Here is a 144,179-nt window from a genome sequence, read left to right on the forward strand (position 1 = left end):
AACTCTGGCTTCCCGGCTGTCTTCATGCCTGTGCGTGGCCATGACACTTGGCAGGACGCCAGAGCAGGGACAGCGGAAGCATCCTGTGTTCTAGCAGAGTACAGACCATCAGAAATGTTTCAATTCCAAAGCTGGGCCGGGTGCTGTCACCCACTGGAGCCAAGGTACCCTTGAACAGTTCACCTCTCTCAGGCTTAGGGTGATTATAGTGAAAATTGGATGCTTTTCTAAATAATGCAAACAACGATGGTACCTATTTTATAACCTTTACTGGACCGCCTCTTTTTGCCCCAATCAGAATGTGAAGTCTGGATTTAGACAAAAGATTATTTGGAGGGGTGATAGTATGTTTTGCAAAAAGAATTCAAAATAAGGTAACAGGCAACCAAGAGGGGCTGCCCACCTACTAGGTTTAATAGTCTCAGGAGTAAAGAGACATAGGACCTGTTCCCTGTATCATGTCCCCTTGGTTGGGAACATCTCCCTTTTTTCCATCCATCTGTTCAAATCTGAGCTATCTGTTCAAGGTGCAGCTCTGATCCCACCTCCTCCAGGGTCTTTATTTGATTCCTCTAGGCTTCCCAGCACCATTAAGCAGCTTCGTGACCTGCAGCCACACATGCCATAGGCCTCCATCCTCAGGAAAGTGATTGAGTCCATCAGCATATTTTCCTTTGGAGCCAGGTTCTAAGAAGTGGATGCCAGTGACATTATTATTCTGATTAGCTACCTATCCCCATAACAGGGAGCTACAGAGTGCTTTGCAAATAGTAATGCTTTAACCTCACCTCCAAAAAAAAAAAAAAAAAAAAAAAGAACAGCCTGATATGAAAAACATTTTATTTATAATTTCTTGTAGTTATAGTGTGTATCTTCATTATAATCATTCTTACAATAAATACAGAAGTGCTAAACAGACCATTATCACAGTGGCCTATGGGCTGAGGCACAGGAACTGAGGGGTGCTGCAGACAGACAGCAGTGCTTCTCAAGGACTGGCCAGGACACCTTCAGAGAGGCTAGTGAAGAGGAGAGGAATGTAGGGTGAACTTGAAATGTGATTAATAGAGTCAATGCAGCACACGCTAGAAACAGATACAGAGTTTTTTGTTGTTTTTTAACTATTTTACCAGATGATACTAAAGAAACAGAACAAAGAAAGAGATTCAAGATCTCACGTGAGTGAGAATCCAGGGCCTTCCCCCACGGCCCTGGCCCCAGCCTGGGCCTTGTTTTTGCTATTTCCACCTAGGCATCTGCCATGCAGCAGAGTTAGGAGCGTGTGGGCGGCTGCTGAGCCTCACACACCACAGTACTGGCATCCTTCAGGGGCAGCTGGCGTCAGTGGAATGAGTGCGGATCTGAAGAAAGGTTTCCCAGTTCCAAAGCTGGACCCGCAGGAATCCTGTGAGGATTTGCAAAGACATCGATAGTGTTGGTTCTTGGAGCATCTTTCTGCCTCCTGGGCTTTGTCTGGTCTCAGCCTCGGGGCTGCAAGCCAGGGCTGTGCTGAGCAGGAAGAGCAGAGGAGAAATGCCACTGTCTTGCACCTCCCAGTAAGTCTCCCTTTTCATGAACAGCCCTTGTGCCAGGTACAATGGTCTCTCTGTTCTCACACAAAACTCATCCACAAAAGATATACAGAGTCTTTTGACAGACAGTCCCTCTGCTCTGGAGCCCTTTATGTTCGTTTCTGATTGACAATTTTGGACCAAGGCCAAGAGGCCCCCTAATTCATGTTGCTTCGTCATGAGGGTTGTCCTTGTCATCTGATGATGCATGAGGCATGCTAATGGCAAGGCCAGGATGCCACCCCAGGCTTCGAGGCTGTTAGAGGTCTTGAGTGCACACACACACACAAACACACAGAGAGATACACACACATCTGAACCCCCATTAGGTCACTTGTAACTTTGCCTAGCAAAACAGGCTCCCAAGACATAAGGCTTGCCATCATTGTGAAAAGTTGTGATGGTACAGAAGAATTTTTTTTTTTTTTTTTTGAGATGGAGTCTCGCTCTGTCACCCAGGCTGGAGTGCAGTGGCGTGACCTTGGCTCACTGCAACCTCCGCCTCCTGGGTTCAAGCGATTCCAGAAGAGAGAATTCTTACAGTCAGAGGGAGGAGTAGAAGGAAAAAGAGATTTAAAAAGCTATGCTTCAAGAGGACGTTACATGCTGTCAAAATGAGATTGTGAATCAGAAAGTTCTCGGGGAACTGCAAGGTGCTCTCAACTAGGGGTCGGTTCCTTCTCAGTCATGGCACTGACTCGTCTCCACGGGGTTCTCACCTGCGGGAGGAAAATGGAGGAGTTGCGCCTGTCAGAAACTGTCTGTGTGACTCAGGGGGAAGAATATGGAGTATCTTAGTAGCGTTCCATTATTACTTGCCCCTAAATACATGATGCCAGCCCCTGCACAGATAACCTCCTGCTTTTATAGCTTGAAATATATTTGATCTAAACCACGATTTGACCTCCTCAGAGAGAGAGAGAAGTAGATAAGTCTCCAGTCCAGGTTGGCAGTAGGGATCCTGCAGAAGTGGCTGAAATGAAATTTGGCCCAAAGAGATGAAGTTCTAGAGTCATTTTGTTTCTGCCTTTTTCCTCCAGATTCAAAGGCAGATTGGGTCATCTTGGAACTCACGTCTCCTCCAGGACACAGCAACAACCCCTTTTCAAGGAACAGCCTCATTATTTGTAAAATCTGTAGAGTATAAAACATAACTGCTCCACTGAGAGGAGGTTGGATTTGGCCTTAATATTGTATTGTTCTGTCCTTATATTATGGCCTGATAAACAGAATGTGATTCCAATTCTGACTCCAAAGTGAGACTCTCCCAGATCATCCATGTCTTCTCATTCTCTTTGTCCCTCTAGCTCTCTCTCCCTTCTCATCCCCACCAAGAAGTGGAACTCTCTCTCCCTTCTCATCCCCACCAAGAAGTGGAACTTGAACCTGCCATTCCCTAAGGTCTGTGCAGTGTCTGTGATCCAGAGGACAGGACTGTGAAAGTGTCCCTAATATATCACAATGTATATCTCTTGTTTTCTTTTTCTCTCTACAACTTGATCCTTCCTGTCCCCATTTGTCCCCGAGTTGTAAGGTGCCGATTAAAGGTTTTGTCATAGCAGAAGGAAATCAGAGGGAGATGCCCCGTCTCCAGAGGAAAGAAGTTGAGTTTCCGAAGCAAAACCTAAGCAGAGAGTGTACATTCTTGTCTGAAAGCTTGGAGAAGCAGCAGAATTTCCAGGACACTTGAAAGCACGCTCTGGCAAAGCCCCGGATGAAAGTGTTTTCCAACCATTAATGGCCCACCAGCATGGCTTGGTTTGTGATCCCAGAATTCAGACCACTTCACAATCTCACACAGTTACAGCAAGCAGCTTAGAGTTCCTGCTGCTTGGTCTGAGAGTGCATCCCATCCATGGATCGGATGGCTCTGGGGTGGCCATGGTCCCAAGGCAAGGAGGCACCCAGCAGAGGATCCCTGAGGCCTGGCATGTTTGCAGATTGAGCTACAGAGAACACCTTGAGGTGTCGCAAGTGTCCAGAGAGCCAAAGTGTATAGGGTCCAAAGCAAGGTCCTTCCTGGATGTGCCCGGGAGCTCCGGGGACCTCAAGCGTGGGCCTCAGTCTCCATCTTGGTGGCTGGCTTGTAAATGACTCCCTTGTTATCACCTTTTTTGATACTAGAACAAAAAGAACACATAAGTCTTGTTAGAAAGGAGAGCGAGCGAGCGATCCAGAGAGCAGCCTGACTCAGGTATGGAATGAAGCCATTTTTAAAAGTTGGATTTCTCTCTTTGGGACCTTTTCCCCATTCTGTTGGTCTTGGGAGGGAATGTCACCAAATAAAGCTTTAACAAAAACAGAACTTGTTTGTTTTCCAACTGTTCTCTTTCACACCTAACAACAGTAGACCTATATTTTGAAAGAGGTCTCGTCACCCCCCTTTTCAAACCTCTGATTCCATAACAGGGTTCCCAGAAACCTTTTTATTTTTCATACCCCCCAAATAAATTAGGTTTTAGGAAAAGCCAAATGTGACAATAAAAACATGGACAAAGGGCATGAAGAGTTAATGTGAGTGAGAGATCAGGTTTTCCTTTATCTTTCTTTTTGAATTTATAGACCAAAAAGCATATGTAAAGATCTTGATAAGAAGACAGCCTTGCTGCTTAACTTTAGGCACAAGCCCTAAGTCAAGAGACTCGTCCATGGCCGTGCAATAGCAGCAAGCAAGGCACACACGCTTCCAAATCTGAGCACAGTGACCCTTGAACCCCTTGAATGACCAGGGTCACATGTGTTCTCATGCAAAGGAGGCCAGGGCACGGGTGCTTTGGGGACAGCACTCCTAGGGTAAGTGGTGGTCCAGGTGACTGCAGCTCTTCATGCCACAAAGCTGCCTTCCCAGGCAGACTAATCATCATGGACACATAGCTGCCCATTCCCATTTTGGACCCAAACCAGCTCACCTCTTCCTTCTGAAAAGCCAAATGGACACCGCCACCACAATACAGATGCCAAGAATGCCAGCCAGGGCCAGCGAGAGGATGATGCCTGGTGAAGAGGTAGATGGCACACATTACACTCCTTCCTTCCCCTCCATCTTAGCCCATGGCCCCCGGGGTGTGAAATCACAGCCCAGCTGCATAATCATCCACAGAAAGGAATAATTTCCCCATCCCTGTTCTCAGATTCTGGTCTTTGGCTTAGTGGGACTGGCTGGAGTATTTTGAGGGGGCCATTTGCAAATTCTAGTGGTTTTCCAGCAGAGGCTCTCAAACATGCACAAGGATCATCTGAAGAGCTTGTTTAAAATGTAGGGTCTTTTTTTTTTAGCCCAACCCCCAGAGATTCAAATTCAATCTGTTTGGTGCATGGCCCAGGAATGTGCATTTTACCAAATACTTGCAGCTGATACTGATGCACGTGTTCCAAGAACCACATTTTGATAAGCCCTGGACTACACAAATAAGAACTTACTCTGTCTTTGCCTGCTGGATTTAAGGCCCATTGGCTGTCTCTATCGGTTTTGCCCCCAAGTTCCACTGCACAGTCCTAAGCAGTCCCAGATGACCAGTAGTCCATTGCCAAGGTCATGTGGCCTGTCAGCTGACCTCCACACTGGGCTCTGGCATGTTTTCAGCAATAGCCTCCCACCATGACCAAAAGAAAGTCTTAGATGATAGGTTCTTTGAATACACACATGCTGTAGAGTGATTGGATCTTTCATTAGAGGAACATTTGATTGGCAGTTCATCTTTGAATCACAGAGCGACTTGAGGGTAAGACCCATAGCAAAGAGAGGGCCAGGAGCCAGAGCAATAGTACAGAGAAGCAGAGAGGACGGGCTGGATCACAGACCCTGATCACACCAAGAATCACAGTGATCACCCAGCTGCAGCATGCACGGCTGGCTGCCCAGCCACATACCCAGACTCAGTCCTGCCGCAGTACAGACTTGCACTTAAAAGGGGAGAGGAAAAGACGAGGTTACTCTAGAGTCAAACCACACTGGATTTGAGCAGTGTGTTGAGAGACGCTCTACCTTTTGTTTGGTCTTAGGCAGACAGACCTCTAGGGATGTCCACCCTTGGCTCAGGGATTGCCTGATGAAGTACAGGAAATTGCCCATCTAGGGAATTCATACTGCAATCCCTCCTTCCGATGCTCCTTTTTTTTTTTTTTGAGCTGGAGTCTCGCTCTGCCGCCCAGGCTGGAGTGCAGTGGCGCGATCTTGGCTCACTTCAACCTCTGCCTCCCGGGTTCAGGCAATTCTCTGCCTCAGTCTCCCGAGTAGCTGGGATTACAAGCACCCGCCACCATGCCCAGCTAATTTTTGGATTTTTAGTAGAGACGGGGGTTTCACCATCTTGGCCAGGCTGGTCTTGAACTCCTGACCTCATTATCCACCTGCCTTGGCCTCCCAAAGTGTTGGAATTACAGGCGTGAGCCCCTGCGCCCGGCCCCGATGCTCCTTTATCACAGCAGTTTCCTGGCTAGGGCAAGACTTCACTTGAGTTTTGTTTGTTTGTTTGTTTTGTTTTGTTTTGTTTTTGAGACAGAGTCTCGCTCTGTCACACATGCTGGAGTGCAGTGGCACAATCTTGGCTCACTGCAACCTCCACCTCCTGGGTTCAAGCAATTCTCATGCCTCAGTCTCCCGAGCAGCTGGGATTGCAGGCGTGCACCACAATGCTTGGCTAATTTTTGTATTTTTAGTAGAGATGGGGTTTTGCCATGTTGGCCAGGCTGGTCTCGAACTCCTGACCTCAAGTGATCCACCTGCCTCGGCCTCCCAAACTATGGGGATTACAAGTATGAGCTAGCGCACAAGATTTCAGTTTTTAATACAACATGGCCAAAGAGGAAAGGTGAAGAAGGGTAGGGATCAAAGCCTGCTTGGGCAGGCTCCTGTCCACGTCCCTGCTACCTGCCTCACTTCCTAAGCAAGGAATCCATCACCAGACTTCTCCCCCAGCCCATCAGCTTGTGATCATGGTTTGGTTCTATTTTTGCTTTGTCCCTCCTGGACAAACTCCTTCACCACACCAGCCCCACTTCTCTGCTCCATGGAACCAGGAGATTATGGCTTCAACCAGCAAGTTACTGTTTGGGATAAATAAGGTGAGAGAGAAGTCCTCAGTGTGGCTGAACCCATGCCCAGCTACCTAAGTCTCACAGTCGGCCTACTAGGCACCTCCTGGGGGGAAAATCACATGAGAATCCATTGTCTTGAGTGAGCAGAGGATCCCAGTCATGAAGTCTCCCCTGAAAACCCCCAGCCTGTTTTTTCCAAGGTTCCCACAGCCATTCCCCATTCTCCTAATCAGGTCCTTTGTCTAAAGAAAGTGCAGATTTTCACATACCCTTCTGTCTGGTGGTTTTCTCATCTCAATGGAAACTTCTAGCATGTGTGTGTGTCTTGGAGGAAGAAGGGGTATTTGTTCTAACTCACATTGGGAGCCACAGTTGTACAGATGGTGGCCACCCAGCCTGACACAGAAGATCCTGTGCCCATAGAGCCCACAATGGTGGCTGAGGCCCTGGGAGAGCCCCGGTCAAGTGTAAGATGCCAGCAGGAGGCCAAGGACTCTCCCTTGGGGCCCTTAACAGCCTGCGGAACCAGATCTGAGGCTGCAGGGTGAGGTTTTGCTCACTGCCCCTTCTCCTGTCCTATGGCCCAAGTCTAGCTGATTCCCCAGGAGCCGTCAGCTGTGTGCTTTTCCTATTGTCTTCTTCTGCAATCTCACATTGAACCTGCAGAGCCTCCCTGGTCCAAAGCTGGGCCCTGGAGGTTCCTGGTCTGGCTTCTCCAGGTGGCACCGGGCTGCTGTGAGGGTTAGCAGAGCAGGCAGGGAGAAGAGCTATCCCCAAGGACAGGGAAGCCTATTCTCCCTGCTCTGCTGGCCACCACCAGCTGCTCATGACCTCCCAAGTGGCAGAGAGTGGCTCCACAGGCCAGACTCCCTGCCCCAGGCCTTTTCGTGTAACCTGAACACAAGGACCAGCCTGTGGATTGGGGAGGTGCTCAAGACATGAGTCTCCACCTGGAGGGAGCTTCCAGTGTTTGTACAGCACAGGCTCTGTTTCCTGCAGGACCTGTGGCCTCTGCACAGTGGAACTTGGTATTAGGGTTGGTTGTTTCTTTTTTAAATGTAACCAGAGACCATGGTCCCTGGAATCTTAAAAAAAGAAACATAATAAACCTAGCCGTGGTTTTTCTTCCCAACCCTTTGATGAAATACACTCTCGTTCTTTGTTCCTGAAGCTCCAGATGCTTGTGGTGCCAAACCAGTTCTCGCCACCTGAAGACTAATACTAGGAAGCCTCACCACCTGGCTAAAAGCCATCCCGGCTGGACAGTTTCTAAAGTCATCTCTTTCATAGTCACCTCAAACATTCTGAGAGCCACACAGGCCCCAGACCACTGAGCGGCCCAGTCTGTGGCTGGTGGGGGTACCCTTCATGCCTGGTCTTGGGGAGCTGAGCAAAGTCTATGGACGGCAAGGCCCCAGCAAGGGTGGGGCTTTTCTCAGGGCACATGCCCTGTGTGGTGGCTTCTCTGGAGGGAGAGTCTGGCTTCCCCGGGTTATTATGCGGGGTTCCTGTCGGAGGCCCTGTAAGCAACAGCATAGTTGAACCCAGTGCTCTGACCTGGGATCTTTGCTCCTTGATGACTACTTGTCAAGGCATAAATGGACTCTCCTTGGAAATGATGAAATGAGACCAAACAGGCATGAAGACAAAGAAAGCCCCAGAGACTGGGACAGATACTTTTCAGCCAAGACTTTGATACAGCAAAAACGAAGCAGCTTGACTGAGCCAACATCATAAGCTGTTAAGGAAGAGGAATGCCAGCAAGGGTGTCGCCTGATAGTTCCACCACCTCAGGAAGCCCAGGGCAGGAAGATGTTGTTGGAACGCTGTCCCTGCCAATTGAAACAGCACCAACCGTCATGGAGGCTCAGCTTCTTTGCAGAAATGGGCTTGAGTCCCATTGGAGGCAGATGCCAAAACATCTGTTATCTGATGGGAGAGAGAAAGTCAGCGAGACTTTCAGGACACAGGGAGAACTGTCAGGGCAACCAGAGAACTAGAGCCTGAGTGCAAAGCTAAAGCCTGTTTCCCAGCAGAGCCTCGGCTGGGTGAGAGCCCAGCCTCTAGGACGCTGTAGAGAACAGGCATCAAAAATGGTACAGGGAGGGGCAGAACTAGAGAAATTCACTTTCAGGTTAAAGAAATGGTTTGTTTCCGAATAGGAAAGAAGGCAGGCGATTCCCACGGAAGAACAATGGGACAGACAGTAGAAATGGAGACAGGCTAGGTCACAGAGGTGGCCCACGAGAGGCATGAGTGACAGCCCGACAGAAGGAGCTTTGGGGCTGGCTGGTAAGAGGGTGCACACCATGAGGACGTGGGAGAGCCACCTGTTCACAAAATGCTCGGGTATGAGTCAAGGCGAACAGAGAGATGGCAGTGTGACACACACAAGGAAACCACACAGATATAGAAGAACTCGATGATCACACGCCTTGCCCAGGAAGGTACAGACACCCAAAGAAGGTCAGTGAGCTGCTTGCCACAAGGGCCTTTCTACCTGTTCTGGCGGGCCCAGGAGCTGCGTCTTCCACCGGCATCTTGCTGGACCGAGGGATGCTGGTTAAGGGTTTTTGAGGTCTTCTGAAGCCTCAAGCATAAACACAGAAGAGTCCAGCACGAGGAACAAGCACCTCACTTTCACATCTGGAGGTTCCTGGAACAACAGTCTAGTATTTTCTAGCTCTATTTACAATTCTGTTTGACTGTGGACTATAATCCTTTTCAAGTATTATTTTAAAGAACGCACTGTTTACATAGATGGCATGTTACATAGTGATATCCTTAGCCATCTCCAGCCTTGTAAAAGAGGTCAGAGAGTTTTGATTTATCAGGGGTTTGATAGTTTAAATACACAAAATCTGTTTTAGGAAGGTAAAAACCCCTATTATTACACCTAATAAAAAATCAGAGAGTCAAGAAACTTCAATGCCAGTGCTATCTTCAGATGATGCTTTGCTAAGACAAGGAAGAAACCCTCACCACAGAGCGGAGCCATCTTCGGAGGACATATTTAACTGCGGAGTTTTCCTTATGAACGCTATGCAACCCAAAATAAGAATTGCTACAAAGAGATCTGCCAACAAGATAGTACCAGATTACATGGGGGAACTGGTTTTATACAGCCATGATGGGACTGAGGGCTTTGCCCGTAGATTGCAGGAATGCAGGCCCTGCCGACAGCACGTTGCTCTGAAGGGCCTAAATCCCAGAGCCTCAGGGGCAGGTTACAATGCTGGCACTAGGTGCTTGGCACTCTAAGCTGTCTTCACTGTCCCTGGGGAAAGAATGGGTGGCCGGACTGGGGCCTTTGATCCCTATCAAGCCAGAGCTACAGAAGGCACAACAGCATCTCTAGGCAACTTCCTCTCAGACCTTCAAAACTGACAGCTAAGTTCTGATCTTTAATCTCTCTGAAACAAATGGGTTGATTTTTAACATTGTTAGCAAATGGAGACCATAGAAAAATAAGACAATAAAACTAAAAGGTGACAACTGGCCAGGCTTATGTGTAAATCATTCTGCAGAGAAGACACAGAGAGGGGAGGGAACTGGAGATGGGTCAGGGACGTTCTTTCAACAAGCTTATAATGAGCGCCAGGCACCATGCCAGGCATAAAAATGAGTAACACGTCAGTCATCCCTGGCCTTAAGGAGCTTGTGGTATGTGTATAATATACACATATTGTTCTTTTTCTGTCTTTGCTGTGTGGTAATAATTACCCTATGGTGTGTCAAGTAACATAACAGAGATGGAGATGTGGTTCTGGCTGCACTGAGGGAGATTAAGTCACCTTTAGAGGGATGGGGAGGACTTCCAGGAAGACGTGATTAGAGTTGGGTCTTGAAAGAATTTTCCAGATGGAGGAGGGAGGGGGCATCCCAGACATCAAGTGTGTGTACTTGAAAGCATCTGCTCTACAGTTTTGGGGGCTGAGGCTGAGGGCAGGGATGGGGCAGTGGGGAGATGATGTGGAAGGATCAGCTAGGGCCCCATCACCAAGGGTGGGTCCAGCCTTCTGCAAGGCCCCTTTTCCCATTGTCTTTCCTGAACATAGTCTGCCCTGTGCCACAGGCTGTGTTTATGAGCAAGATGACACCCACCATGGGGTTTTCTGTCCCCCATAGTGCATAACTCAGGCTGTGCTCAGGAAACATATGGTATGTTAAAGGGACTAGGACCTCACTTCTTAGCACCTTGGACAAATGCTCCTGACTGTTCAGCCTCTGACTCAGGCCAGCAATTGAAGGTGGAAATGATGCTGGCTAATCATTTGGATCCTTTGGGAGAATCGATGATATTCTTCCAGCTAATAGCTTTTATTTATAAATAGAAACTTTAAGAAATACAAGGTCAATAATGACAACACATGCATTCTAGCCTAAAAAAATTAGATAATTAGCCATCTTAGCCATGTATGATTTCTTTCTCCCTCCTTTTAAGGTTTCATAAAATTGCCCAGGTCTAGGCTTAAGCAGATCCTAATTGCAGGACTATAGATTTGCCCTTGCGGTTGGCTGCCTGGCACCCTTGTCTGAGTGTGCCTTAGCTGGCTCTGGTGAGTGACATGCAGTTGCTCAGAGCAAGCCCACTAATGATATGATTATAGAAACTTCTTGGCTTCCTTTTGTCCCTCAAGTTTCCATGGCCCTCACGTGTTGAGCACAGGGCTAGATTATGTTAGCATTTCTGTCCGATGGGCTCTTGCTTTATTACCCAGCATCTGGGCCCAATGTTGGTGCCACTGGCTAGGAGGAGGTGAACTCAAAGGAACCAAGAACCAGGCCAAAGCCCTAAGCCCGAGCCCCTGTGATGTCCCCCTGCCTCTGCTGTCTTTCCCCTTTCCCACTAAGAGCACCCAACTTGAAACCCGAACTGGCCCCAGGACGTGTCCCCTCCCAGGGGCCCACCTTGAGGACAACGAGTCTTGCTTTCTCTTTCAGCTCAAATCTTCCATCTGCCACTTGGAAGAGGCACTTTTTAATTTAATTTAATTTTATTTTATTTTTGAGATGGAGTATCACTCTGTCGCCCAGGCTGGAGTGCACTGGTGCAATCTTGGCTCACTGCAACCTCTGCCTTCTGGGTTCAAGTGATTCTCCTGCCTCAGCCTCCACAGTAGATGGGACTACAGGCATGCACCATCATGCCCGGCTGATTTTTTTTTTTTTTAAAGTAGAGAGGGGGTTTCACCATGTTGGCCAGGCTGGTCTTGAACTCCCAACCTCAGGTGATCAACCTGCCTTGGCCTCCCAAAATGCTGGGATTACAGGCATGAGCCACACCTGGCCAATGGAAGAGGCACTTTTTAAGAATGGAAAAAAGTGCCTGACATGACTTTCACTTGTCCATAAAGAGTGGACGTTTTAACTAAAGGCAACAAGAAACATAACATACAAGAGAGAAAAACTCATACAAAAGGGAGAGAGAAAAAGAATAAAGGGGGGATCCTGAAGAAGTTGCTACTTCAGAGGCATCTGCACCCCTGATAAAGGATTTGTACACTCCTAAGGGTGCACAGTTCTCTCTCACGCCACGTCTCTTGGTCTTACCCAATCATATAAAAAAGAATCTATACTTGAATTCTAAAGGAAGATGGGGAACAAGGTCTCTGTTGGGTTGGTTTGTTCTGCCTCAGTCAATTCAACCTTACTGTTTCAGGGATAACCATCATCACACTGAAATGTGCATGCCATAAAAGAATGAGGACCAGGGCATGTGATATAAAACTCTAGACTCCTATGACATGAGTGAAAATAATGAGTTCTGGGCCGCAGAAACCCTGGGGCAGTGGTTTTCCATCAGGGGAAACCTTGCTCCTCCTCCCTGCGTAGAGTTGGCAATGTCTGGAAACAGTTTTGGCTGTTAAAACTGGGGAGGGGCAACTGGCATCTACTGGGTAGAGACCAACGGTGCTGCCAATGCTACAACACACAGGACACCCCCCACTGTAAGAATTATCCTGCCTAAGTTGTCAGTAGTGCCAAGGTTGAGAAACTCTGCCCCCAGGCTAAGGTGTAGCTGGACTATAAACCTCTTAAGGACAGAAATCAGGTCCTGTACCCCTTTTCTAAGCACAGTTGAGAATAGCAGGGTTAAGTGAAATGATTCAGTCCCAATTGTCCCAACCTGGCTAAACTGCAGATCCTTCCCCAAAGTCCATGTACTTTCTCTCACAGGGAATTTTTTTTTTTAATTATTTAAGAGACAGGGTCTCAGTCTGTCACCCAAGCTGGAGTGCAGTGGTGTGATCATGGCTCACTGCAGCCTCAAACTCTTGGGCTAATGTGATCCTCCCGCCTCAGCCTCCCAAAGTGCTGGGATTACAAGCATAAGCCACCACACCCGGCCATCCTAGACGATTTTTTAAACATCACTTTTCTCCTGGCAGAATTTTCTAACTCTATAGTTCTTGTTAACTTCCAGAGAAAGCCCTGAGTAAGCCAGACCCTAATTACAAACATGCCTCAGTGGATGAGGCTACAATTTGAGTCCAAACTGCTCAAGGTTCACACTGACAAAGTCCCACACCATAAACCTGAAACATCATGTTACAGTCTGAGGCCCGCTCCGAGCTGGGTGAGAGAGGCCTTGTGAATGCAGCCCCCTGGGCAGATGAGGTTTGGGCCTTCACCACTTTGGGGCTGCCTCCTCATTGCTCCTTGGGAAGCAGCCCCGCTTGCTGCCTGTGCCTTTGGGAAGCAAGAGGGAGTGGAGAATTCTGGCCAAGCTTCTATAATCAGCCTCCAAATGGACAGGTTTGCCTTGAACTGCTACAGAGTCTCACTCAGAGGAGAAAGCTGGTCCTAGCCTGGGCTTGTGGAAGCACCAGCTCTGGATAAGCCATGCAGGAAGAGCAGTGGCAACGCTGCATTTGGGCTTTGATCTTGATGTCCTAAGCTGGGAGTTGGTCTCCAGACTTCTGCTTAGAGGCCCCTCAAGCTCCTCTATCCAGACTGGGAGAATCTACTGAAGCAGTTGGCTACAAACCTGCCTACGCTGCCCCACTACAAGCAGCTGCTTAGACACAAGCCGGTCTAAGAAGATGGCTAGTTATCCCCAATGCCACAGTCCATCGTTACAAGCGGGGGTTACTTTTGGATGTCAGAGTCAAGTTCCTGCCCGGTTTCTTCTGATCCTCTGTAACTGCCCTCAAACACTGTCCCTGCAATGTAAAGTCAGGATTGGCAGTTGTTAGTGTCCACTTAACCATCCCAACATATTAGCACCGAAAGGACATGAGATCACCTAATCCAATCCGGCTGTTTTTTTTTTTTTTTTTTTTGAGACAGAGTCTCACTCTGTCACCCAGGCTGGAGTGCAGTGGCATGATCTTGGCTCACTGCAACCTCCACCTCCCGGGTTCAAGCGATTCTCCTGCCTCAGCCTTCTGAGTAGCTGGGATTACCTGGCATTTTGTGGCTGAGGAAACCAAGGCCAAAGAAGGGACATGATTTGTCCACAGCATGCAGCCAGGAGGAAACAAAGCCAGGCCTTGAACCTAGGCCTCCTGACTGTAAGGAGAATATGTGCCACTCCTTCCCTGGGTGTGCATAGCTGAGCTCAGAGAACAGAGCCGGCAATGGGGTCCTGGGATCGTGAGCAAAATTCTACCTGATCTGTGTGGGCAAAGTTCCTAATCTCCTGGCAGAGTTTTTATGTTTTTGGTTTTAAGAATTGAAGTAGTTCCATTTAACCCTTGGATACTACATTCTCCACTTAGAAGAATGAGAAAAGACAGCGTTGTATCCATAACAGATACACAGGGATAATTCCATGCACTCAGTTCATTTCCTAGAAAAGAAACTGTTAGTTATGATCACATGGATTTTGAATTTTCAGGAAGGCTATTGTTCACAGATTCTGTTTTCCAACTAAGAAACTGAGGAAAGAGGGAAATGATCTTAACTAGTGATACCTGGAGAGGAGAAAACACAAAAGACAAATTCTTGGGCAGTTCTTCATGAAAAGACAGAATGAAGTAATCCTGACCGTAACGATGGGTCAGTTTCTAAAGCTTCCTGGAAAGGGCCTTCAAATACAGTCTCCATATGTCCAACTAAGTTTAGGAGATGATAGTTATAACCTCATATAATAAGAAAGGAACCCAAAAAAGTGCACCACGTGAGACAAGGAGAGCAGATTCTGACAAGTGGGTTAACGGGTTATCTTTTTTTTTTTTTTTTTTTTTTTTTTTTGAGACAGAGTCTCGCCCTGTCGCCCAGGCTACAGTGCAGTGGTATGATCTCGGCTCACTGCAACCTCCGCCTCCTGGGTTCAAGCGATTCTCCTGCCTCAGCCTCCCGAGTAGCTGGGATTACAGGCACGTGTCACCATGCCCGGCTAATTTTTGTATTTTTAGTAGAGACGAGGTTTCACCATGTTGGTCTGGCTGGTCTCGAACTCCTGACCTCATGATCCACCTGCCTCGGCCTCACAAAGTGCTGAGATTACAGGCGCAAGACACCGTGCCCGGCTAATTTTTGTATTTTTAGTAGAGATGGGGTTTCACCATGTTGGTCAGGCTGGACTTGAACTCCTGACCTCAGGTGATCCGCTTGCCTTGGCCTCCCAAAGTGCTGGGATTGCAGGTGAGAACGGGTTATCTTTAAATATGAACACCTGGCCCGGTTTGGTCCACACGTGATGCTGGGGATGAAATGGAACTGCACAGACCAGCCATGAAGATTCCCAAGTTGGGACCCCAGTCGAGAATCTACAGTAAGAAAGTGAGCTTGAAAGTGAACTCAGTGGTCTGAAGAGGGGTGTTGGCCCCAAAAGTGCTCCCTCACCCCTTTCCCCTGATGCCCAGTTTCCAGCAGTGTTGATGTAGGCACTGAGCAAGGAAAAAGGTTAATGTCCTACTGGGGAGTTATTGGTTACAGCTGTAAAAGGGAGACCCGAGCCCTTGTAGTATTAGGAAGAAACCAAGCTATTAAGTTTTGTTCAATTGGGAACTTATGTGCTTGTGCTTATGCAAGCTCCAAGGAGGTTAGACAAAAATGCAGTGCACAAGGGTGCTTCCTTGCCTAACGGGCCCTGCTACATTAGACATGGATGTGGGTTACACTCACTGTTTTACATCTAACATAGGAACATTCCTGCTCATTTGGTGGTGGTGCGTGAATCACCCTGCCAGGCCTAAGATAGGCTGGCTGCAGCCTTTGATGCCAAGAAAGCCTAGGGAGGGAAGTTAGAAGTCTGATCTCATGGAAAGGGTCCTATCCTGTGTCTTAGAGAAGGGATCATTGTCTGAAACAGAGAAGTCCCCAAGGAATTCTCTCTTCTCCATCTGCGCAAGACTCCCAGGCTTAAAGAGGGCTCTGGTCCATGTGCCTGGGGGCCCCGGCTTTTTGCTTCTCTGCAAAGACTCAGTGAAGGGGGACCCCAGTGAGCCCCACACCTAGTCTCACAAGGCACCTGGTTCCTGTGGCAGCCAGGGAGCTCTCAGCCAACTTCTTGAGGGCATCAGTGCCAGAGCTGAATTCACAGCAGAGCCCAATGTCTTGGCACCACACTCCCGCACCCCCTCCCCCCAGCACTGCCTCTCCTCACCTTGGAAGAAGGAGGTGTATACCAGCCTCTCATCGAACTTCTGGACCTGCCGGAAGTTGTTGATCATTTCTCTGGGGGAAGGGTCGTCCATGTGTGTGCAGTACAGGGCTGTCTCCAAAGCCAGCAGCTGAGGGCAAGAGCAGAAATAGCCCGCAGACAGAATGACCTCCTCGCCTGACCCCCTGGGAAGAGGCTAGCTCTCGGCTCTTGCACCTGGGAGAAGCCTCTGGAACCAGCTTCTGTGGGGCTGGGTGGGAGATATTAGAAAGCAGAGGGAAAGCCAGAGAACTGCTTCCCTCCACATTGGGTGACTGGGAGCTGGGCAGCGCTGGGTTTGTCTTCCCAGCACCCGAGACTCCAGGGAAGGGCAGTGCTGTTAGTTTCCAATCTGCCCTGCGTGGAGGGAAACCTGGGGTGATGGAGTGCTCCTTAGCCTCCCACGGAGACTGCGTTCCTCTCATGAACTTAAATTAGAGCCCAGCTCTCAACCAGAGGGTCGCAGGGCTTGTTCTGATGGTCACATCAGAAGGAATAAAGAAGGGAGTTAAGAGTTTCACAGGTCATCTGATTACGGGTTCCATGGCATTTTCATGCACCTGCATAGATTATATAACCCGTTTCCAAGGTAGTTTCTGGGGTAGGATGTTGCTGCTTCCCCACATGTTTCATCCATCTCTTGGTTCATCACGTCCTCATTCCTGTCCACCCACCTGCTGCCATTTACTAGGTGACTCAGAGCAGAAGCTTATTGTAAAGAGAAGGAGCAGCTGTGAGGCTGCCCTGGCCGCACGAAGCTGGGGTGGGGCTGTGAGCCAGGGTGCAGTGCTGGCCCCAGCCCTGTCTCCTGGGGAGCCATTTTTCTTCTTATGAATTTAGGCTGTGGAGGACAGGTATGAGCAGTGACACGGAACTCAGATGACCTAACTTTGGGTCTCAGCTTTGTCACTAACCCGCGGATGATCCCACAGACTTCTACTCTTCTCTCCCATCTCCTATCAAAGAAGAAGCTTTAGAGGTGATGGCTAAGGATTTTGTTCCCCAGTTTGCACTAGACCTTGAGCTTCTTGGGTGCAGGGACCCTCACTTAGTCATTGCTGAAATCCCATCTGTTAAATGATTTCATCTGATCCTGTCTTTATTCTGCCCTGTAAAGGAACCAGGCTCTCTCCTGCCAGGGAAGTGAATACTACCCAGCCACTGAGGACATATTAGCAAATGCAGATTTAGAGCTCTTTTTTTAAAAAAGAACTAGGAGACATCTATTCATTTGCCTAGCTTGACTTCTTTTGAAGCTCAGCCTGGAATTTCTGCGGTGCTTTCAGACAGCTGTGATATTTGGAGAGGTTTTGAAGAGCTGCCAATGAAACTAAGTGAGGAAATCAAGTCATTGATTGTGATATGGGGGATGATGGGAACTGAGGTGCCGCGTGAACTCTGGCTGAGTCTGGCACGACAGTTACCTGCTCCTGGGAAATTTGCACGGGGTTTCGGAAAACTGTCCAGAGCACAGTGGGGTTGCAAGGGGGTGTGGTCAGGGACCCCCGGTAGCGGTAATATTCAGCGGTCCTCTCCGGAAGCAGCTCTTCAATGTTGAATCCCGGGATGAATGCTTCCTGGCCTAGAGAGACATGTTGCAGAGGTGATAGTGTCAGCCTCCCTCCGTAGGGCACAAGTGCAGCTGAACAGAGCGACTGGGCCTAGAAACATGAACTAGCCCCTTTCAGGGTCATCTAACCCCAGGACCTGGTTGCATCATTGTTCAACAACCTGCTGCTTTTAACCTGGTGAACACAGACAGCACCTGCCCCTTGTGTTTGTTTTTCTTAAAGTCACACAGGGCTGACTACCTCCTTCTCCAGCAGAGTGAATATGCACGCAAGGACCCCTCACCTTTGTACTTTACATGTTGAAGGTGACTGAAGATCTTGTCATAGGATGGATTGAAGGAGCCCATCTGCAACAGAGACAGGGCAGGTTAAACTGGGACAGAACAGGATAGGCTGAGCCAGGATTGACGATTGCTATCAGAAGGGCAAAGCTGAGGGTGTGTTGCCACCACTGCCTGAAGGATCCACTTTACTGGACAATTATGATGGATCACTAGGTTCTTGGGAGTTAGTGTAATGGTCCTGCCTTCTTGCATCTCAGGATGTCCTGTTTTCAGCTTAAGGAGTTGGGCTTGAATGTCCTGGGGCATGGGGTACAGTGTGTGCTCTTGATGATCCAGATATGAGCCTGAAGGCTGTGACTAACATCCATGTCACACAGAACTTGAGGAGCTCTGAGTTCACAAAAGCCACGTCAGACAAATGAGCATGTTGGAAAATGAGGTATATACTGCCTCATTAGGAAAAAAAAAAAACATGCAAGCCAATCAGAAGACATTCCTCTGTCTTGGGATTAAAAAAAGAATTCATTCCAGGGTCCATATAGAGCAGGGGTGCCCAGCCCCCAGGCTGTGGACCAGTACCGGTCTGTGGCCTGTTAGGAACTGGGTCGCACAGCAGGAGGTGAGCAGCGGGCAAGCAAGCATTACAGCCTGAGCTCTGCCCCCTGTCAAATCAGCAGAGGCCTCCCATTCTCATAGGAGCACAAACCCTATTGTGAACTGCGCGTGCAAGGGTTCTAGGCTGTGTATTCCTCATGGAATCTAACTAATGCTTGATGATCTGAGGTGGAACAGTTTCATCCCAAGACCATCTCCCTCCCTGGTCCATGGTCTGTGGAAAAATTGTCTTCTAAGAAACTGGTCCCTGGTGCCAAAAAGGTTGGGAACCACTGATCTAGAGGATGGAGCTTGGATAGCAGGAATTGTATCAAGAGTTCAGGCATCTGATGGGGCAGATGGAGTTTGATGATCCCTTTCCAGCACAGGTCCTCCCCAACTGGGCAATTCCATGCCTTATGCAACAGGGCTAGATGTTGGGGCCCATTTTTCCAATGGACCAAAGGACATTCCCCATTTCTGCTGCCCAGGCACAGAAAGTGCTGCCTCCAGGCCAAGAGAGAAGGTGCACTACAGAGGGATACCGCCTGCTCTGGAGTGGACACAGAGCCGATACAGGAACAGCTGATTATCAACAGGTATGCATGGAACAAAAGGTGGAATCCCAATCTCATCCCTGCTTCAGATTTCACCTAAGGACCTTTTAAATATCTCTTACCTCAATGAGAACAGCCAGGACAGCGAGGCCTTCTGACTTGTTGCTGGCAGTGCTGACATCAGGATAAAGGTCTGAGTTATAATGGACAATGTGCAGCTGCAGTGGGGGAAAAGCCACCCATTAGAGGATAAGTGACTCATGGGAGACTGTCGCTTCAGCAGAAGACTTGACTCCAACTGTGAGGACAGAATCCCAGCCCCCCCAGCCCCCCAGACTAGATTAGGTCTCTCAGACCCTCCCCTTATTTTGCCAAGGATAAGGACATATGCCCAAGGTGGTCAGAGCACGGCTTGTTTTGATACATTTTAGAGACATAATACATCAATCAATACGTGCAAGATACACTGGTTTGATCTGGAAGGGCAGGAAAACTCGAATTGGAGGCTTCCAGGACATAGGTAGATTTAACTTTTTTCTGAATGGCAATCAGTTGAGAGTTATTATCAATAGAAAGGAATGTCTGGGTTCCAATAAGGGGTTGTAGAGACCAAGATTTTATTATGCAGAGGAAGCCTCCAAGTAGCAGGCTTCAGAGAGAATAGACTGTAAATATTTCTGATCAGAACTAAGGTCTGTGTTGATGTTAATGAACGTGGGCTTTTCCTGAATTCCAAAAGGGATGTGGGTATAATGGGTCATGTCCAACTCCCTCTCCCCATCACGGCCTGAACTAGTTTTCATGTTAACTTTGGAATGCCCTTGGTCAAGAGGAGGGGTCCATTCAGATGGCAGGGGGGTGGGGTGGGGGACTTAGAATTTATTTTTGGTTTACACAGCCCATGCATTTTTGTTGGTTCTTTGTCCTTGAGACTATGACATATTGAGATTTTAACTCTATTTCTTTTCTCTTTTCATTCATCCTTTTCCATCTCATGTGTTCATAAATACAATTCAACATATGTTATTGAATACAGCTTAATTTTCCCATTTTGAACTTTAAGTGGCTCCTTCTAATTTAAAAAAAATTATATATCAAGTTATTTCTTCTTTTAAGTGGTCCTCTATTAAGGATTTCTTCAGAGCTCCTACTTCACCATCTTCCCCTCAAAGGACTTAGTCGGCCACACTGCCCACACCATCTCGGCCTGGCATCACTTTGAGAAACAGAGCTGAATTCTATATGATTAAAACCCCTGAGGTCCTAAGCCCCTATTTCCTTTTACAGCTGACCTTTGAGCTTGTGGTTTGTCTGTACTTTTCTTATTGTGCTCAGAGGAAGTGAAGACTAATCCAAGCATAAAGGAGCTCCCTGTTGAGGAGATTAAGACAGAAAGAATCTTTTTTTTTTTTTTTTTTTTGAGATGGAGTTTCGCTCTTGTTGCCCAGGCTGGAGTGCGATGGCGTGATCTTGGCTCACTGCAACCTCCACCTCCCAGGTTCAAGCGATTCCCCTGCCTCAGCCTCCCGAGTAGCTAGGATTACAGGCATGTGCCACTAAGCCCGGCTAATATGGGGTTTCACCATGTTGGTCAGGCTGGTCTCGAACTCCTGACCTCAGGTGATCTACCCGTCTCAGCCTCCCAAAGTGCTGGGATTATAGGTGTGAGCCACCATGCCCCGCCAGAATCTTCTTATATGAACTCCATCCAAAAGAACCACTACACTTTCAAGGTCCTTCCTTAGAGGACCCACTTTAGGGACACCCTGATGCCTTTTCTCTAGTATTGGCATTTATGGTCCATCTTAACCAGACTCTTGGTCTGATGCTGTGACTTAATAGCAGAAAATACAAGAAGTAGAAATATTTTAAAACACATAAACCCTGCCAATCTACACCCTAACCTCCTTTGTGAAAGGAAAATAAATCTCGAGACCCCTAAATCACTAAGCCAAAGGGAAAAGTCAAGCTGGGAGCTACCTCCCATTCTATTCCTAAATAAGACGGCTACGAAGATAAAAAAGCTACACACCTCACATTTTGCCCACTAGGAAATTCACTGTGGGCCGCAAGGTCTTTACCCTAAAACAGTTCTGTTGAATTTCACCCTGACAATGTAAATGGATAACTTATCTTCACGGGTTCAGGACAAAGGAGAGAACTCAAAGTCATCCCTCTGCTCACCTGAGACAAATGCATATCTAATTGCTTCCTCTGCCCATGTCTATTTTATCTTGTAAGAATGCAGATTCGCTGAGCTAGATGAATGCACAAATGACTATTCCTCTACCCCTCTCTCACATGTGAACGGCTGATCAAAAACTCGGAAGAATGCGACCTCTTGCCTCTTACCTCCCCACACCTTTTAAACATTTCTCTCTCTTTCCCCAGTGTCTGCCCTTTCCCCTTTAAATATTGAAGCCCTCAAAATCATCTTTGAAGAAAGGCACAGACTTGTCTCCCTGTCTTCCAGGCATGTGTCCTTAACCTTGGCAAAATAAACTTCTAAATGGATTGAGTCTCAGACACTTTTTGGTTTACACCTTCTTTATTCCCCATGGGGGAAGCAGAAGTCTCAACACTGCAATTAGCCTGGAGGAAATTTCAGTTCTTGAGCTTCAGGGAAGGGCCTGCTCTGAAATATGTGAACCTCCAGTGGTACCATCCTATTGAACCAGATCCTATCCCTTCCATGCTTGCGAGTAGACCTATGATTAGTCTGAAACATTGAGCAGTTCAGCAGTTATGAACGGAGGGGAATGGTCTCTATTTACCACGGACTCCCCTGGCTGATCAGTCAGCAGCATTTATCTGCTTGTATTTCCCTGTAAATATTCAGAGCCACACCCCCAGTTCGGGACCATTGGAGTGCCAAAATGGAGCATCTCAACCCCCTCCTTGCCCTACCCCATCCTGCGATTGCATAGGACAAATGCTCTGCCCGTCTTCTAATTTTCTTTTGGCATTTTGGGGTAGCTCCTCAAGGCAACATGACACGATGCTGTGCTGGCTGACATCTTGTCCCTAGTGAGTCTGCTTGCCATGATGCCCTGCACATTAGACTGCCAGGCACCCCTAGACTTGTGGCCAGGTAGAAGAGTGGCCCTAGACCCATGTCCCCATGTTCTAAACACAACCCATGCCCAGAGAAAGGAAAGATAGCACCAAAAAGATGCAAACAGCATGACATATGAAGAAAGGCTGAGAAGTTTGGGGGAGCAATGAGCCCAGTGTGAGTCAGCAGGAGATTTTTATCTGCACAGATAGGAAGGCAATGTCTAAAAGAAGGGCATGTATGTCCCACTGGGCCACCCTGGGAATACTGCCTCCCCAGCAACATCACTCAGTAAAAGACACAGGGACAAACTCAGCATGTTCAGGAGAAGAAAGGGACCAGGACAGTGCAGATGAGCTGCAGGCTGGTGGAGTGGCTGCACCCCTTGTGCCAGGGCCAGAGGTGGGGCAGAGAGCCTAAAGGCAGCCTGTCCCATGCTCTGGTGTTATCTGCACAGCAGCCAGGTCGAGAGGGTGCCACACCACCCACTGCAGAGCAGCCTCTGCCAGACTGGCAGCCCTACTTACCTCGGCGGCGAAGTGCTGTCCACTGACTGTGTGCTCGGAGCCGTGCGGGTCATTCGGGTTCCCCCAGTGCAGGTGCAGCTGCGTGGCACTGTAGCGAGACTGGAGGCCCTGGATGTGCATGTCCGAGGGCAGGTTCAGCTTCACTGCGGGGAGTGGAGGAGCAGCCTTCAGAGCCCCGGCCAGCTGTGCACTGCCAGAGAGCAGTCAGGTAGGCAACGCTCCCTCCACCCCCACTGCCACCCCCTGGAGCCCAGAGAGAAGCAGGTGGATGGAGTGAGGTGCAGAGCAGAGATGCAGCCTAAAGGTCAGATACCTGGGCTCTTTCCCTGAGAATGTCCCCTTTTCCCCAAAGCAACTCCAGTGGCACCAGCACCTTCTTGGTTCGCCTTGGAAAGTGATACCAGAAACACTAACACTAGACCAACGGATGGGTGTTTATTTACGTATTGATGGATCAGACACCTTTAGTGAAGTACCTTCCAAGCTTTAGAATTATATAGCAACAACAACAATAACTGCTATTTATGAAGCATTTACTTCACTCTATATGCCAGACCCCAACATACATAATCTCCAGTCTTCACGGTATCCATCAATATGTCCATTTCCAGATGGAAGCTCAAGGAGACTAAAATTCTCACCTAGATTCTCATGGCTTATAAGCAGTCAAGCCAGAGTTCAAATCCAGGTTGGTCTGACTCCAAAGCCTGGGTACCCCCCGCCAAACTGTGTGGTTCCTTGAGTCGTTTATGGTCCAGAATTCACTCCAGCCGCACAGCCAATGAACCACGGGGCTCAGGCCAGTCTCCTGCCCCATCCTGAGAGATGTGCTTCTTCTGGGAAGTGCAGCCCTGGCAGGACCGTCGGAGCCCAGAGCCTCCAGCATCCCCTGGAGAGAGTGCTTCTGGAATCCCTCAAAGGCGCCCCCGCCCCACCCCGCCCCGCCCCTCCTCCTGGATGCTTCCACAGAACACCTCCCTGCCAGATGGAAAAGGACAGGCCTGGCAGCCGAGGGAGACTCAGACATACCCCTCAGGTCACCAAGGCCTCTCCCTCACCTGAATGGCCATTGTTGGTCAGGGTAAACTGCTTGCTGGCAGACAGATTGTAGCCTTGGAACTCGAGGGGCGTGAGGCTGGCGTCATACTGGAGGATGTCGCTGTGCAGGTCTATGGGGGACTGCAGCAGGCCCCCACACGACGGGTACTTCTTGGACCAGCTATTCTCCCCATCAGGACCTGGACACAGAGATCCATGCTCACGATTTAGAGTTTCTCACAAAGGGATTTTCCTTATCTTCTAATTCTCTGTTCAATACAATTACTCCTTTTCTCCTCTTTTCTGAATCCCCAGAGGTAAATCTTCAAGGCTCAGAGTCTCAGCCTCCAGAATCAGGTCCAGCAACCACTCAGGACCACCTGCTCTTAAGTGATGTGGGGAAAGAAGGACTAGGGCTGCCCAGGCCAGAGCCAGGAGCCCACCAAACTCTGCTTTATTTTGTACATTGTTCCTATTTGACACACACGTCAGGACCTGTTGACTTTCAGCAATTCAGCATCTGCTTAGCCAGTACCTATTATGAGCCAGGAATTACTCTGGGTCTTGGGGCTGCCACGTTGAATACAATAGAACCCCTGCTCATCCAAGCTGGCATTCCAGCGGGGAAGAATTTAGCAAATCTGGACACAGGAAGGGGAACATCACACTTCGGGGACTGTTGTGGGGTGGGGGGAGGGGGGAGGGATAGCATTGGGAGATATACCTAATGCTAGATGACGAGTTGGTGGGTGCAGCGCACCAGCATTGCACATGTATACATATGTAACTTACCTGCAGGTTGCGCACATGTACCATAGAGCCTAAAGTATAATAATAATAATAGTAATAATAATAAAAAAAAGAAAAAAAAAAAAAAAAGAAGAGGAGCCATTAGGACCTTCAAGGAATAAAACATCCTCTTCAACTAGAAACAATTGTGCTGAATAGGTAAAACACTGCCTTTGACTATTACATTAGTCATAGTAGATTTGAAATATGTCATATTAGAAATAGTCAGTTAGAAATAAGATTACATTCCTCTCCAGTGTTGGAAGTGGGTGTTTTAAGAAAATTATTCAGCAAGACTGGAAAATGAGAGGAAAGAAAAAGAATCAATAGAAGAATGGGAATTCTGAAGTAGTTCTTCACCTATTCAGTAAAAAAATAAATAAAGGCCTTCTAAAAGAGAAAAAAAAAAAAAGAATTTAGCAAATCTGTGGGGCCACCCCAGGTGGGAAAAATTAGTATCTTACTGACTACAACGCCAACTATTATGTTGGTGCAAAAATAATTGCGGTTTTTGCCATTCCTTTCATGCAAAAACCGCAATTGCTTTTGCACCAACCTAAATAGGTCTTTGCGACTGCTGGCTTTGCAAGTATGACCTTCCTGAAGAGAAACCCCTGAGGACATTGACTCTTGATACCCACATTTAGAGCAACTATAGAACCCAATCTGATAGGGATGCTTGACAAATGTTAAATAATTATAGGCCTGGAATCACACAGTGAAGTGCAGAGTTTAAGCTGGAAAAAAATATGACCACACTATAAACTAATTATTACAATATAATTGACACACTATCAGTGAAGAGGAACAGACTTTAAAAAAAGAAATTCCTCCAGGGCTCAAGCTTCTTGCTAACTACCAGATAGCAGTTCCTCCCCTGGAAATGAAAATAAACATGCTATGTGCAGATGAATTTTCCTACTCCCACAGAGAAAAAGTCTTTCAAGAATGTAAATCTATGTTTAAAAGATTATCTCCATGGTAATTAAACAGACTTTCAGGCCAAGGTTTCTCCAGAAAAGCAAAGAATTGGCATGTCATGGCTCGTTAGGGTAGACCCAGGGTGTCCTGTGGGCTCTAGCAGAGTTGGGGATCGAGCTTTGCCATCTGGGGTCCATTCATCAGTATTTCAACACAAGGAAGGTGGGTAAATAGAGAAAAGGGGAAAGGAACACCACCTCTTCTGGGAATTCTTCTGTAGACCACCGCACTGTTTCACAAGGGTGTAAATGTTATATTGGCCCCATAGAATCCCAACCCCCTACATCGTGCTCTTTAACTAGGGGACCTTATCTGAGAGTGGGAAGAATCAGAAGTGATACTTGGTACCCAGGTTCATTTCAAATGCTATGAGGCGTTGGTCCCAGGCTTAGTTAGTTCTCACTTCTAGGTCCGGACACACACATCGGAACCCTACTGATTTTTCAGGCTGTCAACCTTAGGCTGTGCATTTTCAGAAATGTTACAGCATGACGGAATTGCAGAATCTCCAGTCCAACCTTTCACTGGACACCAGTCTTCTCACTTGGGCATGGCAGAGTCTCCGCTGAGCTCTACTATTCTTATTTTCAAGGCCTCAAACTAACTTAACTACACCAAGATGGTGATTGGGGAAGAGGGAGGCTGGAGGATATCAAAGCAGGCACTCCAGGGCCAAACTGGAGTAAGACAATTATTCAGCTGGGGGCCAAACCGAATGCTTTAGGGGCAGCGGGGAGCAGAATGAAGCAACCGTGAGGCCTCATGTAGAACCCCAGGGTCAGAGAGAGACACAGCACAGGATAAGACTCCCTAAGTGAGGCTGCCAGCCTTTTCTGTGCTCACAATACTGCCTGGGCCCACAGCCAGCAGGGCAGAAGCTGCCAGCCAGGCATGAATGCAAAAAACTCAGGAAGTAAAGAGGTGCATCAATGAGAAGCTTTCTCTTTGCACACATGACTAAAAGGAACTGGATTAGAAGGGTTTTCTTTTCCCACAGTGGAGGTTCAAAAAGGTTTCATCAAGAAGGCATTTTACTGATAGCTAAACGAGAGCCTCGTGAAGATAGGGACCCCTCATCTTTGTCTCTGTGAACCCATATTACAAGTAGGGTCTCATGCCCTCATGGGCATTTAGGAAACATTTTCCCAAAGAATGAAGAAGAACAGAGGGCTTGGGAAAATGTGACTTGGGGAATGTTTCCTTTTTCTCTTGCCCTAAATACGCTTTATTGGAAGTTAGGACCAAATAAGGTATTTGGGGGCAAGAAAGACTAAGGATATTAAAGGCAGTAGAGTTGGTGTTGGCAAAACCTCTCTTGGAAAGAGAAGCGCTATGTTGGACCAGGGGAGTCCAGAGAATGAGATTCCAGCATCAGCTGTCCCAACACCTCAGTGGGTTATGTTCCCTGCTGGAGCCTCCATTGCTCTTCGTACAAATGGTGGGGGTGGTGGGGGTGGTGGTGGGGATGGGATGTGTGTGGATGCTATGTTCTGGAAGGTTCCTTCTGGCTCTTAAGCTCTGATATTTATTAAGAATACTAGGACTAAGCACCTTCACCATCTGTCAGGTGAATTTGAACGAGTCAGAAAGGTTGCTCATGTCAAGGCAGCTACTGGGCATGTGACAAGGTGCCCAGAGGAAGCAGCTTCGGGAATGAGGGCACAGGGCACCGGTGCTCCAGGACTGGCTGGGATTGGACAGCCATCTGCATCAGGAACCCGCCTTGGTCCTGGCTGCCATCCACAGCGGAGTTCGTACTTGGGCGCCAGTCACAGGTCTGTAGGTCAGCAAGGTCAAGAAAGCCTCATCTTCGCCTCCTCCTCCTCCTCCTCATTGTTATTATATTGTAGCAGCTTTGATCCTTATAACTCTATAACCTTATGGGGTAAGCAAGGCAAGAATTGCACCATTTTATAGGTGAAAAATAGAGATTTAAGTGATTTGCCCGAAGTTTGACTTTGGCTAAGTAACAGTTACTTGGCTTGGGTCGCAGGACTTACGTGTCCTTCAGTATTTATCCAGGAGATTTTGTGCACCTGGAATTTCCTGGCTCCCCCACGCTCTCCTTGAAGACAAGCACCACGGCTCATCCATCGCTGCACTTCCCACAGCGCCTGGCGCAGAGCGGGCCCTCACATGTTTACTAAGCTGAACTCACAACACCTGTTTCATGCTTGTTCGTTTCCCAGGGAATGCGCACCCACCTTAATTCCCTCATATATTTCTTCTCCTCAAAAAAGAGGAGGGAAAATGAGATCACTTGCTCAGGTTCAAAATGTACCCTCCTAGCTTTCTAGCTTACCTGTGTGCAAATGGTTTCTGTCTGGGGGTACTCATTGAAAAAGAAATCTGATTTCTGCCGTGTAGCCTGGGAGATGGGCTGCCAAGGAAGATCATAGGGCCCTCCCTCAGCATGTAATGGCTAGTGGGTGTCCCCGCCTTGCACAGCTGGGGACACTGTCAGAGCAGCCTCCTTCTTTATGGCATGTGAGAGATAGAGGTGCCATGAGGATGGCCACTGGGACAACCAATATCAGAGGTGACAACAGCAGGCCTTTCTGTTCCCTGAGCTGTGACATGTGACTGCACAGTGCTGGCCTTATGCTGGCTGCTACACCCTGGGCTACCATTTTTCAACTCAGTGTCAGCTTTCACACTCATGCCAAGGGCTCCACTGCCAGAAATCCTCCACCGGGAGTGACTCTTCTAAAAGAAGTATTTCTTTCCAGCTAAAAATTTACCTTTGCTCTTCTGAGTTTTGACTTTGCCTCTCTGGTTGGTTGGACTTCTCCCATGATCGTGATACAGGAGGATCACGTGTCTCTCACAGTTTGTTTTTCTAAATAAAGCCAAGGCATTATTTCTTTCCTGTCTATGCGTTTTTCCTGCTCTAGGCAAAACAGAAGTGGTCAGAATTCCTGTTTTGAAAGGTAACAAGAGATGAACATGGCAGAGCTCAAAATGCCTCTCGTGATTTCTGATTGGGAATTTTGAGGCCCAGGGTGTAGGACCTGCATTATCCAAGGACCAGAATGTTTTTACAGAAAATTTCCAATGTATACAACGTAGAGAGAGGAGTGAAATGAACCCCATGTCACCCAGCTTGGACAGTTTACAATTCACAAACAGTCTTGCCTCATCTATGCTAAGCCCATTCTCCCCTTATCTGCCTGGATAACTGGAAACAAATCCAGATATATTTCATCTGTATATATTTCAGTATGTTTCTCTAAAACATAAGGGCTCTTAAAACCACAGTACCATGACTACACCTAGAGAATTAACAATTAATACCTTAGGATTATCAAATCCAATTAGAATTCAAATTTTTCCAAATAGGTCATAAGTTTTTCACAGTTTGTAAATTTCAGGGTTCAAATATAGACCATAAATTTTTTGCAGTATTGCAATTAGAGGATGTGTTATGGCCTAGATTACAGCTTGATGGTGGAACGCCTCATCAGAGAACACCTGGGCCCCACTCCTCCAAGGCTCAACATCTCAGAGCCAGCTCGGTCTATCCTTTGCCCTTAGTGGGTCATGGACTCCCATGTTTCCACGGTTTAGGCCCTCGCCATGTCACACTGCAAAGGCTTCCCACAGGCAACCGGCCCCAGCCTTCCTTGTTACACTGCCAGGCTGGCTCTCCTGCAGTAACCAGATCAATCTTGTCATAGCCTGGCTTGGGTGGCACCACCCCACCACCCATCCGTACACTCCCTTTCTCCCTAGCATGCCCAGCCCCACCCCAACAAGACAAAGCACAGCCTAGCTATTTTTCATGGCCTTGAAGTGCCCCAACCTGTCAAAGTCTTCAAAGGCCCCCACATCCCGCCCCAGCCTGCCCCATGGTTCAGCCAGCTCCCCGAGCCTAAGAACAGGCTATGCCAACCCACCTTCACAAATGCCGTTATGAAAAATTCTGCTCAAATGCCCTCTTCTTTCCTCTGCACCTTTCCAAATCTCATCCACTCTTCAAAGTCCAGCTCAGGTCCTGCCAAAGCTACCCCAGTGCTTTCTCGTCCCTGACTTGAACTTCTCGGCCAGCCTACTCGGGTTGTGCACACTAGCAAGCAGTGATGATTGTTAGCCTGCCTCACCTGTGACTGTTCGAGCCAGACTAGTACAGAAGCCTATTACAGACTAGAGCTCAGACTACGAGTTTCAAAGACCTTTGGAAGACCAGAACTTTATATCATATCCCTACTTATGTCTGAACACATCCTTGAATGGATGTGGAGGGTTTTTTAAGCTCATTTCAGAAATTTAGCTGTAAAGGGATGACAGAAGGGTGTATGTGTGGTGGTTCTGGTAAGGTGAGGGTAATGTGAAAGATTTTGTTTTTTGTTTCTGTTTTTGTTTTTGAGACTGAGTCTTGCTCTATCACCAAGGCTGGAGTGCAGTGGTGCAATGTCAGCTCACTGCAACATCCGCCTCCCAGGTTCAAGCAATTCTTCTGCCTCAGCCTCCTGAGTAGCTGGGATTACAGGTCCGTGCCACCACACACGGCTAATTTTTTATATTTTTAGTCGACATGGGGTTTCGCCATGTTGGCCAGGCTGGTCTCTGACTCCTGACCTAAAGCGATCCGCCTGCCTTGGCCTCCCAAAGTGCTGGGATTACAGGCGCGAGCCACCGCACCCAACCTGTGTTTTTGTTTTTTATGAAGAGGCTTGAGCAAACTGCTATGCAGATGGCAAAAGAGAGCAGAGAAGGAAGATTGGAGACAGAAGAAAGAGGGGCTCACTGATGAAAGGTAGCCATGGGAAGACAGTGGGGGGATCCAGGCACTGGAGTCAACATTAATTCTGCCCCATGACACTTCTTGGAGGTCATACGCTGAGGTGGACCCCCCTGTGTCTGTGTCAGTGCTCACTGCAGGCAGCTTCCTGGAGAACCTGCCTGGGCCCAAGCTCCAGGGCACATCTCTTTGGGCCGGCTACCAACATCCAGTGAGATCAAAACTTGTCCCAACGGATACCACCGTAGTGGCAAAGTTTACACATTCTAGATGATGACACACCCTTTTTCAACAAATAGGCACAATTTCAGGACAATGATAGCTTTTGGTTAGTCTCTCAAAGTTTGTTTTGTAAGGAGATCTGACCATAATAAAAGGCATGTATATCTATATGAAAATGATCAAAAATTATGTACCAAATTTGAATACACATTTAATAAGATGGATTGTATTTGCAATAAAAAACGAGCACTCAAATGTTGAATGAAGGAGAAAAATCTCGAAATGCTCTCCTTCTCGGAGTGCCATTTAATTTTGAAGTTAATGCATTCATTTCTTCAATAAATGTGTCTAGTATGTGTCAGGCACTGTACTAGGTGCTGAAGATGCAATGGAGAACAAAACAGCTCTAGTCTCTGACCTTGTGGCACTCACGGTCCAGTGTAAGAGACTGATAATAAATAACAAGTAAACCAATGCACAAAGGAAATAATTACAGTCTGCAATCAGCGCTGTGAAGGAATTAAACAAGGGCTGCGACAGAAAAATGGAGGGATCCTTGTCAAGTGGATGACACAGGCAGGTTTCCTGGAGGAGGTGCCATTAAAGCTGAGATTTAAAGGACAAGTAGAACCAACCATGAGTGAAACCTGAGGAATGGCCTTCACTAGAGGGGGCCCAGCAAGCTCAGAGGCCCTGCTGCAGTGGAGAGTCTGGTATATTCTAGGGATGTGTGATGCATTGACTCAGAAAGAGTCTGGGATCCATCCGGCCTCCCTTTGCCAGGTCTGGGTCCTGCCCTGTGCCAAGGCTGAGCTAGGATCATTTGACACCTGCTTGTGTACATTCCTCCATGTGTTAGAAAGTTCTTCCTGTTGGGGGGCTAGTACCCGCCTCTCTCTGGGGGTCATCCAACAGTCCCGCTCTTGTGGCTAGAGTCACAGAGAACACAGCTAAGCCACAGGACTCAGAGGGGACAGCAGCCTTCATGTCCCCTCTAAATCCTTCTGGAAACCATCCTCAGGATGGTGTCTGCATGTAAAAGCCATTTTTTTTTTTAGAGATGGGGTCTTGCTGTGTTGCCCAGGCTGGTCTCAAACTCCTGGGCTGAACTGATCCTCCTGCCTCAGCCTCCCAAAGTGCTGGGATTATAGACGTGAGCCACTGCATCCAGCCTAGAAGCTACATTTTAAAAACATGTTTAAAATATATTTATAGGTCCTGCAGTTCACTTCTGAAGTTCATTAAAATATCTATGTCTTCTCATAAAAACCCAGTGGGTTCAGCCAGTCAGTAGTGCGGTTCCCACAGCATCACCTTGGTGAGAGGTTGACCCCCCGCACAGAAGGCCACAACCTGCTGAATTCTACCTGTTTTCCTGCCTGGTAGGTGGAGAGGCACAGTCATAAACCCCAACGTCCTGCCCAGGAGGAAAGGAGGTGACCAGGGGCATGGGTTAATAATCGATGGATGAGGTCTTATGATGTTATTATGTACAAATAGAGGGCAAGGAATCAAACTGGCGTTAGAGTTTTCCTTTGTCAGTATCACCACTGAATCAGAGGTGGTCCCGGGACAGTGAGGGAGGGCTAGAAGGTGAGGGTTACTTGTTATGAATAAAGCTCAAAGCTGGACTTGCCATAGCAGGCCCACTCTTTTTCCTTGGATTTTACATTATAGATCAATAAAAATAAGCACATTTTCTAAAGATGCTTTAATCCACACTTTGCATCAAACTTTTGTCTAATTTTTGTTTGGGTCAGCTGGAGAAGGAGGGTTGAGACTTGGGCTTGGTAAATCCCCCCAAATCCCCTCTTGGGGAGGCAGGAGGATCAGTTGAGCCCAGGAGTTTGAGACCAGCCTGGGCAACATAGCAAGACCCCATCTCTAAACAACAAAAAAAAGTGGCTTCTACGTGCAGACACCATCCTGAGGATGTTGGGTTTCCAGGTGGATTTAGAGGGGACATGAAGGCTGCTGTCCCCTCTGAGTCCTGTAGCTTAGCTGTGTTCTCTGTGGCTCTAGTCACAGGAGCGGGACTGATGGATGTATTAACACAGAGAGAGATGGGAATCATTTCCCATCCAGCCATGGTGGTGGGGGCCAGGAGTGCAGGCTGGAGGCCAGAAGAGGTGAACCATAGGGCTGGGGCTGCCAGCTCAGCCCCCCACCCACCCTCAGGAAGTCCTTCTCCTCCACCCCGCCAATAATCCCCGTCTAATATTGCTGGGTGGGGAATGAGGCGGGGACAAAAAGGCTCTGCAGTCATTTACACACTGGTGTCAAGGCCTGCATCAGGTTCCTTCTGGAAACGAGGTTTATTACAGGGAGGCGGGTGGGGTTTCCAGGCTGCCAAAGGTAAAGGGTGACGATCTGTTTGCTTTTGCTTCTCCATTTCTAACTCCCTCTTAGGTTCTCATGACCTGTGACCTTAGAGTATGTTCATCGTGGAGAGGCTCTGCCCACCTCTCTCTGGACTTCTCTGTGTCTGCTCCCAGCCCTCCTTTTCGTTCCAGCAGCGCTGAGCTGCTTGCATCCTGCAGACACACCAAGCTGCTTCACATCTCCCTGAAACACCCTCCCCTCCGCTGGGGCAGGGCAAAGGGTTTCCCCCTCTTCTGTGCTCCTATACAGCCTTTGCATTTCTCTTCCTTGTAGCAGCCACACTGATCAAAGCAATATTGTCTGCCTTTCCACCCCAATAGTCCAGTGGTTCTCAAAGCGTGGCTCCAGACAAGCATTATCATCACCGCCTAGGAACTCATTCAAAATGCAGAGTCTCGGGCCCCACCCCAGGCCTAGGGAACCAGACATTCTGGGGGTGGTGCCCAGCATCTGCCGTTGGACAAGGCTGCCAGGCGATGCTGCTGCAGGCTGAGGCTGAGAAGTGCTGCACTAGACTGTCAGCTCGCTTTCTGCATGCGTGTACACCTGACTCCTGCTGCAGAGCCTGGCACACTGAAGTGTTCAACAAATGGCTCTCAAACTAAGCAACAAACAACAACAAATCACTAAGTTAAACAAACTGCTGACGTGCTAACAGCCTAACCCCTATCATGAAAACTAGCCAGGCCTGAGCCCCCCATCAGTGCTCACCACATGTTATCCTCCTTCATCTTCCTTGGCCCATACATGTGAGGAATCGTGCTAGATGTGAAAGTGTTAAGTCCACAGCCCTGTAGCCACCGCCCTCGCAAGACATCCTGCTCTATCTTTCTTAAACATAATATTCAAACAGGGGGCTCCAGGCTCAGGCAAGGACTGGTAGCCATCTCTGAATAGAAAGGACTACAGATACCATCTTTTTCATGCACTGTTATATGCATAACATTTACATGATTAAATATGGTGTTTGAAGTAATTTTTATTCAGTGTTGACCATCAGAAACATGGTCATGTTTCTAACCATATTTTCATGGCGTAATCTCTTTTTAAAAATTGTTGGCTGGGCACGGTGGCTCACGCCTGCAATCCCAGCACTTTGGGAGGCCGAGGAGGGCAGATCACCTGAGGCCAGGAGTTGGAGACCAGCCTGGCCAACATGGTGAAACCCCGTCTCTACTAAAAATACAAAAAATAGCTGGGCATGGTGGCATGCGCCTGTGGTCCCAGCTACTCGGGAGGCTGAGGCAGGAGAATCGCTTAAATCCAGGAGACAGAGGTTGCCGTAAGCTGAGATTGCGCCACTGCACGCCAGCCTGGGTGACGAGCATCTCAAATAAAAAATAAAAAATTGTAGTAAAATATACATAACAGAGCTTTTTCATTATCTCAAACATTTATTGTTGGTGGGAACATCAAATAGTTTGGTGGTGACTTAAAACGTTAAAATAGAATTACCATATAATCCAGCAATTCTTTTTTTTTTTTTTTTTTTTTTTTTGAGACAGAGTCTCTTGCTCTGTCACCCAAGCTGGAATGCAGTGGTGTGATCTCAGCTCACTGCAACCTCTGCCTCCTGGGTTCAAGCGATTCTCGTGCCTCAGCCTCCCAAGTAGCTGGGATTACAGATGCCCACCACCACACCCAGCTAATTTTTGTATTTTTAGTAGAGACGGGGTTTCACCAGTCTCGATCTTCTGACTTCAAGTGATCTACCCACCTTGGCCTCCCAAAGTGCTGGGATTACAGGTGTGAGCCAAGATGCCTGGCCTGATCCAGTAATTCTAATCCTAGATATAGATCCCAAAGTATTAAAAGCAGGGATTCAAAGAGATACCTGTACACCCGTGTTCATAGCAGCATTATTTATATTAGTCAAAAGGTGGAAATAAGTCAATTGTCCATCAACAGATGAATGGATAAACAAAATGTGGCACAGACACACAATGGAATATTGTTTAGCCATAAAAAGGCTGATCTCATTTTAATGTACCATTTCTTTTCCAAGAATCTAACCCACCAGATGCTTGAGAGGAGCTGGGATAGGTCTTTTTATATTCACGACACCCTTTATGGAACCAAACTTATGCCAGATGCTCAGTGAATACTCACTGGTTGAGAAAAACTCTGTAGTTTACTTGGCCTAGACTTGAATAGTGGTTGCCAGAACTTGAGCGCCCATCAGAATCTCCTAGAGGGCTTGTTCCCACACAGACTGCTGGGCCACACCCTCAGAGTTTCTGATTCAGTACTTCACGGACGGAGCCCCAGAATCTGCATTTCTAACACATTCCCAGGTGCTGCTGCTGCTGCTGCTGCTGGGTCCAGGAACCACATTTAGAGAACCCCTAGCCCAGAGCCATATTTCTCAATCGCGGCTGCACAGTAGAATCTCCAAGAGCTCCTGATTTTGCTCCCAGCCCCAGTCCCTGAGATCAGGATTAATTGATCTTGCTGTTGAGGTGGGAGGTGATTGTCACGTGCAGCCAAAGTAGAGAAGAGCTGCTGTGAAACCCTCAGCACACTGAAGGCCTTGTGGTTCTTATGAGCAGAGCCAGGGCCTTTTTCTCTCTGGTCTCAGGGTGAAGTTGCTCTCTCTTTTTTTTTTTTTTTAATTAATGTTTTATTGTGGTAAAATACATAGAGCATAAAACTACCATTAGTAAAATTTAGTATATTCACAATGTTGTGCAGCCATTACCCCTACTAAGATCCAGAACATTTCATCATCCCAAAGGAAACCTCATACCTGTGAAGCAGTCACTTCCCACTCTCCCTGCTCTCAGCACCGGGCAACCACTAATCTGCTCTCTGCCTCCATGGATTTGCCTCTTCCGGATAGTTCATATAAACAGAATCATACAATATGTGGTCAATTGCAGGTGGCTTCTTTCATCTAGCGTAATGTTTCCAAGGTTCATCCATGTTGTAGCATTCCTTTCTACGCAATAAAAAGGGCCTTCATGCCTTTTTATGATTGCATAATATCCCATTCTATGGATATACCACAATTTGGTTATTCATTCATAGGACTGCATTTTATTGTAGTTCAAATACTTGACTCTGGTTAAATTGCTACGAATTCTCTTGTGTAAAATAGTTATTGACCGAAATAAAATGTTGGTGTTTCTCCTGTTTGAGTTTTAGAAAATAAGCTGTGCAGAGTGCTGCGAGGCAGCTGGAAGGAAAGGAAGATGGAGAAAATACAGCCTGGTTTCCAGAAAATGAGGGCCTTGGGTCAATGAGGCTATTATTTGTGACAAGCTCTTGAGTGAAAAGAGAAAACTTCAAATGATCATGATCATAAAGCCATATTCCACACAGGGTGATGTAGCTATGTTCCCCGGCACTCACGGGAAACCAGTGGGAGAGCGAATACTGTGGGCAGAGGCTGCTTTTGTGACAGGCTCCTTTCCTGGCAGAGAGAGAGAGAGACTTGAAAATGTCACAGGTGCTTTTCATCACTGGTACAGCTGTCTCCCCTGGCTGACAAAAAAAGTCTCCCTCTCCCCATCCGCCTTCCCAGCACTCATCTTTGTGAAGAGTGCGAAGCGGTAGGTGAGAAGCCATGACTTGATTTGGCATTTAGACAGGAGGCCGGGAGAAATTGGGGTATCTAAATTGAATGTGACCTTGAACTAACTCTCAGCTGTGGACATCCAGTGTCTACTTCCTCAGGCGAGTACCCCTTTTTGCCCCTGACCTGATTACTCTCGTCTCCTCGGCTGAGCATCTTCAAAGAACTGTGTGCATGCCCGCATCTGTGTCTTCACTTCCCATTCAGACCTCCCTGCTCTTCCACGCCCACGTCCCACTGAGTCCGCATAGACTCTTCGGCCCTCGCACTTCAAGCAGCCCTTGACCCTGGTGGCACTAACCCCCCACTCCCGATTTCTGAACCCTCTGTTTCTGGGGATGCTGCTTTGTTGAACCGTCCTCCCATTTCCCTGCCCTTTCTCAGATCTCTGTGGCCACTTGCCCCTCAATGTCAGCTGTCACAGTGGTTTTGTCGTTGGCCCCTTCTTCTTCTTACAGACACACTCCCCTGGGGTGAAGCTGTCCCCTCCCATGGCTTCAACACCAGCTCTGCCCCTGCCCAGGTTTCCTCTGAGCTCCAGACCACCTGCCTACTGGCTACCCTCTTTGGATAACCCATGGGATCCTAAAACCAGATCTGGCTGGAAGGGGACTCAGGCAAGCAAATCATTTTTTAAAATAACCAAACTCACCATCTTTTCCTCCCCCTTCCTCCCTCCAAAGCTCCCCCCAACCCTCTATGTCAGCTGGTAATACCAGCCACCACACCAAATGCCTGGCGATCACAACTGACTCGTTCCTCTCCTCTCCTTCAACCCTCACTTCCAGCCATCACCTAGAATCACCAGTTGTTAACATTTTGCACACTTGCTTTCTCTCACACACTCTACTGTGTATATGTATATGTGCCCTAACCCTAACCATATATATGTACACACACATACACACACACACATATATATATATACACATACAACCTCACTCCCGTCATGAGAAACCCTCAGACAAATAAAAATCGAGGGACATTCTCTAAGATCTGTATGCTATATGCTACAAGGTCTGTTCTACATGCTTCAGAAATGTCAAGGGCATAAAAGATCTAAAGAGATACCACAGACAAATGCCATCTGGATTGAATCCTGGATCAGAAAAAAAATGCTATCAAGGGTAGTATGAAGTTTGTTTTAAACTTGACTGCCACTCTCCCAACTGGCACAGCCCTTGTTCAGACCACTTGCCCCACAGCTGTACCCCTCATTGGCCGTGTTTCTCCAGGCTCATCCTCCAGCTCTCCACTCTCCACAACAGTACACACCAGATCCAGACAGTTCTCTGCTGAAAGTTCTTCAGTGGCTCCTTGAGATAAATATCAAGCTCTGTCATGTAGCACACAAGACCCTCACAATCCCACTCCCTTCTCCAGGCTTTGCTTTCCCCACTCATCACCTGTCCAAAAGTGTGGAGGGTCAGAGCTTTTATCCTGCTTGCAAGTTAACAAGTTAGTCTGCCAGTTTCATGGATATCGGCAGAAGACATGAGATGCCTGGGTCAGAGACAAAGGACAGTTGAATACTCACAGCAGTAGCCAGAATAACATTTGCACCTGTTTCCCCAGCCCCAATTCCACAGAATGATATGTGGACCAAGTGACACTGGCACATGCAAACTGCTCAGCATCATTGGCTGAGGAACTCAAGGCTTGGGAAACCTCATTCTTTTAAAGGGGGCAGCTAGCAAACCTGTCCAACATTTACCTCTGAAAGGAGACATGATCTTTATTATGCTGACAGCAAATAAATTGCTCTTTTCCCTGCAGGGAGATATTGTCACTATCATCTAAGACTGTTTGTTACATAAACATCCTTTAAAAGCAAGTCTGGAACAAAACCTGTCTAGTGTCTCTGTTCACAGATATGCTGAAACATGAAAGACCCGTGGAGAACTGTCTCCCAACACCACCCCTCAAACATTAGGCTGCTGATTCTCTAATTGTGCCACGTGCTCTCGTCTGCTTTTTAGGGCCTCTTTTGCCTGCAATGTGATGCCATCCTCATCCCTAAAACACACACCACCCATGCACATAAATACTCACATATTCTCCTTGCCCTGCTAACTCCTGTGTGTTTCCAGAATTAGCTCTTCAGGCAAGACTTTGCTGACAGCCACGCATTCCCCCGAATTGAGGTTATTTGTCCCCTCTGTGTTCCACAACACCAGCACACGTCATCATAGCACTTAATGTGCTTCATTGTAATTACCTGCTTATATGTCTACCTGCCCCTCACCTACCAGCTCATTGAAGGCAGGGGCTCTGTCTCTGGTTCCCTGTGACCAGCCCACAAAGGGATTCATCAAAGACTGGAGGAGAGAATAAGCAAATTGGTGAATAAACTATTATTTTAAAGCTGTCAACAGTTTCTTCCTGACACTTGAGGTGGCATCGGATGTAAATACAGTGAAGCTGGAAAGCTAGCATGGGGCCAGAGGTGGGGGGATTCATAAGCATCTTCCACACTCTGGGGGAGGCCCTCTCTGGGCTGTGGAAGGTAGCTCTTTGATAGACCCTCTTAGCTACACAGATGTGAGGCAGGGAGCTGCCCAGGGGAAGTGTAGCCCCCAACGGAGCAGTCCAGATGCTGCTGCTTCGAGGTGAGATGCTCTGTTTAATGATACAATAATACAAACTGGATGCATCTTTAGCAGTTTGTGCCTTTGCAAAGAACACTGTTTTTCAAAGGATGAAGTTAAGCCATCCTAGACCGGATTGCTGTTGCCCCACCTGTGATGTTATTTTAGACTAAGCCAGTGATTTTCAACTGGGGCGATTTTGCCCTTCAGGGGACATTGGCAATGTCTGAAGACATTTTCAGCTGTCACAACTTGGGGGGTGCTACTAGCATCTAGTGGGCAGAGGCCAGGGAGTCTGCTAAGGATCCTGCAATGTGCAGGACAGTCCTGCACAACAGAGAGTTATCCTGCCCAAAATATCCACAGGGAAGAGACTGGAAGGTCGAGACTGGACTATTGTGATTGTCCCCTCAGGGCTGTGAGGAAAGAGGAACCAGAGCATGCCCCACAGCGGAGGTTGATCTTGAAGGAGTTGGCTCCTCTCCCTGTCAGTCATTCTCTGGGGCAGGAAAGAGTGGTGGGAGAACACAGTCAGGAGGGACTCCAGTCCATGGGACACAGCATGATGGCAGCGCCTCCTGGCATTGAGGAGGCAGGATGTGATCACTGCCCTCAGGGAGCACTGATCACACAAACAGCTGTGTTAGATGTTCCTTTTAGGTTGTCATTGTCTAAGCATTCATCATAGGACCTCATTCAAATTTTGTTAAATTCAAGAACTAGTGGGGTTTCTTTCCCTTTTCTTTGTTTAAGCTACCATTTAATGAGCACTTTCTATGTGCCAGGCGTCATTCTATATCAGGGGTTGGCTAACTTTTTTGCAAAAGGCCAGAGAGTAAGTTTTTGAAGCTTTGTGGGCCCTGTGGTTTCTGTCACTACCAGCTCTGCTATTGTAGCCCAAAAGCAGCCACAGAGAATGTGCAAACAAATGAATGTAGCTGTGTTCCAAAGAAATTTATTTATAAAACAGGTGTTGGGCTGGATTTGACCCATGGGCCACAGTTTGTCAACTGCCATTCTGTAAGCTTAACATGTGTTAATTACTGCAATCTGAATGACAATGCTATGATATAGAGACTGTGTTCCATTTAATAGACAAAGGAACCCAGGCACAGAAGGATTGACTAATATGGCCAAAGTCACACTGCCAGTGAGTAGCAAGCCTGAGCTCTGAACCATGACAGTTCACATCCTCCACGACAGCAGCCTCTCAATGCTCTTTGGAGGGTCCAGAGCCCAGGCAGTAGCAACGGCTACGAGGTGGTGAGAGGTGACCAGCAGATAAGCCCTGGGCAATGGTCCAGAGCCGGAGGGAGTGGAGAACTAGCCATTTGTGACTCTGTGAACAATCCCTGGGGAGTCTGGAAATTACCCAAAGAGGGGATCTGATAAAAGACAGAACTTCCTGAAGTTCCCCAGGATGAAGCCTGAACTAAAGTGAAGATTGACTGGCCGCTGAATGTTGACCTGATGCTGGCTCAATGTTTCACGTAACAGCTTTCACAATAAGGATGTTCTTTCTGATATCCTACCTATAGCACTCTTGCTACTATTTAAAGTTTTCATTTATAGTAAAAAACCACAAAAAAAATTTTTTGCTTTTTCATAGTTCTTCTTAAACCTGAAGACCTTCATCCTGGCTACTTCTGTCTCTTCTCTAGAGATGCGTGAAGTATAGCGGGAAGGTCGAGGGCTTTGGAAGCGTTCGACCAACCTGCCAATCACAGCTCTGCCACCGACTAGCTATGTGACCTAGGGCACATTTCTTCGCTTCTCTGGGCTTCACTTACAAAATGGAAGTGGCAGCACCTATCTCACCGGGTGCTGTGCTGTGAGGAATCACTGCGTAAGAGCCGTGTCTAGACAAGGTAGACTCTCACGCATGCTGGGCCCCAGGCCCTCCTGAGTTGATTGGTCTCAGTTCTTTCTTTTTTTCTTAGGGGCTGGTTTCCAACCTTTCAGAGCAACTTCTCTCCTTCACTTCACCAAAAACAAATCTAAGGTTTCCTACATGTCTCCTTTCACTTCTAATGAGATGCGCACGGTGATGTGGCATTTCCTTTCAGGCTGGTTTCACCTCTGAAATCCGACCATGCCAGATCAATGTCACCTTCTCTCTGGTGCCTTCCCTGAGTCCCAGAGCCAAAAATAAATAGAGAAATAACCCATTCTTTCCTCATTCATCAACAAGTGTTTCCTGAGCACCTCACCTGGGTCAGGCTATGTGCATCTATCTGCCTATGCAGCTGCTGTGGGGACGCTGACCCCTAGGCTGTGCAGACACACCCTCCTTCTAGATAACTCTTCTTTAGGGTACAAATGGCTCCTTGGTCACCCTCTGTTCCTCTTGAAGTCCTAGAACACTGCTGTGCATGCAGCAGGCTCAAGCTCAAAAGCCACCATTGACTGAAACAATTCAGCAGTGATAATTTGACAAGTGATAATCAGCCTTTGCAGGAAAGCCAACACCTGATTATTAACCCAAGAAGTACCCATGCCATCATGGGACAGTTATGTGGCAGGAAACAGTTGATGCCTATAATTCTTAACTTTTTACCAGGGCATAACAAGTTTTCTGACCAGGCATCTGTGCAGATGCAGTCTGACCAAGTGATGGGTCGCTCCCTGCTTCATCCTTGCTGATGTACAAGTTAAGCATTCCACTAAAAGGCTTATCAAGAGTGGGAGACTTGGCCGGATGCAGTGGCTCATGCCTGTAATCCCGGCACTTTGGGAGGCCGAGGCAGGCGGATCACCTGACGTCGGGAGTTCGAGACCAGCCTGAACAACATGCAGAAACCCCATCTCTACTAAAAATACAAAATTAGTCGGGCGTGGTGGCGCATGCCTGTAATCCCAGCTACTCAGGAGGCTGAGGCAGGAGAATCAGTTGAACCCTGGAGGCGGAGGTTGCAGTGAGCCGAGATTTTGCCAGCCTGGGCAACAAGAGCGAAAATCTGTCTCAAAAAAAAAAAAAAGGCGGGAGGCGGTGAGGAGACTTGGCTAGGTGTGGTGGCTCACAATCTTAGAGCACTTTGGGAGTCCAAGGCAGGTGGATCACTTGAGCCCAGGAGTTTGAGACCCACCTGGGCAACACAGTGAAACAGTGAAACCCCGTCTCTAGAAAAACAAAAAAAGCAAACAAACAAACAAACAAAAAAACAGTGGGCGACTCTTAGGAAACTGCCACAAGGAGTCTCTTTAAGATTTCACCTAAGCACAGTTTCAAGCAGGGAGCTATAAATGCACATATGAGTAACTCAGAAACCAGCTGAGAGGTGGGGTCCCAGTTAAACTGTACAGGAGACGCAGCTGGGAGTGTGTGTGAGTACAGACACACCTTAGAACACAGACACGCAGATGAACACAGATTGAGGGGTGTGGGCGCTCCTCTTCAATCAGTCTTTGCAGCCTGGGCTCTTGCCTCGCAGTGTGCCATTCTCATATGGTATCTGCTCACCGAATCACGGCTTGCTGCCCAGGCCCTGCAGTCCTGGCTCATTGTCCAGGCAAGTTTCTGGCATATGCCTCTTCACTGTGCATGGCCTGTCCTCTGTGTTCCCTCTTCCAATGTGGTCCTGTCCAGTGCTGATCACTGCACTCCCTCCGCTGCCCGACCTCTTCCTAAGATGTGTTCCTGAGGGCACTGTTTCCAGATTGTTCCTGGAGGAACTCCTGCACCTCTTTCAGCCCCGTGCTGCTGACAGCAACAACAACTGGATTCTATTTTGTCTTCCTAGCAACTGCACTGGTGTGTGTGTGTTTGTTTGTTTGTGTTGCGACAGGGTCTGTCTCCGTTGCTGGGGCTGAGTGCAGTGGCACAATCACAGTTCACTGCAGCCTCAAACTCCTAGACTCAAGTGATCCTCCCACCTCAGCCTCCCAAAGTTCTGGGATTACAGGCGTAAGCCACCTCACCCGGCCACACTGGTCTTTGATCCACATTTCCCATGAGCATGTCACAACGAACAGTGTAAAATATTTATTTATGTCAACAGGTATTAAGTCTGTTGTGTTTTCTTTAACTGCTAAGCCTTTGATCCTGATGAGGGGGAAGAAAAGCAAGTGAACTTGGCATAATTTGTTCCTGGCAAATCTACACTGTTTACTCTTCAAAAAAAAATCCCTGCATTTCCTCAGTGGCATGAGGTGTAGTGCAGGGCACACAGTGCCTGGCATAAAACAAGTATCCACCAAAGGACTGGGAAAGAACACCGGGCGGGAGTCAAGAGGCCCAAGTTCTGACTCTGCTCCTCAGGCTGCTGGAGCCACCTGACAGTTCTGAGCTTTCCTGGCTTCAGTTGTAAACAGGGGAAGGGCTTGGTGACATGAGCTTCCACTCCCCTACCTGCGGCCCACCTAGGCAATAATGGCTGTCTGGGCACCTGTTTGAATACTTGTGAAGCCCAGCAGAGATGGGGCTTTCAGCCACAATCAGTCTGCTCCAGGCAATTGCAATGTCGGGTATCTACATTTCTGGCCCAATTATATCAAAAGGTCAGGACCCCCATTGCTCCTCCCTTGGTCCAGATCCTCTCCCTTTCCCCTACATCCCTCTGGTCTCCCTTCCTCTGGGGTTTCACACTCAATCCATTCTCCACCCTGCAGCTGGGATGATCCTCCTAAAATGCTAATCCCAGTTTGTCAGTGTTCTACTTAGAAGGTCCAGCAGTGGGCCAGGTGCAGCGGCTCATGCCTATAATCTCAGCACTTTGGGAGGGCAAGGCGGGGAGATCACTTGAGGTCAGGAGTTTGAGAGCAGCCTGGCCAACATGGTAAAACCCCATCTCTACTAAAAATACAAAAAATTAGCTGGGCATGATGGCGCGTGCCTGTAGTCCCAGCTACTTGGGAGGCTGAGGCACGAGAATTGCTTGAAACTGGGAGGCAGTGGTTGCAGTGAACTGAGATTGCAACCCTGCACTCCAGCCTGGGCAACAGTGCGAGACTATCTCAAAACAAACAAACAACCAAACAAAAAAACACAGGTCCTGCAGTTCCCTGCTGCCTCTAGAACGAGGTCCTGGCTCTTTGGCTGGCTCAGCTCCTCACACTCTGGCCCCAAGCCCCTTCCCTCCTCGCTGAGGTCCTCGGTAATCTCCAGAACATAGCAGCTTCCTTCTTTGCACAGGCTGTCCCTTTGTCCCAAAGGCCCTCCATCCCCTGCCCTTTGCCTGGCTTGCTCTTATGTGTCCTTCAGGTCTCATCTTGGACATCACCTCCCCCAGGAAGCCTTCTTTAATCCTTTCCTCCAAAATACTGAGTGAGGTCTCTCTCCTCTGCACTGTAAGGCCCTGTTACTTGCTCTGTCCTCCAGATTCTTAGTCTCATAATGGTAGGGACCAAGCCTTGTCAACCATTTCCTGAGCACCAATACTTATCCATTTCTTTAGTCCAATATTTGGCACTTAGTCTTCACTAAATAAATATTTATGGAATGAATGTGAACCATTTATCTCAGGCAAGTTGAAAACTTTGGTTGGCTTTTACGTCTGCCTTTGATTAATAACAAGTGGGAAATTTTAAACTATTTCATTACTATATAAATTTGTTTAAAAACTGTTTAAATCATGGTATCCATGTGGTGGGGGAAGGCAGAATAAAACAGTGGTGAAAATGTAGGGTACCACTAGACTAAGGCTCTTTCTAGATGAAAATCCAGAAATCTGTTACAAGGTTTTGGCTCAGGATCAGGAAATAAGATCCCCAAGCTAGAAGGGTAACACTAAGGTGGCTTATTTATTTATTTTACTTTATTTTTTGAGATGGACTCTTGCTTTGTCGCCCAGACTGGAGTGCAGTGGTATGATCTTGGCTCACTGCAGCCTCTGCCTCTTAGGTTCCAGCGAGTCTCCTGCCTCACCTTCCCAAGTAGCTGAGATTACCGGCACATGCCACAATACCCGGCTAATTTTTGTATTTTTAGTAGAGATAGGGTTTCACCATGTTGGCCAGGCTGGTCTTGAACTCCTGACCTCAAGTGATCCACCCACCTCGGCCTCCCAAGGTGCTGGGATTACAGCTGTGAGCCACCGCGCCCAGCCACTGTGGCTTCTTTAGATTTGCAGGTCATAGAAGAATAGACATTTGCTCAAGTTGGAGACATCAATTTGCCTCTGGGCTTCCTGGTGACCAAAGCCAAAGGAGTCAACAGTAAACACTGCCTCATACTTGCTTCAAAACTTTCTTCTACAACATTGAGAGTTCCATCTTTTCTCCTTTCTCCATTTCTGATGGAGTTTCCAGAAAAGTGGTGTGCCAACGAGGGGCCACCCTGGGAAGGCACCAGGCCCCACTTGCCAATGCCACCATGACCTTATGTAAGGAAATCTCACTGTCATCATTACCGAGGAGACTTTGCAGAGCCCTGTGTCCTAGAAGGAGGGGGCAGCATGTGCCACTTGCCCTGAATCTGCAGGTATCTTTCTGAGAACCGGATGGGTTGCATCCATTTCACCCAGAAGCCACATAGCTGACCTAGTTACAAGTTAATAATTGCAAAATTGTTTAAAAGTTAAAATGAGCTAAGTGATCTACGTATTTGGAGTTACACCAGCTCTGAGTCAACATTTATAGACTCAAGGAGGTAGCAGCTAGTATTTGTTTCTTCCTGGTTGGCATAAATTGAATGCTTGTCAGGTAATTGGAAAGTTTTCTCCTTAAATGAATACTTACATAAACTAAAAAAAACTAGTGCCTAAATTACTTTGTTTTTACATACTTGTGAGAACGACCCAACATCACCAAAAAGTATATGTGAACTGTGAATCAACTGCAAGTTGGAAAAAGCTGTAGTTCAAGATCTGACATGGTTCCCCATCATACTTATGTGCTGTGTCAGACCAGGTGCAAAATGGCCGTTATTTTTATACCGTTTTGACTCCACTGTTTTCAGTATTGTTGAAATTAATCATTTCAGCCCCTTTCTATGTGTTCTTAATATCTAACATGGTGCTTCTCTGTATTTGTGGAATAGCTATCATATTCCATTGCTTCTCGATGCAACTGATAACAAGATATATCCCAATTTCAGAGATGCTAAAATGTGGGGAAAGTGGACATCTTAAGAACCAATAAAATAGGACCTTTGACTGTAGCAGGTGCTATCTCTCTTTCTTGACCTGGTGGTGTGGCCCCTGGAAGAGTCTGGCCATGGTGCCTGGGCTCCACCGTGGTGCCTGCACCCTTCGCCCAGCAGTTGCCCCTGCAGAGGAAGAGAGTAACAGACCAGGAAGGAGGCCCCTGCTCCTTCTGAGACTGCAGGATCCCGTGGAAACATTCTCTGATCTATTCTCTTCCTCAAGGAAAACCAGGACTTTCTCCTTCCTGCCCACAGCCACCTTCCCACCCATGCTTTGAATTCAGCCTTTTTGCTTGAAAGATTTATTTTGAGCAGGTTCACAGGGCAGCACACTGGCTCCTCCTCTTAAGGGGATGCGTTGCCAAAAGCTCTGGCCAGCTCTTGCAGAAGCCGTGCCCTGCCCTCACCTGAATGCCCGGGGCTCAAGACCAGCAGGTAGCAGGAGGGTCAAGTCGGAGCACAGCCAGAAGCCTGAAGGGCCCTGGCAGGACAGCCCCACAGCTCCTCCTTCCTCCTCATCTGCCAGCCCGCTGCACCTGCGGTTCCAAGGCTTGATGCTGCCCCAGTGGGAAAAGGGCGCTGCATGGGGCTAGGCTGGTGTAGCTCAGATCCCAGATAGCTCAGCCCCAAGTTTCTTCCTAGGCTCAGGCCTCCACTCCTGAACCCCAAACCAGGCTCAGCCCCCATGGGCTAGACAGGGAACCAGAGGATTTGCCTGCTCTCTGAGAGACTTCAGGGGCTTGGCTGAGGCAGCCATGGTTATGGAACCAGATATCTGGTTCCTAGATGCCAGGAAAGCACCAGGGAGATGAGACCTGACTTCACCTTGGTCTGAAGGACCAGGCTAGAAAGGACATTCTGGCCTGTGAGGCCCTTGGGACAAGAGCTTGCAGTCCTTGTGTTTTTTAAATTCCTTTCTTACTCAAAAAGGAAATACCCTTTGTTTATTGAAAATATAAAAGGAATATTTCCTGGCTGTAAAAACTCACAATTCAGAAAAGCGTGAAGAAGCAGAACCCTTCCTAACAAAAATAGAGCTCTCATGTGTTTGGTGCTGTAGGGTTTACAAGGCCTTTCCCTCCATATTAGTTCATTTAATCTGCACCATAGCTCTGCGAGGCAAAGAGAAAGAAACGACAGTTAGCTCTGTGAGTATGTGCTAGGCCCTGTGTGAGCCTCTCTCCATGTGTTATCTTATTTGATCCTTACCAAAACCCTCTGAAGCACAGCTGGGATTCTCAAACTTGAGTGAGCAACAGAATCACCTGGAGGACTTGTTAAAACAAATTTCTGGGCCCCGCACCCCAGAGTTTCTGGTTAGCAGGTAGGCCTGGGATGGGCTGAGAATTTGCATTTGGCTTAGGTGATGCTGATGCTGCTGGCCCAGGGACCACACTTTGAGAACCACTGATGTAGATGCCATGATTCTCATCTTGTAGCTAAGAAACCAAGGCTCAGAGAGGTCGTTACTTTTCTAAGGCGCACCAGACAGAAAGTGGCCTAGCAGATATTTCCATGGAGGTCGCCTGGTTCTGGGGTCTCTAAAGTTTCCGCTTCTTCCTCCTGGTTTTCTGCCTCATCCTCTGTTCCACTGTGCCTGTCTTTAGGAAAGAATGCTAGCTTCCCTATGTTTTTACTCAGCTGGTGAGGCCAGCTGTGAACACAAAAATGTAGGCGTTTTGGCAGCCACAGGCCAAAAGCCTCCAGGATACGCACAAACCCCAATTCTGCAATTCAGGAAAGATGAGAAGTAACTATGAGTGGGCGGGCCACACCATATCCAGACAGACCCTAGATGTCACAACTTCAATTAGAAGTAACTGGAACTACAACAGATTTAATCCAAGATAGGGGGTCGGATTTCTACCCTCAGCAGAAATCCGTGGGACTTGGGGATAGGGATTCAGTGTGCTGGCATGAAAAACATGTCTGCCAGGCACGGTGGCTCACCCCTGTAATCCCAACACTTTGGGAGGCCGAGGCGGAAGGCTCATTTGAGTCCAGGAGTTCAAGACCAGTCTGGTAATGAAGCCTGTGTCTACTAAAAAATTTAAAAATTAGCCCGGCATGGTGGCACACGTCCTAGCTACTTGGGAGGCTGAGACAGGAGAATCCCTTGAGCCCAGGAGATGGAGGCTGCAGCGAGCAGCGATCGTGCCACTGCACTCCAGCCTGGTTGACAAAGCCCTGTCTCAAAAAAAAAAAAAAAAAAGAAAAAAAGAAAAGAAAAGCATATCTGGGCTGGGCACGGTGGCTCATGCCTGTAATCCCACCACTTTGGGAGGCCAAGGCAGGTGGATCACCTGAAGTCAGGAGCTCGAGACCAGCCTGGTCAACATGGCGAAACCCCGTCTCTATTACAAATACAAAGATTAGCCGGGCGTCGTGGTGGGCGCCTGTAATCCCAGCTACTTGGGAGTCTGAGGCAGGAGAATCGCTTGAACCTGGGAGGCGGAGGTTGCAGTGAGCCAAGATCGCAACAGTGCACTCCAGCCTGAGCGACAGAGCGAGACTCCATCTCAAAAAAAGAAAAAAAGAAAAAGAAAAACATGTCTGGCCTTTTCCAGCTCTCCTGAAAGTACTTTGTGCCCCTTATTCATCCTCAGGATGGCAGCTGGGAGTCGCGAGAAGTGGCTGGAGTGTTTTGAGATGGTCAAGCCTCTCTCTCTTTGATAGAGACAAGAGCCCTTGGTCTATTAATTGCAGGTATTCCCTGCTGTGTTGAGTTCTCCCCTGAGTTCTCACTGCAGCCTGCTTTTTATATTGCAATTCAGGTGTGAGGTCACACAGTGCCTTTATCACTGCTGAAGAATAGAAAGTCAAGAGTTTGCTTCCTGGCCTGCTTTCATGTGTTCCATTTCTAGTTCTGTGTGGGAAGAGGCTGAAAGGGTGTCTGGAGCCCCAAGAAAGTTCATTAAAGAAACTAAATATTTCCGCAGATACAGGACAGAAGGCGGGTGGAGGCGCAGGCCTGGAGGACTTCAGGGACATGAAAATGAGGTTTGCCCCAGTGGAGGATATCCCCCGATTTCCAAAGGAAATTCTTTAAGATGGACAATCTATTGTCTGGGAGAGGAACCAAGGAGTGCAGCAAAAGGAATGCACAGCACTGCCCGGGTCACACCGAGTCCTGCCAGAGCCGAGGGCCGCGAGGGCCGGCCTGCCCCAACAAAGAACTGGGCAGGCTGACCTGTAAGCATGTGCGGCCACAGCCACGGCCAGCCACCCGGCACACCTGTGCCAGGCCACCGTCTTTCCAAGGTTTCCTGAACAGGATGGAGGGGCTGGCCTCGCGGGTGCCCTTTGGGGCTGTGACAGGGGTTGGCGCACCCTCCAAGAGGAAGGCTTGTCACCATGTTCTTCTGCCATCCCATTGCCTTTAAGACTTCCCAGATCTTGAGCAAACAGGGGTTTTCATCTATTTCTCAACCAGCTCACATCCAAGAAGCAGCAAGCCAATATCTGATATCATCAGGGATGAAACACCACGCCCATTCTCAGCTAACATGATGTGCTCTCGGGTCTAGCTCCAATACAGTCATTCTTTCTGGTTGCTCTGTTGTTTTGAACACACTGGGGTTTTTTTGTTTTGTTTTTGGGTTTTGTTTTGTTTTGTTTTGGTCTGGTTTTTTCTTGGGGAAGGACTAAAAAAGCTGTCAGAGTAAGGATGAATCTCCCACTAAAAAAGCTGTCAGAGTAAGGATGAATCTTCCAGCCAGCTGGAACTTTGTAACTCTTTTATTGAATATGAAATACGTACAGAAAAGTGTGTAGACCATAAGCAAACAGCTGGATGAATGCTCAAAAATTGACTGCAGCACCCACACCAAGGACCTGAACGTGCCCACAACCCTTCCTGCCTCCTTCCGGTCATCTTCATCCCCCACAGGGCACATATTCTGATACCTTAGCAGGCTGGAGTTTGTCCTTAGCTCACATGACAACCTGACCTGCAGCTGCCCTCAGTTCAGAGCAAGTGAAGCTGCCAGGCTCAGCAGGTTGATGCGGGACTGATTTCCGGCGAGGAAGGTCCATGTCACATCCCCAGCCTCTCTCTCATGATGCCACCTCAGCCATGCTAAGCCCAGCAGACATTCAGCTGCTGTTTCAGCACCCTAGGAGGGGCGCAAAGAGGTGGCGCTGGCCCCATCTTGGCAGTCAGATGGTCCTCCTCTCTCCAGGGAGGAGCCATCCATGCAGTCAGCCTGGTGACTCAGCTATGAGGATGTGGAGGTAGAACTCCCTTTTTTGTACTTCTAGAAGTCCTACCATGTGTGCCAGACAGCGGGAGGCCCCTGGAGAATGACTCAGCAGTGTACGTGCAAAGAAGCTGAGTTCTGCACATGAGCCACCATGCCCAGCACGGAGCCTTTGGTTGGACTTGTCCCATTCAGTGCGGCCCTTACTGCTTGGAAACCGTTTCCCTCCAGCACTTATGCTGGGCCCTCTGTCTACCTGTGCATCTCTGAGCACAGGTGCCAGCTGCCAGCCAGGACCTAAGGAGGAGCTAGCCAAGACCTCAGGAGGAGTTTGCCTCCTTAGCTGTCTTCCATCTGTCCTCTCCTACACGTCCCCTCTGAGGGCTGACTCCTCATCACACATGCCCGTGTCACTAATAAAAACCAGACTTGCCTTTGTGCTTACCCTACGCGTGTCCATGCATCATTAGACTCTGCCCTCTGCTTCCTCAGCAAACAGCTGCTCTAATTATGCAGGGCAGGAGGGACAGAGGGCTGGCCAGAGCTAGTAGTCAGGGAGAAATACTTCTGGACAGGTCAATGTGGCTGCACTGAGAAGCCCGCCCTTGGCGAACGCCACGTCATGATGAAGAGGCAGTTAAGATTTTCTTCCCAGCCAGTCACGGGGGCTCACGCCTGTAATCCCAACACTTTGAGAGGCCGAGGTGGGCAGATTACTTGCGATCAGGAGTTCGAGACCAGCCTGACCATTATGGTGAAACCCCATCTCTAATAAAAATATGGAAATTAGCTGGGCGTGATGGCACGCCCCTGTAATCCCAGCTACTTGGGAGGCTGAGGCGGGAGAATCCCTTGGACCCAGGAAGCAGAGGTTGCAGTGAGCCAAGATCATGCCACCGCACTCCAGCCTGGGTGAGAATGAGACTCCAAAAAAAAAAAAATTTCCTCCCACACCTTCACACAATGTCTCTGTTCCCTGTCGCCATCTCATTCTGCCCAGGAGGGCTGTAACAGAGAGATAGGGATAGAGGACCCTGTGAAGATGTGATCTGTGTTTTTATCATACCTGAGAGGCCAGCAGAAGAGGAGGGGCAAGCTTCCTCTCTGGATAGACAGGGCTTGGGAACCATTGGTCAGTGATTCTCTGATAGAGTGCAGCTAAGAATCACTTGCGGAGTGCGTTAAGAATACAGGCTTTTCAGGCTCCCTCCCTTTCCCAGGTCTAGCCCAAGGCCTAGAAATCTGCATTTTGGGGAAGCATTCCAGGTGATCCTGATGTGGGTGATCCCAAGCGGTAGTTTGAAAAACACTGGTCTAGACAACCCCTCCCCTAGGTTACAGATGGGGAAGGTGAGGTCCCAGGGCTGAAATGGCTTACTGGGGATCATACGGAATAAAGCCTAGAACCCAAGTGCCACCTTCTTTCCATGCCTGTCACTTCCCACACACAGAACCTGCCCAAGGGGCCCTGTGGCCCAGATTCTGCGATTCTTACGTTGTCAGGTCTCTTATCCTGGCCTGGCCTTCCCCCTCACTGCCACCGCTGTAAACTGGATGTGAAGACACGGAACGGGGTTTCTCCACAGGCGGAACACCTCCCTGCCTCCCTCCATCCTTCCCCCTCCACCTCCTACCACCAAGTAACTCTTCCTAAAACACAGACTTACTCCCTGCCCTGCCCCTCCAGGAGCAGGACAGGTGGGAAAGGCCTGCCCTGCCCCTCTACACCTCCCCTGTTTGACCCAGCCTATCTCTCTGACTTCAGAGCCCGTGACTCCCCTATAAACCCTTCTCCACATGCTTTCCTCGAACACCACCTTGATCTTTCTTGCTTCTGCTCATCATCACCTTAGCCAACAGCACCCCCTCCCCACTCACCGAATCCTCCTCATCTTCCAAGGCCCAGGTGAAAGCCCTCCTCCTCCAGGAGGCCTTCCCTGACCATCTAGCCCTAGCACACTCGTCCTCCTTTGAGCACTCAGATCTCTGAAGCATTTGTTTATGATGTTATTATTACCTATTATGTTCTGCTTTGAATTGTGAGCTTTAAGTAATTCCCAGCTATGGACCACAGCCTACCCTTCTATTACCCACCCACTTGGCAATGTGCTGTGCACATAATAAGTACATAAGGGATGTTAGCAATAACGGAGCCGTGCGGTGCTAGGGCTGAGGGGACCTTGGCCTGTGGGTAGCTGGTTGGTCAGTTCAGTGACTTTTCTATGCATCTTGGGCTGGTGAACCTCCAAAGGCTGACCTATGCAAATTGGTGTCAGATCTTTCTCTGGACGGTGCTTCCACTGTAGTAATCAACTTCCCGCCTGTCCCCACCCACAGCCATTGCACCCCGTGGCTTTAACTTTGGCCACATCCCTGCTTGCTTAAAATGCTTCTTGTGCCAGTGAGTCAGTTCCACCCTTCTGCTACCAAAACAATCGATCTTGTGCATCTTTTGTGGCCGTGCCCCAACAAGACATTATCAACATTCCTTCACTTGCCAGGGGACTCGGGTGTCTGGCCTGCCACATCCATTCCAGCCAAAGACCAATTTCTAATTCACTGCAACTCTCCAGCTAAGCTGATTTCCAGCTGCTTCTCTGGCAGAACTGCCAGATGGGACTAACATGCTCTTGGAGACCGTCCCACAGAAAGCCCAGGCAACAAGCACACTGGTGCTCCTCTCGCTTCATTTAAGACAACCGTCCCTCTTTCACTAAGGACTGACCAACACCTCTTCATCCATCGCTAGCTTACAATCACGGCAACAAGAAGTTAATTCTAGACATACTGACAGCTTAAGTTCTGGGACCTGCGCCAAACTTTCAGAAAGGAGCCCTTTCTTCTTTGTTTATTGTAGGATATGTGTCCTGCCAGGAAGAAAGGCTCTCTCCTGCCCAGGACCCTTGCAGTCTGGAGGTGGGGCAAGTTACCTCCAAATCTTGGAGGTTTGGTAGAAATCCTTGCAGGAATCTGGAGCCTGGACGCTATGACTCACAGTCCAGTGCCTGGAGCAGGCTCGCCTGTTTGGAGAAAGTGCGGTATGCAACCCAAGTTGAAGTGTTCTTAGGAGATGCCTTTGTACTCTCTTTCTACAATACAAGAACTGTGCTTCCCACCCTTCAAAATCACCTCCACAGAGCATGAAGTTTCTGTTTTTCTCATTAAATACAACCATTTCTATTTTCTTTTCAACAAAAAAGTATTTAAAATCTCTACTTACCAAAATAAGTCCACTTGGAACCTACAAAGAACAAAACACAGTAAGTAAGTACAATGGAACCAGATGAGTAACGGAAAACACTACACATTTTGTTTTGATATGAGTGAAATCGAAAAGGAGGTCGATGCCCAGAAATTGAAACTTTTTCTTTTTCTTTCTTTTTTTTTAAGGTGGAGTGTCGCTCTTGTTGCCCAGGCTGGAGTGCAGTGGCGCGATCTCGGCTCACTGCAACCTCCGCCTCCTGGGTTCAAGCGATTCTCCTGCCTCAGCCTCCTGAGTAGCTGGGATTACAGGCATGTGCCATCACATCCGGTTAATTTTGTATTTTTAGTAGAGATGGGGTTTCTCCGTGTTGGTCAGGCTAGTCTCAAACTCCTGACCTCAGGTGATCCACCCGCCTTGGTCTCCCAAAGTGCTGGGATTACAGGCGTGAGCCACCGTGCCTGGCCAAATTGAAACTTTTTCTGAGTCTGCATCAGAACAACAGCTTCTCAGGGCAACTGTGCTCCAGTCAGCAGCACAGGCAGTCGGTTCATGCAGGGGCTTATGGAAGCAGGAGGGGGCTTCTTGAGCAGGTGCCTTCCAGACATCTTAGAGAAGCTAAACTTTATTACCTGAATAGGCAATAATTTCATGTGGCTCAAAACCCAAAAGCCATCAAACGGTATATACACTAGAAGCTCTTCTTCCCACTCTACCTTCCTTGCTTCCATTAGACAAGGAGGTTAGCGGATGATTGGGAGCCCTTTCATGGCATGGCTACACACACATATGCATCGATCTCCCTCTTTCTCCTCACACAAACATTGGCATACTGGAAATAGTGTTCTGTGTCTTGCTTTTTCCCACTTTACATTTTCTCTCTTTCTCTCTCTCTCTTTGTCTCTCTCTCTCTGTCTCTCTCTCCCTCCCACTCTTTCTTTCTTTCTTTCTCTTTCTTTCTTTCTTTCTCTCGCTCTCTCTCTTTCTTCTTTTTCTTTTTATTTCTCTCTTTCTCTTTCTTTCTTTTTGTGAGACAGGGTCTCACTCTGTCACTGGAGTGCAGTGGTGTGATTGCAGCTCACTACAGCCTCAACCTCCTGGGCTCAAGCAATCCTCCCACCTCAGCCTCCCTAGTAGCTGGGACTACAGGTGCGCACTACCACACCTGGCTAATTTTTGTATTTTTCACAGAGATGGAGTTTTGCCATGTTGCCCAGGCTGATCTCAAACTCCTGGGCTCAAGCGATCTGCCTACCCCAACCTCCCAAAGGGCTGGGATTACAGGTGTGAGCCACAACACCAAGCTGGGAAAAAGTTTCTCTTTGAGGAAGCTGCTACCCACATCTGAGTTAGAATTCCAGGGGTAGTAGGAATATGTAGGCAAAGTTCTGCCAGAAATAGACAAAAGTCACCCACTACTTCACACTCCACACCCTTAATGCGTAAAGGTTCTTCGTTCCTATGTCAAAAAGGTCTTTTTCACAAGTGCAGAGCTGTGCTCTTGTGACCCTGCCTGCCGGCCTTCCTCTTCACCTCTGAGGAAGGGACCCTGAGTAGAGAAGCATCCCACTGTGTGTCTCAGGGGACTCATCCAATGAGGGGACTGTGCAACTCCTAAAACCCTGCCTCTCAACTTTTCCCAGGGTCTCCGTGGTTCTCGGCCCACAAGGGTACAGATGGAAAAGCGTACCCTTGTGGGGAAGCACCTCACATCCCCTTTCTCTCGTGGGAATTAGTTTGCAGTAAAACTTAACTAACAAGCAATCTGGTCACTTATCACTCCTGGCATTTCCTACTTAAGCAAATTGTGTTTTTTAAAAGTTAAAAAGTGAACTTGGCTTTTTTTTTTAAGCTGGTTTAATCTCATATTTTTTGTTATTCTGTTCCATTTCTTTGCCTCAGTGTTTGTAATTAATTTTGTTTTTAATTTTCCAATGTAATTGGTAATTTTTATCAAATTACACTTGCACATGGTTTAGAAAGTCAGATGGTTCTACGAGGCTGTGTAACAAAAACCTCAGTTCCCTGACATTCACTAACCATGTACTGCTGCCTAGAGCAACCACTTTGGATCTTTTTAAAATGATTCGTTTGCTATTATCTCCATATCTCTATATAACATGCTAATATTGTTTTACCTTGATTGTTTTACGTTTAGGCATTATTTATTGACATCCCACTCTGGAAGAGAAGAGTTTAGATCTCTTTCTTACACTCATAGCACATCTCCTCCTTTTATAGGTGAGAAAATGAAAGTCCACCAAGGTGAAATGTCCTGACCAATATCACATTCCCACTAAGAGAAGTCCCACTGCATTTACCATTAATTTAGCATTAGTGCCATGAACTTAGGGAATCTTCAAGTCTCCTCAATTTTTGGAGTAGTTATGTGGAGGAGTCCAGATCCCCTGGAGTGTCTGATGAGTGTTATGGACCTCTCCCAGTAAAAATTTCCCTAAGCTGGCTGGGTACAGTGGCTCACGCCTGTAATCCCAGCACTTTGGAAGGCTGAGACAGGCAGATCGCCTGAGGTCAGGAGTTCGAGACCAGCCTGGCCAACATGGTGAAACCCTGTCTCTACTAAAAATACAAAAATTAGACAAGCGTGGTGGCGGGTGCCTGTAATCCCAGCTGCTCAAGAAGCTGAGGCAAGAGAATTGCTTGAACCCGGGAGGCAGAGGTTGCAGTGAGCTGAGATCATGCCATTGCACTCCAGCATGGGTGACATAGCGAGACTCTGTCTCAAAAAATAATTTCCCTAAGCTTAGACACATAAATTTGTATACGCAAGTCATTTCAGAAGGCCTACAGACTCCCCTGAAACCAGCTATGGGTGCATTGAGAGTTGAGGGTCCCAAGATCAACCTCCCTTGAATTAGTAATTGGATGAAGACATTCAGAACCATGGGGAAACCAAACTTGTATGTGACCCCCAAGTTTACTGCTCACCCCTTTGCTGAAACAACAATGAAAAAAAAAAATAAAGAAAGCATTGCTTTCAAACCAAGCTATAGAAGACATAAAACCTCTTCTGGACATTTTCCTTCAGTCTTTTGTGTGAGAGGTTCATTATTAAGATGTAATCCCGGACCTTAGAGATATAATAAGCCAGATCATTACCTCTTAGCAGGCAGAACAGTTGGAGGCCCAGGATGTAAAATTCCACAAATAACAGAGGAGTTCACCCTACTTTTCCCCTGGGGAGGCACAGGCCACTCCAGTGATCCTGGAGGCCACTAGAAACACATCTGCTGCCTGAGCACTGCTGCCTTGCCAGCAGTTTGCATTGCACCTGCTCACATTCAAATCATAGCCTTATATCCTACATCTCCTGCTACCCTCCCCAGGGCTTGCTAATCGAGGTTTTCCCTATTGTTGGAGCTCTCATCCTCAGATGAGGCCTCAGCATCACACTCTGGAAAGCTCAGGGCTGAAAGTCATAGAGTGGACATCTGGGACTGTGAGGCCTCGGTGGTGACATAGGACTGAGGACTTGTTGAAAGGCAGCAGCCTCCAGAGCAACATTCCCTGCCGTCCTCTCTGTGAGTGAGCTGGCTTGGGACTCCAGACTCGGCACTTTGGGTATAAATGGCAGTGTCTGGAGGGGCTCAGGAGCTGGAGGGCTGGGGAGAAGCGGTGTTGTAAGTGAGGATGGCGAGTCAAGGGGGTTCATCGGGTGAGGATCAGGGCCCTAGCTCAGCTCTGACCTCAGGAAGTCTCTCTAAAAGTGTGTGTATGTGTGCGTGTGTGTGTGTGTATGTGTGCGTGTGTGTATGTGTGTGTGCGTGTGTGTGTGTGTGTGCAAGCGCACAAAAGTGTGCTTTATTCAGGAATTGCACCCCCTGGTTCCCCACCTCTAGCTGTAAGAACAGAAGGCTTAAAAGGATTAAACTGATTCCACAGGCAAGGCCAGGCCAAGGCCTCGGTGGCATCCTGAGGGAGCAGGCCCTTCCTGGAGGGGAATAGTTTCCTTCCCAGGGAAGGTTATCTGTTCCATCTGGGAAACCTGGGAGGCTCAGCCTGAAACCTGTTAGAACCTGCAGACCCAGCTGGTAGTGGGCAGGGAGGTTCCCCTGGAGGGAATGCCCAGAGAAAATGGTATTTACCAAGATCCATATCAGAGGTCCTGGGCCCTGCCTACTTCCTGTGCTGGGTGCTAGAACTTTCCCTGAGTAACCATCTCCTGGGTTGCCCAAGACTGCCTGGCTCTCCACACCAGATTTGGGCAGGGCAAGCCTGCAGAATTCACTGAAATGCCCCCCAAAGCCACAGCAACTAAGAACTCCAAGGGTTTCTCCAGAAGACACTTGACTTCACCTTATCATGCTCCCTCCTGGGCCCCTGACATTGTTCTTGAACATTCTCCAATGCTGGAAGTTTAAATGCGCCAGGCAGAGAGCAGATCACACTTTGACCCCATTACTCAGCTTAACTCCTCTCCACCCCCAACTTTGGGTTCATGCTGACATTCTACACCTCAGTGATTTTTGCTTTAACCTGTCCTCTAAGGCAGTTAAAAACCCAAGGAAACTGCATGAGAATTTACAGAATAAAAGCTGTGTTCTACCCAGGGGTAGGCAGTCTCCTTCCTCAGAGTGAGGCGAAAGTGGAGTTTTGACTACAAGCTTCCCCAATCCCAACTTGGAGAACTGGGAGGGAGATAAGGAGGAGGGAAAGGGAGAGGGAAGAGGAAGAGCAGGGAAAGTAGGGAAGAAAGGAAGGGGAGGGAGGGAGGAGAACAGGGAAGGGCAGGAAAAGAGAGAGAAGGGAGGCGGAGCTGCCCCAGAGTGAGAAGAGCAACCAGCTATAGGAAAGAGGGCCAGCTAATGGCTGTTTCTCCCTTTTGTCTTGGAGCAACTTAGAACTAAAGAGATTTCCAGGGAAACTTTGGTCTCAGTGCAGCTTTCATAAAAGGAGGACACATGTAAAGTTTGTGGTTTTAAAACTTGATTTTCACTTTTACATCGCTCCTTCCTCCCACCTTCTGTTACATCGCTTCTGTTTCTCCCTGATCAGATGAGGGAGATAATATCAAGCACATCATGCCAGCTAGTTGACTGGAATTTAATTAAGAGTTATCCACAGCCTGGCTCCCCTGCCCTTCCCCATGGGCACCGTGACCTCCAAGAGAGGAGGCTCAGAGCTTTTATGCTGCTGAGCAGAACACATTTCCCACCACCACTGCCTCGCCAGGAAGAATCTAGTTTCAGCCAGTAAAATCACTTTCGGTCCAAAATCACTTTCTTATTCCAAAAGATTAATGAACCAGCCTTGGCTGTACACGTGTTAGCTCACTGGCCCCACGTGAGCCCACAGTTCAGGTCCCCCCTGCCACCGCTTCCTGCCACTCCACGCAGCCTCCATCCAGTCCCTCAGCCTCCAGCCCTTTGGGATTTAGTGTTCTAATTACAATCAGAAATACGCTGTGTGTGTGTGCGTGTGTGTGGTTGTGTGTGTGCGGTTGTGTGTGTGCGCACGCGCGTGCATGTGTGTGTGTACGTGCACACACATGTACATTCAGCATAGTAGAATCCTCATGGAGAAAAACAATGATTAAGAACGGGATGCATCATCCCTTTGACTTGTAGGTAAGACTTAATGGTAAAGATCCTCTCCTCCAAAGAAAAGCGCCTACCACTGTCTGCGGGTTCTGCACAGGGGCACAGCAAGCCTTTCTCTGTGCTTACCCCAATCAGAATGCCACAGTCAACCTCTCTACTTTGTAAACGTGGATCGGGGGGACACTGTTTTAAATCTTGGCTTTGCATCTCCTCCCTGGTTAGCAAGTTCCCAAGCCACATCTTCAGAGGTGGCGGTGCTCGGGAGTACACGCAAACATTTTAACACCAAATCTGCGCGAAGCGCCACTAGAAAGGAACATGCTTCCCGCCCCAACCTCAGCAAAGGAAAACGGAGCATCCTTTCTTGAGAATGTACTATTTGGTACTACACCTTCCCTGCTCCCCCCAGCAATGATTTTACTTTATCATTGAAGAGCCTTCAGTCCAGGGGCGGCTGGGCGCTCAGGAGTGTTAGGAAAGAAGCAGGCGGAAACTTTACCGTTCACTGGGGCCGGGCTGGAAGGCTGTTCCTTTAAGATCACCAGCAGGAGCACGGCCGCCGCGTGCAGGCTGCGCCGGGGCATCTTCGCGGGCTCCTGCGGGGCGGGCTGTCCCGGGGGCTCCCGGTGGCCGCTCGCGCTCCAGCTGCACACCGGGACCGCGTGCGCGCAGCCCGGGTGCCGTGGCGAGTACGTCCGCCCTTCACTCTCCTGGCTTCCTCGGGCAGCTTTTATGGAGCAACTCAACCCCAAACACTTGATGTCATCGTGCGGGGAGGGGGTGGGGGAGGAGAACGCCCTGCCCACCGGAGGGCTGGCGCCCCAGATAGCCTTGACTTCAGCAGCACTCTGCGGGTCCCCGGCGCTCCTCTGGGCCAGGGCTGACCCGGGAACACAGTTCTCCGAGGAGCTGCTGGCAGGCGTGGGTGAGATCCGCCTGCCTCACATCCAGAAGGGTGCGTCTAGGGATTCCTTCAGTGGCATGCCCTTGGTCTGTCACTGGTCCTGTAACAGCCCACCGAGTTCACCTTGCCCGCTGCTTAGACAGATCCCATTTATCAAGACAGGGGAGTTGCAATGGAGAAAGTAATTCACGCAGAGCTTGCTGTGCCGGAGACGGGAGGTTTTCGTTGCTTTGTTTGTTTGTTTGTTTGTTTGTTTGTTTGAGATGGAGTCTCGCTCTGTTGCCCAGGCTGGAGTGCAATGGCGCGATCTCGGCTCACTGCAACTGCCGCCTCCCGGGTTCAAGCGATTCTCCTGCCTCAGCCTCCCAAGTAGCTGGGATTACAGGCACATGCCACCATGCCCAGCTAATTTTTGTATTTTTAGTAGAGGCAGGTTTCGCCAGTTTAAGGCTGGCCTTAAACCCCCGACCTCAGATGATTCACCTGCCTTGGCTTCCCAAAGTGCTGGGATTACAGGTGCCCACCACCACACCCGGCTAATTTTTCTATTTTTAGTAGAGACAGGGTTTCACCATGTTGGCCAGGCTGGTCTGGAACTCCTGACCTCAAGTGATCCACCTGCCTTGGCCTCCTAAAGTGCTGGGATTCCAGTACTCAAATCAGTCTCCCCAAGCATTCCGGGAGTTGTTTGTTTGTTTGTTTGTTTGTTTGTTTGTTTAGACGGAGTCTCCCTCTGTCGCCCTGGATGGAGTGCAGTGGCATGATCTTGGCTCACTGCAACCTCCGCCTCGCGGGTTCAAGCGATTCTCCTGCCTCAGCCTCCTGAGTAGCTGGGATTACAGGCACGCGCCACCACACCCAGCTAATTTTTGTATTTTTAGTAGAGACGGGGTTTCACCACGTTGGCCAGGCTGGTCTTGATCTCTTGATCTCGTGATCCACCCAAAGCGCTGGGATTACAGGCGTTGAGCCACTGCATTCCGCCTCTGGGAGTTTTTAAAGATAATTGGGCGGGTAGGGGCTTGGGACTTGGGGAGTGCTGATTGGTCAGGTTGCAGATGGGATCACACGGGGGTTGAAGTAACGTTTTCTTGCAGTCTTCTGTTCCTGGGTGGGATCGCAGAACTGGTTGAGCCAGATCACACACGGTGTGAGTGGTGTCAGCTGATCCATCCAGTGCGGGGTCTGCAAAATAGGATGTTAGATTTTACAATAGTGATGTTATCCCCAGCAGCAGTTTGGGAAGGTTCAGACTCTTGCAGCCTGATGCCGCAGGACCCCTAAACCATAATTTCTAATGTTGTAACTAATTAATTAGTCTTACAAAGGCAGACTGGTACCTAGGCAAGAAGGGGGTCTTTTTGGGAAAGGGCTATTATTGATTTTGTTTCTGAGTCACACCATAAACTGAATTCCCTTCTAAGGTGAGTTTGGCCTATGCCCAGGAATGAATAAGGACAGCATAAAGGTTAGAAGAAAGACTGAGTCATTTAGGTCTGATCTTTGTCACTGCCATAATTTCCTCAGTTATAATTTTTGCAAAGGCTGTTTCAGCCCTACTCAGAATCCCCCAAGTATAGTGCCATTTGGGCAAAAGCCTCCTTCACGCTTTTTTTTTTTTTTTCTTCAGGTGCCTGCCTGGACTTAGCACAGGTTAAGGAACTGGACAAGACAGCTACATTCACATGAGTTTCTGCCAATTGTTCAGTGCATCCTGATTAGGTTCTTACCTTCCAAGTTGAGATGCAAAGAGATGAACTGAGAATAGGAGAACAGCACAGTGGGGTACACATGAAGAGCTTATTAGCGTTCCCCCTAGTAATGGGTAAGTAGATGGAACTCATGCTGGTTCAATACGTCATTCCGTCCTCACTAGGAAGCTGGGAGAGAGGGTCCCTCTTTTGGGGTGGCAGCAGAAGAAAGAGACTTACATTATTTACTGAGCACCCATTGTGTGTCAGGCACTTTTATGGGGGGGCTCAGAACATGATACCCCAAAGTATGGCACCTTGGCATGCTGAGTACTTTGAACTGAAGGAAACTGAAAAGGCCTCAGAAACAAAGTCTCTCTGACCTTCTCCCATCCTCCTGTCTCCTGCTCCTCCTTCTCCCGCTAAGTGAATCGTGGAAACCAGAATCCCTCTTCCCCAGGCACGTCATAGAAACTAGAGCCCCTCTCCTCCACAGCAAGCCATAAAACCTAGAAACATCACTTTCTCCCCTCTCCCTTCTCCTTTAAAGACCCTCATTTAAGAGGGGTCCTGCCCCATACCCAGGAGAAAGCAATGCTACACAGAGAGGTCAAGAAGAATCGGAACAGACAGGCCTTGCTGGGTTCCCCTCAATCTATCACTATGAGATCACACCCTTCTGTCCAATCACATTTCCATATGGCCATCCATATTCTTCATCAAACCTAAGCAGAAACACAGTTCTCCCTGAGTCTTTGGGTCTTCATTTCTGAAGTCTCCTGTGTCACTTGTTGACCTGTCTTTTGTTATTTGAGTGTCAGCTGTGACCTTTATGATGGGGGAGGAAAGGGTTCACAGCTTTCCGTCCCTACAGGCTGTGCTAGACCTACAGGCTGTGCTAGAGAAACAGGAGTGTTTCTCTAGTCTTGTTAACCTGCTGCCCCTAATACCCCCTAAATCTTCCCACTGCTGTTGCCACCACTGTAGTCATTTGTGCTTCTGGCTTCCCTGGGCCCTCCGTGTGTCCCTGGGCTCGGTTTCCTCCCCTCTCTATGATCCTACTCACTGCTGCCTACGCGCACTGCTCAGGTCACATGGGCTGCAGAAGGGTGTCCACCCCAGTTCTGGTACAGGACCCCTGGCTTTGTGACCTGGCCTGTCATGCCCTCTTCTCTTGGCCACAGCAGCCAGACAGGCCGTCTCTGATCTCACATCTGTGCTGACCCTCAGCCTGTGCACACTCTCAGGCCAGCCTTAGTGACCAATGAAGCCACTTGCCTGTGGTGGGTTTGGAGGGACGGAGTAGCTTCTCCTCCAAGAGCCACCAATGCCACCCACATTTCAAGGGGTGTTACTGCTCTGTCCCTACCAGCTTAGCTACTGTGTGGGTTAATAAAGGGCTTTGAAGTCTCCTTAAGGAAGTTGTTACAAAGACAATCTTGTTACAAGCACTTCCAGACCACAGTAGGCTTACGGATAATCTTTTCTGCCTGATAGAGGGCCTCGAGTGAGCTCTGGAGTGGTGCAGGAGTGTTTCTCTTGTTCTGATGTGTCATCGAGGGCAGTCTGTCTGTTTAGAAGATTAAATGGACTAGAGGAACACAGAGCTTGGGGAGAAACCACTACAGGCTCAAAGATGCAGAGACTGAACCTGTGGAGGTGAAATCACTTGTTGCACATGTCACAACCAGTTAAAGGTAAACCGGGCCATGCACACACATTTTGGTATTCCCACTCCAGGTGTTCACCCATCATGTCTGTCTAAACATTAAGTTCATTGTCTCCTTGAACAGGCACCTCTAAGTGTTCTCCAGAGATCCCCAGAGATGGAGAGGTTAAAATGGCAGAAACAGGTGGACTTCATAGACCAGTAAGGCTAGATTGTGAACTGGGTTTCATAGACAGAATGAACAGGGCTGAGATGTTTACTGCATGTCTGTGTCAGAAACTTGGTTAATTAGTAAAGAATGGATAACAATTAAAAGGGAATTGAGCATATAGACTGAGGCCCAGTTGCCCCAGTGCTTTGAGAGAATTATTATTATTATTATGAATGGAATGACCACAGGTATTCAAGTTGAATGTCAAGGATCCCCTCGTGACAAACAGCACAGACTCAACCAGCTTAAGTCCCCAACTCTGGGAATCCTTTGTCTGCTTCCTGAGGCTTGTGCAGATGAACATGCAAGGGCTTGCTGTGCCATCATCATTTGGGGCTGTTGTCAGCCAATAAATAACCCATTGCTCAATGAGTTAGGGTAGAAAGTAGACCTTCTGCACTCAAAATGTGGCAATTGGCCACCAAATGACATGCCTAGACAGGGAATGGTACCCCCCAGGATGTTACCATCTGAATAGACACAAGGGTGAGGCTGGTGAGTCAAGGGGCAGAGAAGCCGGAATGAACAAGGATTTGGTGTTAGGAAGTCTGGGCTGGCTGAAGTGCCTGCCCCACCACTTCCTCAATGGCTGACCTTGACCGTGATGCAAGCTTTCATTCTCTGTAAAGTGAAGGTGTAATCCATACCCCTGAGTCATCATAGAATTGATATATGGCTGGAAGGTGATAAGGCCAGTGGACATTTTCTTCATTCATTCATTCATTCATTTATTCATTCATCTTCTATGTGCCAGGCACTATGCTAGGCTCTTGGAGAGTGCACAAACATAAAACAAATAATCTCATGAATAACTATATAATTACAACTCTAATAAGTGCAATAGAAGGTTGAGATATAACTGAGAGGGGCTCACTCTGTCCTGGGGTGGTGAGGAAAACATCATCAGTATAAGGATTATGTTTTATGACTTCATAAAAACTTTGAAATGCACAGCACATACCAGGCTCTTCTTTCCCAAACCTAGTGCCATTTGGTGGCATTTGCCTTGACATAGCAAGTTGTTAGCCTTTCAGGCATAAAGGTTAGGGTATAGAGAATTTTGTTTCTTAAGGTGATAATTTTATTTCTTAAGATAAGAATGAACTCTTCAAATGGTGTCACTCAATTGGGAATGCACTCAATTGGGAAGCTAAAGAAAGGACTGCTGGGAGGAAAATAGACATTTATTGAGCACCTACCGTTTGCCTGCCACTGTGCTTGACACTTTATTCTTACAACAACCTGCAGGGATAGTGTTAGGTTTGCCATTTTATAGATGAGGAATCTGAGGCTTGGAGAAGGTGAATCTTTTCTAGTTCATGAGGAACCCAGATGATTTTGTCTCCAAGGCCCAGGCAGGCTCTTTTCATGGCTGTCCTAGAGATACCTCAGATGGAGATGTTTTCTTACTGGGTGCCTCTAAGAGGAGGATTCTCCAGTTTTCCTTCTTTTCTTTTCTTTTTTTTTATTTTTTATTTTTGGACAGTCTCCTCTGTCGCCCAGGCTGCAGTGCAGTGGTGTGATCTCTGCTCACTGCAACCTCCGCCTCCCAGGTTGAAGTGATTCTCCTGCCTCAGCCTCCTGAGTAGCTGGGACTACAGGCGTGCGCCACCACACCTGACTAATTTTTGTATTTTTGGTAGAGACAGAGTTTTACTATGTTGGACAGGCTGGTCTTGAACTCCTGGCCTGAAGTGATCTGCCTACCTCAGCCTCTGAAAGTGCTGGGGTTACAAGCATGAGCCACCATGCCTGGCCTACGGTTCTCCAATTTTCTAGATGCTATAATCGTTTGTTTGTTAATCAGAGGCACGTGTACCGATTCTAGCAATCAAATAATGCTCAGCATGGGATATGGCTGTGTCTGAGGGACCAAGGGACCCTGTATCATACTCTGTGATCAGTGGATAGAACATTTGCCAAAAGGAGAGCTCAGCGCTTTGAATCGACATAGGTCTCAAGCAAAGGAAGGAGAATGTGAGCCATACCACATAGCTCTTTTGTTACATTAACGAGCTTTGCTTTGACTTAGGAAGGCCAGACAAGACAGAGGCAGAGAGGGAAGGGGGAGGAAGGGAGAAGAGGGAGGAAGGAGGGAAGAAGGAAGGAAAAGTCCGCACGGTATCCTTTGACTGGGCAGTGGCTGAGGGAAACTCTAGGCCAAGACTCACATAGACCTATTGATCCGGGTACCAATGTCTGTGTTTTAAAATATAGCCAGTTTTGTAGTTTTATTCACATCTGCTTCCTCCCTTTCACAGTGATGGCTTGGAGACATAACCCCCGTGTGAACCCTCGTTGCCCTGCTCAGTTTCAGGCAGGATCAGTTGGAGGACAGTGTGACCTGGAGGAAAGAATGCCAGGCTTCTGAGTCTGCCAGGAGCCAGCAGTGGAATGTCAGCAAGTCCCTTGCTGTGTTTCTGCTTCTGTTTTCTAATCTGTAAGTCGAAATAAGAATGTCTAACTCCACACAGGGTTGGCAGTGGGATGAGGCCGTATATGTGAGAGCGCTTTGGGAAAAAAATAAATAACGGCATTTGTCCTACATAAGATGTCACTCCTAAGAGTGGACTTCACAAGAAAGGAAGTGTGTTTGATCTCAGCTTCGGTTTACTAATCTAAGAAAATAAAAACTGGATTCCAACAAGGGATTGTAAATTCTCACTGCATACCTGACACCAGTTACCATGATGATTCTCGTCTGGTCACTTGATCCCTGAGTCCTTCAGCTCCTACTTCTGTTGAGTGGTGAATAACAGCTCTTCACTGAGACTTTCATAAAGCACTCTGCGTGATTAATTTAAACATCATAATAATTCAAATTTCTATGCACGGGGAAACTTAGCATTTTACGTGAAGTAAACCTTGGTGCAATAGTGTCACCTCTTTCCAGGTGCATTATTCACAACGTCATGGTTAGCTGACACTCAGACATTTAGGAGATATAATTAGACTGTAATAGCTTAAGGTTTCTCACAGCCTTCTCTTTTTTCACACCTACTGGGGAACCCACTCTCCTCTAGCCTCAGGGATTTGGTTCATATCCTTCTTGTTCTTCTTCTTCTCAGTCTGAAGCACTGTCCTCTCCCACCCATCTTCTAAACCACAGTGTATTCACAGGCCACGTTCCAGCAAGCTCACAAGTGCCAGCCTGACATGAGTAGTGCTAATATCAAATCTGACAACTTCCGCTCGGAGTCAGGCAGGCAGAATGGTATAGGGGGCAGAGCTTTGGCATCATATGAACCTGGGTTTTGAAACTCAACTCCACCATTCACCACCCTGTGTGACTCTGGGCCAGTCATTCAACCTCTTTGAATCTTGATTTCTTCCTGGTTAAAGGGATGAGAGTCCAGCCAGGCACGGTGGCTCATGCCTGTAATCCCAGCACTTTGGGAAGCTGAGGCGGGCAGATCACCTGAGGTCAGGAGTTCGAGACCAGCCTGGCCAACATGGTGAAACCCCATCTCTACTAAAAATGCAAAAATTAGCCAGGCATGGTGGCGCATGCCTGTAATCCCAGCTACTCAGAAGGTTGAGGTGGGAGAATTGCTTAAACCCGGGAGGTGTAGGCTGCAGTGAGCTGAGATCACACCATTGCACTCCAAGCTGGGCAACAAGAGTGAAACTCCATCTCAAAAAAAAAAAGAGAAGAGAAAGAGAAAAATAGAGATGAGGGTCCTAGAGTAAGTATACCCCAAAGGGAGAAAGGGAGGAATACATTTAATCAGCTAGACATATGAAGAACTTAGCACGGCGGCACATAATGAGAACTATGTCAATGGTCTTTGTCCTCTGTAGAAACATCCTGACTGGATCAAGGGGAGCTGTTTCTCCCAAAATTCCAACCCTGGTTTGGGCAACTCCATCAACTTCCAGGAACCCTCAGGGAAGAATGAGTAGAGATTTCCAGATATCCCTTTCCCCCACACATTGGCCTCTCATAGAATGTAACTTTGGTCATAACAAACCCAGTCTTATTACTGAAATAAGTTGAAGACTTCTAAACAAGTAGGCTTAGAACCTCTTTTCCATGGGAAATGCCTGATCACTGGAATTTTGTAGCTAGAAGGTATTCCTGAGCTCAGAGATGCCACATACTATTGAAATTATTGGTAATTTCCTCTTGCTTGGGCACTCAAGCTCTCTACCATTGCAGGAATTCACGAGCTGACTCCTTCATTTCAGGTGCTTCCAAAGAAAACTGACAAGCAACACCCAGTTGCCTACATTTTAGTTTGCATTCATCTGCACTGGGTATAGGGTACTAGGAGCATGCAGCACAATTCTGCTTCTCTTCCAGCTGGAGTCTGTAGACTGAGCCAGGCCACCTTGTTTAGGTTCTAGTGCCTGACAAAGAGCTCAGTGGGCTGGAAGCCTATTGCAGTTAACACTGCTGGCTTTGTAGCTTGGACAGGTGAAAGTCAGCAAGCTTCCCAGTAGACCAATTGAGCTGAGTTGCCTCTCCGGCCAGAAGCCAGCCCTGGCAGGTATCCAACTTCCTCTCAAGCACTGAGAAAGGGCTCAGGTGTATCTGGTGGCTGGCAGAGCAGGTAGTCAGCCAAGGCTTCATAGTTCTCACCCACGGCAATTCAGCTAGCAAACTAGAGACACTTCCCCAAGAAGACACAGCGTGGCAAGCCTGCTGAGATGCATAAAGAAATCCTAGCTGGTGAGTTACTTCTTTATGCCTGCCCCACTTGAAATAAGAGTTTGGGGCTCCTTTTACTGTGATTAAAACTGGATTATTTATGTTAGCATCTCTGTTTTTTGACACAGCTATGCAAAACTTTTTGATCTTACATGTCTCTGTTTACTGTCCAGGACTTTGTGGACAGTAGAAATGATAGCAAGATATAGTTGGAGTTCTTAAAGAATGTTCAAAGAATCAGAAAGTTCAAACCCCAGAAACTTGGCCTGTCTTTAGAAATTCTGTATCCCCTGAGGACAGTGGTGAAGGGGAAATACCTCCGTAACTCCATTTTTATGATAGGGACCATGCCACTTAATCCCAGTGAATATTTGTAAAATTATTTGGAGACATTTAGGAACGACATCATAGTCCATAATTACAAAGTGTATTGGTGCTCGTAACTGTAAGAGATGTTTGTTTTTAGCGGAGGCATCAGACCTGTCTGTGATAAGAAGGCTCCCTGGGTTCAAGTCACCCCTGAGATATTCCAGTTCATAGGAAAGAAGTCAATTCAGAGGCAGTGAATGACAGAAGTCCCATCATAATAGGTCTTATATAACTAGCCGTCAGCAGAAGGGAACTGCTAAAAACTAGGGGAAAGGGCACAGAAAAGTTATGGAAGGAGCAGTGCTAACTTGCAGCCATTGTCCCAACAAGAAGGAAGGTGCAGGGAAATGAAAGATAACTCCGTGGCCTCTTCCAGGGCAATGAGCAACATGGTGCTTTTGTGAAGATTCCACCCAGAGAGTTTGATGCTGGGCAAAACATGCCTGGCCAAGACTTGAAACAGAACTTTTTTTTTTTTTTTGAGTCTGAGTCTGGCTCTGTCACCCAGGCTGGAGTGTAGTGGCATGATCTCAGCTCACTGCAACCTCTACCTCCCAGGTTCAACTGATTCTCGTGCCTCAGCCTCCCAAGTAGCTAGGACTACAGGTGCTTGCCATCACGCCCAGCTAATTTTTGTACTTTTAGTAGAGATGGGGATTTTGCCATGTTGGCCTGGCTGGCCACAAATTCTGGCCTCAAACTCCTGGCCCCCAGCGATCCACCTGCCTTGGCCTCCCAAAGTGTTGGGATTACAGGAATGAGCCACCGCACTCAGCCTGGAAACATAACTTTAAACGTTGAACTGAAACAGGGAAACATCTCAGCCAAGTGATTTTTTTTTTTTTTTTTTTTTTTTAGTGAGAATGCAAGTTGCCGTTATTTATTTGGAGGGCAATTTGATCATTTCTGTCAAAATACTTATTGTAGTTATGTGATTTGACTCAACTCAAGTTCTAGGACTTTACCCTCATAAATGTACAAAGATTATGTGTATAAGGATTTTCACCAAGGCATTGTTCTTAATAGTGAAAAACTGGCAGTAATCTAAGTACCCATCAACAGAGAATTCAATAAATAAATTATGGAAATGACATACTTTACAGCTGTTAAACAATGCATTCATAAACTTATATATACTGACATGAAAACATATCCAAAATATATTAAATGAAAAATACAGGCCTGGTGTGGTGGCTCACACCTGTATCCCAGCACTTTGGGAGGCCGAGGCAGGAGCATCAATCATTTAAGCTCAGGGGGTTGGAGCTGCAGTGAGTCATGATCACACCATTGCACTCCAGCCTGGGCCACAGAGCAAGACCCTGTCATAACTTTATGTGTGTGTGTGTGTGTGTGTGTGTGTATGTTGCAGATTAGTATGTATATTTCATTTTCTGAAAAGCAGAAATTTTTTTTTTTTTTTTGAGACTGCGTCTAGCTCTTGTTGCCCAGGCTGGAGTGCAGTGGTGCAATCTCAGCTCACTGCAACTTCCACCTCCTGGGTTCAAGCGATCCTCCTGCCTCTGCCTCCTGAGTAGCTGGGATTACAGGTGCCCACCACCACACTAATTTTTGTATTTTTAGTAGAGATAGGGTTTCACCATGTTGGCCAGGCTGGTCTCAAACTGCTGACCTGAGGTAATCTGCCCACCTCAGCCTCCCAAAGTGCTGGGATTACAGGTGTGAGCCATCGCACCCGGCCTAAAAAGGTAAAATTTGTATATACCTATAACAAAATAGGTTTTATTCAACTCTGAATTTGCGAACTGACTTCATTACTAACACTTTCACTTTTTAGAGAGTAACCTCTCTAAATCTATTTTCTTGTGTTAGAGTATTACATATTTCTTTTTTTTTAATTAAATATTTATTGATGATTCTTGGGTGTTTCTCGGAGAGGGGGATATGGCAGCGTCATAGGATAATAGTGGAGAGAAGGTCAGGAGATAAACACATGAACAAAAGTCTCTGGTTTTCCTAGGCAGAGGACCCTGCGGCCTTCTGCTGTGTTTGTGTCCCTGGGTACTTGAGATTAGGGAGTGGTGATGACTCTTAAAGAGCATGCTGCCTTCAAGCATGTGTTTAACAAAGCACATCTTGCACCGCCCTTAATCCATTTAACCCTGAGTTGACACACCACATGTTTCAGAGAGCACGGGGCTGGGGGCAAGGCCATAGATCAACAGCATCCCAAGGCAGAAGAATTTCTCCTAGTCAGAACAAAATGGAGTCTCCTATGCCCACCTCTTTCTACACAGACACAGCAACAATCTGATCTCTCCTTCCTTTCCCCACACTTCCCCCCCCTTCTTTTCAACAAAACCGTCATCGTCCTCATGGCCCGCTCCCGATGGTCGCTGTCTCTTCGGAGCTGTTGGGTACATCTCCCAGACAGGGCGGCCGGGCAGAGGCGCTCCTCACCTCCCAGACGGGGCGGCCGGGCAGAGGCGCTCCTCACCTCCCAGACGGGGCGGCCGGGCAGAGGCGCTCCTCACCTCCCAGACAGGGCGGCCGGGCAGAGGCGCTCCTCACATCCCAGACGATGGGCGGCCTGGCAGAGGCGCTCCTCACCTCCCAGACGGGGCGGCCGGGCAGAGGCTCTCCTCACTTCCTCCCAGACGGGGCTGCCGGGCAGAGGCGCTCCTCGCATCCCAGACGGGGCGTCCGGGCAGAGGCGCTCCTCGCATCCCAGACGGGGCGGCCGGGCAGAGGCGCTCCTCGCATCCCAGCCGATGGGCGGCCGGGCAGAGACGCTTGCCACTTCCTCCCAGACGGGGTGGCGGCCGGGCAGAGGTGCTCCTCACATCCCAGACGATGGGCGGCCGGGCAGAGGTGCTCCTCACTTCCCAGATGGGGAGGCCGGGCAGAGGGGCTCCTCACATCCCAGACGATGGGCGGCCAGGCAGAGACGCTCCTCACTTCCTAGACGGGGTGGCGGCGGGGCAGAGGCTGTAATCTTAGCACTTTAGGAGGCCAAGGCAGGCGGCTGGGAGGTGGAGGTTGTAGCGAGCCGAGATCACGCCACTGCACTTCAGCCTGAGCACCATTGAGCACTGAGTGAGCGAGAGACTCCGTCTGCAATCCCAGCATCTCGGGAGGCCGAGGCGGGCAGATCACTCGAGGCCAGGAGCTGGAGACCAGCCCGGTCAACACGGCGAAACCCCATCTCCACCAAAAATACAAAAACCATTCAGGCGTGGCGGCGCGCGCCTGCAATCCCAGGCACTTGGCAGGCCGAGGCAGGAGAATCACAGGAGCCCGAGGCAGGGAGGTTGCAGCGAGCCGAGATCACTGCAGTACAGTCCAGCTTGGGCAACAGAGGGAGACCGAAAAAAGAAGGAGAGGGAGAGGGAGAGGGATTTTTATAAAGAGTTATTAAGAGGGAACTTTTAAAAGAAAAAAAAAAGTGATAATCCAACCTACCAGATAATGACTCTTCATTCTTACACGTTCCCTTCTTCTTGTCCATGTCAACAGAGAAATATACCTAGTTACTATGGAGAAAAGATACCCTATTGTATATACTACTTTTTTAAAAACTAACATTGGATTATAAACACTTTCCCACATTCCTACATAGTCTTAATTATTTTAACATTGATAAAATCTTAAGACAAGTTCCAAGAAGTCATGAAGCCTGGAAAGATTAGTGATTTAAAACAGGGAGTCAAATTTCTTGAGTGACTTCCTCTAGAAGGTCAGGAAACTCCTAGAAGAGCAGCAAAACTACAACTTGAAGGATGCAGATATATATGACAATAGGTAGACTGTTGTTAAGTCAGTGGCTTGATGGCTTAATGGGGACAACAAGAGGAGGTGAGTATACCCACAGGGCTGGCCACACTGGGGAAGGGAGCCCTCTAGAATGGGTCCAAGCCCATAGCCAAGAGCAGAAGCTGCTATAGCGGTGGTCAAGGAGGCTTCATTCTAAGTCCACATGCTGAACAGTGCTTCATCAGCAGACTCTCTGAAGAAGCTTCTGCACCTTGGAGCTCCCCAAAGAGATCAAAAGCCATGATCAAGACCAAGGGAAAGGTGGGGGAGTTGTGGGAGCTGGACACAAAGGACATTTAACTCCTTGTCTCACTTCCAGCAGCTGCCAACCATCCTCCTCCCAGTCACTCCTGGCTCTCTTTTGCTCTCTTCTCTATTTTTTTTTTTTTTTTTTAAGACAGGGTCTCACTCTGTCACCCAGGGTAGAGTGCAGCGGCATGATCATAGCTCACTGCAGCCTTGATCTCCTGAGCTCAAGAGATCTCCTACCTCAGCCTCCCAAAGTTCTGGGATTACAGGTATGAGCCACTGGGCCCAGCCTTCTCAATTTTATTTACTTCTGTCCCTTTAACTTACTCCACCCCTCAGCCTGAAGAATCAATGGGCTGTGATCTTTGGTTCCATACTCTACATGCTGTCCTGGGGGATCTAAGGCAGAGGTCAGAGGAGGAATGAACTCAGATATCACAGAGGGATAGGCGAGAGCATTAGGAAGTTAGCAATGAAGATAGTGTTCTGGGGAACAAGGTGACATTTTTACTTGTTCCACTTCTGTATTGTTTGGGGTTTTTTAAATGGCAGATATGTTGCAAACTAAAACAATCACATAAAATTTTGTTTTAATTGGAGGAGGTGAATGTTTTCTAAGAGAAAGAAAAGAAGCTGTCGATAGTGCCAATAAAAGCAGCAGAAAGATCACTCAGCGCATGTGCAAAGACAAGGTCTTGGACAACAAGTTCTGCAAACCAGAGTGCACAGAAACTAGAAGCCAGGAAGAAGAACGCTGAGTCGCGAGAAACGGTGACTGAATGATATGAGAAGGGCCATTTAAAGACTTTTACAGAGAGGACAAGGAGAGAGAGCAAGAACAGAAGAAGCTCCTAAGATTTCAGAAACTTGAGGCAAATAAACAGAATAAGGGCTAGGTGCGGTGGCTTCTACAAGCACTTTGGGAGGCCGAGGTGGGCGAATCACTTGAGGTCAGGAGTTTGAGACCAGCCTGGCCAACATGGCGAAACCCTGTCTCTACTAAAAATACAAAAATCAGCCAGGTGTGGTGGTATACACCTCTAGTCCCAGCTACTTGGGAGGCTAAGGCAGGAGAATCAGTTGAATCCGAGAGGCGGAGGTTGCAGTGAGCTGAGATCGCACCACTGCACTCCAGCCTGGGTGACAGAGCGAGACTCCATCTCAAAATAATAATGATAAACATAAACAAAATAAGGAGAGCAGCCATTTCTGAAGCCAGGAGGAAATGTTCCAGTTGGAGGGGAGCAGGCAAAAAAGAGAGACAAGAGCAGTGAGGAGAGAGCCATTAGGCGGCACTGCAGAGAAAACTGTTTGGAGTTTTGAAAATTTTGTATTGTGGAAAACTTCCCAACCCATATAAAAGTGGAGAATACATACTCAGGAGGTAGAGCAGGAGGATTGCTTGAGCCCAGGAGTTTGAATCCAGCCTGGGCAGCAGAGGGGGACCCCATCTCTTAAAAAAAAAAGGAGACAGTATGGTTATAATGAATCCCTATATACCCATCAACCCTTCTCCAGATTATTTTGAAACAAATTCAAGACATCACATTATTGTAGTGGCTCTCAACTTTAGCATGCATTCGAATCCCCTGAAGGGCTTGTTAAAACACGGATTGCTGGGTTCCACCCACCGAGTTTCTGATTCAGTAGGTCTGGCCTGAGAATCTGCATTCTAATAAGTTCCCAGGTAATACTGATGCTGCTGATCTGAGAACCATTGTAGTTAGTATTTCACCTATAGATATTTCTCTTTAAAAAGGACTGCCCTATTTAGACATAATCATGATGTTATCAGCACACATAAAAAGCACTAATAATTCCTTAATATCATGTTTCCCAATTATCCTTTAAGTGTTTTTGTTAACCATTTGTTTGAACTGGGATCCAAACAAGGTCTATGGATTGCAATTGGTTAATATGTCTCTTTAGACTCTTTTCCTCTGTAGGTAGAGTTTGAATGGGCAGCATGAGAGGCAGTTTGAGCAATAGTTGAGAGAGATATGCAGATGTGTGTCGTGAAAAGACTATAGGCCGGGTACGGTGGTTCTCACCTGTAATTCCAGCACTTTGGGAGACCGAGGCAAGCAGATCACCTGAGGTCAGGAGTTTGAGACCAGCCTGGCCAACGTGGGGAAACTCCATCTCTACTAAAAAATACAAAAAATAGCCAGGCCTGGTGGTGGGTGCCTGTAATCCCAGCTACTCAGGAGGCTGAGACAGGAGAATACTCAGAGGCTTGAACCCAGGAGGCGGATGTTGCAGTGAGCTGAGATTGTGCCACTGCACTCCAGCCTGGGCAACAGAGCAAGACTCCACCTCAAAAAAAAAAAAAAAAGCACAAACTTTGGTTTGGATCCCACCTCTACCACTTACTAGAGATACATGAAGACATGAAGATAATAAGTCTATTCATGGGCTACTTTGACAATTATATAAAAATTACGCCTGTGGAGTGGAATCCATACATATTAGGGCTAAGGATCAGAAGCTCTGTGACCTGGGGCAAGTACTTAACTTCACTAAGATCAGTTTTCTAATCAATAAAATGATTATAGCAATACCTATTTTATGGGTTGTGAATGAGCTAATGAGTGTAAACATCTTAAGCACACTATCTAACCTGTAATAAGCACTCAGACTTGGTATTGTTATGAAAATAACAGTTATTTTAGCCACACAATGAATGTCACTCCTCTTCCTCCTAAATAGGAATGCCTTCTCAGAATCTTGATTTTCAAAGTGATGGATTGGGAGATCCCAAGCCATGAATGTGAATTTGTGTATTTCCCTTCTTATTTATTTCTCAGTTCAGTTAAAGCCACCATCATCCTCCTAGTTGCCCAGATTAGGACTTTTGGGATCAACCTGAACTCCACCCCACATTCGCCATATCAGTGTTTCCATCTTAAGGGGGCTTCTGGGATCCATCCCCAAACAGAATGCAAGAACCTAACGGTGCCTAGCACATGATAGGTCCTTAATCAGCATTGATTATTTGTATTTCCGCTGCCTCTGCTCTACTTCCAACCACTGTCATCTCTTACCTCCACTGCCCCATCCCCTCTTCCCACCCTAGCCTCTCAGTCATTGTCCATCCTGCCAGAGTGACATATTTTCTGTTTTTCCCACCTTCTCATCCTCTCCCCTCTCTTCTCTCCCTCTCTCTGTTTCTGACTGCAACTGTAGTGAGTGGAGTATGTGGCTCACTCATTATCCATCGTGTAAGGAGTTGCTCTTGTTTTATTTATTTGCTTTCCCCCCAACCTTCATTTCTGATACTCACTCTCCTTCCTCCCACATGCTGTCACTCTGATATTGTGATAATATATTCTTGGGTATGTATGTGAACTTACGAAATGTTAGAAATGTTTGTTCCCTGGTGCCGCAAAGAAATAGCACTCGAACATAAATTTAATTCTCTCAGTAAGGCAATTTTTACTTTCTGCAGAAAGGGTGCTCATCACAGATGGAACAATGGCGAGAGCACACCTGGACAGGGGAGGGGCAGGAGTTCTGATTCCTGACACAGGTAGCCCCTGCTGCTGTGTCGTTCCCCTATTGGCTAGGGTTGAACCGCACAGTCTAAGCTAATTTCGATTGGCTATTTTAAAGAGGGCAGGGGTATGAGTCAGAGTGGCTGAGTGAGTAGTTTAGTAGGAAGGACGGTTAGGAACAGGTAACTAAAGGTGACTTAGGTCAGAGCAGGTGACCAAGGGTGACTCAGGTCAAAGAAGATGACCAGAATGAGTCAAGACGGAGCAGGTGACCAGGGGAAGAGATGTGAACTACTGATTAGGACTAGAGGGAAAGTTGTTTGCTTAAACTAGAAGCAAGTGGGCAAAGAGAACCAGGAAGTTAAACTTTAAAATGGAGAATCAAAGAATAAGAGAGCTGAAACTACTGACGTGCTGATTCTTTGAAGAGAAACTTGCAGTTCACTGTATTTAACAAAAATATGTTATTTTGTGTGGTTTGGTTTTTAAACCTACCTACCGCATTTACTTATCCATTCCCCTAGCAAATGCCCCAGCTCCCTGCTACCAGTACTACAGTGAGGTGAGTATTTTTGTCCGTGATCCTTTAGGACCTGTGTAAGAGTTTCTCGGAAGCGTATGTCTAGGAGCGGAATTGCTGATGCATATTTATTTTCACAAAGTACGTCTAGGTTGTGCCTGCGAACTGCAGAACTCTCTGCCCATAATGACTCTGTCCAAACCCCCGCACTAACAGACTTGACCAAACTCTAGCATGGCTTCTAGCAGCTTAAGGCCATGTCCCTAGGATGATCCCAGCCTCCCTTAAAATGCTTGCCTGGAAGCTCAATGCTGCCAGAAGAATTTACTGTTTATTCTGGCCAAAACCTGGTGATAGGCAGATAGGCCCCTGAGCTCCCTCTTAGAGCAGCTATTTTAGAAAGCTGACAATTATAAATCTTTCCTTTGCCCTTTGAGATGTAAGTCTCCCACCCAAAACGGTCTCCTCAAGGATCTGAGAGCCCTCTCTTTGAAATGCAGATATTCAGGGAGCTATAGCTCTTCTCCCAGGAGGATAAGGGCCTAACTGCTATGGATGCCTTACTTTAGGAGAAGTGTGTTTCTCCTTCGGATAAGCACCAATGAACAAATCCAGGTGGCGTAATCACATGGACTAACCCTCCCTTAACACCCCACAGTGCCTTTCCCTTAACCTTTAAATAGTCTCCAGCACTTTGCATCAGGTATTGAGCTCCGTTCACGCTCTACTCTTTTTCCTTATTGCAATAGTCCCTGAATAAAACCTGTCCTGGCTGCTTTAACTGGTGCCTGGCTTTATCTTTGACATGCCCTAGAATATAGTGTTTGTTTCCTTTCCGTTTTGTTTCTTTACAACCTTGCCAGAGTTTGGTATTATCCAGTCTCCTAATTTTCCAACCTCATGGGTAAAAAGACTTAATCTTACTAGTATTTTAATTTTCATTTATCTAAGAACTAGTGAGGTTCACTTTGGGAGGCTGAGGCGGGTGGATCATGAGGTTGGGAGATCGAGACCATCCTGGCCAACATGGTGAAAACCCGTCTCTACTAAAAATACAAAAATTAGTTGGGCATGGTGGCGGGCGCCTGTAGTCCCCAGCTACTCGGGAGGCTGAGGCAGGAGAATCACTTGAACCCAGGAGGTGGAGGTTACAGTGAGCCGAGATCATGCCACTGCACTCCAGCCTGGGCAACAGAGTGAGACTCCGTCTCAAAAAAAAACAAAAAACAAAAAACAAAACTAGTGAGGTTGAGCAAAACCAGTGGGTTTTTTGGGGTGAGTCACATATTCATATCCTTGCCCATTTTCCTGTTGCATTCTCTTTTTCTGATTGATTTGTAGGACTTCCTGATTGATTTGTAGGACTTTCATATATATTCTGTATAATAATCTCTTGCTGGTTTTGGGAGTCTCAAATATTTTTTCTCAGTCTATCACCTGTCTGTTCATTTAGAAAACTATACCTGCCATCGTCATTATTGTTAATTTTGACATAGTCACCAATTTAAGGTACAGGGAATACAGTTACACTTTTTGAATGTTTTTTAAAAAAATTCTTCCCCACTTCTAAGGTCATAAATATATTCTGACATATATATATATACATACACATGCATATCTATGTTTTGTAGGGTGGTGTTTCACATTCATATCTTTAATTCTTCTGAAGTTCACCTTTGCTTATGGTGTTAGGAATGCAGCTTAATTTTTTTCCATGTAGTGAGCCAATCTTCCCTACACTGTCTACTAAGCAACCCATCCTTTCCCCATGTACTTGTTTTTCATACATCAGGTGCACATACAACCAAACACATAAGCATACATATGAATTTCTGACACTTTTTCACCCTTACTCTATTTCCATGCTTCTGCACCACAGTGCCATAATGTTTTATTATATAGCATTGGAGTATACTGGGGCAAGTCATTCCTCTTTGTTCTTTTTCTGAAATTGGCTCAACTGATGGTGGACCTTGTTTTTTTCTTCTACATAAATTTTGAATATGCTTTTTTTATTCCCTCAAAAAATTCTGTTGGGACTATACTGAAAGTGTCTTGAATTTTTAGATTAATTTTGGGAGAATTGTTATCTTTACACGTTAAGTAGTCTTGTCTACCAATATGGCATATCTCTTTGCTTAAGTCTAATGTCCTTTAATAGTTTTATATTTTTCTCCAAAAATTTATTCTGAATATTAAGTTGATTTTTCAGTTGTGTTGCTCTTGTGAAAGTTATCTTATTTTCTATTAGGTTTCCTGGTTGAATGTTGCTGTTGTGGAAGAATGCAACTGAGTTTTATAAGCAGATCTTGTTCCTGACATCCTTGCTGAACGTAAGTATTAGTTCTAAAAGTTTTTCTATTAAGTCTGTGAGGTTTTCTATGTAGATAATCAGATCACCTGTAAATAACGACAGTTTTGCTACTTCCTTTCAAATCCTATACCTAGTACTTCTTGTCTTATCACATTGGCCAGGACCTCCAATACTATGCTGAGGTGTGGCAGTTCTTAGAAGGAATGTGGGTGTATCTTTACCTGTTATCTCCTTCCTTTCCCCTGATGTACCCACAAGCTTCATCTCCTGCTGGTGCAGGACTAGTGATACTGTTCTGTCTTGCAGTGGAGTTGGGGAAGTCTATAATCTGCCCATAGGAATACAGGGGAGGAAAACAGTCCAAGATAAAATCTTCCCCACCTACAGCACTTTCCCTTTTCCCCTGCAGTCTGCAGTCGCAAACACGCACACTGGGCTCCAATCATTTGCTGTCCCTCTAGAAACTTCTCACAATTATCACATTAGGTTCTCAGATCCATCAGTTGTACCGTTTCTGAGACACTCCCACAACTAGGTTGACAGAGATAGCCAGGAGCCCCTGTTGGGTCCCCATTGTGTCAGTATCCAGAAGCCAGAATGACACTTCTAAAATAGTTATAATCATGAGAATGTTTTAATCAAGGGCCTTTAAAGCCCTCATGTAAGCCCTTTAATATCACATTCCGAGGTCTTAACAAGCTGGCCTCACCTCCTTTTCTACTTCCCATAACATACCCCACACTCCAACTACCCTGGGTAATCTTTTCCCTCAAAAATGCCATACACTTTAACCCTCTGTTTACCATACAGTTACCTCTGTATGGAATTCTCTCTCCCCTTTCTCACATTGAGAAGTCTTACTTATTCTTCAAAGCTCGGAACAAAAGTTGTCTTCAAGAAGTTTTCTCTAGTTCATGCCGTTGGTGTAAATCATTTCTTCTTCAATATTCCCTGGAGCACTTATCTGTTGGATTTGCCGTATAGTTTGTTGCCAGCAGAGCAAAAACTGTGTTTTATCCATATCTCTATCTCTGGTTCAGTTTTTCATGCACAGCAGATGCCCAATAAATGTTTATTCATCAAGTTAAATAACGAAGACCACGATTTGTAGGAAAGATAAGTTATTAGTAAGAATGAAGTAATCCTTTTCTTGGCTAATCTTAGTTCCAGTAAGATTGAGTGTGAATTTCCAGAAGTGGTGTTGTCTTCAGCAATTCTCAGCACCATGCAAACAGGAATGAAAACATATACTGTAGGCCGGGTGTGGTGGCTCACGCCTGTAATCCCAGCACTTTGGGGGGCCAAAATGGGTGGATCACTTGAGGTCAGGAGTTTGAGACCAACCTGGCCAACATGGTGAAACCCCATCTCTACTAAAAATATAAAAACTAGCCTGGCATGGTGGCGGGTACCTGTAGTATCAGCTACTCAGGAGCCTGAGGCAGGAGAATTGCTTGAACCCAGCAGGCAGAGGCTGCAGTGAGCCGAGATTGCACCACTGCACTCCAGCCTGGGCAACACAGCGAGATGCCATCTCATTAAAAAAAAAAAAGAAAAAGTAAGAAAACATATACTGTAAACTCCTAGTCATTTTCTTTATCTGATTAAGTCCTCCGAGTGCTATAACAGGTGTTCAACTTGTGCAGTGCTGAGCAATTATTTAAAACAAAATGTAGGCCGGGAGCGGTGGCTGGCTGGGCGCAGTGGCTTATGCCTGTAATCCCAGCACTTTGGGAGGCTGAGGCAGGCAGATCATCTGAGGTCAGGGGTTCAAGACCAGCCTGGCCAACATAGTGAAATTCCATCTCTATTAAAAATACAAAAATTAGCCGGCCATGGTGGTGGGCACCTGTAATCCCAGCTACTCAGGAGGCTGAGGCAGGAGAATCACTTGAACCCGAGAGATGGAGGTTGCAGTGAGCAGAGATTGTGCCACTGCACTCCAGCCTGGGTGACAGAGCAAGTCTCCTTCTCCAAACAAACAAACAAAAAACCAAAATGTATCTGCCAAGTCTAACATATAAGGGCAATTGTGAAAGTTAGCGTGTGGTTAGACATTCCTGGGTCTCTATTCTCGAAGAATCCTGCTAGTTACATCCTTAGTGGGTATCCTTACACACAACCCATAAAATGTACCAATTTACTGGTGAAAATTATGAAAACAAACAATTTTATTTTGAAATTGTTACCTTTATTTTTGATAGGAATTTTCACTAAGTGGGCTTCCTAATTGCCCCACAGATAGATTAGCCATGCTGTGGACGAGACATGAAAAAGGTAGATTAGTAAACCGAAGTAAAATAAATAATAGTTATATTGTCCCTTTTCTTTGAATGATATACAGCAGTTTCTTCCATGTGTTTATTTTTTTTCTTCCCTGGGAAGTAGGTCAAGAAAGTGTTATTAATATTATCATATTGGTAAACACTGAGATAAGGAAAAATTAAATTAATTTTTTCAGTAGATTGTTACAACACTGGTCCTCAATTTGTTCATACCTCTCTCTACAACATCCTTGGATAATACCTTTCGCACTGACTCAAGGCTTAGCCATGTATCTTTCTTTGGCAAATGGGACAAGAGCAAATGTGACACAAGAAAAAATATTCAAGGGCTTTCACACTGAAGCTTGCTTTCTCTTGCTGCTCTTTGATACCCTGAGACCACCATGCTGAGAACATTATGTGAAGCCTGGGCTAGCCTACTGAAGGAGGAGAAATCACATGGAGCAGAGACAAACCATCCCAGCTAAGTCATCCTCAACTAACCAGCCTGTCAATTTCATGTATGTGAGGGAGGCCAGCCAACCCCAGTTGAGCCACCTACACACCTCAGATCTGCACACCAACCTAGATCAGAACTGCTCAGCTGACTCACAGAATCATGAAAAATGATGAGTGTTCATTGCTTTAAGCCACTAAGCTTTGGGGTGGTTTGTTTTACCCCCAACCTAACTGGTACATTCCCCAAGAAAGCCTAGTCAGGCTAGATTCTAGGGGTCCTGGTCCCCAGATTCATGTTCAATTGCTACTACTCCTCTTCTGTTCAAAGGCCAAATTTAGATATGCAAAACTTAAGGATTTTATTTTGGACCTCATTGAATTTCCCAAGGGCAAAGGCTATGACTTGATTTATCCAGCTGGAATAGCACTTTGCCTTATTAATAAAATAATGCTCAGTGAGGGGTGTTACTTCTCTGAAAAGGAACTAAACTTTAGTTGTTTTTGTAAGGATAGAAGGGAAAGCTAACTGTTACATGTATAACTCTTGGAATTTATATAGGGCATAGATATTTCTAGTTACAAAGAAGGTTTTAGACTAAGGAACTCTCCTAAGAAATAGAACAGAGAGGATGGAAAAAGCAGGGCCCATATCTTACTCATGATTTTGTCCCTGATATGGTTTGGCTGTCCCCACCCAAATCTTATCTTGAATTGCAGCTCCCATAATCCCCATGTGTTGTGGGAGGGACCTGGAGGGAGATAACTGAATCATGGGGGTGGTTTCCTCCATACTGTTCATGTGGTAGGGAATAAGTCTTACAAGATCTGATGATTTTATAAAGGGTTTCCCCTTTCTCTTGGCCCTCATTCTCTCTTGTCTGCCACCATGTAAGACATGCATTTCACCTTCCACCATGATTGTGAGGCCTCCCCAGCCACGTGGAACTGTGAGTCCATTAAACCTCTTTTTCTTTATAAATTACCTAGTCTTGGGTATGTCTTTATCAGCAGCATGAAAATGGACTAATACAGTTCTTATGGCCCAGACCAGAGTCTTGCAGAGCTGCTAGGCTGCACAACTTCAGGAAACACCACTTACCTTGAGGTCTATGCAAACAGTGTCCTCTGCTCCCATCCCCAGAGTTGTGCAGTGTACAGGGGCCCCTGCATAGCACACAGTAAATGTTTAAGAATGAATGTTAGCCAGGCATGGTGGCTCACACCTGTAATCCCAGCACTTTGGGAGGCCGAGCACATGTGTAAACACACACATTTGTGGTATTTAGCAGGTTTTTTTGTTTGGTTTTGGTTTTTTTTTTAGAAAAGGTCTAGCTCTGTCTGTGCAGTGGCACAGTTATGGCTCACTACAGCCTCAATCTCCTGGGCTCAGGGTTCAAATGCTCCTCCCACCTCAGCCTCCCAGGTAGCTGGGACTACAGTTGCACGCCCTCATGCCTGGCTAATTTTTAAAATTTTTTTGTAGAAATGGGGGTCTCACTATGTTGTCCAGGCCGATCTGGAACTCCTGGTCTCTAGCGGTCCTCCTGCCTCATACTTCCAAAGTGTTGGAATTACAGGCATGAGCCACCACATCCAGCCTTAGTAACTGAGTTTTAACTGCAACGAAAAATAAACCAAATTAGAATGAGTATCCCTATTGGGTAGCCTCCAGGAGCGCAAGCCACTTTGCTTTGTGACAAAGTAGGAAAATATCTAAATGAATTGTAAAGATCAACAATAGGCCCAGAGAAGAAACTCACCAAATTCTGCAGGTTAAAAACGATAAAAAATAAAAGCTCATTTTGGCTAATGGTGACACCTAGTGGTGTATCAAAACTGTGGGGTTTTCTTGGAGTAAACTATTTTATTTCACACAATGGAGTGGGGGAGTCCCTGGGATTGTGTACCCTTGCTCCCTTCACAATAAGATAAGGAGGTGAAGACCTGCAGACCTCCCAGGGTCAGCAAGTGCAGTATTGTTCTAGAAGAGACTGTTTCTGTGTGCGGTTGCGGAAGACCTCAGAATTATACCAGAAGGTCTCAGCCAGTGATCCAGGGGTCACTCATCACTTAAGACAATTATTCCTGTCTGTCTATGCCTTTCCACTTGAATTTCACTCTTTCTCCTGCTCCTTGCCCTCCTTCTTTCTTCTTCTGCTTTTATTTACCCCATGTTTATCCTCTGCCCCCATTCCATTCTTAGTTCTCTAAGCCCATTGATGCCTCCCAAGATGTTACAAACCCCAGAGCAACACAATCTAGTATGGTAACCACTGCCCCATGTGGCTGTTTAAATTCAAATTGATTAAAACAAAATTAAAATAAAAATTCAATCCTTCAGTCTCACTGCTTCCATTTCAAGTGTTCAACAGCACTAGCGGCTACCATATTGGACAGCGCAGACGCAATCATTCCCACCATTGCGGACAATCCTGTTGGAAAGCATGGGCCTGAGGCTTTGTTTACCACCCTCAGCTCACCTCTTTTCCTTCTCAGCACCTCTTCTCTAAGTGGCAGTTCTTGAGACAGTCTTCTTTCTGCTCCTCCCTGTCCCTCCCTGCTCACTCCAGTCTATTGGGTGGCTTTCTGTTTTCTGTATATTATTATGTAAACTTGTTAACATGACCTTGCCAAGGTACACACACAAAATATGTCATCATATTGGACAGTTTATTCAGGACAATGATTTCACACCGTCTTGTTTTCCATACACTGGAACACATCAAAATATTTTTAAACTCAACACATCAACACATCATTTAAAACAATTATACCCTAGGCCCTTTTTTTTTTCTTTTTTAATCTATAGGTTCCTACTTTTTTACCTTGTCTTGTGCTAAAGTAGCTTTAAGATTAAACAGTACATCTTTTTTAAAAATACCTAAAAATATATATTGTATGCATAGAACAGCTCTGGAATGGGACACAGGAAGCTGGTAACACAGTGGTGTTTGGCTGGGATGGACATTTATGTTGAGAACCCTTTTATAGTATTTGGATTTGTACCAGGTGTGTGTGTATGTGTGCATATCTGTGTAGATATGTGTATATGAAGCTTTTAAAATTAAATTGAATTATGAATAACTTTTGAAATGAAAAATAATACTTGAAAATAAATCTCACAGCCTTGAAAGGATCAAACCAAAATGATTCCAGGAAGATGAGCTCTCAGAAACAAGGTCATTTCTGAATAAGGCTGCATGGTTTTGATGATGATGTGTCTAATGTGTGGAGATGTGGTACTATGTTCACTTTATGTGCAATGATGATTTGCTAAGAATTAGAATACTCTGGTGAGTGGCACCTTCTGACTGCCAATGAAAGTTTACATTAGAAAGAGAGCCTTCTGGCCAGGCGCGGTGGCTCACACCTGTAATCTCAGAACTTTGGGAGGCTGAGGCGAGTGGATCACGAGGTCAGGAGTTCAAGACCAGCCTGGCCAAGATGGTGAAACCCCTTCTCTACTAAAAATACAAAACTTAGCTGGGCGTGGTGGTGGGCGCCTGTAATCCCAGCTACTCAGAAGGCTGAGGTGGGGGAATCGCTTGAGCCCTGGAGGCAGAAGTTGCAGTGAGCTGAGATCACGCCACTGTACTCCAGCCTGGGCAACAGAGCGAGACTCCATCTCAGAAAAAAGAAAAGAAAAGAAAAGTAGCCTTCTTTTGAGCCTGTCACTTTGGTGCCCGTCTCAAAAAGGACCTTGGAAAATGCTGAAAGCTAGGTGGATCCTCCCTTCCTGGGGCACACTGAGTCATCTCTCTTTCAAGGGCTTAAGGAACAAAGTGAAAGTAACCATTTCTCTTCCTTTTCCTTGGCTCCCCTGGGCTAGCCATGGCTGTGTGTTCTTCTTAGGACCACTGGATCTTCAGGGAAGAAAAGAGAAGGGAGCCTGAGTTCTTGCCTCACTTCAAAGCTGGTTTTAGCCCAAAGGCACTTTGAACTTGGGATTTATGTAGCATTTATAGTAAATTCTCATGTTTCTTTAAAAAGAAATTTGGGGACTAGAATACCTACAAAATAAGAACTAGTTACACCGCCAATTTGAGAAAAAGGGAAACTGAGGGAGACACAGTAAATGTGTGAGCTGGGATTCACAGCACTCTTGACTTCCTGTAAGTTTCCATGACATCGAAACCAAAACCATATAATCATATGCCCAGACCACACTATAGCACCTCTGTGTGAATTCATCTAAATAAAGCGATGCCTGGACCACGCCACCCAGGGGAGTTGGTTTGTGGTTCTTTCTGACTGTGGATTTCTACAGTGCCAGCCTGGCTTTGCGGGGAATCATCGTCCTTCTAAAAAAACTAAGGTTTACAACTGGGCTCCCCAGGACATGCAGGATTGAGTTTCTAATGATGGGAAGACAAATGGCAGCCCATTCCTCAATTAGGTTTTTGAAAACAAGACATCTGTCACCACACTACCCCCCTCCCCGCCACCGTACAGAAGTTTACATTTTATTTAAACCTAGTGGTTTCTGTTGTTGTTGTTGTTATTTTCTGTTTTTGACACAAGGTCTGGCTCTGTCACCTAGACTGGAGTGCAGTGGTGTGATCACAGCTCACTGCAACCTTCAGCTCCAGGGCTCAAGCAATTCCCCCACCTCAGCCTCCCCAGTAGCTGGGATTACAGGCACGTGCCACCATGCTCAGCTAATTTCTGTCTTTTTTTTGTAGAGTCAGGGTTTTACCCAGGCTAGTCTCTGACTCCTGGACTCCAGTGACCTACCCGTCTCAGCCTCCCGAAGTGCTGGGATTACAGGCGTGAGCCACCGCACCTGGCCAAAACCTAGTGGTTTTTTTTGTTGTTGTTTGTTTTGTTTTGTTTTTTAATGACTGAAAAAAGAGAAAAAAAAATCTATCTTTTAGAAGGAATAACAAAATATAGGTCTAGAAATTGAGTCCCAGACAGGAAGCATCTGTTACCACTTAATGTTTAATGGTGTAAGCCCCAGACTGCCGAGGATGGGCAGGATTTTATAGTTTGGAACTTACCAAGCACCATCTATTTTCTAAACTAATTTTGAGTTGATGTGGAATTCTATGTTTTAGGAAGGCAATTTAAAGGGCATAGAATAAGCTAAAAAGAACATAAGCGAGCAAAAGGAGAAGCAGCTATATCGCAGAATAGCAGATGGAAGGGTTTCTGCCTCAGCCTGAGTGTAGCTACGTATTAATTAGATGTTATTGTTGCTTGCATTAAAGAAACAAAAAACTGTCAGTTTTGCACCACAGACAAAAATGTATGAAAGAAAGGAGGAGTAGAGGCCTCAGCAAGAGTAGGAGAATATCACATTTAAAAAGTGCGACTTGTAAAAAAGTGTCCAAGAAAAAAGAATATTAGCATAATGTTGGAAGAAACTGTTCTGGAACAACTGCTGTTTTAATCCTTCTCCTAGTCTGTTTGTGCTGCCATAACAAAGTACCATAGACCAGGTAATTTATAAGAACAGAAATTATTTCTCACAGTTCTGGAGGCTGGGAAGTCCATGACAAAGGCACTGGCAGGTTTGTTGTCTGGGGAGGGTCTGGTCTCTGTTTCCAAAATGGTGCCACACGGTAGAAGGCGGAAGGGCAAGAGGGACTTACTCCCTCCATCAAGCCCTTTTACAAGGGCACCTAGTCTCAATCCTTAGGGTGGATCCCTCATGGTCTAATCCCCTCTTAAGGGCTTCACCTCTTTTTTTCTTTTTTTTTTTGAGACAGAGTCTTGCTCTGTCACCCAGGCTGGAGTGCGGTTGCATGCTCTTGGCTCACTGCAACCTCTGCCTCCTGGGTTCAAGCAATTCTCCTGCCTCCCCAAGTAGCTGGGATTACAGGCGCCCGCCACCACACCTGGCTAATTTTTGTATTTTTAGTAGAGACGGGGTTTCACCATGTTGCCCAGGTTGGTCTTGAACTCCTGACCTCAAGTTATCCACCTGCCTCGGCCTCCCAAAGTTTTGGGATTACAGGCATGAGCCACCGCGCCCATCCAAGGCTTCACCTCTTAATATCACTATCACATTGGCAACACCTGAAGTTTGGAAGGGATACATCCAAATCATAGCAATCCCCAAACCTTATCCCCAGTATGCGAGACTGTATTCAGTTAAAGAAAACATGTCCTAGAAATGATATATACGCTCAGACCTCAGGAAAGGTCACTGATACAAGGAAGTGTGTGATTTTCTTCAGGAGAAAATGACTGATGACCACAGTGGATTCAAAGAGCATGGAATAAAACCATCGGCTTGGTGACCCAGTCTGAAAAGAAGAAAAATGTAAGCCAGGTGAAAATAGGCTTTTCTGCAGCCAGGCTGCAGAAAAGGGCCAATATCTGTACATGCAAGAATAAAGGGGAAAGGAAAAGGAAGATGCCAAGGCTTCATCAACCTGGACAGACAGACAAAATGGGCCTATTTATTGTGAGTTCCAAGGCATGCTGGGTAGGGATGCTTAAGAGCCTGTGGTTGCTTTGGGATCGTGACAGGCCCCATCGAAACAAAAGCTATTTGACCTTGGGTGAGTCACATAGTTTCTCTGAACATTAAGATTTTATCTGTAAAATGGGAGCGTAAGTTGATGTGCATAAAGAGTCTGGCATGCAATAAGGGATCAGTACCTAAAAAGAGTTCAGCATTGGATTCCTGTTATTTTCTTTGGGAAGCGTAAGCTTCAGCCATGTTATCACATTTCCTGTCTTCTAATCAGCCCTGACAGGCTCGTAAAAGAGAGACCTGGCTTAGGCACAGCAGCTCTAGGCTCCCATTAGGAGTGGTGGATCATTTTCCTTCTGGCCAGGATCCAGTTGGCCCCAGGTGGTAAACCTAAGAATGACTTCAATTTTTAAACATCTTGTTGCCTTAAGGGGCAAAGGTAAATAAGTCCCAAGAGCCTCAGTTTCCCAGATTCCCAAGTGTTGCCTGCATTACTGCATCTATGTTTCATTCCAGGTATAAAATGCTAGATTTCTGAATGTGGATTTTCCTTCCCAGGAAGCCTAAAGATAATATAGATATCTATTTAGTTGAGTGCCTTTTGCCAGGAGACAGGAGAATGGAGAGAATGATCGTTGAATCTTATTTTTAAGCACAGCATAATCCTTAGCAGTGGTTAATTTGCTTAATAAATAATTGTTGAATATTATTACGTCCCAGGGAGATACAAGTGCTCAGGTGAGACAAAGAAAAGTAAAACATAGTCCTTGCCCTTGAAGAGTTTATGGTCCAAATGGGGCTAAAACTAGGACACAAATTATTACACTCAAGGCACAATGCAATAAGGACCACAGACCAGATGGGAACAAAGCGAATCAGGGGTTTTGAAGGAAATTTCCTCTAGGAGATTTTTATTACATCAGCAACACTCTAATAAAAATAATACCCTAATAAGTAGTGATTTTCCTTTCTCTCTGTTCCCTTATATATCCTTGTCCATAAATTTATGTGATTTTTATAGTGTAGTCACAATAAACTTTGTGTCTCCTGAGCATTATGTTATAAGCATTTCCTTTGGCTAGTCTTCATCATCATAATTTCCATCTGTCTGAGTGTAATTTCCTTTAGAGTCCCCTGTTGTGAGGTAGTTGGGCTATTTCCAGTCTTTTCACTGTTAAAAATTATGATGACTATGATGCAAGAGGTATCTTTATGCAAGTAGCTTTTTTTTTTCTTTAGTGTCATTTTGTTTAGCTCAACTCTGCAAAATAGGATTGATGGGCATCAAGGTACGGAACATTTCTGTCTCTTTTGAAATATATTACTTCATTGTTTCTCCCAGAAGTTTGGGCCCATGTATTAGGCAGGGTTCTCCAGAAAAACACAACCAGTAGGATACTTATAGATATATAGAAAGAGGTTTATTCTGAGGGATTGCCTATTATGGAGGCTGAGAAGTCCTATAACTGCTGTCTGCAAGCTGGAGGCTCAGGAAAGCCAGTGGTACAATTCCAGTCCAGTCCCGATGGTCTGAGAACCACGAAGCCGAAGGCATATGTCCCAGTCCCAGTCCAAAGGCTAGAGAACCAAGAACACTGATGTCCAAGGACAGGAGAAGATGGATGTCCCAGCTCAAGCAGAGAGAGCAACTTCGCTCCTCTTCTGCCTTTTTGTTCTATCTGGGCCCTCAACAGATTGGATGGTGCCTGCCCACATTGGTGAGGGTGATCCTCCTTCCTCAGCCTGTCAATCCAAATGCTCATCTCTTCCGGAAACACCCTCACAGGTACACCCAGAAATAATGTTTTACCAGCTATGTGGGCATCCCTTAGGTCAGGCAAGTTGACACATAAAAGAACTATCGCAGCGCATTTACAATGTCACCAGCAATAGATGTACCTGTTTCAGCAAAATGGTGTCAGCATTGGGTGGGCTGTTTTTGGTTTTCTTATAATTTGCTATGATTTATAACTATGCCTCGTTGTTATTTTAATTCACATTTCTTTGATAACTATTTTTCCATATTCTTCCTAATCATATCTCTTAAATGAGTTGGCATCCTTTGCCTATTCAGGATAAATGAATAAGATTTCCACTGGCAGAGAGCCAGTGAGTTGACATTTTGGGGACAAAAAATGGCTTAGTCAGGCATAGAGGCAGGAAAGCACAGTGTATTAAGGAAAACACAGACTTTTTGGGCTGGGGTGTAGGTTACTAAAAAAAAAAAAAACCAAACAAAACTGGTGGAGGTGAGGCTAGAAAGGAAAGTAGATGCCAGTGTATGAAAAAGTTTGTTTTTATTTTTTATTATTGTATTTTATTTTGAGACAGAGTCTTGTTCTGTCACCCAGGCTGGAATGTAGTGGTGTGATCTGGGCTCACCACAACTTTTACCTCCAGGGTTCAAGTGATTCTCCTGCCTCATTCTCCTAAGCAGCTGGGACTACAGGCATACACACCCAGCTAATTTTTGTATTTTTAGTGGAGACAATGTTTCACCATGTTAGCCAGGCTGGTCTCAAACTCCTGACCTCAAGTCATCCGCCTGCCTCTGCCTCCCAAAGCTCTGGGATTACAGCTGTGAGCCACTGTGCCTTACCTGTTTTTTTGTTTGTTTGTTTTTTCTGTCACCCAGGCTGGAGTGCAGTGGCATAATCTAGGCTCACTGCAACCTCCGCCTCCCAGGTTCAAGTGATTCTTCTGCCTCAGCCTCCCGAGTAGCTGGGACTACAGGCACGCACCACCACACCCGGCTAATTTTTGTATTCTTAGGAGAGACAGGGTTTCGCTATGTTGGTCAGGCTGGTCTCGAACTCCTGACCTCATTATCCACCCGCCTCGGCCTCCCAAAGTGCTGGGATTATAGGCGTGAGCCACTGCACCCAGCCGCCTGACCTGTTTTTAATCCTATAGGGTTTTTTCTTTTTTTCCTTTAATTTGTGCAATATTCCTCATAGGAGTGAACAATTGGGGTGGACTATCTCTCTCTCTTAACTCTGATGAATCTATAGGACCGCCAGTCAGGAGCAGCCTTCTCCATATGCCCCTGTCACCTCTGGCCAAATTCCTGATCCTCTTGCTTCTTTTCCACCTGGAGCCTGCTGGTTCCTGGGGCTCCCACCCCACCTGGCTGCTGCTCACCTGCTCCTCGCTTCCATCATCGGTTTGACACTCCTGGAACCCCCGGCCCCTCCTCTCCTCAACTCGTCATGACACTCACTCTTAGTGCAGGCCCAGTCCGCTTCTGATTTAAGCTCTGTCCACCTGATCCAGCCTAGGGCCCAACATCAGTTCTGGGCATCGGACCCCAGGTTCTGCACCCGTCCTGGGCTCACTCTGGCCCCCTCAGGGATGTGTTCCCTCTGTCTTCCAAGAGGGTTAAAAGCCATGAGGACTCGGAAGGAGGCATGCAGTCTTTCCTCCTCTACCTGGAGAAAGAGGGGTGGCCTCACAGAACCATAGAGAAGAGGGGTTGTTGCTCTTTGAGAAAACACCTAGACTTGGTTCCTGGGAACTGCTAACTGCAAGGAATTGGCTGTTCCTGCCCCACGGCACTGACAGGCCTTCTGGAGAATCATCTTTGTTCTACCATTTCCCCAGCCAGAGCTCCATGTGCTGCTGAAAGAGGAAAAAGCTGACAAAGTAGCCCTTTTCCCTTCCCATGATAAGGATATTGCATGCCCAGCTCCAGGCTCTCACATGCCCAAGGCCGCTTTGTCCAGCCAGATCTGCAGACCAGAGATCCCTTTCAGACATTTGGGGCTCAAACCCCAAGTCTCTTGATGCCCACCCTGGTGAGGAGCAGCCATTCCTGCAGGGCAGGCAGAGCAGAGACATAACCCACTATCCACGCCAGGTGCGGTGGCTCATGCCTGCGATCCCAGCACTTTGGGAGGCTGAGGTGAGAGGACTGCTTGAGCCTAGGAGTTCAAGACCAGCCTGGGCAACATAGGGAGTCTCTAAAAATAAAAAATTAAAAATTAAAAAACTCCTAGCCATGAAGTAGAAGCTCAGCAGCCTCCCCATGAGCAGGGTCTTGATGGGAAGGGCCACAGCTGGGGGCCCAGGGGTGGGGGTGGAGTTAGCCAGACTTTGTTTCCCTGAAGGCATCTGTGGCTTGTACACTTGTTAGGAGTCTTGCAGAGGGTGGCACAGCTGAATCCCGGCAGCCACTTATGGGCTACTTACTGAGAACATGGTGCCCTGCCCAACCCACAAAGCCAATGTCATTCTGTCCAAACCCCCTAAAATGGGAGTTTGGGAAATGCTGAGGGTTTCATCTCTAGGTGCTCCATGTGGAAAAGCTCCGTTCTGTCTCCGTGGGAGAATGGCGTGAAATCATGTCTATGCCTTTTGCAAACAACAAAGAGCTCCACAAAGTGTAAGGGATGATAACTGTGGTTCCCAGCACAAGCCACATCCCTTAAAACTCCGCGGGCACTGAAAGACTATCCGCAGGTCTTGTGTTTTGATATTTGGGCAGATTGCCTGGCTCATCTGCGTGGTTTTTCAGCCTGTGCTTTCTTTGCAGACAAGACTGGGATTTAATCACATCAAAGTGGAGAGAGGCCTCAGCTGGGGTCTGGCATGGGCTGTGACAATGTCATTCAGATTCTGAACTTGTTCTTACACTTACATGGTGCACACTCCTAAGGGAATTTTGGCAGCTCCAAAAAGGAGAAAAACATGGCTTTTGATCCTGGACCACCGTTTGCTCTCATATTGTGGGAGAGCAATTATTAACTTGTCTTCACTTGACATTTAAAAATGTCTTAGTATCTGGTTTTTATTAACAATATCCCACCAGACAGAGCAAGACGAAAGAAAAAGCTTTGAACATTATCTTAGGGACCAGCTGGAGGAAAATAGAAAAAGAAGAATCTTATTAACGTGTAATAATAGCTCCTCTCCACGGCACATTCTCATTTTAGCCTCACAATAACATAGGGAGCTATTATCACCCTTTTAAAAACAAATACCCATTATTGAAATAACTAATATTTTGTCTGATTTTTAAATGAAAAATAAACTAAGCTTCGTGTCCAGATTTATCAGTGCAATGTCTTTGGGGACGCTTCTCTCAGCACCAAAACAGGAGCTCTGGTAAATGTGTTGGTTTCATGATTCTTGTATTTTTTCTGGAGATTTTCCATCTGTTCTTCCTTTGGCAGGCTCATACCTAACATTTGCAGGGGCTGGGATGAGAATGTAAATGGGGGCTCCCTGGTCCACAGCTCATGCTAGTTCTCTATGTACCTCCGGTTCCGTTTCTTACCACCGAGGACCTTGCATGCGTGTATGCAAACAACTCTGTCCAAGTTCCAACCGTGTGCTTTCACCAGCAAACAGCCGTCCCTTGACCACGTCTTGGGTCCCTAGGTGTGCACATCAGATGCACTTCCCACCTTTGGGAGGATGGAGTTGGGAAAGAGTTCAACAAGTCCCTTGAAGAGGGCTTGGGGTCACTTCAGCAGAGAATGCCAGGACCCTCATAGACCCCCAGGGATCTGGGGAGTGTTCCTTGTCCTTGGCTTCCCTTGGCTGCTTGTTCTCACTCCATGGCGAGGGGCAAAGCCAGAGAAATGTAGAGGGTACCGAACAAGGACCTCAGCTGCCCTGATCTGGGGTTGATGCTGCCTTTGTATTTAGCACTGCCTGCCAATGCCAGGCCACCTCTGCTGGACGCCAAGGGCAGAGGGTTTGGCTACCCTAGGCCTAGAGACATCTCTGGACCCAGTGAGAAACTCCAATGTGGAATTCAGAAGGACTGAATGTCCCCTCCCCCTAAAAATTCTTCCTCTGGTGCTAAAACCGTGTCTGAGCTGTGTTTTGTTTGATAGTTTTTTTCCCTTAGGCTGAAATGCCCTAGTTCTTTGTATTAACAAGGCAGCTTTCAGTTGGAAAATCTCAAAGCAACTAGGAACCGCTTCACAGACAAAGCAGGGACAAGAGAAGCTCTCCAAGTTCAGGGATTGGGGAAAGGACAAGATGTCTCTCCTGCCCCTTCCTCTGACAATGAAGCCTTGCTCCCTGGGAAAGGCAGAAGAGTCACTGCTGGATGCAGGTGCATGGTGAGCTCTGGGTCCGGAAGCCCTAAGACCTGAATAAGCAAATCATATCTTGGGTTTATAATTTCCAAGAATTTCCCAGAGAAATTTATAAATTCACAGAATTTCCAAGAGAAAATAAGCCCTTACACTTTCAGGAGAACCAATGTGCAGCCATGGCAAGGAGCTAGAGTTTCCTAAAGCAAGCAGCTTCGACCTTCACAGCCTCGAAGCAGTAATCTTCGAGGAAATCTATCAGTAGGAAAATGAGGATGGAGTTTCAAAACGAAAATGGGAACTCATTTAAACTGGCCAAAGGCATTCATGTTTGATACCAGATATGCAGTTTCTAAGAAGTCAGTGCATCCGTGCTAAATAAGATGAAAGTACTTAACTCAGGGCTTCTCAGGGTTTTCTACTGAAGCATCTCTAATGACAGACAGAGCCCAGTAGCTTTGCACCCAGAAGCCCAGGACCATGGCTCAAAGATACTTATAGAAAATGCAAAATTTCTTCCAAGGTTGTGTTTTGTTTTCAAAATGTATACAATTGTGCATTTAGTTTTGTTTTTAAAAAATCTCCATTTGGGCCGGGCGCGGTGGCTCACGCCTGCAATCCCAGCACTTTGGGAGGCTGAGGTGGGCGGATCACCTGAGGTCAGGAGTTCGAGATGAGCCTGGCCAACCTGGTGAAACCCCATCTCTACTAAAAATACAAAAATTAGCTGGGCATGGTGGCAGGCACCTGTAATCCCGGCTATTCGGGAGGCTGAAGCAGGAGAATCACTTGAACCCGAGAGGCAGAGGTTGCAGTGAGCCGAGACCACGCCATTGCACTCCAGCCTACGCGACAGAGTGAGACTCTGTCTCAAAAAAAAAAAAAAAAAAAAATTCCCCATTTGTTTAGTGGAAGGCTGTAAAGCTGGTAAATCCATCGGATCATCAGACATGAGGCTTCTACTTCTGAAGGGAGGTCTGAAACAGGTAAGCGAATTCAGGTTTTTCTAACCAGGTATTGTGACTGATGAATAATCTAAAAAGGCTGGCTTCAACCAAGACACATGTGATGTCTGATGTTAAGGTTTCTGGGTTTTAGCTATAACTCTTTTATGCTTGCTTCAAGCCTTGTCCTGGTCTAGTACCCCTGCTGGCCTTGTTTGAGAAGTACCTGAAATCAGAGGGAGGCCTCAGTCTACCTTTGTGAGAAGGTGGACCAGGTGGAGCAGCCTGGAAAAGGGGTCCCAAGGTGGCCAGTAGAGACCAATGGAGAGGCAGCAAGCCAACACCTGGCAAACAAGCTCAACATCACTTGAGAAACAGAAACTGTTCCCTTCTCAGGACTCCAAGGAGTACTGCAGAGGGGGACAGACTTACTGAAGTCAGGTCACGTGAGAGTGTGGAGCATGTCAAGGCTGTGACTGGCATATATGATGCTCTTATGCAAACCACACAAAAGGGGCTCATCTGAGCAATGAATTACGAAATGCACCCCTTTCTTCCACACTGCACCTGTTACCAGGCTGGTTTAAGCCCCCACCTGTCCCCTTGCTTAGCTGCCTTTGTGCATTGCACAGCCTGCATTTGCAGAACAGTACTGGTTAGATGTTGATATGGATCTGTGTCCCCGTCATATCTCATGTTGAATTGTAATCCCCAATGTTGGAGGTGGGGCCTGGTGGGAGATGATTGGATCATGGGCACAGCTCCCTCATGGCTTTGTGCTGTCCTCTCCATAGTGGGTGAGTTCTCACGAGATCTGGTTGTTTAAAAGTGTATGGCACCTCCCTGCCACTGGTTCTCTTGCTCACGCTCCCACCATGTGAGATACCTGCTACCACTTCACCTTCTGCCATGATTGGAAGCTTCCTGAGGCCTCCCCAGGAGCCAAACAGATGCTAGCGTCATGCTTCTTATACGGCCTAAAGAACAGTGAGCCAATTAAACCTCTTTTCTTATAAATTACCCAGTCTCAGATATTTCTTTATAGCAATGCAAGAATGGCCTAACACAGATGTTAAAGAGAAGGTGACGCTAGAAATTGGAGACCGTGTAAAAACCTGGGTTTCAAAAATAATGTTTATGCCAGGCTCAACGCCTGTAATCCCAGCACTTCGTGGGGGTTGGGGCTGAGGTAGGAGGATTGCTTGAGTCCAGAAGTTTGAGACTAGCCTGGGCAACATAGGGAGACCCCATCTCTACAAAAAAAATTTTTAATTAGCCAAGTATGGTGGTACACGCCTGCAGTCCCAGCTACCTGGGAGGCTGAGGTGGGAGGATGGCTTAAGCCTGGGAGGTTGGGGCTGCTGTGAGCCGAATTCACACCATTACACTCCAGCCTGGATGACAGAGCGAGACCCCATCACCAAAAAAAAAATAAAAATTAGAAAAAAAAAGATCCCTTGAAATCTTCCAGTAACATCGGTGCTCTAGACCAGGCGTCGGTAAGCTATAACCTGCAGACTTAAGCCTGGGAGGTTTAAATCCAACTTAGCACCTGTTTTTGTAAATGTTTTATTGGAACAACAACGATGCCTATTCACTTGGATATTGTCATGGCTGCTTTGACACTATGACAGCAGTTAGATAGTTGCTACAGAAACTATGTAGCCTCAAAGCCTAAAATATTTACTACTGGTCCTTTATAGTCAAAGTTTGCTAAACCTTGCTCTAAAGAGAGACACCATGTTTTTCCTGTGGCTTTGCACCCCTGTTGACACACTGCTGGATCTTTCTAGAAAATAACTGTAGCCCGTGGCTGGGCGCAGTGGCTCATGCCTGCAATCCCTGCATTTTGGGAAGCAGAGGTGGGAGGATCACTTGAGCCTAGGAGTTTGAGACCAGCCTGCACAACATGGTGCAACTCTGTCTCTACTAAAAACACACAAAATTTTAACCAGGTGTGGTGGTGTGTGCCTGTAGTCGCAACTACTAGGGAGGCTGAAGTGGGAGGATCAGTTGAGCCCTGGAGGTCGAGGCTACAGTGAGCCATGATCGTGCCACTGCACTCCAGCCTGGGCATTGGAGTGAGACCATGTCTCAAGAAAAGAAGAAAGAAAGAAAAAGAAAGGAGAAGAAAAGAAGAAAGAAAAAGAGAGTGAGAGAGGAAGGAAGGAAGGAAGGAAGGAAGGAAGGAAGGAAGGAAGGAAGGAAAGGAGGAAGGGGAAGGAAAGGAGGGAGGGCCGGGTATGGTGGCACATGCCTGTAATCCCAACACTTTGGGAAGCCAAGGTGGGTGGATCACCTGAGGTCAGGAGTTCAAGACCAGCCTGGCCAACATGGCAAAACCCCGTCGCTACTAAAAATACAAAATTAGCCAGGCATGGTGGTGGGCGCCTGTAATCCCAGTTACTTGGGAGGCTGAGGCAGGAGAATCACTTGAACCCTGGAGGTGGAGGTTGCAGTGAGCCACGATGTGCCACTGCACTCCAGCCTGGGCAATAGAGTGAAACTCTGTCTCAAAACAAAAAAAAAAAAGAAAGAAAGGAAGGAAGAAAGGAGAGAAAGAAAAGAAAGAAGAGAGAGGAGAGGAGGGGAGAGAAGAGAAGAAGGCAGGGAGAGAGAGAGAAAGAAAAGAAAAAAAGGAAAAGGAAGAAAGCAGGCAGGCTGAGCGCCGTGGCTCACGCCTGTAATTCCAACACTTTGGGAGGCCGAGGCGGGCGGATCACGACGTAGGGAGATCTAGACCATCCTAGCTAATACAGCGAAACCCCGTCTCTACCAAACACACACACACACACACACACACAAATTAGCCGGGCGTGGTCGCGGGAGCCTGTAGTCCCAGCTACTCGGGAGGCTGAGGCGGGAGAACGGCAGCGTGAACCCAGGAGGCGGAGCTTGCAGTGAGCGGAGATCGCGCCACTGCACTGCAGCCTGGGCGACAGAGCAAGACTCCGTCGAAAGATAGAGACAGAGAGGGAGAGAGAGAATCACAAAGCCTAGACTGACTATTGATCACTGAGCCTTGCTGACAGTAAGGAAACACCAAATCCATTGCTGTAGTTTTCACTTCCCGAATTAAGAACTGATGACTCGAGAAAGTAAAGTGTTTGCTTTAGTGGGTTTTGCTGAAAACCGTTGACTTATTGTTTTTCTTGCCTCACTCCCTGAGCCTCCGCCCACACCCAAGTGTCACAGAGCTCTTCCACTGCCTTCCACATGGGGTTCCCATCGCCAGCCAGTTTCAGGTCTTAGCACATCTATCCCCAGTCTATTTCTGGAGCCTCCTAACTAGTTTCCCTGCCTCCAATTTTCTTCCTTTCCCCTCTCTCCCTCCTACAATTGCCAAATTAATCTTCCTAAAACAGTGCTGTCTCTCCCTTCCTTCAATAACTATGCACTCACTGCCTACATGCCTACAGCAAGAGTGTCAACCTGCTAGGTGACAGAATGACCTAAATTCAAATTCCGATGCCCAGGCGCCACTCCCCATCCCTCCATAGAATCTGATTCAGTAGAACTGGTCTTGGACCCTAGACTATGTGTTTTTAAAAGCTTGGGCATAAATGATTTTGAGGCACAACCAAGGATGAAATGATTGGCTTACAGATATGGTTCAAACTCCTTAACCCGCCCTCAACCCACTCCTCCAAACCTACTCCAAGTGCTATTCGAATTAAGAATTAACCCCCGCCCCTAAGACTTGAATGAAGGGTTAGGGCTGAAGCAGCTTCTGCAGGGGCTTCACCCAAAGTCCCCACCAAGCACACACAACCAGCAAAGTGGATGATCAGAGAAAAGACCAGCTCGAAGATACAACAGATACACAGACAGGAAAAACAGATGCCTGGATCCTGCTTCCGTTTCTGAGTTTATTATATCTGAAGAAAGGTGTTCACAGACCTAAGACTTAGTGGGCAATGGAATCGTGAAAGTGCAGTGAAGGGACTGTTAACAGTCCACTTAAGTCACTAACAACAGTTTCCTGCAGTATAAGATGAAAATAATTACAATATCTGCTCCGGAGGACGTTGCAAAGCTTACATGGGATAATAAGAATGAAAACATTTTATGCTCATAAACATTTTGAATCTCAATTAGTTTCCAATAGAAATAATGCTATAAATCTTGGTTAAGTTCCCAGGCCAACTCTCAAAAGTTTAACCCCAAATAGAGCTGAGCTAGAGTATAAATACTGCCAGCCTGAATTCTGGGTCCTAGGAGAAGGAGGCCACAGGACATACGAGGGACAAGGTGGGAACAGGGTTTCCTTTCTCCTTTCCCAAGTACAGGATGCCCCTAGGAATATCTACGAGATGGGAGAAACTTCCCTCTGCCGCTCTCTCTAGATCCAAGTGCGATCCTCGAATTGCCTGCATTATAATTCATTTATTCAACAGAAATGTATTGAAAGCCACAATGGGCCAAGCATCTGTTCTTGGCCCCTGTCCCACATTGGGAATCAATCTCTGACAGTAGGCTTCAGGAAGCTATCATTTTTAACAAGCTCTCCAAGAAAGTAGGATGCACAATAAAGTCAGACTCCTGTGCTGGGCTGAGTTTCCTTGAATTTAGGATGCCCTAAGCCATTCAGACCAAGGCCAGACAAAAGTATCTATTACCTACCTCCCCTCCAACCAACAAAATTCCCTTCCCCTCAGTGTAACTCCTGTCTGCTCAGTAATAAAAGGAACATATAGCATCTTGCACTGTTCCTGAACATCTCTATATTTTCCAAATTTTCTTGTTTGATATTTAAAAGTTAAGAAGAAAATATAAACAGCAACATAGGCAAGGCTGGATCTTATAATTCCCTGTATTTCCCCAATCAGGGCTCTATTAGAATTGCATTTAACGTTTGTTTATTCTCTCTCCCTCTTGAACACAAGCTCCTTTGTCTGCGATATTCCTAGCGCCTTGCACAGTGGCTGGCACCTAGTAGGTGCTCAATATAATCAGTTGACAGTTGTAAAAGAGAACAGTAATCTCCAGAAGTTAAGATTCCCACATGGTTGCTGATACTCGCAGGGGTAGTCAAATTTTTCAGTCTGCCTTTAAGCCCTTAATGGATGCCTGATAATTCTCTGCAGTTTCTGACAGATAAATTAAGAGAAAATAAGAGTCCAAGCCATGTGAAGGAAGACGATTTGGGACTCGGAGGCCATTGTAAGGCAGGCCAGCCCTGGGAACAACCCTGCAACAGGCTCTTGCTTTACTGCCCCTTCCTGGTTCTACACCTGAGCGCTGGACCTACCCTGCCCAGGCCCACTGAGGCCCAGGCACCCCCAACACTTCCTGACTTGGATGAAGTGCTATGCCATGGGCCATGGGATCTGGCTTCTCTAGTGGCTGTCCAGAGGAGGTAGGTATACCATCTGAAAATATGGGTGAGTTAAAGCCCCATGGGTGAACTTTGACCAATGAGAGATGGGGGTTAAGATCCTGCAGATAAATTGTTTTCTTCCTCACATCCCAAAAAGACTGTTTTGAGGCACAGTGGCTCCATGTGCCTCTCTGGAGATCTGCCATGTGACCCCAAATGCTTTGTGTTTCTCGTGAAGCTTCAGCCAGCTTGGCAACATCATCATGAGATTACTTTCCTGCCTGTTATGGGTTGAATTGTGCCCCCAAAAACGTATGTTGAAGTCCTAACCCCCCAGTATCTCAGAATGTGAACTTATTTGGAAATAGGGTCGTTGCAGATGTAATAAAGGATGCAGTTATACTGGAGTTGGGTGGGTCCTTAAGCCAAGGTGACTGGTGTTATAAGAAGATGAGAGACACACAGACATAGACACAAGGGGAGAACACTATGTGACAACAGAGGCCAAGATGGGCATTACACCACCACAAGCCAAAGAACATCTGGGAAGAGACAAGGAAGGATCCTCCTCCTAGAAGCTTCCAAGGAAGCATGGCCCTGCCGGCAGCTTGCCTTCATATTTCTAGCCTCCAGAACTGTGGGAGAATACCTTTCTGTTGTTTTAAGCCATCCTGTATGTATTAGCAGTACTTTGTTATGGCAGCACTTGGAAATTAGTACCCTATCTCGCTTCCGTTTTCCCCTGACTCGTGCTGTGCCCTGAGATTGTCCCTCCATAAAGTGTCAGCACAGAAACTTTGCCTTAGGCTTTGTTTTCTAAGGCAGTTAACAAGATTATATATATGTATGTGTGTATGTACGAGTTAAAGTCCATAGTGAACTTTGATCAATGATAGATGATTTTTAATATATAAGCATTTACAAGCATAATATATATAATACACATAATGCATTAACTATATATGCATTACAAGCATATATATATATGCTTAAATTATTTTTGAAGGGACACATAAGAAACTCGTAAAAAGGGTTGCCTCTGGGGAGGAGAAGTGGGGGGCTATGGGACAAGGACAGATGAGAGAATTTTGTTTTCCTTTTTGTACCCTTGTCATGGTGGATGATATGGGTTTGTTAGTTGTTTATGTAAGGTAAATTTAAAACATTTTAAAGATAATGGCCTAGGAGGGTCTCTGAGGCTCTAAGAAGGACAAAAACAGTATAGAGGGACTTGTGTAGACCTGGTAACAGGTAAGGGAGGGGTGTGGATGTCCCAAAAGATGCCAGCGTATTCTGGACCAAAGGCTAGTCAAGACGAATTAAGTTTCAGGAAATAAACAAGGGCAGGTGTCTCTCTCCACTATGGAGCTAACACTCGAGCAACCCCAGGACAGAGGAGAACTCCCCAGAGAGAAGAAAGAGAAGGAGAAAATACTGACTTGAGCAAGCTTAAAACTAAAATGACCAAGAAACACATTTAAGTGTCTGAATTTGCTTAGAATTGGACTATTTTGTTATTATTGTTTGTATTTAATCAGTAGTCAAAATGGGAGCTCAAGATATTGTTTAAATTACAGAAAAACAAAATTAGATATTTGGGGGATACTCAAGGTTATAGCTTGGGAAATATACCCACACCTGTTATTTGGTTTAATCCTCTCAACCACCTGTATAAGGTTAGTATCCCCATTTTACAGATGAGAAAACCAAGACCTAGAGAAGTTCAATGACTTAAGATTATACAACTTTGAGGACAGGCATAGTGGCTCACACCTATAATCCCAGCACTTTGGGAGGTGGAGGAGGGCAGATCATCTGAGGTCAGATGTTCGAGACCAGCCTGGCCAACATGGTGAAACCCCATCACTACTAAAAATACAAAAATTAGCTTGGTATGGCAGCACAAGCATGTAATCCCTGCCACTCAGGAGCCTGAGGCATGAGAATCACTTGAATGCAGGAGGTGACATTTGCAGTGAGCCAAGATCGTGCCATGGCACTCCAGCCTGGGCTACTGAGTGAGACTGTCTCAAAAAAAAAAAAAAAAAAAAGATTATACAACTTCTAAGTGTTAGAGCTGGGACTTGAATCTAGGCACGTCTAGACTCCAAACCTGATCCTCTCTTCTGGACTCCAGATTTCCTTTTGAGTGGGGTTTATTCCAGCATTTCTAAGAGAGGTTCACACATCTGTCAACTAAGAGGCTGGTTGGCTCTTAAGGACCAAATCATGCTCTTGGGTTGGGGGTAGAAGAGGCAGATTCAGGGGAGGAATGGAAGACATTGAGGGAGAGACGTGAACTTCCACTCCCATCCATCTCTGTATCCCTTCTTGGAGAAGGGTCTCTTGTCTAAATGGCTCCCTCTTCCTTCAACACAATTTGATCTAAGTATGTCTCTCATTCTACTCTAATTCCTGACAATCCAATGTTTTGGGGGCCTGATTTAAAATGGCTTGAAGCCAGACGTGGTAGCTCACACCTGTAATCCCAGCACTTTGGGAGGCCGAGATGGGCAAATCACTTGAGGTCAGGAGTTCGAGACCAGCCTGGCCAACATGGTGAAACCTCATCTTTACTAAAAATACAAAAGTTAGCTGGGCATGGTGGCAGGAGCCTGCAATCCCAGCTATTTAGGAGGCTGAGGCAGGAGAATCGCTTAAACCCAGGAGGGAGGCAGAGGTTGCAGTGAACCGAGATCGTGCTACTGCACTCCAGCCTCAGCAACAGAGTGAGACTCTGTCTCAATGAAAAAATTAAAGTTAAAATTAAATTAAATGGCTTGAGTTGACAGGATAGACCATTGTTCACACAACAGGATATCTGTTATTGCCAGAGCACCCCCCAGGGTACAATCTGTGTGTGCCTTGATGGTAATTTTCCCTAAAGGCAAACTAGGTATGAGGTCTCAGTTATTCCTGAATAGGACTAAGAGTCAGGAGGACACAGATGAACTTTCCTCCACCAAGGTCTTAATAATTATTTATTAAATAAGTAGATGGATGGAGGATGGATGGATGGAAGGATGGATGGATGATGGGTAGATGATCATTAGACGGATGGACTATCTCCTCAGGACCTCTGTTCGTTCTTCACTATCCTTTAATTTATGGTGGCTTACATCATTTCCTTATGTTTCCACCTTCTATGCTTTGCCTCACTCAGAGATGGATCTAAGACTGCACTAAAAAGTGGGTCCCGTCTGTCACAGACTATTCTCTCAGCTTGACTTTATACAATTCAAAGGATTCTGCTTCAAACCAGTTCTGTGTGATTAAAGGGCAACAATATTTCTGGCGCACACTTGTAGATTGTTTATACAAAAATAAAAAGGATAACTGAGACTATGGAAACTGGAAATCATTTGTCCTAATTATGGATAGTAATAGGAGAGCTTTGTGTTCACTAAACATGCCCGCCCGCTTGGCCCCCAGAGTTACTGAGTTCATCTCTGTTTTTATGTTTTGGCCTATTACCTGGCCCTCCAGGATAGTTAACTCATTTTCCATCACTCCTTTCTTGCACTTTCCATTCCCATTGAACTGAACCACTTGGTCTGATTTTCTTTTTGTTCTCAGTTATCAAGAGAGAGGTTCTATAATCTCAAACTATAATTGTGGATCTGACTATAACTTCTTGCAGTTCTATGAGTTTTTGCTTCATGTATTTTGAAGCTGTTTTGAGGTGTATAAGTCATTAAGATTATGTCATCTTGATGAATTGACCCCTTTATCATTATGAAATTATCTTCTTTATCTCTAGTAATATTCTTTGTTCTGAAATCTCTTTTGTCTGGTATTAATATAACCACGTTAGTTTGTTTTGACAAGTGTTAACATGACATATCTTTTCCCATCCTTTCACCTTTAACCTATTTATGTATTTATATTTAAACTGAGTTCTTTTCCTTCTTTTTTGTTTTGGAGATGGAGTTTCACTCTGCCACCCGGGCTGGAGTGCAGTGGCCTAATCTTGATTCACTGCAGCCTCCACCACCTGGGTTCAGACAGTTCTCCTGCCTTAGCCTCCCAGGTAGCTGGGACTACAGGTGTGCACCACCACACCCAACTACTGCTTTTTTTTTTTTTTTTTTTTTAGTAGAGACAGGGTTTCACCATGTTGGCCAGGCTGGTTTCAAACTCCTGACCTAAAGTGATCCACCCACCTTGGCCTCCCAAAGTGCTGGGATTACAGGCCTGAGCCACTGTGCCTGGCCTAAAGTGGGTTTCTTACACAGAGCACATAGCTGAGTCTTGCTTTTTCTTATCCAACATGGCAGTCCCTGCTTTAGTTTCAATATTGAGCCTGTTTACATTTATCATGATTATTCACATGGTTATTATAAACACTATAACATTTATCATGATTATAACACATGCTATGTGTTTTCTATTTCTCCCATCTATTTTTTACTCACATTTCCCTCTTGTTCTCGTTTTTTTTAAGTAATTGGGTATTTTTCATGACTCTATTTTTATCTTCTTTGTTGACTTATTAGCTATAACTCTTTGCTTGTTATTTTAGTGGTTGTGTTAGGATTTATAGTATGCACCTTTAACTTATTGCTTACCTTTAAGTGATTACTTAAAGGTAATCACTTACCTTTAAGTGATATCATATCACTTCATATATAAGAGTCTTACAACAAGGCCTGGCACGGTGGCTTACGCCTGTAATCCCAACACTTTGGGAGGCCAAGGCGGGTGTATCGCTCGAGCTCAGGAGTTCAAGACCAGCCTGGGTAATATGTAACCCCATCTTTACAAAAAATACAAAAATTAGCCAGGCGTGGTGGTGGCGCATGCCTCTAGTCTCAGCTACTCAGGAGGCTGAGTTAGAAGAATCACTTGAGCCTGGGAGGTTGAGGCTGCAGTGAGTGGTTATCACACCACTGCACTCCAGCCTGGGTGACAGTAAGACCCTGTCTCAAAAAAAAAAAAAAAAAGAAAAGAAACTTACTACAGTATATTTCTATTTCTCCCCTCCTGGCCTTTGTAGTATTGTTGTTACAGATGTACCTCTACATAATTATTAAATTATTTTTGCTTTAAACAGTCAATTATCTTTTTTTTTTTTTTTTTTTTTCTGAGACAGAGTCTTGCTCTGTCACCCAGGCTCCAGTGCAGTGGTGTGATTTTGGCTCACTGCAACCTCTGTCTCCTGGGTTCAAGTGATTCTCCTGCCTCAGCCTCCCGAGTATCTGGGATTACAGGCACCTGCCACTGCGCCTGGCTAATTTTTGTATTTTTAGTAGAGACGGGGTTTCACCATGTTGGCCAGGCTGGTCTTGACCTCCTGACCTCGTGATCCACCCGCCTCGGCCTCCCAAAGTGCTGAGATTACAGGTGTGAGCCACCATGCCCAGCAACAGTCAATTGTCTTTTAAAGAGACTTAGCTAAGAAGAAAAAAGTATTTAAATTGTCTATATAGTTGTCAGTTCTGGTGCTCTTTATCCTTTAGGTAGATCCATGTTTCCATCTGGTATCATTTTTCTTCTGTTTGTAAGACTTCCAATAACATTTATTGCAGAGTTAAGTCTGCTGGTGAGGAATTCTTTCAGCCTTTGTAGATCTGAAGAAGTATTTCACCTCTTTTTTGAAAGACACTTTCTTTGAGTGTGGAACTCTCATTTGACAGGGCTTTTTGTTTTGTTTTCTGTTTAGCACATTAAAGATGTCATTCCACTGTCTGCTAGCTTGCTCTGCTTTCATGAGAAATCTTCTGTCATCCTTACCTTCATTTCTCTGTATATAAATGTGTCTTTTTTCTCAACTGCTTTTGATTTTCTCTTTATCACTGATGTTTAGCAACTTAAGTATGATGTGCCTTGGGGTTGTTTTTTTTCATGTTTCTGTGCTTGGGTCTGTTAAGTTTCTCAGGTAGGCAAGTTTACAGTTTCCCTCAAACTTGGAACATTTTTGACTAATATTATTTTTGGCATACCAGCCCCATTTCAAGGACTCCATTCTCCAATTCCACTTACATTAGGCCTTGAAGTTATCCCACAGTTCACTGATGCTTTGTTATTCTCCTCTGCAAAGTATACTGTGTTATTAGTCCTATTGAGTGCATTTTTCATTTCAGACATTGTAGTTTTCATCTCTAATAGCTCAATTTAGGTTTATTTGATATCGTCCATGTCTTTCTGTCATGTTCAGTCTTTCCTCTAGCTTCTTGAAATATGGAATATGTAATAATAACTTTTACAATATGTTATATACAAATTCTATCATCCATGTTATTTCTGGGTCAGTTTAGACTAATTGACTTTTCTCATCATTCTAGGTTGTGTTTTCCTGCCTTTTTGCATGCCTGGTACTTTTTGTTCGAATGCCAAATATTGTCAGTTTTACCTTGTTGGATGTTGAATAGTATTGTATTCATACAAATATTCTTAAGCTTTGTTCTGGGATGCCATTAAGTTACTTGGAAAGAGTTTGATCATTTCAGGTCTTACTCTTAAACTTTGTTAGGCCAGGTCAGAGCTGCTTTTAATTTAGGGTTAATTTTCCCCCCTCCTACCAATGCAAGATACTCCTTGGTACTCTAATCAATGCTGCCTGAATTATGAGGTTTTCCACTCTGGCTGCTGGGAAGACGCATTATCTGAGGCTCTCTGTGAGTACCCTCTGAGTACCATTCCCTTAAATCCTTTTGGGTGGCTCTTTATGTGGTTATTGGGGCATCAGTTTCCAATTACTGCTATAACAAATACCACAAACTTAGTGACTTGAAACACCACAAGTGTATTATCCCCAAATCAAGGTGTCAGCAGGGCTACATTCCTTCTGGAGGCTCTAGGGAAGAATCTGTTCCCTGCCTTTTCCAGGTTTATAGAGGCTGCCTGTACTCCTTGGCTTGTGGCCCCTTCTTCTATTTCAAGGCCAGCAGCATAGCATCTTCAAATCAATCTCTCTCTCTCTCTTAGTCTCTCTGACCGCTGCTTCTGTCATGTCACATCTTACTCCCTCTTATGATTACATTGGGCCCAGCAGGATGATCCAAGGTAAATTTCCATCTCAGTCTCCTTAGCCTAATCACATGTGCAAAGTTCTTTTTGCCCTGTAAGAGATTCCAGAGATTAGACATAGACATCTGGGGTGGGAGGGATTATCCAGTCTGTAAAATGGTCCATTACATATGATTCTTGATAGTTACTACACCAATGTCATCTTAGTCTATGTAGCCAATCATGACACAAACTATTAGTATTTTTTTAAGTGATTTTGTTTGTTGTCTCAAACTGACCCGGTCTCAGAAGTCTGTAACAGCTTAACCTTCCAGAAAGCATGCTCAGCATGACAGATCTGGCACCATGGAATGCCTTTCTCTGGCAAACAATAGAGATGCCCAATGATGCTGATCTTCTGTGGTAGGAACAGTCAGAGAGAAACAGTAATTCTTTTAGGCCCATGCAACTTTTGAATGTTTATACAACTCAAGTTACTTAAGACAACCAATTTGGAGGGCAACTTGACAACATCTAACAAAGTTGAAGACATACATACCCTCTGACCCAAGAACTCTGCTCTAAACATTGACCTTAAAACTCTCACACATACACGAAGAGACTTGTACAAGAAAATCCATTACAACTTAGTTAGCAGTGGCACAGAATTGGAAACATTGAAAGGAGGATGGATAAACTGAGATATAATCATTGTCTGAGTTCTCCAAAAAACAGACTCTGAGACAAAGATACAAGTAGTTTATGTGGGACGTGGTCTCAAATGTTTGACAGCAAAATATGATACTAGGGAAGAAGCCAACAAGCCACAAGGTGTGTTCTTGTGGTAGACATAGATGTGCTGCCCAGATTCCACTTCAGGAAGCTGCAGGGGTTGGCATCAGCAGAGGGCCTCCAGCTGTCAGCTCCTCCAGGGCCTGCCTCAGCCATAGACAGCAGCCTCACCCAAGGTCATGCCCACTCCAGGACAGCCCACAGCCAGGGACTGAGCAAGGCGGAGGTATAAAGACCCAGCCATTTGGGTCTACCACGAGACACTCGAATGGGTGCTACTGTACTTGCTCCCCAGTTCCCTGCAGGTTGGCCAAGGCTTTATCAGGCCAGCATCACAGTTCTCCTCCTCCTTCTTCCCAGTCCTGCATTCCCCTGTTTCCTTTTGGAGGTGTTGATTCCTAATAAACATCTTACATCCCAAATTCCAGCTCAGTTTCTGCTTCTGGAAAACCTGGCCTGAGATGATTATCAAGCAAGTTACCACTGTGGGCAGTGAACTGCAGGTTAATCCTGCTGGGAAATTCTAGGAGGCAGTGTAGAGTGAGGCCTCAGAGTTATCCTCCCTAAGGAGCAAGGGAGCTGGGGTATTTATCTACCAACTTCCATCAGTCATTGGTGAGGGCTATTCCTGGGGGCTGTTAAATCCCAGGCTTTTGGGCCTGCTCCATGTAGCAACTGATCATGCTCCAACAGTCAAGAAAGCCCGTGGACAATGATGTGTGGGTGCTGGCAGTGGGAGCCAGAGAAATGCTGAGTGCTCAGAGGATATAGGCAGGCAAGACACCAACAGAGATTGCTACATTCACAGAAGGGAATATTAAACAGCAGTGATGATGAATTAGCTATTTGTATCAATATGGATGAATCTGTCTGTGGCCATACCACCCTGAACATGCCCAAACTTGTCAATATGAACGAATCTCACCAAAACAATATTGAGTGAAAAAAACAAGGTTCAGAAGAATCTAAACAGTATTATATAAATTGGAGAGAAATTTAAAACGTGCAAAACAAGAATATTTTTAAGAAAGATACTCACACATACATATATATAGCGAAAGTAGAAAAATATGATGAACAGTAAATTCAGGAGAGTCATAGTATCAACAAAGAGGGAGGGCTGGAATGGAATCAGGAATCAGGAGGAGGCCTTGACTACATCTTAAATGTTTTAAATTTTTTGCTGGGTAGAAGGTACACATATGACCATTATATTATATTCTAATTTTTTTGTATGCCCAAAATTTAAAAAAATAAAACATTGTAATAAACAGGCCAGACTCAGTGCCTCATACCTGTAATCCCAGCACTTTGGGAGGCCAAGGTGAGAGGATCACTTGAGCCCAGGAGTTCAAGACCAGCCTGGGCAACAGCGAGACCCCCATCTCTACAAAAAATTTAAAAAATTAGCCTGGCCTGGTGGCACATGCCTGTAGTCCCAGCTACTTGGGAGGCTGAGGAGGGAGGATCACTTGAGCCCAGGAGTTTGAGGCTGCAGTAAGTTATGATTGCACTACTTCACTCCAGCCTGGACAACAGAGTGAGAACTTAAAAATAATTATAATAAACGAAGTAAAATCTTATTTAAAAAATTCAAATGATCTGAAAGACATGAGGATTGGCCATTGTGGAAAAAAAAGACTTGTTTTGTTTTTAACTAAAAATAGCATTAAGGATATTTTTCAATGTAAAAACTCTTTCATGACAAGGGTATAAGAAAATGTAATAGGCGCTACCACTGGAGAGCCGAAATACTTTCAACCTCACACCTTTTTTTTTTTTTTTTTTTTTTAACTTTTATGTTAGGTTCAGGGGTACATGTGCGTGTTTGTTACATAGGTAAACTTGTGTCATGGGGGTTTGTTGTACAGGTTGTTTTGTCACTCAGGTACTAGGCCTCGGACCCAGTAGTTATTTTTTCTGATCCTCTCTTTCCTCCCATCCTCCACCCTCTGATAGGCCCCAGTGTGTGTTGGTCCCCTCTATGTGTCCATGTGTTCTTATCATTTAGCTCCCACTTATAAGTGAGAACACATGGTATTTGGTTTTCTGATTCTGTGTTCATTTGCTAAGGATAATGGTCTTCAGCTCCCTCCATGTTCTTGCAAAGGACATAATCTCATTCTTTTTATGGCTGCATAATATTCCATGGTGTATATGCACCACATTTTCTTTATCCAATCTGCCATTGATGGGCATTTAGGTTAATTCCATGTCTTTGCTATTGTCAACAGTGCTACAGTGAACATACATGTACATGTGTCTTTATGGTAGAATGACTTATATTCCTTTGGGTATATACCCAGTAATGGGATTGCTAGGTTGAATGGTAGTTCTGTTTTTAGCTCTTTGAGGAATCACCACACTGCTTTCCACAATGGTTGAACTAATTTACACTCCCACCAACAGTGTATAAGCATTTCCTGTTCTCCACAACCTCACCAGCTGTTATTTAACTTTTTAATAATAGCCATTCTGACTGGTGTGAGATGGTATCTTATTGTGGTTTTGATTTGCATTTCTCTAATGATCACACCTTTTTTATTGTTTGAATTGTTTTTAACATGAACAAGTACTGCTTTATTGAAAAATTAAAAGCACCTGTAATTCTATCAACCTAACACCACTATTTTCACTTTCATTAATTCATTTTCCAGACCTTGCTCACACGCATACACACTTTGCTAAGTTGCAATCATATCACACATGTATTTTATACTGTTTACACTTAATCATATATGATATGTACATAAAAGTTTCTTCATTTCTATATAGTCTAAATAATCATCTTTTCTTTTTTTTGAAACAAGGTTTCATTTTGTCACCCAGTCTGGAGTGCACTGGCACAATCTCTGCTCACTGCAGCCTCAATCTCCCAGGCTCAAGTGATCCTCCCACCTCAGCCTCCCAAGTAGGTGGGGCCACAAGCATGCACCACCATGCCTGGCTAATTTTTGTATTTTTTGTAGAGATGAGGTTTCATCATGTTGCCCAGTCCGGTCTCGAACTCCTGGGATCACATGATCCTCCTGCCTTGACCTCCCAAAATGTTAGGATTACAGGCGTGACCCACGATACCCAGCCTAAAGGATCATAATTTTAATGGTTACATAATGTTCTGTCTTGTCGATACATAGTAGTTCACCAACCGTTTCCTTATTTGAGATATTTATATTGCTTCTAAATTTCAGATATTGAAATAACTTTATGATAAATATACTTGTGGAAGTTTTTATGTTAAATATAGCCTTAGCAGAAACCCCAGGGGTGCAATTACTAAGTCAGAGGGTGTGTCTTTGCCCTGTAACACACAAAGCTTTCCCTTTGATGACGATTGTTTACTTAAAGCCCTGGAGCCTCCCAAATGCCTGGGAATCTTCATTTTAGACTTAACCTATTTTAGGCTTGGTTTTGTTTTACTGGATTCTCAGGAGAGCAAAGGAGACAGCTGGGAGCAGAAGGGCAAATTGCAGTTTCCCCAAAGAAATGTCTATTTTCCAAAGGGCATGGAGAATTTAAGAATAAAGCAGATCTGATTTCTAATTCTGACCTTGCTACTGGCAAATTGTGTGGACTCAGGAAAGTGACCGGCCCTCCCTAAGACTCAGTGTCCTTACCTCTGAAATGGAGCTGTCAATCACATCTGCCTCACAGGCTTGTTCTGAGGATGAAGTGAGAAAATGCCCACAAGGTGCTGGTTGCAGCAGCTGGTGAGTAGTAAGTACTCAGTGGATATGAGCTGGTCCTAAGTAAGGTCAGCAAAAACACTCTTCCCACAGACCCCGAGAAAGCAGAGTCCTGAATGAGGGGCTAGGGGAGTTGCCTTCCAGCTGATATTTCTCAATGGCTGTAATGCTGGTGAGAATTAAATAATTGGAGGAAGCAGGGGGAGAGAGAGAATGGAAAGAATCTTCTCTGGAACTACCAGCCTGTATTCTCTGCATTTCCATATCTAGCACGGAAATGAGAGAAAAACTGATGTTTATTGAGCAACTATGATGTCCCAGGTGCTTCACGTGCATTTTCTCCCCAGGCCTCCCTGCAGGGGTGAGGGAAGACTGCAAAGGTACAGGAATGGATGTTGAGGCTATCCAGGCATCTCGCGTCTGAATGCGCGAAATGCTAGCCCTGCATCTCCCAGCTGGAGAACTGCACTCAGTTTGTCTCCTCATCTGTAAGTTGGGGAATGATCATTGGGCTGGGAAGAAATCATTTTTATAAAGCGCCGGGCACATAGTAAGCACTGGCAGTAGCTATAATGAGCAGCTTGCCCCAGGTCACCCAGAAAGTGGCAGCACTGAGACTGGGGCTGGATCTCCTGCCTCCGGAGCTGGGTCTCCTGCCTCCGGAGCCCACATTTTTTCCACTGCATCACATTTACCTCCATACAAATGCCCATGGTCCGTGTGACACAAAATACTTGAGAAATACTTCTATGGTGATTCAAGAAAAGAATTATTCTGGGCCCTTTGTACTGTGTTTCAAGGGTTCTGTAATCAAAGAATTCATTCCTCCAGTCATTTCTGAAAGCTTCCCTTCTTTTTCAGGAGCTTAAAAAGGATGCAGTCCCAAAACATAGAAGGATTTACTCCAGATCCAAGCAGTGAGTCAGGAACAGAAAGCCTGATGCCCTCACCTGGAACTCTCCCTCCTCCCTGGATAAGGACCTTCCCCAGAATTGCAGGGCACCCACACAAGACCAAGCAAGTTCAGAGAAAAGTGAAACCTGACTTTAGAGCCTCTGGGATGTTCACTACACCTCATTGAACCTGTTTGGTTCACAGGTAAGGAAACCAAGGCCCAGTCGGTCACGTTGGTCACGACTGCTCCTGGCGTTAGTGTCTGAGACAAAATTACTAACCATCCTTGTGCTTCTGGTAAACAGTGTTTGAGGTTTAGTGTCAATGTGAGCAGTCGTATATGAGAACATCTCTGGCTGTGCAGCTAATTACCACCTTTCTAAAGTAATCTCTGCCTGAAATGTACTGTGGCTGGAGCAGTTCAATTTCAGCATTGAATATGAAGTGACCATGGGCTCCGCAGGCACACAGGGATCCAAATTAGGAGAAAGTTGTTCCACTTGTCAACATGGAAGGAAGCGTTGTGTATTTCTTCTTTGTGGTGCCAGATTTAGCACAGGGAGGCTTCTGCCAGATAATTCGTCTTTGCAGTCGTCCTTATAGGAGGGTCTTAGCCCACCATAGTAGGTTATTTTCAGCCCGGTGAAGCAAAGAGGGAACACTAGTAGCAGAAAACCAGGCTGAAGGAATTGTCTCTGCCCATGGTAGGTAACAAATGGGCTTTGTGGTTCTGAGCCTCAATTCTAGAAAATGGGTGCATTAATATTTACTGTATCTAGACCTAAAGCTTTAAATAAAATCTATAGACTGAAGCCTCCTAACAACCTAACACCACTATCTTCATTTTCATTAATTCATTTTCCAGACCTTGCTCACACGCATACACACTTTGCTAAGTTGCAATCATATCACACATGATATATATGAATCAAGTGTGATTCATATATACGACTGGATTCTAGATTCATACATACGACTGTCTACCAGACCCTGCTCTTGAGACCCAGCCCCCATATCACTGCTGCCGCTTTCTTGATCTGGGGCAAGTTATCAATCACAGCTACCACTGGGGTCTAGTATGTGTCAGGAGCTTTATAAACATGATTTCTTCCCAGCACAATCATCATTCCTTATTTTACAATAGTCAACATGCAAAAATGAAGCTTTCTATTTCCTGGCCCCCAAATCTGCTCCTCCCCTCATCTGCCTCTACTCTGTGACACCATTGGTTTGCATCCACCTGCTCAGGCCAAAGACCCAGGAGGCCTAACTCCTCTCCCCTCCTCTCCTGCTCCACACTTTTAATCCATCTGCAAGTCCTGCCAGCTTTACCTGCAAAACACATCCAGAACCTGACCCTTTCTCACCACATACACTATGTCCACATAACTCCACATACACTATGTCCACATAACACCACATACACTATGTCCACATAACTATGTCCACCACTTTATCAAAATAATATTTTTAAATGCATAAAATAAAAAACAGAGAATTATAAAGGAAACCAATCATATTAAAATCTATTTACCAAAATATTTTAAAGAATAGATTTATGAGATATTAATGTATGTGCTTTGTTATTACCACATTAAATAAAAAGATCTGGTGGCAAGTCTAATAACTATTATAATTCCAAAGTAGTGATAAGTATAAGCAATATTTCCAGAGAGCTGCAGGGACTGGATGTAATGTGATATAAAAACATCTGTGATTTCTAGTGGTGACAAAGTCCCAGGCACTGCTCATATTATTGTAGTTTGTTGCCTACATTTATCATTGAAAAGAGTGCTAAAACCTAGTTAGAGGCCGGGTGCAGTGGCTCATGCCTGTAATCCCAGCACTTTGGGAAGCTCAGGTGGGCGGATCACTTGAGGCCAGGAGTTCAAGACCAGCCTGGCCAACATGGCAAAACCCCGTTTCTACTAAAAATACAAAAATTAGCCAGGTGTGGTGAGGCACACCTATAATCCCAGCTACTCCGGAGGCTAAGGCATGAGAATCACTTGAACCCAGGTACGGGGCGGAGGTTACAACGAGCCAAGATCCTGCCACTGCACTCCGGCCTGGGTGACAGAGCCAAACTCACCCTAGTTAGAGGTTCATGAAAATAAAGACTCACACACACACACACACACACACACACACACCCCACTTAGAAGCACATAAACACACACACTCATACACCCACATACATATTCCTCCACTTAGAAGTACACAAACTCCCTACATTCTGGTTGAGAACACGTGACTGAGTGCACACCGCAGGCGTCCCTGGCCTGGGTGTTTGCAGCAGCCTTCCGATGCACCTCCAGGCGTCCAGTCTGGCCTCCTCCAGTCCATTCTCAGCTTGGCAGTCCCAATGACTCCCTCCCTGTGGATGTCATATTATATCACTGTCCTACTTCGAACCCTCCAACAATAGCCCATCACCATAAATAAATTCCAAAGTCCTCATCACAACCAATGAGGCCCCAGATCATCTGGAAACCGCCTTTGCAAAAATTATATCAGTGAGAAAAATTATAACAGTAAGCTAAGCTAACCCTCCCCCAATCTTGCCTTTCCCTTAATTATTCCTGGACTGTTGGGCTGAGCTAACTTTGGAAGACATTAAGGCTACAGTGTAAATAATAGTCCTTGTGCCAAACTCAACTGCTTTTGTAAAGCTAATGGGAGGCCATCAGGCTTGGGGGAGGAGAGAAGCCTGAATCCCGCTAAGGTGCAGATACAAACATTGTCAGCCATTATTCGGGAGGTTAGAAGATATGCAGTTTGCCCAATTAGTCCTGCAAATAACACCACTATTGTAGATTGGCCTTTTCAGATATCTTTCCAGGCTTTATCCATGTCTGACACCCATGGCTCCATCTGGACTGCCAACTCCACTCCTGTGGCCCCACCCAGAAGTGATTCAGCCCTTCAAAGGACAGCTTTGACCCCCACTGATTTCATTTCCACCCCAACAAATCAGCAGCAAGCACCTATTACCTGGCCTTCCCCCAAACTGCCTTTGAAAAACCCCTAACCTAGAAGCTTCAGATGATTTGAGTCCAGATTCCATCTCTCACATGGCGTGGTCAGGCTTGTGTCTATCAAACTGTTTCTGTACTACAATGCTGTGGTCTTTCTTTATGCAGTGAGCAGGAAGAACCCCTCAAGCAGTTACAGTCTGGACCTTGGCTACCTCCCCATCCTCATTTCCACCACCCTCCCCTCATTCATTTCATACCCTTCCGCCCAGCGCTGTTTCTCTCTCCAGTACCCACCTGACTCCTTCACTCCTTTGGGGCGTCTGTTCAAATGTCACCTGCTCAGAGATCCCCCCATCCCCATGTAAAACAGTCCCCCCTCCCAGTCACACTCTACACTCGGACCCTGCTTTCTGGTCCTACTGAGATGCATTTGTATGTTTCTGTGTCTTTGTATTACAGTGGGCAGCTAGTCAGGCATAAACAGGAGGAGAGAGCCACCCCCGCCTCGCCACCAGGAATGTCAGGCGAACATTAGGTGATGGTTGGGCAGTTGTTAACAGTTTCTCTTAAGGAATCATCCGTCACAGCCAGCTCCAGGGAAAGGTAGTCTCCCTATAGATAGGAAAAAACCTGAAACAAGTGATCAGTAGCTTCCTGATAAGATCAGGAATTGGGTGAGTGGGCTCACACATGTGCACTCAAAGGCAAAATGGTGGAGTTTCACTGGTATATGACCTTATAGGAACACTTGACTGGTAAGGGGAGAACATCTCAAGTGAGCATGCGTACAACTCTAGGAAACACACTGCGCGTGCTCACCTCCCAAGTGCTGGCAGGCCACTGTGCATGCCGACAGGCAACCCCAAGGGAAGAGTGAGGGGAGAAGGGACGCCAGATCCCGGAAGTATGCCAACGTATAAAACCCCAAGTCAAAAGCTCAAAGCTCACTTGTCTTTCAAGTCACCTGCTTAGCCCTCTTCCAAGTGTACTTTCCTTCCTTTCATTCCTGCTCTAAAGCTTTTTAATAAACTTTCACTCCTGCTCCAAAATTTGCCTCGGCCTCTCCTTCTGCCTTATGTCTCTCAGTCGAATTCTTCCTTCTGAGGGGGCAAGAATTGAGGTTGCTGCAGACCCGTACAGATTCGCCGCCAGTAACATTTCTTGTCTGTCTACCCCACAAGAACGTCAGGCCTTATCACTGCTACTGGGATAATGTAGAGGAACCTATCATGTAGAGGGACAGGGTACACATCTGTAGATTTAATAAGTGGAGAAATATGAGGTCCGAACTCATTGGCCATGAGAGTTCTGGCAAGGAAGAGGCCAGTCAGGACAGCTGCTGGAGGGCTGGACCATGAACAGGACCTCTGCCAGTTGGAGCGTGCCCTCTGCTTTAGTGCCTTGTTACATATACCCGGGTCTACTCATCACTCATGTTGCCATCAGACACTCCATCTCAGAGCCTGCAGTGAGTCCAGAAGAGAACAGGGCCCCAAGCAGAAGGAAGTCCTGTAGTCACTCAGCCCACCATCCCAGGAGGCATTGTACAAACTCTGCTGTCATCAACATGCCCCTGGGGGTCTTATACTCCCACCCTGGACTAAGACCTTCTCCTGATGCCTCACAGTGCTCTCCGTGAGAGGAGTGTTGAGAAACACATTTCTAGGGGGTTCTGCTGTCCCCTACAGACCAGCGCTCAGTCATTCCTCCTGGATCTAGCTCTGGTATGGCTTTGCAGGCTTCACTCACAGTCTCGCCCTGAATCTGGGCTCCACTGTCTCCCTGTCTGACACATCTGATCTCTCTGTTTCAGTAGAGCTCCAACTACTGTCTACTCCCTGCAACTGGCCTGCTGCCAACGCCCCAGATCTCTTGTGGAGCTGCCGGAAGAGACAGCCTGCCACAGAAGAAAGCAGCCCTCCTTTTTCATGGCCTCCCACATCTTGAAACAAACAAAAGCAAACAAAACAAAAGCTTGAGTCCCAGCCTGATTCACCAGGTTTGGTTCCCAATTGTTGAAATTCCCTTCCCAGGGCTCTCAGAACCAGGGTTGGCTGGAGGGGTGAAAGAGGCTGGCCCTGAGCCCAATAATAGGATACCAAGCGGGAGCTAAAAGCTGGGATCTGGGGTGAAGATGGGGTCTTCCAAGCTGGGAGGCAGACACCAGGCCAGAGCAACCAGCCTGCCCCAGCTCAGGCCTCTTAACCCATGCAGAGCAAGAGTATAAACAGAGGCCACGGACCACATGCCTCAGTATTTAAAGTTATAAATCAAGCTAACGTAACATGAAATCAAATATGTTCTATCCTCCTAGCTTGACAAATACTTTCATAACGAGATGGAATGCCAGGTTCAGATTTAGAATTTTCACACTCCTTAAAGTTCCAAGTCAAAATACAGCATTAGGGGAGGGCCCCCAACCTGGAGGTCTCCCCTCCTCCATTTTCTTTCACTCCCAGCTCTGTCTCACACACCACAAGGGATCTTGGGTGAATGCCCCTCGATACCCCAGCCCCCCACAAACAGCTGCCCTTTCCCCCCTTGGCCAAGGGTAAGCACAGCAGCAGGGCAGTCTGCCCTTGGCTGAAGAGATGGAAGGAGAGGCAACACGGGCCCTGAAAATGCATTTGGGGACTCTTGGGCAGGGAATTTGGGAGTTTCTGGAGCCTCAAGGATGGTCTAGTGGGACAGAGCCACTTGGCCCATGAGCTCCTTGACTCATGGGGAAGGGTAGGGCTAGAGGAGGGCCAGAGCAGGCCTTATGAACAGAAGAACCTAGAGTAACTGCCCTGTCCCCAGATCCTGTCACCGAGCGGGCATACTTGGGAGGGTATTGGAGAGTGGAACCCAAGGGAGCTTGCCCAAGGCACAAGGAAAAAAAAGTGTAAACCTTGTTAGAGAATGCTAAGGATAGCGGTTAAAGCCTCAGAGATTCTACTCATTTTTGGCTCTTTCTAAAAATCTTCCCCCAAAGGAAGATCTTGCTCTCATTGAGGATCTGAGAAAGAATTCTCTCCAAGTAGTTTCAAAACATTCTGATGGAAAAACTCTGGTGTGTTAGTCAAAAATAAATTTTGTTTATTTTTGCTTGATGGCTTCACCATTCACAAAATATTCTATCCATCCAATTTAAAAATAAGAGCAGGGTATTGAAAACTCTTTCAATAAACACAAAACAATGAAGCTTGAATTGTTGTTTTAACTTTGTTTTTGAATTATGATCAGCTTAAGGGAGAGATATCAGGGGAAATGGGAATAAAAAGATACAGTGATTCAAAAGTAAATGAAGTGGGGCCAGGTGCGGTGGCTCACATCTATAATCCCGGCACTTTGGGAAGCCGAGGTGGGAGGATCACTTGAGGCCAGGAGTTCAAGACCACCAGCCTGGCCAACATGGCGAAACCCTGTCTCTACTAAAAATACAAAAAGTAGCCACGCGTGGTAGCATGCGTTGTAGTCACAGCTACTCAGGAGGCTGAGGCAGGAGAATCGCTTGAACCTGGGAGGCAGAGGTTGCAGTGAGCTGAGGTTGTGCTGAGTGCCACTGCACTCCAGCCTGGGCGATAGAGTGAGATGCTGTCTCAAATAAATAAATAATCTCAGCAAACTAACACGGGAACAGAAAGCCAAACACCGCATGTTCTCACTTGTAAGTGGGAGCTAAACAATAAGAACACATGGACACATGGTGGGGAACAACACACACTGGGGCCTGTGCGGTGGGGGCAGGGAGAGGGAGAGCATCAGGATAAATAGCTAATGCATTCAGGGCTTAATACATAGGTGACGGGTTGATAGGTGCAGCAAACTACCATGGCACATATTTACCCATGTAAGAAACCTGTACATTCTGCACATGTATCCCAGAACTTAAATTTAAAAGAGTTTTTTGGAAAAAAAAAGAATACTACACAGATGAATATTCTCACATTGGTGCCTTTTAAGACACAGTTGCTACAGATTTTAAGACCATGATGTATTTTTACAACCATAGGACCAACAGCGATATCATCTCCAGCTACTTGCCCTGTGAGTTGTATGAACTTGTTCTGTCATAGACTCCCAGTCTCTCAACCCTTCCTAGCACTGTCTGGGCATGAACTTCTAGCCTGAGATCAGGGAGGGGGTCCATCTTATTTGCTGGTTGCATAAAAGCATTAAGCCAGTGGTAAGAATCACGCATCTGAATCACCAGGACTCTTTTTGGTCCCTGTATCAATCTGTTGACCATAATAACTAATTTTCAGATAGGACCAGAACCTCTTAAAATGTGGCATCCATATTGTCTCTCATGGTCCTTTCTATAGCCCTATAGTGAAGGCCAGGTGCCCATCCCTAGGTATAGAGAAGGAAACAAGGAACAGAAAGGTGGAGCTTCTTCCCTGGGGTTTGAGAGCAAGTTCGCTGCTGGGTAAGAGTCAGGATAAGAACCAAGAAGAAACCAGGTCCCTGCCTCCTGGTGCTCTGTGCTTTCCACTTGGCCTGCCTCTCGTCTGCCCGCTGCATCTGTTGTCACTGGAGAAGAGCAGGGTGTCCAGGCTCCTAAGCATCTCCTGACTCAGGCCTTGATGCACACAGTGACCAAGCGGGGAGTCATTCTGGGCCCTTCTGATGAGAGGGCGTGGGTGGAACCAGCTGCATGTGGCAGGGGAGGACCCAAGAGGTGACTCTGGGAGGACCCGTTTCTGAGAAGCAGAGGAAAAACAGGGCCCAATGGTGCCTTGAAATTAAACACATGGCATCCAGGTGGGCCAAATATGGAAACAAAATAACAGCCATACTCTGGGAAATCACCATCCTGGCCACATCTGAGGACACCGGTCCAGATTAAAAGGGAGAGAGGGAGGGAAAAGGGGCAAGCCAAAGAGGCTGAGCTACTGCCAGGTTTGCCCCTGAGGAGAGACGCCAGGGCTACTGTTCTAAGCTGCAGCTGTGACTGCTGGACGAGCCACAGGAAACTGTCATGGGGATGGCTGTAAGAGGCAGAGCTGAATAAACGCATGCTGGATGACAGAGTGACTGCATGGACGGGCAGGTGGATGACTGGAAGGAATGGGACAAAATGAAGGGAACCAGTGCTCAGTCATCCTTGTTTCCACAGGCAGACGGTTCTGGTTGCATTTGCCTCTCTGTATTTCTGGAACTGTTTTTCGATTCAGAATGTTGGATTCTGGCTTTAACCAAATTTATTATTATTTGTATTTAACTGAAGTGGGCATGTAATGACAGCAGCCAAACTCCAGTGAAGAAACTCCCTCAATGGAAGACACCAAAGCGGGGAATACACTTGACCCCTCATCTCCTCTCTTACCACCTTCCCACCCACCACCAGCCCAGAAAGAGCACCCATTTCTGCCCTAGAGGAACTCTGAGGTCACCTTTGCAGAAATGTTGTCACTGGCCAGGTCACACCTGACCTTGCTGCTAACATTGGAATGGAGACCCACTATCCAAAAACCACATCTAAACCTATCCTTGTTTTTATCCAGTCCCTGACAAGAATTTACAAAAATACCGACTTGTGACTTGACTGCGAGGGGCCTTTGTTGTTTAATTTTAAGAGTACTTCTGTCCATGCAGCAGAGAAAATGGAGCACTCATCTTAGAAGCAGAAAACCTGGGCTCTGTTCTCAAGTGAGATATTTTATCACTTTGGATCTGAGTTTCCTTATTTGCAAAATGATTTGATGCTGTACCTCTCACAGGATGTTGTAGAAATCAAGTTGCAAATTAGATGATGCATCTGAGCATTCTTTACAAAGATAAGCCACTCGTGATAATATTCATCAAGTATCTGCTTGGTGCCAGGTGCAGTTCTAAGAGCTTTACATGAATTGGCTCATTTGATCTTCACAACACCATGAAGTGGGCACTGGTATTACCCACACCCTCAATGAGGAGACAAAGATGCTCGCCCAAGACCACTCAGCCAGGTAGGGGAAGCCCTGAGAAATGCAGCCAGGTAGTCTGGTTGCAGAGCCTGCGCTGTGAGAATGACACACTCTTCTGGGTGTCAAAGCCATCGTTAGAGTCTGACCATAACTTCATCAAGCCTGTCCGTGTTGGAGGGGATGGTTGGGTGGTATTGGCATTGACATTCCAACCAAAGGCTGATTCTAACATGTGTACAAGGACCACCATTATTGCACATATGTGTCTGAAACCATTGGTAGAAATGTTTCTGTGGATTAGTGGCCCATGAAATTGTCACAGAAAAGGAAACGGAAGCTCAAGGAGGTTAACAGCCTTAGACCAAGGTCACCAAGCCAGGAAGCAGCATGAGTGGGATTTGAACCCAAGTCCCCAGAACCCACAAATCTGCTTTATGCCAGGTCACCTCGTGTACATCCTGTTTAGATGCTGAGCCCAGACAGCCCGGACAATGGGACAAAGTGAGGGAGCACATTGTTCTCCTGCCAATGGGGGTTCTACATGAATAATAAGCAATAGTACAAAGACACAGGCATGGCCAGGCAAAGGGATCATTTTGGAGTATGGGATACTCTCTGGGAAAGAAGACATGAACAGGACACAACAGTGGGGCCTGGGATAGGGCTGTGCAGTGATCATAGGGCAGCTCGGGACACCAGAGGCAAATGCACAGACTCCACAATCTTCCCTCGGGCCATCCTGGTGATGAACATGCCTTCCCCACCCACAGCCCTGCCAAGTGGCTCTTCTTCCCAGGGGACCTCATCCCTGGTACACATCACCTATGTGGTTCTTCAGTGGGGGCTTGGTCTCTGAGCTCACCTTGGCATGTCTGGAAGTCCCATACCCTATGCTTTGGAAGGCTAGAAACATACTTCTCTTTAAATGGGCGAGCCCCTCCCCACACCATCATGCTGTTCAAAAATAAGAGGGGACAAAAACAGCAAGTTGGACTCTCAAACCCCTGTGCTTTTCATCCTGGGCCAGAAAACCATGGGGATGATTTCCAAAGCTCTTTCATGTGCCCAAATAGGGTGCCACCTCACACTATCCAAAGACATTCTTCAATATAGCCCCAGACAGGAGCTCAGAGCATTTTGAGCAACTTGGGAGCTCAACTGAGTCACAGCTTTGACTTTTTTTAGGTCAAGACTATTCATCTAAATAAGGCACAAGAGAAGCTGGTGTTTTAAGCCCTTGTAACAAGATGAAAATAGCTCCCCCGCCTTCCTCCTCTCCACTCTTCCACCTTCAACACCTAACTTACAGAAGTCACCAGTCTGTGGCCAAGGATCGTAATTCAGACTGTGGTTAAGGGAATACCCGCCAGGGAGGCTCCTCTGTTAGCTTTGGACCAACAAGTGAGGCCAGGCTTCTGGCCACTGGCCTCTGGCTTGGTCCTGGAGACCCCAAGTCTCTGAGATGTGAGAGATGACACATGCAGGGCTCTGATCACCGGCCATGTGAAGGCACCTGCTGACCAAACAGAGTGGCCATAAGCTGTGGCCTTGGAGAAGCTGCACATCTGGCTGATGGGCAATCGTACCTGCCTTTCCAGAGCATGTCCCCAGTAGGGATTCACACAGAGTCACTGCTAAGGTGAGGTTCAAGGGCAAGCACCCCGCACAGAAGAACAAACTGGAGACGAGAGTGAGGCCCCTGGTCAAGTTCCACTAAACTGGGCCCTGGGAGGACACACCACGTGTGTCTTGTTCACTGTTCTTCCTAACATCTAACATGGTGCCCAGCTCATAGTAGGCTTCCAGTGGAAAAAGTTTCTCTTCTGGTGGCTACAGAATCTGTATGCTGTCTTGGAAATGTCAAATGTTTCAGTCCCAGTTCTGTTGAGTAACTTTAGTCCACAGTTTCTTTATCTATAAAATGGGTATAAGTCCCCCCCACCTGCCTTCCTCCCAAAGTTATAGCAATGAATACAGGAAATACTTTGAAAACTGAAAGCCTCTGGTAAACTTAAGGAATCCTAACTCTTGCTGATGGGGGGTGCTCTTCCTCTCAGCTCTTACGGTGCCCCAGTTTTAAAGCAGTTAGAACCTTGCAAGTACATAGGTGCGAATTATTTCTCTTGATCATTAAAGACAGAGTTGGGCGTGGTGGCTCACACCTGTAATCCCAGCACTTTGGGAGGCTGAGGCAGGCGGATCACCTGAGATCAGGAGTTCAAGACCCAGCCTGGCCAACATGGTGAAACCCTGTCTTTACTAAAAATAGAAAAAAAATAGCCTGGCATGGTGGTGCATACCAGTAATCCCAGCTACTCCCAGCTACTGAGGCAATTGTTGAACCTGGGAGGCGGAGTTGCAGTGAGCCGAGATCACACCACTGCATTCCAGCCTGGGCGACAGAGCGAGACTCTGTCTCAGAAAAAGAAAAAAAAAAAACACTGGCCAGGTGCGGTGGCTCACGCCTGTAATCCCAGCATTTTGGGAGGCCGAGGCGGGCAGATCATGAGGTCAGGAGATCGAGACCATCCTGGCTAACACGGTGAAACCCCGTCTCTACTAAAAAATAGAAAAAATTAGCTGGGCATGGTGGTGGGCGCCTGTAGTCCCAGCTACTCAAGAGGCTGAGGCAGGAGAATGGCGTAAACCCAGGAGGTGGAGCTTACAGTGAGCCTAGTGCCACTGCACTCTGGCCTGGGCAATAGAGCAAGACTCTGTCTCAAAAAAAAAAAAAAAGATGGCCAGGCGTGGTGGCTCATGCCTGTAATCCCAGCACTTTGGGAGGCTGAGGTGGGTGGATCACTTGAGGTCAGGAGTTCGAAACCAGCCTGGCCAACATGGTGAAACCCCATCTCTACTAAAGAAACAAAAAAACTAGCCGGGCGTGGTGGCAGATGCCTGTAATCCCAGCTACTCAGGAGGCTGAGGCAGGAGAACTGCTTGAACCCGAGAGGTGGAGGTTGCAGTGAGCCAAGATCGGGCCATTGCACTCCAGCCTGGGGGCAGCAAGAGCGAAACTCTGTCTCAAAAAAAAAAAAAAGAAACATAAGATCTTGACATTGAACAGACTTTCATATCTGCTCTTGGTTATGGCACTGAAATGTGGTCCCCCCTGTGAGGGTCCTCTTGGGCCAACATTCGCTGAAGGGACATTAACTATCATGTTTAAGTGGCTAACTGTGATCTCAATATTCACATCTCAGCAGTTAACAGTGAAGAAGCGGAAATTCTTCACCTCTCCTATGCACATTAAAATAGAACTGACCGGTGTAGTATCCTTTTTAAAAATAAACTGATCTTTAAAGAAAGATTTCTTACCCTTGAAAAGATTCAAAGGAAAGTGCCACGGCCATTAAAGGCATTTCAGAAAGGAGAGTTCCCAAAGGCTTGGAGCATTGATTTTCAACCCTCTACACATTAGGATCATCTGCTGAGATCTGAAACATCCCCACGCTCTGTCCCCACCTTTGAGTCTTTTGTATGATAATGAAGGGCCTGGCAAATTGGTGAATACAAACATTTGCTACTATTCAGTGCGTGCCTCTCCCGTGGGCAGGCACTAGGACAGGTGTTTGATCAACAGAATTTCATTTGTTCCTTTCTTAAGTGCTATGAGGTTAGTATTATTCCCGTTTTACAGATGGAGAAACTGAAGCCCACAGACACTAGGTAACTTATCCAAGATCACCCGCAGACTCCTGCGTTTCTCCAGCAGCAAGGATGAAGAGGCAAAGAGAGGTAGGCTTGGGACCAACCAACAGAACAACAGGAAGACCATGCTTTTGTGAACTGTTGCTTTCCTCCTTCCCACCTCAGGGTGTGTAACCGGCTGGAGCCACCTATAAGGTTACCATCCAGAACTGCTGAACCATGGTGCTAGGTCTGACTGCACCCGAATCCAATCAGAGCAATGAAATGAATCCACTGTGTGTGTGTTGTAGGGAGAGGGTGGAAAATTAAAATGACGACAAGGCAGTTAAATGGGTAGTTTTGAGCAATCACATGGGAACTTAGCTCAGCAAACCATGGCTGCCCTTTTCACCCTGGGAGACTCCACTGATTCCATCGGTGGGTCTGAACCTTGGCACATTGGAATCACCTGCCAAAGTACTTTAAGATACTGATATCCAGTGGTCCTACCTCCCAGAGATTCTGACTGAATTAGGCAGGTGGGGTCAGGGGCTTGGGGGCTTTTCAAATCTTACTAGTTGATTCTAACATGCAGAGGGTTGAAAAATCACTGTGCCAAGCCTTTGGGGGAGCTCTTCTTGTGGAAATACCTTCAATGTCTGTGGCACTTTCCTTTGAAGCTTTTCAATGGTAAGAAATCTTCCTTTAAAGATCAGTGGGATTTTTGAAGAGCAGCTAAAAGTTATTCAGAACTGAATCTGCTGATTAAAAGTGAGCCATCCTTCTTTGTCCAAAACAAAGTGAGATGCCTGAAGACGTGTGTCTGGGTTCCTTGTGGGGGTCTGAGGTGGTTTCAATGGCAATAATTCACTAAGCGTCTGCTACACACCAGAAGCTCTCTGGAGCTCACGGCTTGTTCTAGGGATCAGTGGGGACCAGGATCCAGGCCTCCTTGAATTTCGGGCCACTGGGGCTTCCTCAGGTTGGTGTCCATTTGAGAAACTTCGCCTGTGTCTCTATCTCCATGTGGAGTCGTGGCCTCAGGACCTTTGCTTCTGAGGCAAAAATGCTCTGGGACCAGCCTCTCACCAGGCTGCATTTGATCCCAAGATGCAGCCTGGGGTTGAGGGTGAGTAACTGCCCTGTTCCCTCCTTTGTGCCCACAGGTCCTGCTCAGCTTGCTTTATATCTTGATGGAGCAGTCCCAGAAGCAGGTTAGAAAAAGAATCAAGTGTGAGAGAGGAACAAAGCTCTGAGACAAAGAGAAAGGGAGCCCATGACCCAGCAGCCTTTTGTGGGAAGACTGTGCCCTCACCACTAACTACATGATGTAGCCTTAGCAAGAGTCTGAGCAGCTCTAGACCTCAGTTTCCCCAACTGTAAATAAGGGAGATTAAAATGAGGTGGGCGCGGTGGCCTGTAATCCCAGCACTTTGGGAGTCTGAGGTGGGAGGATGGCTTGAGCTCAGGAGTTCAATAACAGCCTGGGCAATAGAGAGAGACCCCATCTCTACCAAAAATTTAAAAATTAGCCAAGCGTGGTGGCACATGCTTGTGGTCCCAGCTACTCAAGGGGCCGAAGTTGGAAGATTGCTTGGGGCCAGGAGGTCGAGGCTGCAGTGAACTGCAATCACACCACTGCACTCCAGCCTGGGTAACAGAGTGAGACCCTGTCTCAAAATAAAATGGATGAGCTTCAAGGTCCTTCTCAGCTTTACAATGCTGTGATTGTGAGATGCTATAGACCTGAATTTTAAAAATCAAGACTAGATGTTAAGATACATGTATTACAACTCCGGCTTCTGCTACCCAGGGGGAACAGCAATGGGTGGGCACAAAAAGTGGCACAAAAACATTAAGCATGAAAGTCAGAGATGAATCTTGATGGCCCGTGTTTTGTTCTAGATGTGCCCACGTGAGACCTTCCCAGAAAAGGCTGAGGACATTTCCATGATGCCAGAGTGAAAGAAATGTCTTTCTTTGATGCCTTTTATGTAATTATCGTCATGTCTGTGGTAGTGGTTGTGGACGTAAGAGGAAATCATTCTGGGTGGGGAGGCCTTTTGCAGGTACCACCTAGCAGCTCGATTGTTTCAGGTACAGACAAGACTTGCTCATTAATCCTCATGCTTCTGAGGAGGCCTCACCACCAGAGGAGGTGGTGGGGCTGATAATGTGGGCCTCATGAAACAGTGTAGCTTCATGCTGAGAGTGGAGTCCATCAGCTCTATGTTTCTGATCTTGGTCTTGCCATCTACTAGCTGTGTAACTTTGGGCAACTATTTCACCTTTCTGAGCCTTTATCACTGGAAAATAAGTGGGGATAGTATCCACCTTGCAGAATGTAGGGCAGTTTAGATACCACAATGTCCATCAAGCACATGGCACATAATAAATGATAATCACACAGTAGCTGAAAAAGCACCACAACCTCCAGGTGTTCTGCCACTTAGGCGATTTGAATCACCTGCACTATTTATTGCGGCATCTACCCGGCAAACCTCATGCCAGGTGAAACTGGCCATTTACCTGGGAAAGGAAAGCTCCCCAAAAAGCAAAGGCGACTGCTCATGGAAGGAGAGAGGGATCCTCAGAGCCAAGACTTCTGGGTCTAGTTCCTGCTTTTCCTGCCACTCTTTTGACAAAGCAGGACTCTGCTCCCCATCTTTGGGGGCAGAGGCACTAAATTACAGCCTTCCCCCAAACATGCTAGCAAGAACATAATATAGATGCAAAGCTTCATTGTAATTCCTAAACCCAAATTATTCAAATGCGGGCTAGAGAACAGCCCAGCATAGGAGGACCTGGCTGGAGGGTGCCCACGTGGTCTCCTGGAAGCCTCTGGCTGACAATTCTAACCCCAGGCTAAATGCATAATGTGCTTATTATACATTTAAGTATATTGCTGATGTTTTGAACAGGCAGCTTCAACAACATTTCAGTGTATAGCTATCATTAAGGAGAGTTTTTAAAAATAAGATCCTTTGTACTTGGGGGGGTGTGTGGTGGTAAGGGAGAAGGAGTATCAACATGATGCTGTAATCTGATCTTTTTAGCTTTCAAATGATGTCACTTAATGACTTGGACCTAAATACACTCGGGAAGCTTAGGCAGCCCCAATGCGCAGCTGCCTGTGTTGGAGAGGATCTGAAAGTCCTGCCTATCCTGGAGTGCCTTCTTCACCACTTTGCACCAGGCCTAGGGTTGCCCCCATTAGTTACTCTTTTGGGTCATGGTCCCAAAGGGAGTGAAGAGAAGGGACAGCAGAAGTTAGCTTTGTTAGCTCACTTGACATTGGAATCACCTGAGAGCTTTAACAAATACTGATGGCTGGCCTCACCCCCTGGAGAGTCATAATTTGTCCCAAGTGCAGCCTGGGCATTGGGATTTTTTTAAAGTTCCCAGATAATTCCAATGTGTATCCAAGGTTGAGAATCATTGCCCCTGTGCCCTCTCACCCCAACACTCAACCCTCACCTCTCTGTCTTCTTCTACTGCAGCCCTGGTCAGTCCAGCAAGCCCTGGGGCTGAGCAAATACAAATAACTCCATTGCGAGGTAGGGATCGCGATCTCCATTTTGCAGATGAAGAAACTAAGACCCCAGAGAGTCTGTTACACAACTTTGCCCAAGGTCACACAAGTATTTAATAGCAGACTAGATCTCTCTGGCTTCAAAGTGGTTCCCAGTTCATCAGGCTGCCTTGATAACTTGGAAGCATTAACTCATTAAGCCGTTAATACATCAGAGGATTTCATTTATGGTAATAATGGCCCCTTACATTTTTATGGAGCTGTTAGGGTTCACAAAGCACTTTCATATACTTTGACTTTTTTAAAGCATTATTCCTCCATTTTATTAGTTTTAAAATTTATTTTAGGTTCTGGGATACATGTGCAGAACGTGCAGATTTCTTACATAAGTAAACATGTGCCATGGTTATTTGCTGCACCTATCAACCCATCACCTAGGTATTAAGCCCCACATGCATTAGCTGTTTGTCCTGATGCTCTCCCTTCCCCTGCCCTCTTCCCCCACATATTCTTCCATTTTAAAAATGAGGAAACTGGAGCCCAGAAACATTGTCTTCCTTATGATCACAAGGTAGAGGAACCAGAATTTGAGCTCAAATCTTCTTACTCCTCATTTCAAAGAAAGAAGTACAGTGAAAAACCGGGAGGCTGGTGGGTGTAAATTTTTTGGATGTAGGGAAGATTGAAAAGTTTCAGAGCAGGGCAAGATCTCAGGTTCTCCAAAGGTGGGAACCGAAGAGACATCAACACCCAGGAGGTGCAGAGAGAGAGAGACTGTGGTCCAATGTTAACAGCTGGTGAATCTCATCGCAGGGTATACAGGTGCTTGTTGTACGGTCTTTGCAACTTTTCTGTATGTTTTCAAATTTTTTAAATAAAAGGAAAAGTACAAGTAGTTTTAGAAATACCCATATAGGGCCAGGTGTGGTGGCTCACGCCTGTAATCCGAGCACTTTGGGAGGTTGAGATGGGTGGATCACAAGGTCAAGAGAGGGAGACCATCCTGGCTAACACGGTGAAACCCCATCTCTACTAAAAATACAAAAAAGCCAGGTGTGGTGGCATGGGCCTGTAGTCCTAGCTATTCGGGAGGCTGAGGCAAGAGAATCGCTTGAACCAGGGAGGCGGAAGTTGCAGTGAGCCAAGATCGCGCCACTACATTCCAGCCTGGGTGACACAGCGAGACTCCGTCTCAAAAAAAAAAAAAAAAAAAAAACGACAACAAATAATATTCAAGGTGAGCTGTGAAGAACCAGATAAAATACTTTTTTTTCTGAAACTTGGCTGTTGTTTCTAAAAGCACAAAAGTTACTGAATTATTTGCCTATGTTACTGCAGAAGTGGGAAAATATTGTGTCAAGTAAGCACTGTACATGTCAGGAGTCACTGGGTGAGGTTTTTAAAGTTAATCTTTTAATTGAAAATGCAAATAAAAATAGTAATTTGTGTTGACCTCGGCAATATTCTTCTATAAACATAGATTTATTCAGACTTTACAATTACTTAGTACCCCTTATAATTTAATAGAAATGAAAAAGTATATACAGCAGACTACTATATTAAAATAGCTGCACAAAGAATGTATCTCCTCTTAATTGTTCTATAAAATCCCATGGAAATTTTTGTTCTGGAATGTTGCACACCCTATAATTTTAAAAACAAGTGTTAGAAATGTAAAATGTTTAAACATATAGGCCATTGTAATACCCTTTATCATAAAGAGATAATATGCAAAAAAGTTGAAACAACACACATTTTATTATGTTACTCTCCTACCTAAAGACTCTGAGTGCCCCTTTAAGTCAACAAAAGGCCATGCCCCTTACTTGGGCAGTCATAACCCTCACAAGTGTCTGCAACCCACTTTCCAGAAGCGTCTCCTTCCTCTGCCCCCAGGCACTCTACCAGCCAGCCAGGCCAGGATTCCTGACTCTTTCCTGTCCTTCCTGCCAGGATCTTTGCAAATATTCTTCTCTGGCTGGAAGGCCCCTCCCCTCTCTGAGCAAGTGCCTGGCTTCTTCAAGTCACTGTCCAACCTCAGCCCCGCCCCCCCCCACCCCCCAGCCAAGCAGAGGTGGCCCTGCCCCGTCCTGTTGGTAAACGTCCTTGGTGTAGCACCTGCCTCCTTGTATTTTAAGGACATGATAGTGGGATTTTCCTCATTTCCAGAATTTCCCAAGAGCCAACAGCTGGAAACGTTTAACATTTTTAGAGCACCTCCAGCTGTGGGGTCAGCTACCCCTGTATAAACTTTCTGAAAGGCACAGCGCCATTTCTGCAGCGCCAGTACCTCATTTCTCCCCCACAACCCCACCACTCCACCTCTAATCTCTGCAAGATGCATTGGGATGGGGTGATGATTAACTTTGTAGGGAGTACAGCTGATATAAAGTGAGACCATTCTTTACTATCTCCTCCCACGGGTGGGGGGAGGGCAGGGTTACTGGATTGATCCCTGCTGTGCCAAACCCCTATCGACTCCACTGGGGAATGGCACCAGGCTCAAAAGGCTGAAGAAGAGGCCCAGAGCCAGTGAAGGACACATGGGTTTGTTGGTTTGTTTGTTTTGAGACAGAGTCTCGCTCTGTCACCCAGGCTGGAGTGCAGTGGCGCATTCTCGGCTCACTGCAAGCTCCACCTCCCGGGTTCACGCCATTCTCCTGCCTCAGCCTCCCGAGGAGCTGGGACTACAGGCGCCCGCCACCACGCCCGGCTAATTTTTTGTATTTTTAGTAGAGACGGGGTTTCATCGTGTTAGCCAGGATGGTCTCGATCTCCTGACCTTGTGATCCGCCCGCCTCAGCCTCCGAAAGTATTGGGATTACAGGCATGAGCCACCGCGCCCGGCCCCACATGGGGTTTTATTAAGGGCTTACATACAGGGGAAAGAGTCCAGTGTTGGCAGGCTGGACAGGAGAACTGCAACTGTTTGCAAAAGGCATGTAGTTTACATAGCATTTTCACTTAGTACCCTCCCCCTAGCAACCTCCACCTGGCAACCTTCATTAAGACAAAACGAAGGGCCTCAATTTCCTGTACGCGTTCCACAGGAAGGGCCAGGGGCTCAGATGTTCCTCCTAAATAAGGAATGACTCGGGTTGGCCACTCCTGGATTCCTTAGCTCGGAACTGCATTCAGGTGCGTCCGCCATACAGGGTCATTCTCAGGGTAGACTCAGGGTATGCATCGCCGTCAGGTGCGTCCACCATACAGTCCCATATGTTAAAGCCAACAATGTGCCTACCAAGATAATTGCCCCAAGACAATCTTTCATAGAGCCACAGAGATTTCTGCCCTGACCAGAGCTGCGGGCATTAGAATGAGATAGAAGGGGCCAAGGCCACCACTCGAGTCCCATTCTTGAAAGGTACTATTGGGGCTTCAGACCTGGGGATACTCTTCCCCTTCATCTCTTCATCTCTGTCTTTCTCCCTTTTTTTTTTTTTTTTTTTTGAGACAGAGTCTCGCTCTGTCACCCAGGCTGGAGTGCAGTGGCGTGATCTCGGCTCACTGCAAGCTCTGCCTCCCGGGTTCACACCATTCTCATCCCTCAGCCTCCTGAGTAGCTGGGACTACAGGTGCCTGCCACCACGCCCAGCTAATTTTTTGTTTTTTTAGTAGAGACGGGGTTTCACCATGTTAGCCAGTATGATCTTAATCTCTTGACCTTGTGATCCGCCTGCCTCGGCCTCCCAAAGTATTGGGATTACAGGCGTGAGCCACTGCGCCCAGCCTCTCCCTTCCTTTCTACCTTCCACAAATAGTACCAGGAACTATGCTAAGTAATTTAAAAAAAGAAATATTAATTGCATACATGTCTCCTACTTGCTCCCAGTCTGCAGGGAAACAGTTATAATTTGTCTTACAATCCAAGCACTATAATGTGGGAAAGAAAAAGCCCCAGAGGCACAGAGCCAACTCTTCCCAAGCAGTGATATTAGGGTAGGGTTGCCAGATAAAGTACATTTTGCTGAAATTGGAATTTTTATTTTAAAAGATCTCAAATACAAATTTGAATGTAGCACAGAACATGTTTGTACTACAATAATTGCTCAATGCTTACCTAAAATTCAAATTTAACTGGGCATCTTGTATCTTGTTGTTATGGTTGTTGTTAAATCTGGCAACTCTATGAGTAGAGCGATATAGAATAATTGAACTGAATGAAATTCAGTTGCTTTGACCAGTTAGGAAAGCTGCCAGGGCTGGGTGGGATGGAGAGTGAAGTGGAATAGAGGGATGGAGTCGGGTTGTTGATGTGAGCTTAAATAGGAAGAAATGCAATTTAATTTGATTGGGTGGAATAATATATAGAGTGGGTCAGCAGATTTAGGAGATGGGTGCTGGACCCCTCTCCTGCTACCGGTCAACATTTATTTTATTTTGTCGTTGCTGTTGTTTTGAGACAGTCTTGCTGTGTTGCCCAGGCTGTAGTGCAGTGGTGCAATCTTGGCTTATTGCAGCCTCGACTTCTTGGACTCAAGTGATTCTGCCACCTCAGCCTCCTAAGTATCTAGGACCATGGGCGCCACCATGCCCAACTAATTTTTGTACTTTTTGTAGAGACAGGGTTTGCCATGTTACCCAGTCTGGTCCCAAACTCCTGGCCTCAAGAAATCCTCCTGTCTCAGCCTCCTAAAGTGCTGGGATTACAGGCATGAGTCACTGCGCCCGGCCTAGTCAACTCCTGTGTCCTCTTGAAACAGTGACCAGGGTGAGGAAAGTGAGGTGTTGAGGCTGGGAAATATAAAGAGACACTCATGCTCAGGCCATGCCATTGTGCTCTCTTCCCAGCCCTGCAACCCTTCAACAACCCACAGCCCCATTTCATAGATCAGGAAACTGAGGCTTAGAAAGGCTTAGCAGTGTGTCCAGAGTCACTAAATTAGTTAGCAGTGGAGTCAGGATGCAGGCCCAGAAGGCCTGTGCCTGTAACTCCCTCCCTGTATAGCCTTGCTAATAGCAAGTGGTGAAGCTAAGAGATGAACCCGTCTCCTTTCCAGCCCACGCTTTACACACGTGACCTCATTTGTGAGGAGTGGAATTTATACAACATTTCAATTCAGAGTGACCATAATCTCTGTATGTGGGATAGAGTGGATAGAAGTAACCTGCCTGTAGAGCAGGGTAGGAGGTGGGGTCTATTGAAATTCTTGGCCATGGTTCAGCAGTTTGCCACCCTGGCTATATGCTAGAATGCCTGGGAAGCTTTTCAAAATCCCAGATTTCTGGGGGTGGGGCTCAGACTTCATTTTTAAACCTCCCCAGGTTGAAACCTACAATGCTGAAAGTCATACTCTTAGACTTATGAATATCCAACTTACTGAGTTAGCAGAGAGAAACTCCAACTCTGAAGAGAGTTTGTTTTCCCTCCACTCCCCCTGCAAAGGCCTGAGAGTTTTCTGGAGCCTGCATCAGCTAGGCTGTGGTGTGCCATATGAAAGGAAGGCTGGAGACCTGCAGCCTTCCTGCTTTCCTGTAAACAGCAGGGGAAAGAAGATAGCAGGATGGGTGTTTGGATCCCAAACATGCTTGTTTTAGTGTAGGCAAGACTGTGACATTTTAAAATTCTGAATTGTGGGGTGGGGGTCAAGGAGAGGAAGGGAAGAAATATTACTAGCTCTATTATCTTGCATATCTGAGGACACACTTTACTAGGGGTCCTCTCTCTTGCCTATATTTTTTTTTTAGGGATGGGGTCTCACTATGTTGCCCAGGCTGGTGTCAAACTCCTAGCCTCAAGGATCCTCCCGCCTTAGCCTCTCAAAACACTAGGATTACAGGCATGAGCCACCATACCCAGCCTCTTTTGCCTCTTTATCCCCAAAGTTGCCTTATTTATAGCCCCAGGACCAGGGGGAAGATCTGAAGTTGCACAGAATCCTGTGACAAGTCATGATAAGTGGGGTGGGCCCAGGTCTCAGGTACAGGGAGGTGTGGTCTTGCATGTGCCCCGGCTCAGCCAGGGACAATCTAAGTGGCCTTAATAGATCACTTAACCTACCTGAAACTCAATGTTTGTCATCTACAAAATAGAGATAATCACTCATACTCTGCCTACCTCCCAGACCTGTTCTAAGTGGAATAAAGGAGATTTTAGATGCAAGTTACACTTGGAAAATGTTGACACTTCATACAAGCATACATGTTGCTATTAATTTTTGTGGTTCAAATTAGAATTTCATGTTAACTCTGGACCCTCAGAGAAGGCTGCAGAAATTTCTGTGAATATCTAAAAGGAAATGATTTTTTTTTCTTTTTGAGGCAGAGTCTCCCCCTTGTTGCCCAGGCTGGAGTGCAATGGCGCGATCTCAGCTCACTACAACCTCTGCCTCCCAGGTTCAAGTGATTCTCCTGCCTCAGTCTCTGGAGTAGCTGGGATTACAGGCGTGCACTATCACACCCGGCTAGTTTTTGTATTTTTAGTAGAGACAGAGTTTCTCCATGTTGATCAGGCTGGTCTTGAACTCCTGACCTCAGGTGATCTGCCTGCTTGGCCTCCCAAAGTGCTGGGATTACAGGCGTGAGCCACTGCACCCGGCCTCTAAAAGGAATTTTTAAAAAATTTTTAACACTATTTTGGACTGTATTTTTGTAAAGTATTTCAGTTATAAAACCCAGTTGATTTTGCTACTCGAGGATGGTTCTATAAATCATTCTAGCTTCACATTTCCGGTGACTTAGAACCATACTAGTCAGATGTTTCCAAGGACCAGAAACAACAGCATCGCCTGGGAGATTTTTAGAAATGCAGAATCTCAGACCCCATCCCAGACCTGTGAATCAGATTCTGCAATTTAACAAGATTCCCAAGTGATTCTATGCACATTTTTGTTTGAGAAGCCTTGTACTTAGTCACTAAACCTACAGAGTTTGAGAAAAGCTAAGGTGAAAGAAAGAACTCCAATGCATGTTACAGTTTAAGAAGCACTCAGAAAAGTTTCCAGACACTGCTTGAGAGTGAAACTGCCCCCAACATTGCAGTCTCAGGGTGACTGCTGACACAGTACATGCCATTACCTGTAAGAGAGACTTTATTATCCCATTTAATGGATGAAGAAACAGGTTGATGAAGGGTAGGTAACTTGACCAAGGTCATGCAACCAGTTAGTAGAGGAACTGGGATTCTAATTCACATCTGAGTAGCTACTTTATAAGGCAGGACACATTCCACCATTCCACTCCATTTTTTAGAGTAGAAAACCTACTTATAAATGTTCTTTTTAGGCATTTATAAGTCTAGCTGAAGTGTAGTCTAGCTGAAGTGTACATCTTCATATTATAACACTTTTCTCTTTGTGGATTTCCTCCAATTTCATTTTTCTTGGGTTTTAATCAGAGACTATCTCTGTTAAAATGTAATTTAGATCCCATAAAATTCATCCTTGTTTTTTTCTTTTCTTGTCTTTGTCTTTTTTTTTTTTTTTGAGACAGGGTCTCACTCTTGTCACCCAGACTGGAGTGCAGTGGCGCCATCTCAGCTCACCGCAACATCTGCTTCCCAGGCTCAAGCGATTCTCCTGCCTCAGCCTCCCAAGTAGGTGGGATTACAGGTATGTGCCACTACCACCGGTTAATTTTTGTATTTTTAGCAGAAATGGGGTTTCACCATATTGGCCAGGCTGTTCTTGAATTCCTGACCTCAAATGATCCACCCGCCTTGGCCTCCCGAAATGCTGGGATTACTGGTGTGAACCACCGTGCCCAGCCAAAATTCATCCTTTTAAAGTGTTGGTATATATATACATATATATATTTTTTTTTTCACAGAGTTAGGCAATGATCACCACTATCTAATTTTCATCAGCCAGTAAGGAAACTCCACATCCATTAGCAGTCACTTTCCATTGCCCCACCCCCAGCCCCTGAAAACCCCTAAACCACTAATCTACTTTTTGTCTCTATGGATTTGCGTATTCTGGACATTTTATGGAAATGGAATGATACGATATGCGGTCTTTAGTGACTGCCTTCTTTCACTTGGCATAATGTTTTCAAGGTCCATCTGTATTGTAGCATGGATCAGTACTTTGTTCCTTTTTATTGCCACATAATATCTCGTGGTATGGACATGGCACATTTTCTTTATCCATTCATCAGTTGATGGACATTTAGATTGTTTCCGCTTCTTGACTATTATGGATAATGCTGCTGAATATATGAGTGCATATTTTGTGTGAACAAGTTTTCAGTTCTCTTGGGTATATGCTTAGGAGGAGAATTGCTGGGTCATATGGTACCTCTATGTTTAACTTTTTGAGGAAGTACCAGACTGTTTGCAGAGAATATTTTCACCATGTATTGACACCATATTGGATTTTAAAAGAACAGAAGTTAGTCAAAGAGACGCAGGGAGCCACAAAACTGAACAGACAAGAAATAGACATGATTCAATGAACTTTAACCCAAATCACATCTGACAGTGTAGATGCGGCAGAGTAGGCAAAAAATGAATTTGACCAGAACCCAGGAAAGCCAATTGCCTAACAGCCTGTGACTAGCACTGCACAGAACCCTGGAGACCTGGGCTCCAGTCTCACTAACTCACTGTGTGACCATGGGCAAGTGCCTTCCTCTTTCTGGGCCTCAGATCTCTCATCTATAAAACAAGAAGTTGTATCTGGCTGTGATCTTACTGTCTATACTTCTATGGTCACTCCGTGGCACTCCCACATCTTATGCTCATGATAGTTATGTGCTTTTCTGGTGTAGATATTCACTCTGAGAATTGCTGGCACACCTGAAGACCTTTCAGGAATAATGACAGCAAGTGGGGAGGGTTTTCCAGTCATCTGCTCTGTGGCAGGCAGAGTCTGAGATCCCAGGGACAGAAGGTGCTCAGCCACTGTGGACTTCATCATGTAGGCATCCAGCTCTTGGGTACTGCAAAAAGAGAATGGGATTCACCTGCAAGAAAGAATAAAACAATAGCAATGGCAACCACTGTACCAAACTCCACATGTTTATACTTTACTTTTGTGGAATAACATTTATTATATATTTTCACTATAAAAGTAATGTGTTCATTATAGAAAAAGTCAAAACATAAAAAAGTTTGATGAAAAGAAACATCAATGATAGTACTACCATCCAAAAATAACCACTAATTATACATATTTCAAAACATGTTGTAACTGATATATACAATTTTTATTTGTCAATTTAAAAAATAACCACTATTTCCAGTTAGATGTTTATTCTTTTAGTCTTGATATTTTTATATTTCTTCTTTACTAAATTGATATTATACTCTAGTTTTCTATGTTTTCATTTATTCTGTCATTAAAAGTCTTCAGAAGCTGGATTTTAATGATTACAGAGTATCCTATCATAGGAATGCACTATCATTTATTTCTATGTAATCATTTGTTTATTATTGGTTATTATTGGGAGGAGGTGTCTCTAAGCTTTGTCTATGAAAATAAACGACGTTCGTCTGTTTTGGAAATCTCAAACATGCTGGCATTCAAAGTCTATCACAATTTAGTTCCAACCTTTCTTTCCATCCTCAGCCACTGTAAGTCTTTAACACAGGGCAGATGTTCAGCCTACATGCACTGATGGAGCCATTCTGGTTGTTAAAACACTGAAATACTTCAGCACAGGAGAGGGAGGCAAATTGCTAGGAAGCCTCTCTGACTGTTGTTCAGCCCTCCCTTACTCTGCCCCAGTCCCTCCATAGGAACCTCTTCCCTGGCCAGCAATCAAGAGGACTCCTTAGTGCCTGTACTTAACCAGGATTACCTCTTTCCTGCCTTCTCCAGTGTGACCTTTGGTTTATGCTGCTTCCCCCACCTGCAGAATAGTTCCTATTCTGTGGCTAAATCTTACCCGTCCTTCGAAATCCAATTTGAGTCCCACCTTCTCCATAAACCCTTATTCAACTATTCTGGTCCACTCTTGGTCCTATGAACTCTTACAGTATTTTTTTGGGGAGGGGGAGAGGGGAAGGGACGGAGTCTCGCTCTGTCGCCCAGGCTGGAGTGCAACGGCACAATCTCAGCTCACTGCAACCTCCGCCTCCTGGGTTCAAGCAATTCTCCCACCTCAGCTTCCCAAGTATCTGGGATTACAGGCACCTGCTGTCATGCCTGGCTACTTTTTATATTTTTGTAGAAACGTGATTTCACCATTTTGTCCAGGCTGGCCTCGAACTTCTGGACTCAAGAAATCCTTCTGCCTCAGCCTCCTAAAGTACTGAAATTATGGGCATGAGCCACTGTGCCCAGCCTGTTTTTTTTCACTATTATTGCTATTTTCCGAATACTGTTGACACAGCATTTGCAATCATGTTTTGTGATTCAACTTTTCCTTCGAGTTGCTCTTTCTCCCCAGCTAGATCCTGATGTCCTCTGAGACAGAGGTCATACCTTAACTTCTCTTTATTCTGTGGTAGAGACAATGCTGTGTTTTCCTATGCTGTTCCTCCTCCTAGACACAAAGGAAAACTACTTTTCCTGGACTCCTTTGCTGTTAGATTGGCTTTGAACTTGAATTCTAACAAAGAAAATGTAGGCAGAAGTGATGTGGCCCTTAAAAGCTCTCATGAGAGCTGTCAATCCTCTCTGCCCCTTTCACAGTGACTGGGATGGTATAGATGATGGTTTCAGAAGATGAAGGCAGCCAGGATCCCCGAGTCACCACATGGAGGAGAGCCACTCGGGAGAACCACTGACCTGCACTGGACAATGATGTGAGCAAAAACACCCCATCCTTCTGAAATACAATATTTTTTAGTTCATGAAACCATAGACCTCATGCCTGCTTCATTCATCTCTGTACCCCTATTGGTATTCGATGAATGTGAATATGCCTGGTGTGAGATGTCTTGGGAAGCAGAGCTTGCATGAGCACAAGAAAAGTGACAGGTGTACCAAATGCAGTCTACTCACGCCACAGATCCACTCAGCTCACTTGCCTTTCCCATCCCGCACCTGGGCCCCTCACCCTGCTTCTTGGCCAGAGTGGTCCTGTTGAGAGGTGACAGCGTGCTGGCAGCCCTCACTCACTCTCAGCGCCTCCTCAGCCTCCGCGCCCACTCTGGCCGTGCTTGAGGAGCCCTTCAGCCCGCCTCTGCACTGAGGGAGCCCCTCTCTGGGCTGGCCGAGGCCGGAGCCAGCTCCCTCTGCTTGTGGGGAGGTGTGGAGGGAGAGGCAGGGACCGGAACTGGGCTGCTGCATGCGGCCATCGCCGGCCAGCACCAGTTCCAGGCGGGCGTGGGCTCGGCGGGCCCTGCACTGGGAGCAGCCGGTCGGTGCTGCTGGACTTGGGCAATGAGGGGCTTAGCACCCCGGCCAGCAGCTGTGGAGGGTGCGCTGGGTCCCCCAGCAGTGCCGGCCTGCCAGCGTTGGGCTGCAATTCTCACCGGGCCTCAGCTGCCTCCCCGCGGGGCAAGGCTCGGGACCTGCAGCCCGCCATGTCCGAGCCTTCCTTCCCTCTCTCCCCCTCCCAACCCCTCAGGGCCCGAGCCTCTCTGAGGAGCACTGCCTCCTGCTCCGCAGCACCCGGTTGGGACTGGCCGGCAGCTCCATCTGCGGCCCTGGTGCAGGATCCACTGGGTGAAGCCAGCTGGGCTCCTGAGTCTAGTGGGGACTTGGAGAACCTTTATGTCTAGCTAAGGGATTGTAAATACACCAATCAGCACTCAATCAGTGTCTAGCTCAAGGTTTGTAAATGTACCAATCAGCACTCTGTATCTAGCTAATCTGGTGGCGACTTAGAGAACCTTTATGTCCAGCTAAGGGACTGTAAATACACCAATCAGCACTCTGTGTCTAGCTCAAGGTTTGTAAACACACCAATCAGCACCCTGTGTCTAGCTCAAGGTTTGTAAATGCACCAATCAGTGCTCTGTGTCTAGCTAATCTAGTGAGGACTTGGAGAACTTTTGTGTCTAGCTGAGGGATTATAAATGCACCAATCAGCACTCTGTCAAAACGGACCAATCAGCTCTCTGTAAAATGGACCAATCAGCAGTGTGTGGTGGGGCCAGATAAGGGGATAAAAGCAGGCTGCCCGAGCCAACAGTGGCAACTCGCTAGGATCTTCTTCCCCACTGTGGAAGCTTTCTTTTTTTGCTCTTTAGGTTCGCGTTGCCTTTATGAGCTGTAACACTCACTGGGAAGGTCTGCAGTTTCACTCCTGAGGCCAGTGAGACCACGAACCCACCAGAAAGAAAGAACTCTCAATGCATCCAAACATCAGAAGGAACAAACTCCAGACACACCACCTTTAAGAACTGTAACACTTACCGTGAGGGTCCGCGGCTTCATTCTTAAAGTCAGTGAGACTAAGAACCCACCAAGGCCAGACACACAATTGGTAACTCACATTGTTCCTGAGGTCATGGATTCCTAACAGCCACCCCCATCACCGCATCTGCTAATGCCACTGGTTGCCTTGGGCTCCCCTAAGGACAAGGGTCAGGGTGTGGTGCAGTTCTCATTCCTCGCACTGCAACAGGAGCTGCAGTAGCTCAGGCACTCAGACCTGAGGCAGGTCTGGCTTCCTGAGAAGTCCTCCAGAAAGTCTCCCAGGGAAACAGCTAGAATGCAGGGGACTCAACCTCCCAAAAGGTGAACTTTGATTAATGAGAGATAGGAGGTGGGCAGGCACCGGCGGGTAGAGTGCTCTCTTCTCCTCCCGGGTTTCCACGCAGCCTCTCCAGAGAAACCCCGCATGGCCCCTGACCTGCTTTGGCCCCTCCACACCTCCCTGGATCTGTGGTTCCTGCCTGCCTGGCTTGTTTCTCTTTTTCCTCCACTCTTGCGTCCGTGAGATGAAACCAACCAAAAAAGCATTTGTGCCTAAGCTTGGCCTCTGGCTGTGTATTTTGGGATCTCAAACTAAGACAAAGGGAAACTAATATTTGTGGGTCCCTATTATGTGCCAGGCACCGTGAACCTTACCCAAGTTATCTTACTTCATCCTTACAAGAACGGTAAGGTAGTGATTATTAACTCAGCCTTCCAGATAAGGAAACTGAAGAAAGAGGAGACCGTGGAGCCAGCTATTAACTGGTGGAGCGGGAAATGTCAGGCAAAATCAAACATTGAAACATGCGGTGTCCCCTTTGGTTTTGTACCTTTTGTGGCTCCCTAGTGTCTGATCCTTTGGAGAGCCTGCAGTTTCGTCAGTTACATGCTGTAACAGTTTGGGATAGGTTGAAACCTCAGCAGCATCTGACCCATAAAAGAATGTTACTGCGGGGCCTCCCTGAAAGACAAGAAGGGAGGAATCAAGAGGATTCCAAGAAAGGCGTCCAAGCAGGAGGTGAGATGGTAGATTTGAAAGCAGGACTGAGGAAGCAGGAATGGGAAGAGAGGCCCAGCCTCAGCGGGTCAGGGGCAGGACTAGGCTAGCGAGGCCCAAGTGCAGTGGCCCCATGCAGAGATCCTGGCTCCGCGCAGAGGAGATGCCGCTCCCGCCGTCTGCAGGGGGGAAGGGCGCCCCGGGCAGGAGCAGGGTGCAAGAGGAGCCCCGGGAGGGAGCTCCAGGCCTGGAGCAAAGGCGCCTCCTAGGGGCCTGCGGCCGGCAGAGAGCGCGGGACACTCGCGGCCACGGAGAGCAGCCCGCCCTGTGAATGGAGTCTTTCTCTGGGCACTTGGCAGAACTCGGGGGCCTCTGTGCAGAGAGGAGGCCCATTGGAATAGAAATAACCTCTGGCTTGCAGAAGCATTTTGTAGAAAGATTCAGGAGCTCAGTAGGCAGAGCAGTCCCAAGAAAGACATTTGGAATGTTGAAACTTTTAGAAGAAAATCCAGACCGTCTTTAGGGCGTCAGGTAAAAAATCACTAATTAAACAAGACACCAAAAGTTCAAGGAAAAGAGGAAGGGCGACTGCACTAAAATTAAGAACTTCTAGTCATAAAAAAACATGACACAGAGAGAGAAGACAATCCAGAGAATGGACTGGATCGCTCTAACACCTACAACCGGCGAAGAATTCCTGTCCAGAATCTATTTTTAAAACTTCGACAAATCAATAAGAATGAACAATTTAATTTTTTCAATGGGGAAAAGACATGAACAGGCATTTCAGGAATAAGGAAATACAAAAAGACCACCAACATATGAAAAAATGGTCAGCCTCCTTAGTAATAAGGGAAATGCAAACTAAAATAAAAATTAGATACAATTCCACAGCCACGAGGCTGGCAGAAATTTAAAACACGGCAATATCAAGCAGGGGCAGGGATGTAGAACAATGAGAATTCTCATACATGGTTGGTAGGAGAGTTACAGTTTGGCCTTATCTGATAAAATTAAAGACACACATAGCTTATGACTCAGTAATTCCACTTCTAGATAAATATTAACTCTCATATATAGGCAGTAGGAGAAATAAACAAGCATGGTTTAAAATAGTCCCAAATTGGAAACAACTCAAATGTCCATTTGCTGTAGGAGGAATAAATTCTAACACATTCCCATAGTGGAAACTATATAGCTGTGAAAATGAATAAACTATAGCTGTACCCATCAACATAGATCACAGATGCAAAAAGCAAGTTATAAAAGAATACTTACAGTATGATCCCCTTGATAAAAGTTTAGAGGCAAGAAAAACTAGGGATAATATTTATAAGGTAAAGTTCTTTCTAAAAAGTAAGAGAGGCTGAACGCAGTGGCTCATGCCTATAATCCCAGCACTCTGGGAGGCTGAGGCAGGATTGCTTGACTCCAGGAGTTTGGGACCTCCCTGGGTAACATAGTGAAACTGCATCTCTAAAAATAAAAATAAAAAAGTAAACAGGTATGGTGGCACATGCCTGTGGTCCCAGCCACCTGGGAGGCTGAAGTGGGAGGATCAATCGAGCCCGGGAGATCAAAGGTGTAATGAGCCGTGATCACACCACTGCGCTCCAGCCTGGGTGACAGAGTGAGACCCTATCTCAAAAAAATAAAAAGCAAGAGGAAGATTAATGTAAAATCGAGGGTAGGAGAGTGAAGAGAATGCATCAGGGAAGAACAATAGGAGCTTTGCAGGCACTGGTAGTTATTTTTTCTAAAGTTTAGTGTGCGGTTTGTTTTATTGTTATTCCTTAAACTGTACTTACACATTATATATATATTCTTGTATGAATGAAGCTTTCACCAAAAACTTTTTTTAAGAATGAGGGTTAGGCTTTTTTCAAGGACAGTGAGACCACTATCAGAGATTTTTCTATGTAGCTGAGATCCATCCTAGTTGGACTGAGGGTGTAAGAACATCAGGACAAAGGAGCGGGGGTGGGGAGGGGTGCTAACACGGAGGCCTCTCTGTGTGGCAGGCTTTAATGAGCAGAATCTCAATGGGCATCAGATGCTGCCTTGTCAATAAAACACAGCCAAGAACAAGCTGAGTTGCTGGAATTCTGAATAATAATGAATTAGAACTTA

The 144,179-nt window shown here is 46.5% G+C and overlaps 1 protein-coding gene and 1 long non-coding RNA gene across 3 annotated transcripts; one reads left to right on the top strand and one right to left on the bottom strand.

Moving 5' to 3' along the window:
- Positions 1–823: 823 nt before the first annotated feature.
- Positions 824–60,079, bottom strand: CA12 (carbonic anhydrase 12). Of its 2 annotated transcripts, XM_009249893.4 has the most exons (11): positions 59,646–60,036; positions 53,604–53,624; positions 23,847–24,026; positions 22,789–22,931; positions 19,329–19,424; positions 18,055–18,118; positions 17,625–17,782; positions 16,165–16,291; positions 5,442–5,474; positions 4,481–4,565; positions 824–3,691 (listed from the first exon to the last, which is right to left on the bottom strand). In XM_009249893.4, exons 1-11 carry the CDS (start codon positions 59,728–59,730, stop codon positions 3,619–3,621), a joined length of 1,065 nt encoding a protein of 354 aa, XP_009248168.3. In that variant the 5' UTR covers positions 59,731–60,036; the 3' UTR covers positions 824–3,618. The 2 variants fall into 2 exon arrangements, with proteins under 2 accessions (XP_009248168.3, XP_009248167.3); XM_009249892.4 differs by lacking the exon at positions 5,442–5,474 and having other exon boundaries at positions 59,646–60,079.
- Positions 60,080–68,263: 8,184 nt separating this feature from the next.
- Positions 68,264–118,135, top strand: LOC103892538 (uncharacterized). The gene is made up of 7 exons (XR_656738.3): positions 68,264–68,293; positions 75,374–75,434; positions 76,113–76,193; positions 78,930–79,011; positions 111,767–111,904; positions 112,735–112,971; positions 117,562–118,135. It is a non-coding gene; the product is annotated as an uncharacterized LOC103892538 (long non-coding RNA).
- Positions 118,136–144,179: the final 26,044 nt, after the last annotated feature.

This window comes from Pongo abelii, chromosome 16 (assembly GCF_028885655.2).
Source record: "Pongo abelii isolate AG06213 chromosome 16, NHGRI_mPonAbe1-v2.0_pri, whole genome shotgun sequence".
NCBI lineage: Eukaryota > Metazoa > Chordata > Mammalia > Primates > Hominidae > Pongo > Pongo abelii.

Bases quoted from the DNA above. Each gene is read 5' to 3' on its own strand.
- CA12 (XM_009249893.4), bottom strand. From the start codon at position 59,730: ATGCCCCGGCGCAGCCTGCACGCGGCGGCCGTGCTCCTGCTGGTGATC. The intron at 4,566-5,441 runs GTATGTGGCTGG...CCTCTTCACCAG, and splicing joins TGCGGCAGGACTGAGTCTGG to GCATCATCCTCTCGCTGGCC. The intron at 3,692-4,480 runs GTGAGCTGGTTT...TTTTTGTTCTAG, and splicing joins TGGCTTTTCAGAAGGAAGAG to TATCAAAAAAGGTGATAACA.